The following is a 144,179-nucleotide window of genomic DNA, read 5'->3' on the forward strand; positions in this document are numbered from 1 at the left end:
CAGGCCAAATGTCCTTTCAATACAGTTCCTTGTCCGGATGTGCGCAACATTGTAGCGGCGTTGCTGAGGTGTGGCAGGGTTGAGGTAAGGGGTCAGGAGGTATTCCCGTAGGGCGTAGCCACTGTCACCTGAATGAGAGGATGCAGATGTTGATTGCCTGTGCAGCGCAGTTACTTCATAGCAATGTGACATTGTCGACAAAGTGTACTTACCAAGTAGGTGTCCTTCCCCAAACTCTCCCCTGATCAGTCGTGTGTGGAGTCCGCTGTGCCTGAAGATAAAGGAGTCATGGGTACTCCCTGGGTACTGGGCCACAATGTCAGTGATGATGGTCTTGGCATTGCAGACCATCTGTATGTTGAGGGAGTGGTACGACTTCCTGTTGCGGTACATATACTCCGTGGCAGCTGGTGGGCAGATGGCGACGTGGGTACAGTCTATGCAGCCAAGGACATGGGGAAAATGGGCAACATTATAAAATTGAAGTTTTGTGAGGTCCAAATCCTGTTGGCTCGTGGGAAATGTGATGTGCCGGTGGAGCTGGGTGAGCATGGCGTCAACAAAAGTGTGGAGGCAGCGTGACATGGTGGGCTGGGAAATCCCCCCAGCAGCGGCTACTATGCCCTGGAAACTGCCGGATGCCAGGAGGTGCAGGCTGCACAATACCTGCACATGTGTGGGCACAGAATTGTTTCGCCTTGTTGGGTGCTGCATGATGGGGTCGAGTTCTTGTATCAGCCAGGTGATCATTTCCCCATTCAGCCTGTATTTAGCATAAATCTGTTCTCTGGTTTGCCCCAGCAAGGTGACCCGCTGCCGGTAAATCCGTGCCTGCCTCATGCGTCTCCTCCGTGCTGCTCGCTGTAGCCTTCGCCGCCTCACCACCATGTACATCCCAGGCATTGTGGAACGCCTATTGCTGCTGCTGAATGTCCTTATGTGTGATTGGTCAGGCCTGGACCTGTTGGTGATTGGCTAACAGTTTTTCAAAATTTGGTTAATCATGGCTTTTATGGTTACCACCTGCTTTGAGTTGTCCTTAAATTGCGCCGCGCTAATGTGCGATTTAGCGATTTTTCGCTAATGTATTTCTTTCATGAATGCCGATTGAGACAATATTGCGTTTCGCTATCCAATTCGCAGATTCCGTGGTTGGTCGCTATTTCATTTTCGCTAATGCTCGACTTCCCGGAGTCTGCGACTTTTACAGCGTAATCGCTATTCCGCTCGCTATTATTTTTTAGCGATTTCGCTATTTCGTACTTGAATGCCGATTCCGTGTTTTGCACCCGCAATTGCGTTTTCGCAGCCATTGCGGGCGCTATTTCGCTTCATGAATCAGGCTGTTAATGCGTATGCATTTATTCTCTCATCAGAACTCTTTATTGGATTTCTGAACTGAAACCTTATTCTAGTCCATTTTACTTTAATTTAGATTAGGAAAATTCCTTTTTGGAACACGCCTTATGTCTTATTTCCATTTTAACTGTCATATTCACCAATATTGTATTTTTCTTTACACAGAAATATCGGCTAATATATTATATTAATTTATAAAGATGATGATTAAAAACGAATGCTTAGTGAATAAAAAATTCAACTAAAGAGTTAATTAATAAAACCCTTTAACTCACCAAATTTAATTTTACTTACTGAACTAAAGTCTTAAATAATGTTATCATTTATATGGGTTTGATGTAGATGATTTCTCCTTTGAACTTTTCCTTGTCAACGAACAACAATTTATACAACCAATATTGGGGCCTTTTAATGATTACATTACAGAAGATTAAGATATAGAAAACTCTGCTCCCTCACCAGACTGGAAGCTGCTACACTAGGCTTGAGTTCACTGGGCTGGACTGTGAATCAATGGGCAGAACTTGGGTTACCTGCTGTAAATCATTTGAGCATCTCTAGGCTGGGCTAGAAAGTGTTATTTACAACAAGGGGTAGAAAGTGAGCGATATCCGTTGACTACATTGAAGTTACTGACCTAAGAAAGGAGGTTCTGAGTCAAAGAAAAGGGTGGTCATTGGGTCAAAGTGACAATCACTGGGCCAGTCTGTGGAGTCAAATCACTTGCCTGGTAATCACTAGGTCAGAATGGATTTTATTTACACGGTCTGAAGTTCACTGGTCTGGACTGGCAGTATTTGGGCTGAACTGGTTGGGTCAACAAGGTAGTTTTTGGCCACTGAGTATTTCTGTTTTTCCTAGGAGTCATTAGGATTGACTCCAGATGCACCAGTCTTCTTTGGACCACAACATTTTACACAGAGGAGATCCAGGACAGGAGAACATCTGCACAATAACAGATATGCAGCTTAGAAAATGGTTCCAGAGCAGCTGTTGCTTCTTCCAGTCCTGCATCATTCTCAGTTCGGGTTAGCTGACAGCTACCCTGGCACATTGCTTGCAAGGGCAAAACAGGCATTCACACCATTAGACACCTATCCACACAAACACACCATCAAACATTCACATACACCAATAGACACACATGGATCCAATCAGACAACTAAACTAAAGTTGAAGGGAGTTTATGGTTGACAAAAGTAGTAATGGATTTAGCACAAAACCTAAAAGGACCATACAATCTAATGTAAAGGTACTATTACATTCACCTAACATTTCAACTCTAGCCTATTAACTCAACTTTAACTCCGACTTCTACCACACATCCTTATCAATATCATACACATTTATACACATGAAGACACACAGAACAGAATGTACAATCAACCATGTATAATAATTACACATGGATGGAATCCAAATTCTGAATGACAACATAAATGCTACAATACAATACCCCAAGATTTATAGCACAAAGGCATCTAGCGTGAATCAGATAATGTAAATAAAGTCTGATATCTCCTACTACCACCATACTTTCTTGAGTATACATCAAATTACTTTATCACTCACAAAATCCCACACTGCAAAATCTAAGATCTCCTGATTTTCATCTATTCAAACTATTTATGAATAGAAACAAGTTTTCAACTAAAAAAGTCTACAACACCAACATACTGTTCTCCAAGTGCTACCATATACATGTGTATAACTATGTTGTAGCAGATTATAATACTTCATGCCCATAACATAACCGATAATATTGACAATGTTAAATGCATTCAATAAATACCTATATATCACCACTAAAAAAGCGAATCTGCAATTAATAAATCCATTTAATGTCACTTCAGCTACTTAGCCACACAATCACACAAACCTTGAACACTCTAAATCAGGCTCTCATTCACATATTGTTTCTACCATGCACCAGTATGGCGAGCTTGGAGATTATGGTTAAGTTAGTATGCCTCTATGGGAAATTAGTTGAAAGTAATATGTTAACTCCCTGTATGAGCCACAGTTTCCAACTGACACTCTGTTATTCTCTCCTTACTTAAAAGTGTTTTTAAACCAATGTTTTCCTTGCTATTTCCGCATTGAATGCTCTGTACGTGCCCTGTATTATTGGATTGTTCTGGAGCATTTCATATATTGTTTTCGCAAGTAATTATACATCAAACTAGTTTTGTTTTGAAACAATTCCTACCTGACTGTGCTGCTCGCACACACTTGTTGTGCATGGGAGACATCGCGCTCACGGCATTCTCTTCATTCTGTTGCTTATCACTGCCGACGCGATGCTGGAACGCGAGACTGGAACTTTGTATTCCCACGCATGCTCAGTCTGAGTATTTCCTCTTGCCAACCGCATGGTTGGCAGCCTGTTGTTGCGTGTTATCACGTGATTTTCACTTAATCTCGCTCATGCGCAGAGGCATTTTCAATTGTTGCCAACCACTGGAATCCCATTTTTTTTTGCCAACCATGACTTCACAGTGATTCAATTGGAACTCTGCTTCGATTTCATAAAGGAGTAAAAGAAGCATTCTAAGGAGAACTCCCAGGCGGATTTGGATTGTTCTATTTCAAGAGACATAATTCCTTTGAGAATATGTTTGTCAATCCTTTGTCACAATGGATTACTTTTTATATCTTTCAAGCTTTTAAGGAACATTTACCAACAAAGGAACTCATGAACGTTCTTTTGAATTGCAAAGGATTTGGTCTTTTTGTTCAAGCATTTAAAAATATTAATGGCAAGTCACTGGTTCAATACTGTAGTGCTTCTGTGATTCGCACACTGTTCAAGTATTCAAGTGTTTTTTTTTGTTTTTGGGTGAATCATATATTCTTTACTACAGTGGTTCAAACACCTCAGTGATTCGCACACTGGTTTTCTGCAAACAAGTTTTTTTTAATAATTTTGCATCTTTATTATTGTTGTTAACTCTCATATCAATTTGCTTTGTGTGTTTTTTTTTTTACCATAATTTTAAACAATGTCCTCCATGCAATCTATCAATGCTCCCCCTTCGTTCCTCGAAACTCCTGGCGAACCGACAGTGAAGTGGGACATCTGGTTTGATGCCTTTGAAACGTATTTAGGTGCCATTGGTGCATCCCGGTTTCGACCGGAAAGGAAGAAGTGCCTATTATTACATTCACTGGGATTTGAAGGTAGATCGATTTATAAGCATTTAACAGATCTATCTAACGGGGACGAAATATTAGATGAATATCTATGCACTGTAGCTAAACTTAAGGCACGTTTTGATAAGCAACCAAATGTGATTGTATTAAGGCATAAGTTCTTTGAAAAAAAACAATCCGATAGTGAGGATATAGATGATTACATCTCTGTTCTCAGGAAACTAGCGTTTGTATGTTTGTTTGAGAATTTCACAGAACAGTTAATTCATGATCAGTTTGTTGGGAACTGTAAAGATAAACATATCAGACAAAAGTTACTTTCTATGGACAATCCCCCTCTTGATGAAACAATTAAAATAGCCAAAAGCCCTATACCCTCAAATGTTTGTTTGCGTTGTGGGAGTCCCCCTCATACTAAGGGTACCAAATGTCCTGCTTTCAATGTCTCATGCAATTACTGCAGAAAGATAGGCCATTTTGCTGCTGTTTGTCTTAAAAAAAATTTGAAAAGAAATCAGTGGCTTGTGTCTTGGAGTCTGATGATGGTGTATCGGATGATGAGATTGTCTCTGTTGTCCGTGACCACGGTCAGTCTGATGAGTCGCTCATCCCACTCACAGGGGATCCCTCTACATGTGTTGACCCTGTTGTCGAAATCGGGGTTGGTGACAAAGTAATCAATGTATTAGTCGACTCTGGAGCCAGGATCACTATGATTACCCAAAAATTGTTCCACAAGACATGGGGAAAAAGAGAACTGTTTTCTCCTGATCGATCACCTGTATCCCATGAAGGACGAAAGATCGATCTACTGGGTTTCACCGAAGATTTTTTAGTTTTCAAAAACAGGAAGATCAGGGGAAAGATCTATGTTGCTGCTAAAGGCCTTAATATCCTTGGGTGGTTCCATCAGGGGCTATTTGGAATGCAATTAAGGCCAGGGACAAAAGAACAGGTTATGCTCATCACGTGTGAAGAAGCTAACACTAGATGGATCAATGAGTTCCCCACTATTTTCAGTAATGAAGTGGGGAAGATCTCTAGTTTCAAGCACAAAATTATTGTAAAAAAAAGGCGCCACTCCAATCAAACACAAGCTCAGGAGTGTTCCGTTTAGTGTTAGGGAGGATCTTGACAAAGAACTTACTTCATTATGTGAGAAAGGAGTAATTGAACCCATAGACTCGTCACTCTGGTTATCTCCTTTAGTAGTTGCCTGCAAACGGGATGGGAAATTGAGAGTATGTGTTGATCTCAGATCCCTCAACAAGGAGATCTGGGTTGACTCACACCCATTACCCAAAATTACTGATTTGTTCTTGTGTATCAAAGGTGTCAACGTTTTTTCTAAACTTGACTTGGCTTGCGCCTATCATCAAATAAAACTGCATCCTGAATCGTGCTCATTGACTGCTTTCGTTTCCCCTCTTGGTACTTTTGTTATAAAAGAATGCCTTTCGGACTAGCCTCCACGGCATCAGATTTTCAGAGGGTGATGCAGAATATGTTAAGGGGTGTCAAAGGAGTGCTTGTGTTTCAGGATGACGTTCTTATTTATGCCAAGAATAATGAGATTCACGATGACATTATCAGAAGAGTACTTGAAATTTAAAAAAAAGGGGTAGTGTTAAAGAATGAGAAATGTAAGTTTGCATGCGATGAAATTGAGTATCTAGGTCATCTTTTATCTAAGGATGGCATTGAGCCCAGGGAAGGCCTCATTGATGCCATAATGAATGCTCCTGTGCCCAGTGACAAAACAGGAGTTAAGTCTCTATTGGGGTTGTTGGAATATTATTCAAGATTTGTGTGCAATTATGCGTCCATTGTTAGACCCATCAGCAATCTCCTTAAAAGCTCCTCAAGGTTTATTTGGTCTTCTAATTGTGATTGTGCTTTCAAGGAGATTAAAAAAGCTGTTAAGGAGAGTAATGCACTAACACTGTTTGACCCAGTACTACCTTGTTTTATTACGGTGGATGCGTGCAAAAATGGTTTGGGTGCCATCCTTACGTAAAGGTCTTTTGATCAAGAATGTACAGTTGCATTTGCGTCCAGAGTTTTGAGAGGCGCGGAAGAACATTATTCCGTAATTGAAAAGGAATTATTAGCTTGCCTGTGGGCTATTGACAAATTTCGACCATATGTTTGGGGAAGACATTTCAATTAGGTTACGGATCACAAACCTCTTGTGTCAATATTAACATCTGGTCCTAGCAAATGTTGTACCCCAAGAATTATTAGAATGGTTAGCAAATTACTACAGTATCAGTTTGATATTTCACACATTGCTGGGGGTAAAAATATCAGATCTGACTATTTGTCATGTTTTCCCCAATCTTCTGATCTAGGTGAAGGCACGAGATTTCAAGATTTGTGTGATGAGGATGAAGAAGATTGTTTTGTTGCCACTGTTGATATTCCTATTTTGGCTGTGGGGTCTGAATGTGATTGGAGATTGGCTTTTTCAGAGGACAAGGTTCTTCAAGATGTGTGTAAGTTTGTGATGGATGGTTGGCCGAATGAAAAAGCTCTCTCTTCTGAGCTCCAGCCGTATTGGAAGGTTGAGTCTGAAATTTCTTTAGAGGATGGGTTACTAATGAGGTGTGACAAGTTGATTCCTCCACATTCACTTAGGTCAGTTATTGTCAGGGAAGCTCATGATGGACATCTGGGTATTTCTCTTACTGTACGGTGTGTGCGAGAACATTTTTGGTGGCCAAGCATGGACAATAAAATCAAGACTACTGTCGAAAATTGTCTTTTATGTTGCTGCTCTGAAAAGACGTTTAGGGTCAATACTCCTCCTTTATCTCCTGTTGAGTGTCCGACCGAACCATGGATCAAAGTAGGTGTAAATAGAATGGGTCCTGTTGGAACCTGGGATGTCAGGTCACCTAGGGTAGCCTGGCCTAGGGTAAGACATGCAATTCTAGAGGCACAAGTGTGAAGGTTGCAAACCACCCAGCAGCAAATCCACGCAATAACACATAAAAAGGACGCTACACCAATGTTGGAAAAATATGTGCTGGTTTATAAAATAATATCTCTGCTCTTTTGTTTCAAAATTTTACAACTTAGGTCATTTCAGTTTGTCTTGGAAATAATAACTAAACTTTTAAGCTGCTAAGGCATATTATCCAGCATTAACAGTACATTGCATTTAGTCAGGCATTTTAACCATATCTGGCAGGTAACACTTATACTCTAACAGCTCAGATGAATATACACTGTACTCTGTCTTACTCCTCCCTGAACTTTAGGAGTACTCAGCTATCCACCACTTCCCCCTCAACACCTCTATTTACTCGCAAGGTACACATTCAATGAGAGATTTCAGTTGTCCTGGACTCTTACATGAGCGCCAGCAGCTTCTATGAAGAACTCTTCCCCTCCCACTTGATCACAGTGAAGGGCGACACGAACAGTGAACTAGGGCACTTTTCATGTGCACTAGAACTAGTTTTCCTCAGAGGGGAAAGACCTTTTCCTGAATCCCACTCTTCTAACCCTTAAGGTGATTGAACTCTGGGAGTGCTCAGTCTTCCCCTTCACCCACTCACTCCTCACTGTCTGGTGGGCTGCACTGCCAAAGTCTTCCAGGATCGGGGCTGACAGGGGACTCCTTCGATGACCCAGTCAGTAGCTGACGAGTCCGCTACCTTTCCCCAGCCGGCTGCTCCACTCGGTGCTGGCGCGGGGAAAAACAACACCAACTACCCAGGCACTCGTGACAGGCTTCCGCCCCTCCCCTCTGCTCACCGCCGCTCCTCCGTGTTGGAGCTCACGCCGGGAAAGGGGATGTAGGCACGGTGAAGCGCCGGTACTTGCTCCCTCGACGTTCTCCCTCCAGCCGGTCCGGGACGTCTCTCATGCAGCGGTGCAACCGCGCATGTGCAGGAGACTAGTGGCACAAGGCGGGAGGCGGTTCCGATCTCCTGACACTGAGCAGCGTCTCTTTCGTGGGCCTGCTCACTTCCTTGCCCCTCCTTCCGGGGATAGCTGCATCAACTCGGTATCTCGCCCTCGCCTTCTCCTCATAACAGGGGCGCTGCACCGCAACGCGACTGGAGCGCGGTAGGCGCCCCCGGGGTCCCGCTCCCGGAGGTGACCTCACAAGGTTTCTCAGGCTCAATGGATCCTGTCTCCACACTCCACCACCTCATCAGTCGTGAGGTTGACGGCCCACTATAAGTCCAGACACCGGTAAGGGAAGTCCAGCGCTACCCAGGCCAGGAGCTTACTTCTTGGCCTCAAAAGGGAGGGGGGTCCATAGGGGCTCTTTCACTATAAAGCCACCGAGCACTATTCTAGTACTAGACCACCAGCCCTCCTTTCTGAACAGACATAGGGGCACAGGGGACCACTTAATTCAGTTCCCAGTGCAGGGTCTTTCTCAGCTCCACAGGCTACGGGAGTTAACCCCTATAACCTAACTGTCCAGGGTCAGCAGGATGAACTAACTTGGCTAGGACAACAGGTATGGGGGGTGGAAAAACCTAGACAGAGGGCTACCCTTGTAGAGCAATCCACCCTTCAGGATCCTACCCCTACCAGACCTCAGCCTTCACTCTAGCTGCTCCTCACTGACAGACAAAATGGCTGTCCAGCATTCCGCCTTTTATAGGCTGACCCTCAGGAGTCCAGAAGGGACCAGAAGGTTCTAGAATGCCCTATTCTACTCTATGGGACAGGTTCTGGGTTTGGCAGTTAGGGCAGTTGGTAGCCACCATTTTGTGGTTCCAACTATTCCTGTCAGAACAGGCCTCTAGGCCTGAGGTGAAAAACTAGGAGGGGGGGGAAAGAACATCTATCCCCTTGACCAATACCTAGAAAAAGTTAGTGGACAAAAATTTATTAAAGGTATGAGGGGCAAAAAGGGGACAAAATAAATAATAATTTGGAGGGACTACGCAAAAGGCCAGACAAGTCTAACAGGTCCATATGAGGTTTTGCCCAAAAACATGAGGTTTGTTATCGTTATGATAGACTATGCTTCCAAGTGGCCTGAGGTCAAGGTTGTTAGAGAAGCTGGTGCCACTTGTGTTATTAAGTTTCTGAAGGAGGTGTTTTTGAGGGAAGGTTTTCCACAATTTCTTGTTTCAGACAATGGTAGTCAGTTTGTGTGTAATGAATTCCAGATTTTTCTCAAATCTTGTGGTATTAAACACCTCAGGAGTTCTCTGTACTATCCACAGGGAAACAGCCTTGTGGAGAGGATGAACAGAGTTGTGGGAGAATGCATCAAGTGGGCTGTCAATGGAGGGCATGATGTGTTGTCTTCGTTAGAAAGTATGTTGTGGTTTTATAGAACCACTCCTCATTCTACCACTAAGTTCTATCCTTTTGAGGTGTTAAGAGGGAGGAAAGCCAATACCAATTTCTGTCCTGGGTGGATGAACAAATGGTTTGATTCCTTGGTTGATGTTGAGGTTATGATGGATAGTGTCAAATCTAATGTGCGTTTCATGCAAGGAAAGGAAAAGGAGTGGTTTGATAAGAAAAAGAATGTCAAAGTTGTACCGTTGAGTGTTGGTGATTTTGTAAGGATCAAAAAACCTGTGCATAGCAAGAAAGGTAGGGCTAGGTTTAGTGATCCTGTTAAAGTGATCAAGATTGGTAATAATTCTATCCAAGTAGTAGGGGGAAATTGGTAGAATGTGTCTAAGGTTGTTAAAACTAAATCTAGTTCTTGGAGTTGTTCCAAAAGAAATTATCCTGAAGGTGATGATGGGAGTGTTTCTGTTCAACCTACCTCTCTTTTACAGAATAGGAGAAGCTCAAGAGTCAAGGTTGTTCCACGACGATTTTGTGATTAATATTTTATTGTTTCATATCCTATTTCGGGTTTTTTCTGCCTTTTGTTTTTAAAATTTTTTTATTCTTTGTTTAATGGTTTAAGAAAAGGAGGTATGTTATATTCTAGTTATATTGCGCTAGCCATGTTAAACGCTCTTTGTATGTTAGGCTATACTACTGGGGATTTCATGCTGAGCTGAGTTTAATGGGTTTGTGATGTCACTGCATCTGGAATGTTATTATTTCAATGCTGGGTGGTGAACTGGGACAGAAGAAAACTGATGGCAGATGATTAGCTGTGTAGTTCAACTACTCTTCAATAAACTCAACTGAAGCTCCTTTTGTATCCAGTATTTATTGAGCTTACAACACATTTTTTGATTACCTAATTACTTTGAAACTGCTTATTGAATCTGAACAACATTGTGTAGTCAAGATTTAATGATTCCTTCCAGATAACAAAAAGTTAGTTTCGTTGTACTAAAAGTAGCATTTTCCATTTTAATACCTGTACGAATTTTTGCTTTCTGCTACCGAAAAACTACTAAACAAATTACAACAAATTTGTCATGACGACAGATACTCGGGACAGAATATTTTTGTGGTTTGATCTAAAACTGTTCCATAGTTTTTTAAATATCTTTATTACAAAAAGTGTCAGTCGGAGATAGAAGAGTGAATATTTTGTATACATTTCCACGGCTTTTGAGAACTGTTAAAGAAACATTGGGTTTGATAATTAATTTAGAACTAAAAAAATGATTGGCTGTTGTGTTTCTTGAACTTTTTTAACATGGTGCAAGCAATATTATAAAAATGTTTTTTCAGAATTGAACGCTTTATTCCTAGCACATTTCCTCATATGAGCTATTTGAAAATTATTCTTAAACCCCCATCTTGGAACAGTGGACTCTGAGGCTTGGGGACTGAATGCACTGTGTGACTACAGCCTGTAATCAAAGCCTGCTGCTAATGGATGACCCCTATGTACATTGAGATCAATGGTCAAAAGGGCCTGGTGAAGGGAATAGCTGAAGCCACACCCTGTTCCATGAGCCGTCTGTGTATGGCAAAAGGTTGAATGTAGCAATTTCTGTGTACATGGTGGCTGTGTGTAGAGAGGTCATGTGGAGCATGTTTTCCCATTGGGTAAAAGAATGTTTATTATAGGTTTGGTTCAGTTAACATAACCAGGCCAACACTAAGCGACATTTCTGAAAGTGCGTGTTTAATGTTTGTGCTCAAGTATTTAATTTATTTTTCATAAAATCATGGAAATTCGCTTTATGGTGTCTCTGTATGTGCAAATGTATCATTTGTAGCTTCCTTAGCCGAGGAGACATACTTGAAACAGTTTGATGGATAAAGTGCTAAACCTCCATTGCTATGTTCGTTGTTATGAATATACAGACCAGTACATTGTGTTACGTTGCATTTCTCCTACTTGTGTCCAATTAAAATTATTTACAAGTAGGTGGTTTAGTAATTAACATTTTGATTGGTCTGCTGTACAAGTAACAGTTCAGTAGCACCTCTTTATGTAATAACATACCCTAAAACTGTGAGTTGTCCTTGTCTACCACATTGTAAAGGATCTGTAAACATTATGTCATGTTGATATTTGATTTTTGGTTCAGGCATTTCGACATTTTGCCTTAGACATTCAGACATTTTAGACTTTAGATATTTTTACATTTTGCATTGTGGCATTACACATTTAAGAAGTGCTCATTTTAATTTTAGAGAACCACTGCACATATAATTCTAATCTTCTAGCTTTGTTCAGAAAAGAGAGAACTGCTGTTTTTTGTGTAGAGGAGGTTAGTTACACATGGGGCTTTGAAATTTAGGATTAATTATTATGATTTAATTAGTGCTAATTCCATGAGTTTCATAAACCTTTTCTTTCAGTAATGATAACCTTGATATTTGAATAAATCTGCAAAATTGAAAACTTGATAAACCTAGTTGTTTACATTTTCTTTAATACTCTTGGCTGAGTATTTGAGCACTGGATTCTTCCTGGGAATTGACCCTCCTTAATTATAATTGAGTCAGAGCGTCAACAGTCACAGGACACACCTCACACCCAAAACTGGCTCTTCTGTCCTAAGGCCATATGCAACAGGTTTTGGGGCCAAAGTACTAGGCATATTGCTTCATATGAAGAGACATTATGGAGACAATCTAAAAAATAAAATCTACTGACATTTGCCATTTATGACTATGCCTTAATGACTCATGCCCGAATGCACTGCTTGTGACCTAATACCTGATGCCACAGATGAGACCCCAAATCACTTCATTGATGACATCATCAACCAAATTATCATTTACATGATCAACGTGATCATGGTTCACATAAGCACTATCATCAGTGATATCACTAAAGCTGCTTTGCACCAATGTGTCATGGCAACAACTGACTTTGCTGTGGCTAGAAAAGTTAGTCTCCAAGGCAGATCTTCAAGAAAAAACTGCATTCGGCATCAAATTCCTGAGCACCTGCTTCATGACCAGCAGGCTTTGCCTAGGCCCGGGCTTATAGCTAGGTGCTGTGTCGCTGCCCCAAAGTTTGATAGGGATGGACTGTAGACTTTCCCACCAGGGCCTGCACAATACCTAGCCTTCAGTCAATGTCGGTTCTTAGTAACCCATCTCAAAAGGCAACAGGGCGCTTAGTAAACCATTCCAAAAGATAACTGGGCACAGACTTTAAAAACATCAAGTGTGCTCTGGACCCAGGGCTTGGCCTTTGGTCTAACCATTCACCTAATGCCCCATCCACTGGTGATCACTAGACGACAGACTCAGGCCCTGCATTCAGCATCCAAATATAGGAGGCTGTCACTTGGCCTTTGGCAGTCCCAAGCATGTGCATACAGGGTTTTCCCTCATCCAGGCCCGGCACACTTCATTCCTCCCCCAGAGACTGCGGAGCATGATTGTTCACTGTGTCAAGCAGACTCTAGGCAGAGCGCTTTGCTGATGGATACAGCTGCACTGGAACTAGGGGGGCAGCAGATTCTGCAGCACTCTCAGATTTTAAGGCCAGAAACATGAAGGAAAACAACAAGGCTATTACTCAGTTTTCATTCATGCAGCCCTAGCTTTTAGCTCAAATGCGGTAAAAGTTCAATGGTAATTAAGGAGAGCACAGACAACTTTCACCAAACCACTACACATTTGTTTGTTGTTTGTATTTAAGTTTACGTTATGTGGTTTTAAAGAGTTGCCACATAATACACTTTTACACTCTTGTAAAGGGTCCCTATAGAAAATGCATAAGTGAGGCACGTGGAAGGCGCCAATGTGAAAAATAGCTTCTTTTTCAAGTTCACAATAGTGAAAGGGGGGCTGATTTTCATTTCAGCTTTTAACCGTAGAATATAGTGGCAGGCTGGTTTTGCAGGACGATGCGAAAACAAACCAATGCACATTTATTTTACGCTTGTGTGAATGCATGGCTAAAATCACTGTATAATTTAATAATGATCTCTTTTAAAAGTCTTTTTTCTTCTCGAATTTGAGACATCTGACATAATGTATTCATATACTTAAGAATAATGCATCATAATCTACAATTAAAACACATTTTCCCCAAAAAATGTCTAGGGCAACCGTCTCATCCTTCCCTTCAACAAACATACCCTCCCCACTTAAGTTTTTTGTTCGTTTGATGCATGCGCTCCTTCAGTAATGCCAGGACCTTTTTAGAACCCGTATAGTTTCAGTTCGAGGATGCCCCTATCCAGAACTCCAAGTTAAAAAATTGTTCCTGTACCAATGTACGGATAGCAGTAACAGAGAGCATTGACGCCCCCCATATTCTACTGCACATATCCATTAGTATTAGCTTTTCAGTACTGACGGTCAACAACTGCGTAACAAAGAAATTATTTGGCACTTCAGTGATGTCATCAATGGAGTTGATTGTGAGGCGTTTTTTGATGTCACAAGTGATGCCAATGCTGTCATTGTGATCAGATGTATTCCATGGCATTATGTGTGACGTCATGTATGTGGTTAAAAGAGCTGCACCAAGTGGGGTTTTGTGGATGTTCAGCAACCTTTTACTGAGACATTTCAGTGCTTTTTATGTTTTGGAGAGTATCCCTAATATTCCTTCATGTACCTAAGAATAGTACATCTTAATGCACCATTAAAACACATTTTCTCAAAAAATGTCTAGGACTACCTTCTCATCCTTCCCTTAACAAACAAACGCTCCATATTAAAGTTTGTTGTTCATTTACTACACGTGTTCCTTCAGTAATGCCAGGATCTTGTCTATAATTTTAGTTAGCTGATGCTCCTGGACACAACACCCCCAGTTAAAAAATGTGTTCCAGCACCACTGGACGGAGAGAGCACCGATGCCCCCATATTCTACTGCTCTAATTCATTAGTATTATCTTTTCAGTACAGTCAACTGCCTAACAAAGAAATTATTTTCCACTTCAGTGATGCCATCAATGGATTTCATTGTACTGTGTTCTTTGATGCCACAAGTGATATCATTGTGATGTATTCTATGGCATCATGTATGACGTCATGCATATTTAAATTAAATTGCACTTATTATAGTGCTCACTACCCCTGAGGAGGCATTATCAGCGCTGTATCAAGGTGGGTTTGTGGATGTTCAGCTACCTATCACTGAGATTTGCCAGTGTTTTTTAGGTTTTTGAGAGGATTCCAAACATGCCTTCACTTGATTAACTGTGTGGGATTTTTTTCTATTTTATAACTCATTATTTTGCCAATGAGTAATCTTCCATAACTTACTTTTACCAGTGCTTTTCAGCTAATGTCTTTGTTTTTTTATGACATTCTTCGACCCCATCACCAAAATATGGACTTTGCAGGACATGTGGTTGTTTCCATTAGCCACTGGGTACGAGGTGACTTAACCACACTCTGTGCCCAGCCATGACTTTGGCCATCTCATTGTCCGTCCCACTGGTGTAGACTTTGGCCATACACAGCATCCAGCCCTATGGAAAACAGGCTCTGGTTGGAGAACGTTTTGCCTTGACAACCCACCCAAACCCAGACTCCCAAAGCCCACTAATCATAGCCATTGACAGTCGGCCCTCAGCAGAGGACATGAACTTTGGTCATTCCTAGTCCTCAAACCTCTCTCCCTGGAGACCACTTCTCGCTGTCTTGAGCCAGGGCATGGTATTCAGCCACGACCTATGACCAGGGCCAGTCTAGTCGTAGTGGGCACCGGGTATTTCCCTCATGGGCTGCCAGGGTGGGGGCCGGTTTTGGACCCCTGGGGGCCGGTTTTGTTATTTGGAGCTGGTTTGGCAGCATAGCTGCAATATTGGCCCTCTATAACAAAAGCAGCTGCAGTGTTTTCCACACCACCCCTACCTGCGCACGGTCCAACCCAGTTGCCAGGGCCGGTTTGCATTCCCATTCTGTCCCTGCCTTGATCAACCATAATGAATTCAGGGCCCATTTAGGTACTGATTTTTTTTTCCAATCTGTTCACAAACAAGAAGCGATCAGGGCCCGAAAAACCATTTTGTGTGGGAAGCATGGGTGATGGTCCAGCCTAGAATCATTATTTTACACTAGTAATTGACTAGTTACAGTAATTAATCACTATGTGTTTCTTTTGCGGCCTGCTAATAAACTATAATCATTATTTTTATGAATTGCTCATTAATGGAATCAAGGTTTTCATACTGGTTTTTGAGCACCTACTAAAAACAATTATTATTTTGTCAATCTTGATGAATCACAACCATTTTGAAGTGGGTTAAATCTTGTTTTAAGGTGTGTAATCTGTGCTCACATTTCTTTTTCTATTTTGAAATGGATACAATCATATTTTAGAAATATGGCCCGAAGTAATTCAAACCATATGATATCATGAATAAATATTGGGACATTGTTAAAAAGGACCCGTGCATCGGTTGAAGTCTAAGTGACAAGGTGGATATCTAATTTCGAAAAGCCCTATCTCTAAAAGAACAAATAATCAGAAGTCACTTTATGAGATCAAAGAGTGAAACCTGGAAAAACTAAATAGGATTCACAAAATGCGAAAAATATAAGGCGTGCAAAATTGGAAAAAATACTTAACATCTGACAGATTTCAAAGGAAAACAAATCACAATCATTCATAAAATCACGTGTGAGGCCAGTTATGTGGTATATATGATTACATGTGACTGTGACCTGCAATACATAGGCAGCACTATTTACCCACTTAAAAAAAGAATATTATAACACGTCAGGGCAGTAGAAAATAATGATGCGAACAATGCCATGGCAAAGCATCTAGCCACACATGAGGACCACACCTGGCAAAACATGAAATACTGCAGCATTGCCCACGTTCCAAAACACGAAAGAGGGGGTGACAGAACATTGAAATTGAGACACCTTGAGTAACAAATGATCATTCGGTTTAGGACTAAACAGCCACAAGGCCTTAATGCAGACGAAGAACTGTATGTGCATCTATAATCTACGTGGTGTTAGATCAGCTCTAAATATTTACATTATAATTCTCCTTGTAATGGTGTTTTAACAGTGGACAATAAAACAGCAACTAATGCATATTTATTTTTACAGGGTACAACTTCATACATATTTTGAGGAAAAATCACTAGTATTTTTAACTTAAAGACATGGCCACTTAGGCATTACTCGTTTCTATCATTTGTGATCATACCAAGTCAAGGTACATATATATCACCATTATAATTAAGCAAATGTCACTACTCAAATTTAGTCCAGTAGGTTTTGGGTCATTAGGTATAATTAAGGCTCCCTGTTTTCCATTTTTACGTATTTTTACAGATAAATACAGACAGAAAACATTTGTTTTCTGTCTGCACTTATTTTTAAAAGTGGATAAATACAGAAAATGGTGCTGCTTTTAAGTGACTCTATGTGAGCAGATGTAAAGCTCGGGAAATAAAAAAACAGGATGACATTTCTTTAAATAATGGCATGTGTCAATATACATTTGTGGTATAATGCTAGTATGTACCAGTGGATGTATTGTTATGTAATATTTGGCAGCTTAAATAGCTAAAACACGAAAAACATCAAAGTATGAGGGCGCGTCTATCAGTTAAATAAATATAGAAATATACAGTTTTATACCCTAATGTATATGCAAAACACAAAATAAATATGGATAAAGAAAGATAAAATGGCCCAAAAATAAATATGGATAAATACAGACGGAAATGTTAAAAAAATAAATACCATAAAACCCTAAGCCCTAGGTATAATTATGAAGTGTACAAATACAAATGTTTGTATTAACAAGACATTGATGATGAAGTACCAATTTGACAATTATGGCATGTTGTATCCCTATGACATTATATCTTTAAATTTTAACTTATACATACCCTGGCAAATATGAAACAATTCAAAATCATCTGTTGTTATTCAGTGCACCCATTAATGGAGGTAAGAAACTCTGATCTTATGGAACTATTAACCTCTTCGATGCTGACGATGGAACCGCTCCGTCATCAGCCGCGGTGGCGCTGTGCTGATGACGGAGCGGTTCCGTCATGGCCCGCCCGACGTGCCTGCGCGGCGCTGATTTTGCGACTGCACGGTGCGTTCTATTGAGCGGGCGGGCCATGACGGAACCGCTCCGTCATCAGCACAGCTCACCCGAGGCTGGTGACGGAGCGGTCCCGTCACCAGCGTGTGAGCGCCGCGCGGCCCGCCCCCTTAGCGCTGCGGCGGAATAGCCGCCGCAGCGAAGGTTTTAAGATGTAAATTTTGTATATATATTGTGTGTGACACTACAAATCCCAGAATGCCTCATAATGGGCTGATTGGGATATCAGTATATAATGGCAATAGGGATAGGACTTACCCAAGTGTGATCAAGACCTTTGTGTCGAAACCCGTTGGTGTTACGGGTGTGAATAAAATCTTTGTAATACGAATCTCTGTAGTGCGGCATCACTTTTTTGATTATTGAATTACTTCACCGAATGGATTCGGTGATGAGCGCGCTGTAAGCTGGAATAGCTTTGGTGGACATAAAAAAAATATTATTTTTTTTCTGACGCATGTGAATTCTTACAAAATTTGCACATTTCTCATTAAGTGAAGTTTGCAAAATTTCAAGAGATTTGCAGGTGCAGAATTTCATGTGATTTTCACTTGGTACTGGTTCAGAGAGAAAATGCATTTTGGAAACAATAAAAACGCAGCTAAAAAACCTTTTCTACTGTCACAATCTCACGTGACTTTTGAACGTAAAACGCGACCTCGCTTTCATTTTTGATGCGTTATGCAAGCAAATAGATTTTGTGAAATTTTATATAATTTAGGATACTTTTCATCAAACTTCACCCATGGTTTTACCTGTAACCAGTCATCTACGCCAGCAGTTCTTAACCTTTTGACGTCTGTGGGCCCCCAGTGAATCATTACTGGAACCCAGGGACCACCACTGAGTTATTATTAGAAGCCGGGGACCCCTGTTCCAATTTCTATGACTTGAACCTCAAATAATATACAAAAAGACAAAAACAAGTATACACCAAACATATGCTAAAATATTGAAATATTTTGCTTAATTCATAACCAAATATAGAAAAGCTTTCACATTTATCGCCCAATCCAAGAGTGGCTCAAGAATCTGGTTGCCCTAAACTGCCCCCTTACCCTATCCGACTCAGTTAAGTCTCTAGGCATCACCCTTGACAAGAACTTATCAATGGAGGCCCACATCAAAAACTCTGCTAAAAGTGCTCTTTTCTCTCTAAAACACCTCAAGAAACTGAAACCTTATCCACCCCATGATGACCTCAAGACAGTAGTCCAATCCCTAGTTCTCTCCAAAATCGACTACGGTAACGCCATCCTTACAGGGACTCTGAAAGCTCACCTAGCCCCTCTAAGAGCAGTGCTGAACATGTCCGCTCGACTCGTATCTGCAGGTAAAAGATTTGAACACATCACTCCAGCTCTCAACTGCCTCAATTGGCTTCCCATGGAAGGGAGGTGTAGCTATAAGCTGGCCTGCATCACACACAACACTCTTCACTCTCCTGCCCTCAATTACATCAACAAACTGATTAGAGCAGGTCAATCCAGATCACTAAGAAGCTCCAACTCACTCCTTCTTATTCCTCCAAAAGTGAAAAAGAAAACAACCCCATACTGATCGTTCTCTGGCAACGCCCCCAGGATATAGAACGCTCTCCCTGAAGTCCTCAGATGCAACCCCTCCTTCTCCTGTTTCAAGAGGGACCTGAAACTCCATCTCCTAAACAAATACTTTCATGACCATTCTCAACTAACCTAGTCTTCTTTATCCAAGTTGTCTCCCCTCTCCCTGGGCTTTCAAGGATAGTGGGTAACCGGACTATGTCTTGCTCGCGCTTTCTTTTTGTTCTCTCCCCCTCCGCTGCACTGCAGATTTATTCCCATGGTGTATTTTTGTCTGTGGTTTGCTTCCTTACTGCCGTCCTACTATGTAATGTAATGTCCTTCTGCTGTTTACTGTGTGTATGTAAAGCGCTCTGATACTTACGGGTCGAGCTAGCGCTATATAAAACTTTTAAAATAAAAATGTTCATTGTTGCTTCTCTGTTTGTATATATTATAATGTATTCATTTTAATGTTATTGAATTTTGCAAAACATTTGCAGACTCCTTGAGTAGGGTACGCATATCCCCAGGGGGTACTCGGACCATAGGTTACTACTGATCTACACGACCATACTACTTAACCACTCTGTCGCCTGTGCAACACAACATCATAGAAGTTGTGTTAGAAATGCTTAATAAACAAATGCTAAATAATACAAGTGAAAAGTACATGTGGAAACAAATTTCAAGTGTTGACTGCCAAAATATATTCCATCCAACTCGCTAGATTATTCGGAAAAAAATAAATGTGAGATTTATTTTCTGCTCCTTTACAACTATGTGCGCCACCTACTGTTCGGCCAGATGCTAGTGCAACTGACCGGGAACATGCTAGGAACATTATGCTTGGATTGTGTTTATCGGGACCCCCTTGGACATAATCATTTCCTTATACTGTGTTTTGAATCGACATGCTACAGGACTTTATAACAGTGGACAGTTGTTTCACTTTAAGGCACTTGCTGATTAAATTTAACAGGTCCCAGAGACATTGGAACTCTTGAATCAAATGCGGATGTTTAAACTTTTTAAACAATGACCGATAAATTAGACCTGTTCTTGTAGACAACGGCTCCGGTGACCTTTCTAGCATATCTTGATGCATTCGGTCAGTGCACAATCCAGGGGGGACACAATTTCTCCTTTTTTTTTGCAATTTAACTTAAGACACCTCTTTCTTGCCGGATTCTGTAGTGTCCCGCCTGCCGGTTAAGCCGTCAAAGCACACCTTTGTTTCATTCGGCGTGCCTCGTTGACCTCTGACCCCAGAAGCTAGTTTTAGCTTTCCTGATTTTTGTATTGCCTGCTAATAGACTGCTGGCACTTTTTTTCAGCAATAACAGAAATAGAGAGGGGGGCCTTACAAATGAAAGGGCTCACACAGCTCTGGTATGAAAGGCAATTTTAGTCTGGAAGTAAAGGTTTGGGGAGGAATGGAATGCAATCATAAGTTCGAGGAGCTTTTTGATAGTCTGAATAGGCCTCGATGGGGTAGCCTTCAGTGATTCAATTATGCGGCTAAAGCACAATGGCATAGCGCCCTGAATGGTGTTAAATGATTGATAAGGCGATTCATCTTCCACGCACAGCTATCTGCACCTTTTGGTTCTGACACCGGGCTGATAGATCTGGTGATAATGTGATGCAGAAGCTGGGTTCAGCTTTTGTGGGAGGCACGCATGGTCTTTTCACATTTTTCGGCTGTGTGCGGTTTGGTTCTGCTTGAGAGTTTTCCCCATGGCGAGTGCCTCATAAAGCGACATATTTTCATAATAACAGATGCAAAAATATGATGAGTAGAACCTTCTGTTGAGACAAAGAGAATGGTACTCTGAGTTTTCTCCTTGAAATGAGGAATAACTGTACTGACCCGGAAGCATTGGGTCCTTTAATGTGCATTTATTTCTCACTGTGGGAATGAAAATAATGACATTTTCTACATGCTCTGAGTATGCAGTGTGTGTCATTTGGAGAGCCCGGGGAGGGGGGGGAGAGGAAAGGGGGGGGGGGGGGGGCGGCCCTGTAGAAGATCAGGGGTTCAGGGCAGTCTTCTGTCAACCCTTGGGGGGCAATGTCTGCTCCCCCTTCACTGCTGTTGGGGTATGAGGAGGGCAGGGCGCCTGCAGCCTCTGCAGCAGAAGTGAGTGACGTCTGCTGTGTCTGGATCCAAATCTTTCAGGCACAGACTTTTCAGATAAGAACATTTCTGGTCCAGACACACTAGTAATTCCACCCAGATTTATTTCTCTAGGTGTCATTACACCATTATTTATAAGGGCCAAAGGGCTTAATAACGAGCAACTGCAATATGTGTACTGAAACAGTTTCGTTATATTATTAGGAAATATCTAATAATTAACATAGTAACTGTGTAGTAAGTAAGCACTGGAAAAGTTAGAAATCAATTAACGCATATCAAGTTTCTAACAATTTTCACGAGGTCAGTATCTTTTTTGATTTGTTGCACTTGGCATCCCATTATTTCCAAATTAACTGATCATAAAAACCTGCTTTCTGTAATGAATACTTCTGCACGTGTTCTACGATGATTAATGTACCATTAGTGCACTACATTTCAAGTGTTACTATCCAAAAAAGACTACCACATTATTAGGTAGGTAAAAAAAAACTTTCTGTGTGAATAAAATCAAGAGATTCGACACCGGGGGCTGGTTTGAACACATTACACATAAAGGCACACTACTGTGCAAAAGTAAATTACTTATTTTTCTTATCGGTTTAACTTTGATATTGGAAATGCCATCCTGCAGAAATAAGATTTCGCATTTCTTTATGCATAACAGTCTGCATTTGATGTGGAAAATATAAAATATAGAGCACATTTAGACAGGATCATCACATTTTGGCAAGTATCCCAACTCTTTTGTCTAATAGGCAAGATTTTCTTGCCTGTTGCAGACAAAGGTTGATTATCTCAAATCAATTGTGTTGCCTAAAAACAACATGGCCGAACAATCAGCTTTTGACAGCTGCCTCTCCTGTTATTTACATTAGCCATCAGGGCCATAACTCACCTTTTCTATATTAATAAGGCATTGAAATTTATTATGATGGTATTGAAAAGATATTAAGTACTGCATCCCCTGTGACAAAGTGCCACCGCATTGTCACCCCTCCAGAAGCAGCCGCCCATCCATCACGTGCTTTTCCAGATGGCGCTGCATCTTTATCGCTCCCAGGTTGGTGACATCACCTGTTCACCCACTCAAAATTGATGATGAAAGCAAACATATCTATCTTACTTGCATTTACCAAATCAATTTAATTTTACAGGCCAGGGCTTCGTGGCATATTGACTGTTTTGCTTAATGGCATCCACTGTACTTAATGCGAGGATGTCATCTTTGAAACCTGCATAATGTGTCATGATATAACAAATGCTTTATAACATATTTACTTAGAGAGAAGAGTTACGATTACTTGTCAGTTCTTTTATTAAATAGAAAGATAACGTCAAATGTAGTAGGGAATACTGTTTACTAAGATTAAAACCATTGTTATCACTTGTGCCTTTTTACCCTGCATGGGATACTGGCAGAATGTGCTAGACTCTGTTAAATGCACGCTGCAGCTGCCACAGACCATAAAAGTTCTGAAGATGACATCTCCATTTTGGAAACAGTTCTTAGCTGTTAGCTGTAAATACTGATGAGATCTAATTTGCTGAATCATCTGAATGGCACAGGGCGATGAGCCCTTGTAAAACATTTGAAGCGGGTGGGATTATTTGATAGCCACATAGGTCAAACAGTGGCCAAACATGCATTCTCTTTACACAACTTTCAAGTCCCAATACAACCTACACATACTGTAATCCCATTACCACCTCATCTGTCTTCTTCTTCGCATTCTTTACTTATATGTGGCAGACATGGCTTACATAAACAGAGACAAACATTTCCAGATGGAAAGTACTTTTCTGGAAACCCCTGTGGGTCTATCCATAGTGCCTATTCTCTTTCTGCTTATACCTGTTCTCAGACTCTTTAGCTATAATTCTGCATCACAATGACCCTGCCTGTGTTTTGTTGTCATCTATGGACGTCATTCCAAGTTATCGCATCGCCAACTTGTTAATGTTGCCTTTACTCTCCGATATAACCGTTGTAAATTTTGCTGACCACCATGCTCTTGCTGGTAATAGTCGTGCGTGGATCATGTTAATTTTTCTTTTTTATTTCTTTATTGGCATTTTTGTGATTATGCTTACATACGAAGGTGTGTGGATCACGTCCATGCTGAGCTCTGCTCTGATTCCACAGCTACTGCAAGATGGGCTCCAAGTGAGGGGCTGACATCCTGTGAAGAACCTGGATGAGCAGCTGTCAAGTCTATTTCCCAGGGGTGCTGCATGAAAGCTGAGGAAGGTAACTGCTCTCATGTAATTGCCTGTCCTTCAGATGGAGATGTCTTGTGGGAGAGATCCGGCCCGTGCTATTCTAGCCAATGCTCAAATAGAAGAAGTTCTGCTCCAACAAATCTTCCTGGTTGGTGTGTATCTTGGGGAAATGACCCGAGAAATATTGATGTGTAGAAATGGAGGAGAACAGACGGCATCTCTGCTCTTTCTCTAAAAACGACTTTGAGTGCAAGATTGTAGATGCTGTTATCGAGGATCATAATCGGGACCCTTTGAACAAGAGTCAATATGGGCAGGTGCAGGTATGGTAGAGGTTTTGGGCCACATTTATGACATGTTAGTTTGGCAGGAACAAAGCCACCAAAAGTTAGACATTTATTGTCAGTATGAAGCAATCCAGCTTAATTCCCTCCTCTTCTTTGGGAACATTCTACATAAAGGCTGGAAGTATAGGGACGAGAATTAGAATTTCTGGGAGTTTTGCCCCATAATTTGAGCTGGAGGGGTTTGAGAAGGAGATTCTCCAAAGCCCAATGGTAAATTGCCCAGCATGTATTCTTCTGCCTAAAGATTATTGCAGGAAGTGTTACTTCTAGATCCTGTTGAGAAGAAGGTTGAAGTGGGCCTTGAAGTACACCTGTCGGGATGCGAACATTACAATTTGGTACTGCATATGCTTTGCTTAACTACTTTGGTCATGTTCAACACTCTACAAAGAGGAGAAGATGTGCCTAAGTACCTAGGAGCAATAGAAAAGTGGCTTGCTTCCTCTTGGACACAACATTTGATATTCTATGGTCATAGATCTTGTCCTCTGGGAGTCCTGGGTGGTCCGAACCAAATGTGGCTCAAGACATCTAGGGCCTCATTTATGAGATGTGTTGCATCGCTGTGACAAAGCAGCAATGCAACACTTCTCAGTGCGCCCTCCTTGCGACACCAAAGATGAGCTGTATTCACAGTACGGTGCATCATGTCACAAGGAGTAACAGATACGTGAGTATTACTGACATATTTGTATGCGCAAAAGTGGTACATTGCTGGGGTGTGTCAGAAAACAGATGCAACTCCAGCAATTTGTCCTTTCACATGGGACAAGCTCCATGTGAAAGGGCCTGCATAACGCTTACTCCTGCCTCATGGTAGGCATAAGGTTTTGATGCAATGGCATCCTAGAAGTGGCGCACTGAAATCTTATAGATTTCAATGCACCACTTCTACGAGGCTTTGATGCGGGGGAAGGCCACCCTGAATACATTATACCTGACGCAGGTATAATGTAGCGCAGGGGTTTATGAAGTGATGCAGCTGCCTGGATTTGTCACATAGTAAATATGGCGCAACGTGGCACATTATTTACGCTGCTACAGCATCACAAAAATGACACAATGGCAGTGTAGGAAAGTAAGATCTACTTCTATGGTTACCCCCGCTTTTTGCCTGGTGCGAATCTGTATTATGACTAGTCTGACTGGGATCCTGCTAATCAGGACCCCAGTCTATCTGCTTTCTCCCTAAATTGTTGTGTTGAGTACTTAGTACACTCCAGATTGGATACTGCAGTACTCTTATCACTCCCGAGTATATGGCATCAAGGTACCCAGGTTATAGGTATCCCAGAGGTCTCCCATGGGCTGAAGCATGCATTGTGCCACCCATAGGAGACCATGCAAAATGGAACTGCATGCCTGCCATTGCAGACGTGTACTGAAGATATAGGTTTGCTATATCTGAGGGTCACTGCACTTCAAACCTATAAGTCACCCCTATAGCAGGCCTTTGCAATCCTGAAGGGATGGTGCTTGGTTTTAAGTGAGAGGGCGCCCCTGTATGAGCAGGACACCCCTGCAGCCTATGGAGGCCGTTCTCATGGGTTGTCAGTGAAGCAGCCATGTACTATATAGAGGGGACCCGCGTAATTACGCGATGACCATCTCAGAAACGGCTGCAACGAATCCTATCATATTTGGTATCAAGCATGTTGGAATCATATCCCCACACTGTAAACGGTGTGGGAGGTATGATTCCAAGCACTGGAAGAGTCCTCCGGTGGCTCTCAGTGGTCCCAGTACCAGTCTTCCAGACCCGGGCAGCACAAAATTACCACTTCCCAGAAAGAATTTAGTGTATTGGGACCGGGTGGGTGCACTTTCCAGCACCAGAAAGTCTGCATGAGGGGCACACTTGGTGTCCCAATGCATAGTTCAGTTCTAACCAGTTGTGGGAGCCTTTGGCTCCCACTCTGGTGCAAAACTGGACAAAGGACATGGGAGTAACCTTCCCCTGTCCAGACCCTCGCCTGGGAGGGTCCCCTGAATCTTCTCAACCCTATCTCTAGGGTACTTAAGGGTTTTTCTGGGTGTAGGTCCCTAGATTCGTCGTGGGACAAGATTCGGATCAGGTACCACTGCACTTCTAATGTCTGGGCACTTTGGACTTCGCTGGATTTTGTTTGATATTTGATATTTATTGTCATTTGTAAAGCGCTGACTTTCGCTCCGGAGGGAGCATCTTGGCGCTGAGCACACAGAAAGTCGTCTATGGGGAGCATGGATCAAATGGCTGCGAGAACTGAAGAGTCGGGCTGAGTATAAATCCAAGTTTTCAAGGATTTCCTAAATAGGCTTTCGGAGGGGGCGTGCCTAAGGCTGGGGGGAAGGCGGTTCCATGCCTTGGCCGCCAGAAAAGAAAAGGTCTTTCCACCCTTGGATTTTAATTTTATACGGGGTTCAGAGATGAAGTTGGCGCCCGAGGACCTCAAACAGCGAGTTGGATTGTAGCGCTGGAAGCGCTTAATCAGGTAGGATGGACCCAAGCACCTGTTAGCTTTAAATACAGTGACTAAGAGCTTGAAAAGGATTCTCTTGTGGAGGGGCAGCCAGTGGAGGGCGTTGAGGGCTGCAGAGGCTGAGGACCTGCGGGGGAGTTTCAGAACAAGCCTGGCTGCTGCATGTTGGACAGTTTGTAGCTTTTTCAGAGAGGACTTCTTGATACCTGCCAGGAGGCCGTTACAATAATCCAGCCGGGAGAGGATAAGCGCCACCGCGACTGATTTCCTGGCACTGATAGGCAGAAAATTAAAAAATTTCTTTAATTGCCTGATCAGACTGAAACAGCGCCCTGCGGTAATGCGCACATGTTCATCGAAGCTGAGGGAAGCATCAAATTGAACACCCAAGTTGCGTGCTGAGGCTACCGCGCTCGGTGGTGCTTCGGATTTATGAGGCCACCAGTCTTTGGGGGAAAAGAATGTGCCTTTACCGAGGGGAATTATTTCTGTTTTGGCGCTGTTGCATTTTAAATGGTGCAGGTTGAGCCAAGAAAAGACTTCTGACAGACAGTTTTGGAATTTGATGGCAGCATCCGGGAGTCTTTTATCAATAGTGACGACAAGCTGGGTGTCATCAGCGTAGGATGTCACGAGAATCCCATGTGATTCAATCAACGCAAGAAGGGGGGCCATATACACGTTAAAAAAGAGGGGGCTCAGGATGGATCCCTGTGGTACCCCTGAGGTGATGGATCGTTCACTGGAAACAAAGGGGCCTAAGGAGATCGATTGAGAGCGATTGGATAGAAATGATGTAATCCAAGCAAGTGCGGAGCCCGAGACACCGATCTCACGCATCCTATTAATTAGAATAGTGTGTGAGATGGTGTCGAAGGCCGCGGTTAAGTCGAGCAGGATGAGGACGGCCTGCCTGCCCTCATCCTGCAAGAACTTGATGGTGTCAGACAACTCAATCAAAGCGGTCTCTGTGGAGTGGCCGGAACGAAAACCGGATTGCTGCGGGTGTAAGATGCATTGATTTTCCACAAAATTCTTTAATTCCTCGTGGACTAGTTGCTCGGTAATTTTGCCTAGTGCAGGGAGGAGTGAGATTGGGCGCATATTGGACAAATCAGTAGGGGATTTATTTTGCTTTTTCATGAGGGGCTTGACTGTGGCCTTCTTCCACTCAATAGGAACAATACCGGAGTCAAGGGATTCGTTCACAATCGCATTGATTAGAGGGTTGACAGACTCAATGAGGTGGTGCAAGATGACGGGGGGGCAGGAGTCTGTGGGTGCACCTGATTTACAGGCTAGTATGGCTTTGTGCGTTTGCAATAGGGAGACTGCTGTAAATTGGTTTAGTGAGGGAGTAGATGTGTCAGACGCTTGGATTAGGATGGGAGCCGGGGGGAAGTCCTTATGGATATTATTGATTTTCTCCTCAAAGAAATCAGCGATTTGATCACAGAGGGCTTGTGAGGGGGGAATTTCAAGTGCCAGTGCTTTGGGATGAGTGAAAGATTTTACGATATTGAAAATCGTATGTTGTTTCTGTTTTGCTGCATCTATTGCTAAAGTGAAGAATGCCTTTTTTGCTTTTTTTTATTTCGGAGAGATATAGCTTTCTCTGGAGAGTGTAAGTGGATCTGGACGTTGAGTTGTAGGTTTTTCTCCATTCTCTCTCCAAGAGCCTACACTTGAGGTGGCAGACAGCGAGGGCCGGAGTATACCAGGGGGCATTGGGTTTCTTTTTTCCTCGGACGGTTTTTTGGCTGACGGATTTTGCATTTACAGAGATTACTCTCTCAATCCACAGGTGGAAGTTTGTGGAATCTAATGAGGCGTCGCCCGTGATGGTAGGGGGGGGTACTGCCGGTTGTGGATTGAGTTTGATGTATTCAGCTACCTTTTTCCAATTAACAGGGAAAGGGGTGTGAGGGAGTTTAATGGGGGGAGGGGGCAAGGTTTTGTTATTAATGGAGAAGGGAATGAGACAGTGATCTGTCCATATTTGTGGTACGGGGGTAGCGGCATCTAAGGAGAACAGATTGGTACAAATGCCGTCCAAGGTGTGCCCAGCACCATGGGTAGGAAGGGAGACTAATTGGGAGAGACCGAAAATCTCCAGTGAGTGGCGGAAATTGAGAGTGTGGGGGTCAGTGTCAGATTCCAGATGAAGATTGAAGTCTCCAAAAAGAGTGAAGGTGGGGTAATGGATAAGAAAAGCTGCCAGAGTTTCATCAAGGGAGGCCAAGAATGTAGTGGCATTTCCGGGGGGGCGATAGACAAGTGCGCCTGAAAAGGCAGAGGAGGAGCTAGTGTGGATAACAAATCCCAGGGATTCGCAGTCCCTGAGCCTGACTTTGTCTCCCTTCCAGTCTGCTGCATTGTCTGTGCCTGTACATCATACAGGAACCTTCCAAGGCCTGTGAAGCATCAAATACACCTTCAGTAATCTCCCTTGGAGTGAAGGAGTCACTCCCCTGCATTTACAGGCACTGCAACTAAGTCGACTGGTCTGAAGATCCTGAGCTCCTCTGGACTCCATGGGCTCTGCAACGGAGGTGGTGGTTTTCCACAGCTCCTGAGGCCTGCTCTAACCTCTCACCAAGTTTGAGGCCAGTATCCCTCATGGGGGTTGCAATAACCGAACCTCTGTGCATTGTGTCTAACTTGCAGTTGCAAAGGATTGTTTGATTTTTTTCCAAGAAGATCTTTGGGCTCCAAGTAGCCCCAACCTTTAGCATTTCGTTTGGTCAGAATCTTCAGCTGCACTGCACCGTGTGCATCGTGGCCTGCAGCTTCTGGTGAGCTGCTTGAGGTCCTCTCGCGACTCCAGTGCCTCTGGCCTGTTGGTCCACTTGAGGGTCACACTTGTTAATTTTGGGCTCCCCTGATTGCTCAGGATCTACCCTGACTTTCCTACCTTTGGTAAGTCCCCTGGACCTTGCTGGTCCCAACGTTGCTGCTTCTTTGATTACTGCATGGCTTGCCTTTGCCAAGGCTTGTTGGTGCTCCCTCTGGACACCGACCCTTCAGCACTCGACAACCTTCGTGAGACAGCTTGTGCACAGCTCCTGATCCTCCTCAGCATCGCCTGGTCCTCACAGCTGCAGAGTCAAGGTCCTCCTCATTCATTCTGCAATACCCAACATCAGGGGGCATTTGTCTTCCAAGTCTCCTGGTCACCCCTGAGTGACATAGACTCTGTACCCTCGGCCTGCAGGTACCTCTCATCAAGAATCTGTCCTTGGGTTCCACCAGACACTTTCTCCTTCTTCGGCAGCAGCACTTTCCTGAAGTCCTTTATTGGGTTCGACAGCAGTTTCCGACACCCCTTCACACATATGTATTCGGCTTCCCTGGTGTAGGTAACGTGGGTACTAGGGTATCCATGGATGGGGTGGCACTCCAACCTTCTGTCTTCCACAGGGTTTCTTCAGGGTCCACTGGGAAGGGTCCTTAATCTTTAAAAACCCAACTGCAACTTGCACATAGGCTTGTACTGAGTATGCAGTCGTGTTCCCACACTGCAGATGCTCTCCGTGGGGCCCCTATCTACTTACCTTGAGTGGTTCTGTGGGTCCCCAGCAATTCTTCAGTATTAGGGGTGTCTTTCATAGATTCACATGCTTGAATATTCCCCGTTGTCGAAGTGGGAGTCCCACAGTACATAAAATAGTAGTAAAATATATATATATATATATATATACATATAGAAAATACCATAACTATACATATACATATAAAATGTAATACATATAAACTACAGCAATAAAGTTAAAAGTACCATAGAACTAAAAAGGCCCATAGAAGCCTTAAAGGGAGAATTCACTTTAGTAACATATCAGAGTCATTATAATAGTCCACATTCCAGCCAATCAGGCGGCAGCACCCTCTAGAACCTTCTCCTCAGAAGCTCAAGCCCTCAGATTTTCTACCGCACGTCTTGTGAAGGGAGTTTCCCTGAGCTCTGCTCAGTTTTTCTTCAACTTTTGTGCGTATTTCAACTAGAAGATGTCTACAACTAAAACATCTTTATTTAGGCCTTGTTCCTCCTGTGGGAAGCTTCGCCTCTTTCATGAAGATCCTCACAGTAAGTGTATTTACTGTCTTTATCCGGAACATGAAGTTAAGAACTGCAAGTTCTGTAGGACCTTCTCCTCAAAGACACTGAAGGATAGAGTGGCCCGTCTCCTTCTGTGGCTACAGAAGTTGAAGACTTCCGAAGGTGCAGTTTCTGATGTGGAAAGCGTGTCTTCTTTCCACTTCAAAGCCTCTCTCAAGCGTGGGTCAGAGACTGAGATGCCATCTCCTTTTCTGAAGAAAAAGAAGCTCGTCGACGCTTCTCGATCTGTCTCCCCACGGGATTTGCAAGCTTCCACGCCTATGGGACCTGGTTCTCTGGCGTCCCAATCCCAAGCTGTGCCCTCGTCCTCTAAAACGGGCGCCAGCTCGTCGACGGGATCGTCGACGCGTTCGTCGACGACTACGAAATCCGTCGACGCTGTGCCTACGTTGACGACGACATGTTCAATGTCTATGAAGACTATGACGACGACGTCCACCTCGTCGTCGACGCTTCCAGAGGTGAGACCTATTTTCTATATTCTTAAGATATCGTCGATGGCCAGTAAACCAGCCTCGTCGACGCTTGTGGTGACGAAGCATTCATCGTCGAGAACTCCGTTGACGCGTCCTTCGTCGACGGCCTCTTCGTTGACGACACCATCTTCGTAGACGACCAAGACCTCGTCGACGACCAAGACCTCGTCGATGATCAAGACCTCGTCGACGGTTAAGACTACGTCGACGGCTAAGACTTCGTCGACGGCCAAGACATCGTCGACGGCCAAGACAACGTCGACGGCCAAGACATCGTCGATGGGTCCATTGACGGCAAAATCCTCATTGACGGTGCCACCTACACCAACGATTCCTCCAGCGTCGACGGGTGCCTCTTCGTCGACGACTCCGTAGATGACACGCAAAACTTCGTCAACGACGACTAAGGAGACAGTATTATCTCCGTCGACAGCTCCATTGCCATCTCCATTGGTTTCCACTGCCACCGCGTCGACGGGACCGTCGACGACTCAACATTCACTCGGTACAGCAACTACTTTCACGGTAGTTACAGCTTCGCTGGTTAAACGTCCAGTTCCTCTGAGTCCTATGACTGAAACTCTGCCAACGAAATTGTTTGAGTCTGCTGAGGACGAATCTGATGATGGCTCCTATGTGAATGACGTTTTTTGTCCTGCATCCAGTCCATCCGAACTCAATATCAAATGCCAAGAGGATGATGAGGAGTATGAGGAGGAGGGATGTGCCCTTTTTTCTGTCCAAGATGCTTGCTTTGAGACACCACATCAAGAACGGATGACTCAAATACCGTCTTCTTTGGTGACCAACCTGCAGAATATGTTAGACGATTATAATCGCAGGTTTCCTCCATCTACGCCTACTTCACCAACTCCTCAACCAGCGGCGCCCACACCCATACATGCGGAACCGCCGCAGTCGCCGGTCCATCCGCAACAAGATACTGATGATGATGATGCGGATGTCAATCAAAACACTGATCAAGATGCAGATGTCCTTGCAGATTGCGATGATTATAGAGCCCAAACACCATCTACGCCACCGACATCGCCTTTGCCTTCCCCGCCGGTGGACATTGGAAGCTTTCACAACTTAATGGTGCGTGCTGCCAAACGCTTCCATTTGACCTTAGAGATGCAACAAACGGATTGCTTCCTCTATGACTTCAAAGATCAGCCTCTTAACCAAACCCATACCATCCCGATTATTGATTTTATTTGGCAAGAAGGCCTTAAACTTATGGCACGACCAAACTTGATCCCGGCTGTGTTGCCACATCTGGACAAAAAGTACAAGGCGCCTGCAGACTCTCCAGTATGTCTTGTTTCCCATCCTAAGGCGGACTCTGTCGTAACACAGGCTGCCCAAAAACGTTCAAGGAATCCGGCCACTCCACTTACCTCCCCTCCAGACCAAGAGGGACGCCGGTTGGACTCTATCGGTAAGAAGTTTACCACCATGGCAGACACAATGGCCAGAGCGGCGAACTCCCCGGCCATCCTTGGGAGGTATGACCGCCAAATGTAGTCAGAGATCGCAGCCCTGATTAACCAGCTCCCAGATGCCACACGAGCTGAAGCCCAGACGATAGTCCAAGAAGGAGAAAAAATCTCGGCTGAGATTATAGATTGCGCTGTTGATATCTCTTCAACAGGGTTCAGACAACTTGCTGGAGCCGCTGTTTTACGACGCCAGGGCTGGCTCAAATCTAAAGCTTTTCGGCCCGAGGTGCAGGCAAGAATTCTTGACTTGCTGTATGATGGTGATTCACTATTTGGCAAGCATGTTGACGATGCTCTTGAATCCATTAAGAAGGACACGGATACTGCTCGTTCCTTAGGAAGGCTCCAGTACAGGAAACGGCCTTTTCGAGGAGCACGTGGAAGAGGCGGCTCTTCCAATTTTCATGGCTCCTCCCAGTATCGCTCCTATAGCGACAACAAGCAGAGATACATCTATCAATCTCAAAATCGCCAGACCGATTCCAGACCTTATCGGAGGAAAAATACTTACAGAGGGGGAAACACCTCCAAAAAGCAGTGACTTCCCCAACAAGTGTTCTCCGACTCTGAAAATTGGAGGTCGAATCTCCCAAAACATCTCCAACTGGTCTCATATCACCTCGGATCGTTGGGTCCTGGATGTCATCTCGAAGGGACATGTTCTGGAGTTTACAAAATGTCCACCCAACCGTCGACCTTCAGGTCCTTCCTCACCTCATTTGAAAGATCTTTTGGCTCAAGTCAGGATCATGATACCAAAAGGGGCTGTTGAAGTGGTCCCTCGAGCTCAACAGGGCAGGGGCTTTTATTCCTGCTTCTTTTTATTAAAGAAAAAATCGGGAGAATGGCGTCCCATTCTGGACTTACGAGCCCTCAACAAATTCATCAAATCACAAACTTTCAGAATGTTGACCCTACTAGAAATTTTGCAATACCTCAATCCTGGAGAGTTCCTCTCCACTATCGACCTCCAAGATGCATATTTTCATGTGCCAATACATCACAAACACAGAAAATATCTTCGCTTCACTGTCGGATCGAAGCACTTCCAGTTCAAGGTATTGTCTTTCGGCCTTCGATCAGCGCCGAGAGTCTTCACGAAGATCATGGCTCCGGTCGCAGCTTTCCTTCGCCTGCAAGGCATTCAATTTTACCCTTATCTAGACGATTGTCTAATAAAAGCTCAGACACGTCAGACAGCAAGACAGCACACTCAAACTTGTCTGTCACTTTTTCACACCCTGGGCCTTTCTGTCAATCGGGAAAAGTCTCATCTTCTCCCCTCATAACAGAGAATCTTTCTAGGAGCCTTAATCGATTCTCGTCTGGCACAGGTGTTTGTGTCCCAAGAGCGACAATTTCGCATACTCAAGATGGTCGCTTATCTCACATCAAAAAAGTCCGTTTCTGTCCGGATCTTGAAATCGTTTCTGGGCATGGCCTCCTCTTGCATACATCTGATCCCATACTGCAGACTTCACATGAGAGTCATACAGGAGGAGGTGGACAAGCAATGGAAACAAATTTCGGGGTCGTTCAACGACAAACTCTGCCTGACACCCGGCATCCAAACAGCTTTGGAATGGTGGGCTCACTATCCGAATATCGCCGCCGGGCGGCCCTTCCAGGAACCAGCTCCTACACTCATCCTCACAACGGATGCTTCCTTGGAGGGTTGGGGGGCACACCTCAACGGAATGTCGGTCAAGGGCAAGTGGACTGCAGCTCAACGCACATGGCATATAAATCGTCTAGAACTCTTGGCCATCTTCCTTGCCTTAAAGTCTTTCCGGATTCTGATACAGGGCCACTCGCTGCTGGTGCGGACAGACAACACCACCAGCATGCACTACCTCAACAAGCAGGGAGGTACGAGGTCTCTACTGCTTTCCAAACAGGCGCAAGAAATCTGGAATTGGGCAATTCAACACCAAGTTCACCTGACGGCAGTTCATGTGCCGGGCGTCTCCAACACCCTCGCCGACTGTCTCAGCAGATCTCTGGCAGACAATCACGAATGGGAACTCCACCAACTCGTTCTGGAATATATCTTTCGCCAGTGGGGCTAACCACAGCTGGATCTGTTTGCGACTTCCACCAACCGCAAATGCCTACGCTTTGCAAGTCGGCATCCCCACAGAGAGTCGAGCGGGAATGCGTTTTCGATCAACTGGTCGAGCCAATTCGTCTACGCTTTTTCCCCGTTCCCTCTCATTCCGTGCCTGCTGCACAAGATGAAGCTTCAACCTTGCCATGTGATATTGATTGCACCCAGGTGGCCACGTCGTCCGTGGTTCACGGACCTCCTCCTGATGTCCAAGTGCGATCCGATACCTCTTCGCCCTATGCCTCACCTGCTCACTATGAACCAAGGCCGCATTTGCCATCCGGATCCAGCATATCTCCAACTGCATGCTTGGAACCTGAACACAATGAGTTTGCAGGTCTAAATATCACTCCGGAGTGCAGGAATGTGCTGGCTCATGCACGCGCGCCTTCCACCATTAAAACATATCAATTGAAATGGAAGCGGTTTTGTGTCTGGTGTCATAAGGAAAATCTTGATCCAATGTACGCCAAACCGGAGCAAATCCTGCCTTTCTTCTTATCTCTAGCAGAATCAGGACTTTCTCATTCCACTCTTAAAGTCTTTTTGGCAGCGATTTCCCGTTTCCGTCATGATGGCACCACATCCTTGTATTCCTCTCGGATCATTCGGCAGTTCTTCAAAGGCCTCTTTCAAATGTATCCGCCTATACGTCGTCCTCCGCCTTTGTGGGGTTTGAATCTGGTCTTATCTCGGCTCCTCCTTCCTCCTTTTGAGCCAATCCATTCAGCGGACCTAAAATTCATCATGTGGAAGGTGGCTCTTCTGCTCGCGCTGATATCATCAAGGCGAGTCAGTGATATCCAAGCATTCACAATCCAACCTCCATTTCTTCAATTATCCAAGGACGCTGTTACCTTGCATACCAATCCAAAATGTATCCCCAAAGTTCCTTCGGATTTCCATCTGATCGAGCCCGTCATTCTTCGGACTTTCTTCCCAAACCCTCAGTCTCCTGCTGAGCGTTCTTTGCATTCATTGGATTTAAAATGCTGCCTGAAATTCTACATCCAGCGCACCGCTCCTTTTCGTAAATCAGACCAGCTCTTTGTGGCCTATGGCCGAATACGCAAAGGACAACCAGTCACCAAACAATCCATTACTAGATGGATTTCTTCTGCCATCTCTTTCTGCCATTGCCAGGCTGGAAAGCCTCTCTCTGCTCCGGTGCGAGCACACTCGACAAGGGCTGTGGCATCATCTACCGCCCTATTTTCTGTAGTGCCTCTGCGCCAGATCTGCAGAGCTGCAACGTGGTCGAGTAGACACACGTTTACGAGGCACTATTGTCTGGAATCAGCGGACGCCACGGATGCTGCTGTGGGCCAAGCTGTGCTGCGAAATCTATTTAATTAAGGTGAGCCTCTGTTGCTTCCCGCCTCCTGTCATAAAAGGTTTTTAACATATGTCTCTATGTATGCTATGTTTTAATACTATAGTTTTACTTATCTGGTTTTACACGCCTTTTATGACTCATGTATTACTTTACTGCTTTCTACTCTTATTCAAGCATGTGAATCTATGAAAGACACCCCTAATACTGGAGAAGAACATTAGTTACTTACCTGTAAACTGTGGTCCTCCAGTATTGGTGTCTTTCATAGATTCACATGCGACCCACCCTTCCTCCCCTCAGAGGCTCTCTTCTCCTCATGCACTCTTGGTCACTTTGGTGCTACGAAAATCTGAGGGCTTGAGCTTCTGAGGAGAAGGTTCTAGAGGGTGCTGCCGCCTGATTGGCTGGAATGTGGACTATTATAATGACTCTGATATGTTACTAAAGTGAATTCTCCCTTTAAGGCTTCTATGGGCCTTTTTAGTTCTATGGTACTTTTAACTTTATTGCTGTATTTTATATGTATTACATTTTATATGTATATGTATAGTTATGGTATTTTATATATATATATATATATATATATATATATATATATATATATATATATATAGTCCCTCAAATTGCTTTCAGAAAGGCAAAACGCATGAAAGAGGAGATTTTTGTAAATACTCCATCCTTGAAGAAGAAAAAACCACCATGGCTAAAAAGTAGCAATGTTTTTTTTAAGTGCATAAAGTGCAAAGTGTGCCAATATGGCCTCAACATGACCAAATTAGATGTGCCTCACAGGAAACAGCCACTGGAAATTCTTGAGAATTACTCATGTAAGACGGACTATGCAGTCTACGTCTTGCAATGTAGCTGTAAAAAACAATACGTGGGCAGTACCATCCACCCTGCCCATGTGCGGGTGCTACAACATCTTAGAGCACTTAGTAACGATGACCCCACGTATCCGGTGGCTAGACACATAAATAAAGTCCATGGAGGTGATGCCGACAATATAAGATACTTTGTCGTGGATCATGTGAAGAGGAGCATAAGAGGGGGGAATAGATTACTTGCCCTACGGAGACTGGAATCCCGCTACATCATCCTCTTAAACACAAAGGCCCCCATGGCCTTAAAGCGGATGAAGCACTTAGTGTACATTTATACGGAAAAAAAATATCATTGTCAGTTAGTTGCCCATACGGACCCGAGCCCACATCCTTCGAAACAGTTGGATACATTAGCCTAAACACTGAGTTGCAAACATAGGCTTTTAAATCATTTTACACACATAATACACACAATGAGCAATTAGGTGGTCGTCGCACTTTAAATTTAGTTTATGAAGTATTTATGGTGGACTCTGTTATCTATGTTAATAGCAATGATGTATGACAACAATCGGATACTTACGCAGTGATGTTGTGTCACAAATTAACCTTATCACATAATGTTGTTTTCGGTTCCCCAATTGCCCACTTGGGCTGTATTTCTTTTGAACTGATATAAGTAAGGCATTATGCCAGCATGCAATTGTTCGATGTGACATTCAACATCTACAGATTTATAAAATCATACATGTGTCATAGTATTAACTTAATATGTAATCTTGCATGAAATGTACAGGAGCCACCAGGTATATGCATGAGCCCCAATAACCAGGAGGAAACGGGAATTGTGAAAATAGCAATGGGAATTAATTGTTATCCATGCCATGCATTAGAAAGAATTTACTTATTTATTTAGTTATTTACACATTGGTGAAACACAAATAACGATGTGCAGAAACGTTATAACATCTTGTTGGCCATGAATGTAATGGTTACCATGGTCCGCCCTGACCAATCAGCAACATGTTTGTACGAAAGGTCTTACCTTACCAGCATTCACTGTTGTGAGCAAGGCGGTATAGCCGTCGAAACGCGTCATATCTTTTCTTTTGTAAAATAAACTTTTTCCTGAAATAGATGCCACGGAGTCAGCCCCTGCTTTGTACCGCCAAAACGTCAGGTTTGGATTTCATATATATATATATATATATGAAGCACCTAATAAACTGTTGTACGAACACTGACTCTACTCAAGTGAATCATACGCATGCCGCTTCAAGGACCACAGTTACCATCATGCCCCAGGGCATCATCTGTGAGCCACGCCCACTGGGGGCGTTTTTTCAATAAATAAAAGTATTGCAAAAGAAACGGCAAGCATTCAGTGTGTACTTCCAGCAACCCATGATTACGGGGCGTAGTTAGCCTCGAAACGCATCGGGCATGGTGTAAATCAAGACGGAGACCTGACAGGCAAGCAGCTGCGAGGCTCGAGCACCGGATGGTGAGGTCAGCGCTGTGAGCCCTCTGTAAGATCAAGGGTATTTGATATTGAATATATATATATATATATATATATATATATATATATATATAGATATATATATATTTTACTACTATTTTATGTACCGTGGGACTCCCACTTTGACGACGGGGAATATTCAAGCATGTGAATCTATGAAAAAAAAACAATACTGGAGAACCACAGTTTACAGGTAAGTAACTAATGTTCTTCTACCTCCTCTCAACATTGTCCTGACTCGAGTCGTGGTTCTTATACCACTTTCTTAGTATATGGTTTGGTCCCCCTCTGGTGCCACTGTGTATTTTGTGCTATTTACTGTGTTTCTTTGCTAAGGTATTGTGTTCATTGTGTTTATCTCCATGTAGGAGATATTGGAATGTACTAGAGAGTATTATATCATGAATACATATTTTTAGAAATACTTGGTGTTCTTCTTTTTCACGTAATCAGTTGAACAAGCTCATCAAGAAAATGGGAGAGAAGCAGATTCTAAAGCACTACCCGGTAGGCCCTGCTCCTGCTTGTTTGCTCCTGTACATGCACACTCTGCTGAGCATATCTGGATTGGAATGTCCCTTTTTTGTGGCTGTGCAGTTGCTGAAAGGCATCATTTTCAACCTTAGCCACCTGGTCAGTGGCTTACAACACTGTAGCTGTGACTGAGGTAGGTGAGCTCTGGTGATGGGTGTGGGGATACAGTAGCTTTATATGGAATGGCCTCTCTTGTGTCAGATACTAGATTGCGGTAATAGATAGTCTATGGTGTTTGTTCTGCCACCCCCATAGCCTTATTTGCATCACATTCCATTTAAAAAAACAGGTCGGACGTTTCTGGAGAAAAGAGTTATTGTCCCCATGCCCTCACTATGGGTGTACAGGATACACACCCTACCCTCTTAACCACCCAAACCTTAAGCTTTGTGGCTGGGAGTATAATTATCCAGTATTTAGTGTTACCCTATGGATTCATGCCTGGCGCCAAATTCCATAAAGGTTTTGACATGGGTGCTGACACACTTGCAGCTGGAGAGCTGCACATTTTCTGTATCATGACAAATGCTGAAATGTACTCCTTGTCTCATGACAGACTATGACACCCAGAACGTCAGCAGTCGCAAAACCCACCTCTGCCTCATCTCCATCCGAAGCAAGTAATGGACCAACCATTCTGTGAAACATTGCTCAGTGACATGAAATGCCAGATGGACCTGTGGCTGCCGTTCTTCCACAGGGCAGAATGTACTGCTTTTCTGCACTGTCTGTCTAATCTAGCATGCCAATCTGCAAAGGTCTGAGATCTGGCAAGCATCCAGGAATTCATTTCCATTTCAAAGCCATGGTTCTTTGACATAAGTTTAGCAGCATTCTGTGGTGCTTTGTGCAGAGCCTTGGGTTCTCCAGTATTAGGGGTGTCTTTCATAGATTCACATGCTTGAATATTCCCCGTCGTCGAAGTGGGAGTCCCACGGTAAATAAAATAGCAATAATGCTAAATATATATACATATATGAAAATATAATACATAATAAAAGAAGAGGAAATACAACTGAAAACCTCTAAAACGATTCCTACATAGGAATGTCATTATGTTAGTCCAAACTACAGCCAATCAGGGGCTAGCATCCTCTAGAACCTTCTCCTCAGAAGCTCAAGCCCTCAGATTTTCTACCGCACGTCGTGTGAAGGGAGTCTCCCTGAGCTCTGCTCAGTTCTTCACTTCTAATCTTCTAGTTCCAGTTTATCTCAACATGTCAAGTAAGAAGTCTTTATTCAGACCTTGCTCTTCTTGTGGGAAGCTGCGTCTTTTTGAGAAGGACCCCCACCAGAAGTGTATCTATTGTTTATATCCTGATCATGAGGTGGGCAGCTGCAAGTTCTGTAGAACTTTCTCTACTAAGACTCTCAAAGACAGAGAAGGCCGTCTTCTCCTTTGGCTTCAACGTCTAAAGGACAAGGATTCTGCCCTGTCAGATGCTGAAAGTTTTCAATCTGGGCCTTCTTCAGCAGCCTCTAAGCGTGGTAGTGTACAGGATTTTCCATCTCCTTTCCTTAAAAGGAAGAAATTAACCCTGCCTCTGGCTTCTGTGGTGTCTCCTATCACTCCTACTACCACTACGCCCACGAGACCTGGTTCTCAGGCGTCTTCTACTGCCTCTTGGGGTGTTTCTACGCCTCTTAGAGTTCAGTCGTCGACGGGAGCGTCTACGAGCGTTCCGACGACGAAAACAGCATTGTCTGCATCTTTGACGACGACGCTGACGACAACATCAGCTTTTACTTCATCGACGACGGTCTCGTCGACAGCATACACGTCGACGAGAGTTTCTTTGCCGTCTACGCCTGTCCCGTCGACGATTCCCATCATCTCGTCGACGAAGAAGAAAGAATCCTCGTCGACGAAAGTCTCAAAGAAATCATCGTCGTCGACGACTCCGTCGAATAAGGTGTCGTCGACGAAGACTCCGTCGACCAAGGCCCCGTCGACAAGGACTCCGTCTACGGGTGCGTCGACGGCTGCTCCGTCTACGGCATCATCTATAAGGGATCGCCCGTCGACGGTGACCCTGACGACGACTCCGTCGACGGCCACACCGTCGACGACAAGTTCTTCAAAATCCTCTTCGTCGACAGTCAAATCAACACCGTCTACGATACTGTCGACGGCGCCGTCGACGGTGGCACCGGCTTCCTTTGCCTCATTGCCATTAGTGCCTTTGAAGACTTCAGGATCCTCTGCGGATTCATCCCATCGTCGCAATAAGGCTCCGTGTCAACAGATCTCTGCTCCAGAGCCGCAACCACCTTCTCCAATGTTTGCCACTACCTCTGAGCATGACACTGAATCTGAGAATGAAGGTGACACGTTTGGGGCGGCTCATAGCCCTTCTGATTTAATTATCAAATGTCAGGAGTCTGTTACTGACGAAGATGGCGGAGACCAAGAGTCTCAACCTGAGGAACAGTTGGTCCTAGTGCCTATGGCTACGATACCATTATCCTTGATCTCCAATCTCCAACATATGCTGGATAATTACAACCGTCGTTTCCCAGCAGAGCCACAAGGTGCTCCTGTACCATCTCCTGCTGCAGTTGCACTGCCTCCGCCGTCTCTACTGCTGACATTACCACCCACAACTTCGTCTCAGGTACAGACGTCTATCAGGATCCATACTACGGTTTACCCGCAGGATGCAGATGATGAGGCGGTCCCGGACCGTGAGGACGGAGAGGTCCCTGACAATTCGGACGAGGGTGCAGGCGACCAGGATATGGCGGAGTGGGACGATTACCGAACGCAGACGCCCTCTCCTCAGCCAGGAAACTCTGGTGAATCACCTCCTGTAGATATCGCCAGTTTTAATCTACTAATGGATAAAGCGGCTCAACGTTTCAAATTGCCTAGGACACAACGTGAGGAGGACTGTTTCCTTTATGATTTTAAAGATAAGCCTTATAAGCAGGTCCACACAATTCCAATCATCGATTTTGTTTGGAAGGAAGGAATTAAACTCATGCAAGCTCCAAACTCGCTACCTGCTCAACTACCGCGCCTTGAGAAAAAATACAAGGCTCCGACTGGTTCTCCGGCATGCTTGATTTCTCACCCTAAGCCGGACTCAGTAGTCACTCAAGCTGCGCAGCGTCGAGCCCGGAACCCAGCGTCTCCAATTACCGCGCCTCCAGATAGAGAGGGTCAACGCCTAGACGCTCTTGGCCGCAAGTTTTCAACCATGGCTTCCACTTCTGTACGAGCAGCCAATGCCTTGGCCATTTTGGGGCGCTATGACCAGCAGATGTGGTCGGACATATCTGCATTAATGGATCTCATACCTGAAGCTTCCAAAGCGAACGCTCAGCAAATTCTTCATGATGGGCAGAGAGCTTCGGAAGAAATGATCGACTGTGCAGTCGATATTGCTAGTACGGGTTTCCGTCTGCTTGCAAGTGCAGCTGCCCTCCGACGCCAGGGTTGGTTAAAATCCACCTCCTTCAGGCGAGAAGTCCAATCCAAGATTCTTGATATGCCTTATGATGGTGAGTCGCTCTTCGGATCTCACATCGATGATGCCCTGGAGTCCATTAAGAAGGACACTGATACGGCAAAGTCTTTGGGCACGTTGCAATTCAGGAAGCAGTCCTTTCGAGGTGCGCGTGGACGCGGCACTTCTTCCAACTTTCAAGGAGGGCAACAATACCGCTCCTACAATCAGGGCAACCAGCGTTACGCATCCACTCAGCAGACTCGTCAGCAGCCCTCCAGACCCTATAGGGGAAAATCCACTCCTAAGCGCCAATGACTTTTGTCATCCCCAAGCTGTTGGAGGTCGAATCTCTCTGTTTTATTCTCAGTGGTCCTCCATCACCTCGGACCGCTGGGTTTTGGACATTGTACGACGAGGTCATACCTTAGAATTCGTCGAGATTCCTCCTCGTACTCCTCCTTTTGGCCCGCCTCCTCCACACCTCGAGGAGCTTTACCATCAAGTCCGTCTTCTTGTTTTAAAGCGTGCAGTCGAAGTGGTCCCGAAACATCAAAGGGGAAAGGGGTTTTACTCTCGATTCTTCCTCAAACTCAAGAAGACCGGAGATTGGCAACCCATTCTGGATTTGAGGGCTCTCAACTAATTCTTAAAGTGCCAATCTTTCCGCATGCTGACATTACTGGAAATCCTGCGTCTTCTATCCAGCGAGGATTTCATGACAACCATAGAACTTCAAGAGGCGTACTTTCATGTCCCAATTATCCAACAACATTTCAAAGTGGGACACATGCACTATCAGTTCAAGGTCCTGCCCTTCGGATTGCGATCAGCTCCTCGTGTGTTCACGAAGGTGCTGGCCCCTGTGGTGGCTCACCTGCGTCTCCGAGGTGTTCAAATCTTTCCATATTTGGACGATTGCCTCCTCAAGTCTCAATCCCACCATCTGCTATGCCAGGACACTCGCCTTTGCCAGCAGGTGCTCCTGTCCCTGGGGTTGACCATCAACGTCGAGAAGTCACAGTTTGCACCCCTACAAACCAGAAACTTCTTGGGAGCTATCCTAGACACGAAACTTTCAAAAGCGTTCGTCTCGCACGAGCGGTGACGGAAGATCCTTCGTCTGGTCTCCCTCATTCGAAAAAGACAGTCCGTTTCTGTTCGGACGTTAAAGTCGTTTTTGGGGATGGCTTCATCTTGCATCGCACTGATCCCAAATTGCAGATTGCGCACCCGTCCCATTCAGGAGGAACTGGACTTACAGTGGCGCCAGGTTTCCGGGTCCTTCAGCGACCTAGTGGCGGTCACAGCCCACATGAGAAAAAGTTTACTTTGGTGGGCACAGCCAACCAATCTGGAGACGGGAACATCGTTCCTCGTTCATGCAACAGATCTCACGCTCACGACGGATGCCTCTATGGAGGGGTGGGGCGCTCATCTCCAAGCCTTATCCATCAAAGGCAAGTGGACTCCGCCCCAACGCACGTGGCATATCAACAGGCTAGAGTTGATGGTGATCTTCCTAGCGCTCAAGTCATTCCTTCCTGTAGTTCACGGGGAGTCAGTGCTTATCCAAACGGACAATACCACCAGCATGCACTACGTGAACAAACAGGGAGGAACCAAGTCTCCACATCTGTCTCGCTTGGCTCAGTCGATCTGGGATTGGGCTCTCCGTCATCAGATCACCTTGACGGCTGTCCATCTGCCGGGTGTGTCCAACATCCTGGCGGACTCTCTGAGCAGGTCCGCTTCCTCAACACATGAATGGGAACTGCACCAGTCGACTCTGGATCTTGTGTTCCACCGATGGGTTCGCCCAACTCTAGACCTCTTTGCAACACCGGAGAATCAAAAATGCCCGTCTTACGCAAGTTGGCATCCCCACCCCGGGTCGTGCGGGGATGCCCTTTTGATCGATTGGTGCAATCTATTCGCTTACACTTTTCCACAGATTCCGTTAATACCGCGAGTGTTGTGGAAGATGCAGAGGCAGCCCTGCCACATCCTATTGATCGCACCTCGTTGGCCCAGACAGGCATGGTTTTCGGAATTGCTTCTCCTGTCCCAGTGCGAGCCCATTCCTCTGCGTCCCCGTCCAGACCTTCTAACGATGGACAGGGGCCAAGTGTGCCATCCGGACCCCTCCACGCTACAATTGTGGGCATGGAACCTGAGCACCTTGAATTCGCGGATTTGAACATATCTCAGGAATGCAGGGACATCCTTGCTCATGCTCCGTCTACCATCAAAACTTACAAACTCAAGTGGTAGAGGTTCTGTCATTGGTGCGTGGCAGCAAATGTCCATCCCATCCATTCCTCTCCAGAGCAGCTTCTTCCATTCTTCCTGAGTCTCGCTCAGTCAGGGCTTTCACATGCTACCCTGAGAGTTTTCCTAGCTGCAATCTCTCGTTTTCGACACGATGGCTCTTCTTCCCTCTGTTCCTCCAGAATCATCCGTCAATTCTTCAAAGGGTTTTTCCGCAAGTTCCCACCTGTTCGGCGCCCTCCTCCAGCTTGGCACCTCAATGTTGTCCTATCTCAACTTATGAAGTCACCATTTGAGCCTATCCATAAGACAGATATCAAATTCCTCACCTGGAAAGTTGCGATGCTTTTGGCTTTGACTTCATCTCGCCGCGTGAGTGACCTTCACGCTTTTACTGTCAAACCGCCTTATCTACAGTTCAAACCTACCGTAGTGGCGCTTCGCACCAACCGCTCTTTCTTACCTAAAGTACCTACGGATTTTCATCTGAATGAGCCTGTGTTCCTACGAACTTTCTTTCCGGACCCAAAGTCTCTGGCGGAGCAGCGCTTACATTCTTTGGACATCAAACGATGCGTTAAATTTTACATTGCCAGAACTGCCTCCTTCTGCAAGTTCGATCAACTGTTCATTGCTTCTGAGGTTCCGTGAATTCTGAACCTGGATCATAAAGGTCGTGGTTCTGTTACGATTTTGGTAACAGCGAACCGTAAACAGTGAGCTCAGCAAGCATGAGTGTTTTCGTCATGTTACACCGATGGATTCACTGTGTATTTGAAGATTTCGTTCTGAACCTTTGGGTTCCATTTTGTGCATGGCAGCCATTTTGTGGTTGCCCTCACATAGGCCGATGACTTTAGATGACTTTAGCTGACTCTTAGATGACCTGAGTGAACTGACCCTGTTGCCTGAAGCTGACTTTGCCAAACCAGTTTTTGCCCTTTAGCTGATCAAGATAGAGATCAAAGAGCAGGACATTGCTGAGTTTATGGTACATGCACACACCCTTCTATCTTGCTTCTCATCTGTTTCTGTTCCTTCTCTTTATGACCTGTTTACGATATGGGTTGTGGTCTTTTATTATGGGTTTGTTCAGCTTGTGTAAGAAGGAATGTTGGATTTTTTGCATGCTTGCAAAAGCTAGGACTGCCCCTTACTTTTGTGCTGAGTCATGTAACCCTAAAACATATAAAAGGCCTCTGTCCTCTGTATTCCTCAGACTACCTCATTCAGTTGCTACGGCTTCTGTGTGACGTGGCCTCACTTATTAAATTTAATAAAGATGTCTTTTCATATTTTCAGCTTCTGTGCCAAGTTCTTTTTTATTAGTAAGTATTCCCTGAGAATGAAGATTTTAGATTCTTCACTTACGGACGGCTGCGTAAGGGGCATCCAGTTTCCAAACCAACAATTGCCCGTTGGATTTCTTCAGCCATTACCTACTGCCATCTACAAGCTGGCAAACCATTGCAGTCTTCAGTGAGGGCTCATTCTACTAGGGCGATGTCTTTATCCTCCGCCTTGTTAGCTGGTGTGCCTCTTCATCAGATTTGCCGTGCAGCGACATGGTCAAGCAGGCACACCTTCACCAAACATTACTGTTTGGATGCCATAAATGAAGCGGATACCGCAGTGGGACAGGCAGTGCTTAGTCATCTTTTCCAATAAGGTGAGCCTCTGTTCCCGCCTCCTTGGTGTCTTTGCTGTGATTGCTAATGATGTTGTGCATGACTAAAGTATTATTATTACTATCTTGGTTTTACATATGTGCATAGCAATCTCAGTTCTCGGAGGTTACTGCTTTCTATTCTATTCAAGCATGTGAATCTATGAAAGACACCCCTAATACTGGAGAAGAACAATTGTTACTTACCTGTAAACAGGTGGTTCTCCAGTATTGGTGTCTTTCATAGATCCACATGCGACCCACCCTCCTCCCCTAAGAGGCTCTCTTCTCCTCATGCACTCTTGGTCACTTTGGTACTACGAAAATCTGAGGGCTTGAGCTTCTGAGGAGAAGGTTCTAGAGGGTGCTAGCGCCTGATTGGCTGTAGTTTGGACTAACATAATAACACTAATGTGTTACAAGTAGTTTTTCTCTTTACCATGCATTCCTATGTAGGAATCGTTTTAGAGGTTTTCAGTTGTATTTCCTCTTCTTTTATTATGTATTACATTTTCATATATGTATATATATTTAGCATTATTGCTATTTTATTTTCCGTGGGACTCCCACTTCGACGACGGGGAATATTCAAGCATGTGAATCTATGAAAGACACCAATTTTGGAGAACCACCTGTTTACAGGTAAGTAACAATTGTTCTTATGAAGTCTGGGTTCTGGTGGTGAATGAGCTCATGGAGGCTGACCTGTAGGTAGAGGTACCTCAGAGAGAAAATAATCTCAACTTTATTCATTATTCAAAAGTTTCAGCATTATCTAGAACTCCTCCCCAATGAAATATAGACCTACATACCACCTACTACCCATAGAAAATCAGCAAAATCTTGATTAATTAATTGAATACATCACATCATATTCACTCTGTTAAGAAGGTGCATGACAAGGATTTGAACCTAAATAGTGGAAATTCAAAGGTCTTCCATCTTCTCTCTTCCAAAAACATTTCATTCAAAAGCTGCTGCCAAATCACCCCACACAAGTAGAGACTAAAATGATAGATCTTGAAATATTTTTTACAATCAAAATAGATTAGCAAATGTTCATTGATGTTGACTGGTCAGACCATTTTATCACTTGGGGTCTACAAAGTTAACATATTTCACCTCCAAATCATTCCTCTAAAGGTAAATCAGCCACACATCTGAAAATGTACTAGCTCATGCAACAAATGAAATCACTTCCAGGTCTCATCTAACTGATGATGTAGCTGCATCCAAAGTGAGGTTGACAAAATCTCTCCCACAAAAACGATCAAGAATTTCACCTAATATCAGTAGCTCCTGATTTTTGATGAACTGATCTGCAAAAGAGAAGGTTGTGGAAAAACTTTTGGCCTTAAGAGCTGCTCTTTAATTTTGTAGGTATGACATATTCAACATTAAAGCTTAATAGTTACAAGCAAACATCACAAACACTTTGAATATACCTTAACAAGTATTGCAAATTATGAAACTCACTTGCAAGGTACAAATGGACCCTCACCAAATATATATAACTACAAGTGTATGGATTTAGAAACCACAAAAAGCTGGAACAAAAACAACTTACATCCTTTTCCAGGTACTCACTGATATACATTCCTTGCTGTGTCAAGGAATACTTTAAAACAATCATGAAGGTTCTAAACTCTACCTTCTACTATGCTGACACCAAGCCAGCCACAATAATCAATAGGAATTTTCAGCTCCTGTTCATCTAGCCCTCGCTAACCTCCCTGGGGGTCACAAAATGCCCCACACCATGCCCTTATGTCCCCAGTAACCCCTTGGGATGCAATCCTTAGTATCCACCATAAGGAGCATAAGAGGGAGTTTGTCAATCAGGTCACCTTCTACTCAAAAAGAACAATATAATAAATAGACCTGATTGTATTGGACACACAACATCTTTTATTGGATCCTGTGGGCAGGGTATTGCTATCGCTGCCCAAACGCTGGCTTCTAACAAATGCCAATAGCGACCATCCTGAATGCCCAAAAAAAATTTGAAAAAATTTACCAGTCCGCCCCACTTGTACCCCCACTTATTAGTGTGTACAAAAAGAAGAAATGTGTGAAGGTCAGAAAGTTCCTCACATAAGCATCACCAAGGGAGCTGCTGGCAGGTACTCACCAGTTTGCTCATGTTTTTCATCATTGGTGACTTTCATAACCATAAAAAATGAATACAGTGTCAAGCTAATTTTGAGGTGAAAAACAGAATATCAGAATGATATGTAAAAAAAGTGCACAAGAAGTGCTTGTGTCGATCTATCCCAACTAAACCCTGTGGTGAAAGGAAGAATAACCTTGTTTCTCCAAATTAAAAATGAGTTATGACTCACTTGCAAATGATCCTACTTTTATTAGATGCTGTGAGCTCACTCAAGATTAAAAATGAACACCATGTTTCAAACCACTTTAGGACATGCCAACATGTTTCATTGCCAAAATACCTTGTGGCAATTTCATCAAGGCTCAGGCCAGTTTTCACCTCACTGGTATTCCAATTTAAGCCAAGGGTGACTCATGTCCAAACGCGGTTGACGAGCGGCAACTGCATGTGTCTACAGGGGATGTGTAACTTACGAATGGAGGACACTCCCTAGAAGGTGGGATGCCGGTATGAACTCTGAGGGCAACCACCTGTCACCCTTAGCTTAATTTGGAATACCAGTGAGGTGAAACGGGCCTAGTATTGTTTTTAACTAAAAAAAAACACAGAAATTCACCAGTTATAGTTAGCAGAACTAACTATAACTTGCTACCTTCCATGCACTGGTTATGACCTTGCATATAACATCACTCATGACATGTTCTACTTAGCATCTACTACGTATAATATTTGCCCTGTTGGAAACATTTTCTGCACAATCAAAAAACTTGTGTGGAACATACTGGACACAAGTCGTCAACTGTCATCTGCACACAGAGTTATTTTTCAATACAAAGATTTATAACGTGCTCAATACTGTTACACACCTATGATGCATTAACAGTACATGCGTTTTGTAAACACTTATACCCATTAGCTGGAAACAGGCATGGGAAACATTAGGTAGAAAAGAAATATGGTATTCACCTGCCAATATGTAAACTATAAAGCAAACTAACACAATCATTGGATGATGTCATCAGTGATGTTATCAATGATGTCATTTGAATTGTTACCATAAATGATGTTATAGAACATGTCATAAGTGATATGTGAGGTCATAAGCATTGCATGGTGGACGGAGCAATTTCTTATTTTTTTTTTTTCAAAATGGTAATTTTATCACTGACATATTCACCTATCTATAACATTTTTTTTCAATGAATTTCTAAGTTTTTCTAAGTTTTTTTTAAAAACAAAAACAGATATTTTTATCACAACTAACTATAACGTTACTTTAACCTTTAGTTTTTTCAGTGAATTTCTAGTTGTGTGAACTATTATTTTATTACCATATGGAAAGCCAACTTCCCGCTGCATGCGATCATTGGCCGGACCCTGTAGCAAACCCCCCACAGGCAGCCAACCGCACACTGCGCATGACCTTTGCCCAACACCTAGCTGGCTGCTAACCCCACGCTGTCCACAGCCTTTGCTGTGGGCAGCAGAGGATTGGTCTTTGGGGCCCGCTGACCCCATCTCCTTGGACCAAAACAAATATTTTAAGGGGAGGGGGCATGCAGGCCCCTCTCAGACTCTTAATTAGCCCAGGGGACCCCATCCTCCGGGGCTAGTTACAACAAAAACGGGAGGAGGCCCCCTACCCAAGCCTTAAACGGCCCCAGAGACCCCATACCCCTGCGCCAAGTACGTTTAAACACGGAGGCAATGTAGCCCCCTTCGCCAAGCCTTTATAGGCGCAAGGGACCACATCCCCAGGGCCAAATATAATAAAAAAAGGAGAGAGGAACCCCTCCCCGACCCTTATTATAAAAAGGAAGTTCCAATAAAAAGAGGAGGGGGCCGCGTTATCCCCCTCCCTAAGCCTTAAAAGACACTGGGGACCCTACTCTTCTGGGCCAAATACAATTAAACAGGGAAGGAGGTCATGCAGCCCCCATCGCTGAGCCTTAATAGGCCCAAGGGACCAAATTCCTGTTTCCAAATACAATAAACAAGCATTGGTAATGCATCTGTTTCGCCTATGTAATAAATAAAGAACTGTTTTCATCAATCAACGTCCGGGAGAAGGAAAGAGCTCCCTGACAGATAACCCAAGAGTGAAGAGGATGTGGTGCAGCGGCCAGAACTGCTGACTCCAGAGCTGGGGATCCTGGTTTGAAACTCAGCTGTGCAGCACAACATCCTGTGATTCTATACAAATCACTTAATCTCTCCAGGTGATAAATTGTTGTATAAATATGCTGCAATAGTAAAAGGCAAAACTTTACGAAAATATAATACAGTTCCACCAAAGCGGACGTTAACAGTATTTAGGCGGTGAGAAACTGAGAAGAGAAGCAGACAAGGGACAAGCATTGGTAAATGCAGGAAAATATGCTACAGCCAATAGAAATGGAGGAACGGCAAGTTGCACATACAGGAACTACTGAGAAGCCAGGAAAGAGAGGAGGTGGGATGTAAATCCCTTTTAACTTTATAATTAAAAACAATAAGTTTTTCAAGCACAGCACAAGCGGTGTGCAGGTGAAACCTAAATTGAGAGAGGGACTGCGTGCCTTCCCTCCCGAGCCTTATTAGGCCCCGGGACCCCATCCTTCAGGGCCAATTATAATAAAAAGGGGGAGTTTCAATAAAAATAGGAGGGGGCAACACGCCTCCCTCCCTAAACCTTAAAAGGCACCAGGGACCCCACTCCTCCTCGGCCAAAACAGTTGAACAGGGGAGGAGGCCATGCAGCCCCTCTAGTTGAGCCTCAATAGGCCTCAGGGACCACATGCCCTGGGGCCATATACAACATAAAACGGGAGAGGGGCTGCACAGCCCGCTCATCAAGCATTCTTAGGCACCTGGAACACATCCCCGGCGACTTTTTTTGTTTAAAAGGGGAGGAGGGTTTTGCCCCCCCCTCCCTGAGCCATCTTAGCCCTATGACCCCCATTCCCTGGGACCAAATGCAATAAAAAGTGGAGGGTTCCATACAGCACCCCTTCCCAATCCTTATCTGGTGCTGGGGACCCATCCCCTCGGGCCAAATATAATAAAAATGAGGATGGGGCTGCACTGCCCCCTTCCCTGAGCCTATTTTGTCCCTAGAGCTTCCTGTAATTATAGGTGGGGCACCCACCAACCAACACAGGGACGTGGAGGGAGTCCCAGGGCCCTTGCAGCCCCAGTCGGTTACCGCATGCTGCGGGAGACAGCTTGGCTCCCGCATGTAGAGGAGCAGATGATTATGCATGCTCCCTACAGGCAAGAGCAATATTGGTTCTGTTTCCCTGCCAGCATCATTGCGGGCAAGGAAACAAAACACAAGTCTGCTTCCAGCCAGCGGGAACATTTTAAAATCTCCTGCAGTCTGGAAGCAGACTTAGGGCCCCATTAGGATGGCGGGCGGATCGCCTCGCCGGGCCGGCGGTAGTCACCGCCTGCCCAGCGAGGGCAATCCGCCTGCCGTCCTTGCAGCAAAGACCCCCTGCCATATTACCATGGTTGGGAGGTCCGCGGCGGACGGAAAGACCGTCCGCCGCTTTTCCACCCGGTCGACAAGTTGATTGGGCGGTTAGACACCACCAGCCACATTACGATGTGGGCGGAAACATGACTTGCCGCCATGGAAAGGCATGCAGAGTTTGCTTGTGGGGGCCCGTTGCAGGCCCCCAGTGACTCTGGGGGGTGGGGGGTGCACATGGGGGGTACCTATGGTACCACCCTGCATTGCAATGTACAACATGTCAGGCACTGCGCGGTGCCTGTCACGTTGTGCATTGAAAGGCACAACCTGCCTTTGTGATGGCATTGAGATATGCCTCCTCACATCTCAATGGACTTTGAGATGTGAGGAGGCATTGGATGTTTACGATGGAACTTATCATGGCTCCACAATTATAAGTAACGAGGATTTCTGCTTACAATTCAAGTGCTTGGATATTCCTGATTACACTCTTGGTGAATTTTATATTAAGAACCACGCATGGTGTCAAGACTGTGCTTTATCTACTGGAGAGCTTTATACGTTGCGATTTAGCCTTGAGGAAGCCCGCAAAGGACGAAACGTGCGTCGGCTGTGGAGCACTGTGTTTTAAAAAGAAATAAAAACTGCATTTTCTACACAACGTGACTCTCTTGGATTGGATAAGAAGTGTTTCTACGAGCATAGAAATTGGAGAATAAGTGCTGACTGCACAAGAATAAAAGTGACTTTTTGTGATGTGCGCTGGTGTTTTACCTTTGTTGATGTGACAATCTGCAACGCTGTTGGTGGGCAGAGAGTCTTTTTCTGATGCTTGAGGTGGATAAGCATCTAACACAAAGGTTGCACTCAATATTCAAAATTATTTTCACATTCAGATGAACTCTTTCCATATTAAGGGGACATGGTGTGATGTGCAGATCTGGAATAGCAAATCCACCTTCTTGCGATTTTTGTACTAATGACCCCCTTACTGTTTACTCCCATTTGGCGGGAGATTTAAAAATAATCCCACCAGACGGAAGCAAACACATGCTTCCCTGCCCACGCTATAAGAAACTATAACTAGTGCCCTAAGGTAACTATAACTCCCGCCCTTGCCATGCACTGCTAATTATCCCGCATATTACATCACTGATGACATATTTTATTAAATAATTAATAATATCACTGCAACATTTGTAGGAAAATCATTGATGAGAAAACTGTGCATGGCGGGGCCCGAGTTATAGTTACCTTAGGGCATGAGTTATAGTTTCTTGAGATAACTCTAACTATAAGTGCTGAATGTCTGTGGTTTTTGTGTGTGGAAATTCTGAATCTAACTATAATGTCCCTGTAACATTTCTTTGGGTGATTTTCTAAGGCTTTTTAAATTCTATTTCCTAACTAAAACGTCCCAGTAAACTTTGTTTTTTTCAGTGAATATACATATAGATACACACACACTTTATATATATAAATGGGAACAATTTCACAGTTCCCTATGAAACACAGGTTTCATCATCGTAATAACAGCCCTGAAAAGACTTCTCAGAGCTTTGCGATTGTCATGGCCCCTAGGATTATGTAGCAGGGCTAAATGGATTTTGCAACAAGGTTGTCTAAATTAGAGTGCAAAAAGCAAAAATTATGCATCACATTCTCTGGTAGGATTGATTTCATCCTTTTAAGCTACCTACAACGTTTTTGTAAAATCATCAAATTATGCCACAAATTATGTGGGAAATATCAAAAACCCATTAGATAAGTGGGAAAGGCTGCAGCAACAGAGTCACATAGGATCACTGTTCCTCAATATGTTTAATTGCTTAAGCAAAATTGTATTTATGTAGGGTAGACATAAACATATTACTTTTAAAGACGGCCCATTTTGAGCTTGCCCTGGAAGAAAAAAGCTTTTTTAAGTTTATGGCCGAAAGAAAATATGTAATATAAATCGATAAATTATGGGAAACATGTATGATATGGTCTTACATTTTCATCACGAGGTTCTGGTGAGATTTTCAAGCCACCCTGCCTCAATGGCAATATTGGTCCCTATTACATGGCTACCTATTAGGTATCCTAGATATGACTCAATACGCACATACACAATTGCAGCACACAACTGCAAGCACCTCACACAAATGAGATAGATTTGCCTACTATTTAAACAAAATATTTAATACGTTGCGTCCTGTTGAGCCACTGTATAGTTCATGCCTACTGTGTTGCTACCACTTAAGGCAAATTCAAAATCCAAGTTTAATGTCTGCCTCCCAGTTCTCCAATCATTTCTATCTTGCAGTGCTTTCTGTGAAGTGGCCATGGATCAGTCTAAGCGCTATAGAAAGATGCCTAAATAAAGAAATGCATACATAAATGATGTAACGGTATTTGTGTCCATCCAGTACAAGTCACACATTTAATAAACAGGACGCTGTAAGAACATTTACCTTGTGAAACATGGAAAAAAGGCTATACAAGAGTATGTTGTTGAGTGGAGAGGTTTCACACCTGCTTTTGGTACCCCCTTCATACGAACTTTCTTTAACAATGAAAGGCAGTCAGGGCCCATTTTAGAAAGCAATCACTGATTTCTTGCAAAGGATCCTGCAGACAGTCCAGGCTGCTGGCAACCAGTAAAGCCAAGGTGACAAACGGCGACCTTTGACATTGCCCAGTGACCTCCGGTTCGATTTGTGCTCCCGTTAACCAATATCTGATTAGATAATGCTCAGCTTTAGACCTGCAAACTGAGATAACATTTAAATTTATGGCTTTTCATTTGAACAGGTCTAAAGCACTCCAATCATGAAAGGCAAGGCCTGGCAACACACATCACATTTATGTTTTTTTATCCCACAGGATCATATTATATAACTCAGGCCTATGAACTGTCACAATGAGGTCAGACTATAATTTTGCAGTCGGCTGCCTTGACAGAGATGACAGGCAACCCGGTCAGACATCCGAGAAGCTGATGTGGTAACCCTTCCACTGATTGCTCGAATTAGTGTTCATATTCCTGCTACTAGAAGAGAGTTAAACTATGGATCCCAGGGTCTTACATAACAGTAATTAGGCCATTGTGTAGCATCACAAGTTCACTCAAGAGCTGGGCAGTGGGCTATCAGGAACTACTAGTTACTTTTTGCCCGTCCAAATGAATGCATTCACGACAATTCACTTTTTGTTTTTAAAATGCCACCATCTATTTACCAGCTCCACTACCCTGTCACATTTCCCTCTTCTAGCAGGTTTATGATCTTTTAACCAGTATCTCCAGATCCAGCCTGGTTGATGACTTTGTGTTTCTTTTTTTTTTTATAAAGAAAACTGTTTGACTCAGGCCCCCCGACCCTTCAGAGGGTCCCCAAACTCTTCAGTGGGGGCATTCAGTTCAAGGCCAAGGGATATCTGTGAGATATGAGAAACTCAGGGTCCCCTCATCACATTCTGCTGGTGACCCCATTATTTTGCGCTACCTCATGGGTCTGACTACCTCTGCTTCCGGTACGTCAGTCAATTAGCGGAAGTTAAGCCTAATAATTTTGCCACAAAATGTAGCTGTAAGGTCGAGGCAGAAAAGTCACTGTCGGGAGTTGTAAGAGCTCCGTTTAGAAGTTGGGCAGTAAAATGTAGAGTAAACAGCAGTAATCATGTTGGCCAAAGTGGGAGAAAACGTGGCTGAAGAGTACAAATCATTTAAAAACTCACAAGATATATGTTTGCAGGAGAGATAGAGTACATGGAAATGTGAATTTTTCAGAAAAAAGGAAAAAGGAAAAAATAAAAATGTCTTTGTTTAAGGTGGGCAATTACAGTATTATGGATGAGCAGGGTGAGAGAAATAGCTAGAAGTCACCATTCCATGAGAATAACAGGCTTAAAATGAGGTGCCAATGAAAATATTTATGAATTGGTAAAAAGTCAAAACTTACATAAAAAGTGTAAATTGTGAATCGGATCAACAGAAGGGACTGGCAAAAGGCTGCACATTCCAGATTTTAAATTTTTGTATAAAGTTAATTCATTTGATTCCAATTTTTTATATTAATTAAAAGATACTGTATAAACTCTTCTGTAGCCAGGATCGACTGTTATGGTTCCCAAATGCAAGGCCTGCCAAAGTTCTCTTGGCTTATAATACATGCAGGGTATCCATTGGAAAACTATTTCCATCCTTAATTTATAGTCTGAAAGTTTTTTTATATCTTCTATCCACACAGCAGAAATCTCAAGTTGTTGTCTGGGGTGAGCTTCATTTAAGTCTTGACTTTTATTAGTGTTCCAGTTTTGTAGTTTACTGTTGTCCTATAAATACAGAAAGCAAAGGAAAGCTCAGTGGTGTATGATCTGGATGCTACTAACAAGGTATATGTCCCTAGTCGCCAAGTCAACAACTAGGGTTTAGGATTTGTGCCCTGTTGTAGAAATTGTGAAATGAGAATTTGTGGAAATGAGAACCAAGAATCCAAGTAAATACCTACATCTGAGGGGGACAAATAATGTGAACTGGGTGCAGGGAGTGGGTCTAGTGTGGCAGAAATATGCTCAAAAAAGCACCCGCCTTCATGCTGGTTAAATAGTAGAGTAGGTTTAGCATCCTCTGGAACTTCCTCCCCACACATGCACACATTTCTCCCACATGCGCCTGCAACACCCCAAGCCATCACAGTCAGAATGTCCCACCTATAAAAGCAATACTTCTCCCCTTTTCTTTCCAGCAGAATTACTATACCCAATACGTTGACTCTTTAACTTCCCTTTTCCCCTGTCTTACTTTCTGCCCCTTATCTAATATTAGGTAATATGACTGGTTATCCTTTGAAACATCCTAGAAAGGTGAAATGCTGATACAATGCTCCCCTCCTCCTCTTCAGTGGGATTTTAACCAAGTACTTTGGGGTTATACAAAAGGTCTATGCAGATCGCATATTGCCTTGGTTATTTTCCTAACACTGAGTTCTACTTTTCCCTGTGACAGTCCTCCTCCATGAGGGTGACCCACTCCAGGCACCTTGTAGACCTAACCATAATAAAATATTTCTTTTCGTAATGGTTATGTAAGGCGGTCTCCCAGGAGAAGTTCTGAAAGAACAAACAGAACTACAGATCAATGAAATTCCTACCAGGAAACAGGACTGTGATGAGGAAAAGAAGAAATCAGTTTAATGAAGATCATTGATAAGTAATTGGAGAATTACCGCCTCATTCCTTTTTTGTCACAGTCCTTATCTATAAGAAGTTAGTAAGCAATGAGCTGTGCATTAATCAAAACCACTTAAAAAAGTAACCCGACAGAAGTTCAGGAAACTAGACCAAGCAAAGACAGAAAATGAACCAAGCCAAACAACCACAGGGTAGGAAACCAGCAACCAGCAGAGAAATAACCTTGTCATTGCCAAGGAATGCCTACTGTAAATCTGCAAGACAGAAAGAGGTCCAAGCTACCCACAGAGAATGGACAGTAGAAAAAAATCAAATCAGCCAGGACAAACGCAAAAGGGACAACAGATGTGCTAAAGCCCCCACACCAGAACCAGGCCAACACCAATTTGACCTGCCAATACAAAGCAAGAGGATCTAACCACAACCAATTAGCAAACAAAGGTAGGAAAGAAAGGCAAAGCCAGGAGCAGCTAATCCAGTGGAGAGGACGATCAATCAAGTACATGTTATGTTATGTTATGTTATAGTTTTGTTGAAGCGCACAGCTGTCCCAGTCAAGGGGGTCCCAGCGCTAACCATTCATTGTACAGGAGACTGATAGGCGGAGCGAGGAATCTTAGTTCGAAGGGAAGAGGAAGGTCTTGATGGCTCTTCTGAATAATAATGGTTTGTCTATGCAGCGAATAGATGTAGGCAGAGAATTCCACAATTTGGCCGCTAGTAGTCGAAAGGAGCGGCCACCAACACAGCAGAGTCTGAATTTAGGTATAGTCACCAGGTGTTGACCCAAAGAACGAAGGTTGCGTTGGGGGATGTAGGGAGTTAGGAGAGGACAGAGAAGCTCAGGGCTAGTACCTTTCAGAATCTTGAATGCCACACAAAGCGCCTTGAACTGAATTCTTGATTGAATCGGTAGCCAGTGAAGGGCACTGATAGTAGCTCTGGCAGAGCATCTGCGTGGGAGTCCTACAATAGCACGCGCTGCCGCGTTCTGGACTCACTGCAGGCGTAAGATCTCAGCTTTATTAGCGCCAAGAAGTAGAACACTGGCATAGTCCAGGCGCGATAAAATAGTAGCTTGGATAATGAGCTGACGGGTAGGCGCACTAAAGAACCTCAGAATGGGACGGAGGCCCCTCAACAGGCCCACACAAGTCGCTGCCACTTTCTTCGTGTGGTACTGAAATTTGAGGTCCGCACCAGCAAAACTCCCAGGTTCTTAACCTCTGGCTTGGGTATAGGTATAGTGCCTAAAGAAGCCGGCCACCATTGTTCATTCCAGAGGGAGATGTTCTTCCCTACCAACATCACTTCTGTTTTTGTGGCGTTCAATTGTAAACAGTTGTCAGTCAGCCAACGGGCGACTGCAGTCATCCCATCTCTAAACCTCGTGGCAGCAGCGGAGGGGCCTTCGGTCAAGGTGACAACCAGCTGAGTATCGTCAGCGTACGATACCAGTGTTAGGCCCCACTTTCTTGCTACAGCCGCGAGAGGTTGCACATAAAGGTTGAACAACGTCGGGCTCAACGCAGAGCCCTGCGGAACACCTTGACGGATGGAATGAACTTGAGATAAAATGGGTGAAATACAACCAGGGAACAAGGCAGAAAAAAGCAAAGTCACCTCCATGCATTGAACCTCCAGAGGGGTAAGAAATAGAGAAGGACAATTGACATAGGAATGCACACAATGGCAAAATCCAATTGGAAGATTCTAAGGCATCGAAGCAAGTTAGAGAACAACCGAAAGACTATGGCCAAACAAGACCATGATACATCTAAATAGATAAGGATGCATCTGTAAACACATCCAGAAGAGCTGGAGCAGAAGACCCAGTACAGGTCAGTCCACCAATAGATAGACAGGATGAAAGGGCAAGGCATGAAACAGGGGAAAACAGGGTAAATCCATGAAAGCTGTGAGCCCCAGAAGCAGAAGGGCCAGAGACAGCAGGAGGTAATTGGAACCCCTGGCACTTAGCGGATATTAAGCACCTTGGAACACACAAATAAATCATGGAAACTCCTAGGCCTAGCAAAGAACACTAGGAAAAACTGAAAGGGGCCACAGCAGAAAGGGTGAAAAAATAAATGTATCATGCCCAGAAAGGTAAGAAACAAGTAGACCATGCCAACATCTGTAGAGAAAAGCGTAAGGAAACCTAGTATCACCCACTCTTGAAAACCAAAAATCCTTAATCATCAGATTGAAAAGTCCACACAGCAACAGTAATTCTGATACTCTACTGAAAGAGGAGGGAGGGCTATAATCCACAAACCAGCAAAACATGGAACAATCTCCAAAGGTTTCACAGAGAACCCATGCTTTAACCATAGAAGTAAGGGAGTTATTATGTTTTCCTTTAACCAATATAGCAATACAGACAAAGAAGTCTAGAAGCCACAAACAGAACCAGGGCCAAAAGAAACACCCCAAGTGTCAGACAGCACAGAAGAGTTCCCCATTAGATCCCTATGCAAGACCAATACCCCAAAAGGAAACAGTGCTGGGAGAGAATTGAAACACCTCACAAAAGGAAGAGGTGGAAGACCTTTGGGGAGAAGCATACAATGGGAAACAGGTGAGGTTGTAGGCCTTATCACACAGCTTCAACCACAGGCTCCATGACAAGTGGGTGGAAATAGAACTATAAAATAGGAAACAAGACCACATTGAAGACAAGACATAGCAAGAAAGTGAAAGCACCCACCAATGGTAAGCAAGACCTCAGTGAGGACTTCTGCCATGTGAATCCAAGTAGTAAGTTGACTGAAGAAATGAGAGCAACTTAACAACCACCAACTAACATTTGAGGCACCTCAACCAATCTCTGCCTCGCATTCGCACAGCAACATTGTACATTCTAAATTCCAACCTCATATTATTCCATTCCATAAAGTAACCATGAAGTTCACATACTACACCTCTTTACCATCTTTTTTTACATAAATCTCGAAGAAAGAAACACAATTACAAAACTATTCACAATTAACGTTGTCTCCTAATCTCACAGGACCCACTTGTTTTGATTTTGCTTGTAAAATGGTTGAAAAAATTATAACCAAAAATTAACATAACCTCAAAATACGGACATATACACATAAAAACAACACAGACACAAGATGAAGTATGTTACAGATAAAAAAAAAATCAACAAATGAAACCCCGATAGGATAGGAACCCAAAATAACATAAATAAGATAATCAGATAGCAGCAATAAAGTTAATCAAGCCTGGTGTACGTCAGGCTCATGGCAGCTCTTAAAAAACAAGAGACTTTAAAAATGATATGTTCATTACATAGAAGATAGATGAACATAAGAGCAGGGTGAACTTGCTTAAAATTCTGTGATTTCAATAAAGGCATAATAAACATTCCCTTGGATGACCTAAAACATCAACAAATTTAATATACCCTGCAGACACGTCTCAGCAGCAAGGACCCAGTGAACAGGATGGACTCCAACCACTAGGGGAATCCAATTTTCACTGCTAAAACTACCCACACCAAGGCTACCACCATCATTCCAGAGGTTCCAAAAACCCTCTTAGCACCATCTTTTACTAGCTTTACTCCACTAACCGAAGACCAGATATTAAACATCGTCTCGACAGTTAAATCTGGATCCATGCTGGATCCTTGTCCACTGTCGGCTCTTTTACCAGTGATGGATTCGATTATACCAGTTCTGTCGCAAGTATGCAATGCCATCCTGCTCTCAGGGACATATCCCTATAATCTAAAAACTATACTGCTTAAACCACTGCTAAAGAAACCTGGCGCCGATAAGTCCGAGTTAAAAAACTACCGACCAAATGCCAGTCTACCGTTCATGGCCAAAGTGGTGGAAAAGGCCATGAACATACAACTATCCGAGTATATAGAGACGCACAAATTGCTAGATGACACTCAGTACGGTTTTCGGAAATATCACGGGACCAAAACCGCCCTCATCAAAGCATCAGACGATGTCAGATTAATAAGAGATCAGGGCGGGACAGCAGTCTTGGTATTGCTGGACCTCTCGGCGGCCTTCGACACGGTCGACCATAGTGTCCTGGTCGACCGTGTCGGGAAGATGGGCATCTCCTCTACGGCAAGAGATCTCCTCGCATCCTTTCTTACTGAGAGAACGCAGGACATCACTCTTGGCCCCTACCAATCTGCCAAGTTGACACAGCCGTGTGGGGTACCTCAAGGCTCATCCCTGAGTCCGACACTGTTCAATATCTATGTGTCGAACCTGGCCAATGTCATCAAGGCACATGGGATGAACCTAACCTCCTACGCGGATGATACACAACTGGTCATGGCCATAAGGGGTGACGGAGGTGAGGTCGCCCAACGTTTCCAAAAAGGACTGATAGAGATAGGTGAGTGGATGGCCGTAAATTGCCTAAAACTCAACTCAGAAAAAACTGAGGCTATGATTTTTGGACAACTTTCACCGGATTGGCCCTCCAGTTGGTGGCCCCAAACGTTCGGTGCCCCCCCTAAACCGGTGACTAAGGTAAGAAACCTGGGAGTTGTTTTCGACGACCGTCTAAATTTCATGGATCATGCCAAGAAAGTTGCTTCTACAGCCCATTACAAACTGCGCATGATTCGGAAAATAAGCCCTTACCTCCCAACAACTGCTATTAAAACATTGGTGAGTTCTCTGGTCCTGACATCACTGGACTATTGTAATGGGCTCTTCCTTAACTCCCAAGTTAGAGTCATAAAAAAATTGCAGACGATACAAAACGCGGCAGCCCGCCTGCTCCTTGGAATTCCAAAGTTTGCACCTCTATCAGACGCAATAACAAAACTACACTGGCTGACGATTCAGAACAGAGCCAGATTCAAATCACAGTACATAGTCTATAAGGCACTAAATAGACAGGGTCCGCAATTCTTAATAGACCATCTATGCCCTTACCAACCAACACGTCATCTTCGATCCTCCAATAGCAACCAACTAACAGTGCCTCGCACTAGGACAGTCGCCTGGGGAGATCGGCGTTTTGTGGTAGCAGCTTCCAAACTCTGGAACACCCTGCCTCAGGACATAAGATCATGTCCCACATTGCTCCAATTTCGCAAAAAACTGAAAACATGGCTGTTCAATAAATAAGTTTCATGGTATGGAGCACGGGGTTAGAGCATATAAGCTTAGTACCACCTGCAGCTTGCAAATTAATTAGCGCCAAGACACCTTCGGGTATATGCTGCGCTTTACAAATATCAATAAATAAATAAATAAATAAATGAGATGATGCAGCATATTAAGTTTAAATGTGGTCAATAAAAATCTATCTCTATCACTGTTTACAATAAATAAGTAGGGTTCCATGGTCTGAACTGTTTTGAGCAGCATATGCCCCTGTACCATGTATTTCATCAGTTCTGACTGCTCTCTAACGATATGCGTTCCAGGAAATGGTCCCTCACCCAATTCAGTTACAGGAACTGGGGTGTCGTAAATTGACAGCAATGGGTTAGCATTTAGCTGAAGCCATCTTGTATTTAGAAGTTATCTTATCCACTTTGTGAAAGCCATTTTGTATTTCTGGCAGCCATTTTGTTTGCCATGTGCTCTGTCCTCCCTCAGTGTTAACTGCTCTTGAAATCTGCCTAGAGACAAACTATATTCAGCATCTTCCACTTCGCACATGCCCAGAAGGGCCTAGCTAGTAGAATGCATCTGCTTCTCTAGTATAACTGTCAGGCTATTTTTGCTGCTGTATGGAGAAGTAACTCTCCTCCCACTTTGTTGAGCAAGTAGATCTTGTATGACCAACTTAGTCATTTTGCATGCTTACATGAGCCAGGACTGCCCCTTGCATTTATGCTTACCATGTAACTCCCCTTTTGTACCGCTTTGTTCGCCATAAGTTGGCAGGGTATGCTCAGACGTGAGTCCCTTGCTCACTTTGCCACTGGATTCAAGCAAGCCTGGCTGAAGACGGCTGTAATGCCAGAAACCGGTCCTAGGAAGCTTGAGTCCGGTCCAGGGAAGGCATGGCTTGGCAGTTCGGGCTGGACTGTTCCCATGAGGCACAGGGTCAGACTGATTTGTATATGGCCATGTCTGAACTGGGGTGGCGGAGTGGGCTAAAGAACGGTGATGGATTAAACCCAGATCTGTTGACTGGGTGTGAGTGTTTGATTGGTTCAGATGCTTGAGGTTCTAAAAATCTGGATTCGTGTAATTATTCTGGACTCGAGAATTAAAACTTCGTCGAAACATGACGAATTTGGTATCAAAAGACCGAGAATGACGAGTACATCATGTATATGTATTTTCAGCCTATTCGAGTGACGATTTCACCTCGAAATCGTCACTTACATTCTGAACCCTTGGCTTCCATTTATGTGTTGCCCTTTACATAGGCCTTAATCCAGCTGAATTCGATTCCACAAGGACACATACTCCTTAATCGACTTTTCCATGACCTGTACAAGTTGGAACCATTGCCCCAGGCCGAACTCGTTAAGCCAGTTCCCCTCCCAGTGGCCGAGCAAGATAGCATCTAGGCTCAACAAACCATAAAACCATTTCAGCGCGCACACCTGCCATATCTCGCTCACATCTATCTCCACTCTTTTGCTTCACTTACTTTATGGTGGGGAGGTGCCCGTTTTTATTAGGGGTCCAGTGATATCTGATGAAATGTGGGGCCTTGCCAAATGATTTGTTGTAGGCAGCACGAAGTGAAATATGGACATGTCATCATGACTCTGCTTTCTCTTTGTACTAGAAATATGTTAACGATTTACTTTACAACTAAGAATGTTTTGCCTGAAGCCTAAAATTGTGTATAAGAAGAGAAGCCTGACTTTGTAAAGGCGAGCAGTCTCCTGAGAATATACTTCCCCGTGTGTTGTATTCTAGGACACTTGTTACCTTGGTTGCAGCCAATAAACTAATCTTTGACTTCACCTAGAAGACTCTGAGTTTCTGTGGTCTGGATCAGGAAAAACCCGAGGTCTCTGGGTGTGTATTCCCTGGCACCGCTGGGTTACCGGTGTCTGTGCCGGTTCTTAAAAACCCAGTACCTCAGCTGGCGCCCAACGTTTGGGGCGATTCCAGTGGTACCAGTCAGCCTGAAGATCGTGGGGAGCTTCGTGTGAAAATTCCGGAGGACGGCCAACCACCTCATCGACCCCTGCATGTCGACGTGGTCCGAAGGTCTTTGCTGCGAGGTTCCCCGCTTCCCGACGGCTACAAGGACTGCTGCCCTGGCTATCGCCCTGATTTGGACCCTTGAAGTTTGGTTGAGCGAAACACTAAGACGAGTCTTCTGGTGACGTCATCGATATTTCAGTTAAGTATAAGTGGAGCGTCTCCCAGTCCTTAGTTGGCTTTAGTTTTGGTATCTTTGGGATACAGAGTTTTGTGTTGGTACTTGCAAGCACCAAAACCGAAGGACTCGTGTATTCACGAGAAATATCGTAATCGATAATCCTTTGAAGTTTGGAACTAGACTAGAGAGCGAAGATGCCTAGTCTTAGACTTGGGAATTTGTTTTGTCTTGGTGGTAATAATAGGGACTCCCGATTGGAGGACTCATGTCCGGTTCCTCCAGTTGGAACTCCGACTTACGAACTATATGTGAAACATGGGGTAGGCCCCATCACCTACAACGAAGTATGGATTAAATACACCAGAAAAGATGGTGTTTTAAAATGGCCCCAATATGGTAGCTTTGATTCTGAAATCTTAGACAACCTTGAAGTAAAACTCTTTAAAAAGAAAGCCCGGCCGGCGATGTTTGACTCTTTCCGCTTATGGCGTAAAGAAGCCAAACAAAAAGAAATTAAATTAGCTAAGAAAAATAAGAGAGAAGGGGGACTTTCAGTACTGCAAGCTGCTGTGCAGTTTAAAGATAATGAAGAAGAGCAGATGAATGAGCAGTTGCACAGGCAACGTAACATGGCAATAGATAAGTGTTATCCAGTTTTGCCGTCTCGTCAGCAAGAGGCAGCAAAAGAGCATGAAAAGACCCATTAATGTCGCATTTACTAAATTCACCACCCCCCTATGCGCAGAATGCCACAGCACCCCCGCAACCTTTAGTTGCGCAAACTACGCCTCCTGCTCCTCCACAGCACCCACCAGCTGTTCTTCAGCTGGCTCCTACTTCTTCGGTGCAGCCTCCTTCAGGCCCACCGACCACCTCTGTTTCACCTGTGTTTTCTACGATTTTGCCTACTGTATTTTTCACGTCGCCTAATGCTCCCTCTACGATTTTGCCTAGTGCCCCCTCTGTTTCCCCTGATACCTCTTCTGCTATCTCTGCCCCTGCCTTATCTCACCCCGCTTTTCCATCCGTTCTTCCTTCAGTTTCACCTTCCATTCGGCAGAAAATGGCCAGCACTGTTACTAACCTTCTTTTACCTCTTTTCGGGTCGCCTACCACGACCCCTAACATGGGAAGAAGACAGTTGCGAAGTCAACTACCTGATTATCAAGAGAGAGATTCACTGAATAGTTTAGCACGGAAATGGGTCATGGACACTGTAAAATATGATGTACAGTCTGTCATGGAAGTCTTCCATCAATGGGAAGCAGCGACACAGAGATATGTTTTCGAACAGATGTGTGTTTTCCTTTGCGAGGATTTAGAAGACAATGATCAGGAATGCATCCCACGAGAGATGTGTCGTATACGGTTTAAGTTCGGAGAGGGTATGATTGTAGGTCCAGATGTGGAGAAAGCAGTTGAAATGTTATTATCATGTCGGAGTAAGGGGAGCAGTTCTGAGTCACAATCTGAGCATAATACATCCAGTAGGAAAAAGGCGCAACAATACCCTATGAGAGAAGTTCCCCCACAACGGAGAGAGGGTGACACGACTGCTGTCCCACCTATTCTGCCACACTTTCAGCGTGTATGGGTACATGTCCCATGGAAGCGAGCTGAAGTTTTAGCACTCAAACAAACATTACCAGATCCGCGTAAAAATCCTGCAGGGTACTATAAAGAGTTGTCGCAAACTGCTGGGTCATGTATAATGAATTTAGCAGATATCGATATGTTATTTGGAAATGTTGTTCCACAGCCTTTATGGGGTAAAATTCGTCATATAGAGCATGACCAGGAATTAGGTGACACATGGGCTAATATTACTGCTGCAGATGCCTGACAAGTTGGTGGTGCCAAGCCTGAGCCTTTGATAGCAGAACTCCCTGGTAAAATAGTAGATTACATGAAAACGATAATGCCTGCAATACGCGTAAATTGGGATAAGTTGTCTGCATGCAAGCAGAAGAAAGAAGAAACAGTCTCAGACTTCTTCACCAGATTTGAAGAAACATTCGTTGACCACAGCGGTCAAGATATGACCACAGAAGGTGGTCAGAGATTATTTGTCGATAAATTCGTGCACAATCTGCTTCCAGAATTGTGTAAAAAATTAAAAGATTCAGAAAGTTCTTGGGCAGTCTCATCTTCAGCCCAGATATTGGCTACTGCACAATATTACGAAAATAGAGACAAGGACGAGAAAGATAGAGCAGAAAAGAAAACTAAGGAACTGAAAACGAAGGTTTTGCTACAGCAAGCCTATCCGCCACGTGGTGGTGGTAATCAAAATAATAATGATCAGAATCACTACCAAAATACTTTTCAGCAGCCTCAACAGTATCAGAGGAACTCGCAAAGATTCGAGTATACTCAACCCCGTGTACCTGTAGGCCCCAACCAGTGTTTATATTGCAAACAAGAGGGTCATTTCAAGTATAATTGTCCTATTCTATTACAACGTGCAAATGGAGTTTCTGGTGTTAGAGGTCGTGGCAGTCAGCAAGCACCTAGAGGTAGAGGGCGTGGAAACGCCCCTCAGAACGCACGTCCCCTTCCACCACAAAACTCTATGAACAGGTTTGATCAGCAAAATAACGCATCTGATAGGACAGCTCAATACTACGTTGATTATTACACAGAAGATGAGCAGTGGGAAGATAATGATTGCTAGGACAGCCATAGACAAAGAGAGGGAGTTGTTTCAGTTCCAGTAGATCAGAGTGGACCTTACGTTGAGGTGATTACATCAGGTGTGTCAGAGCCTTTTCTGTTGGATACTGGTGCTACAAAGAGTTCTATTATGCACTCCAAACTCCCTGGCGCACCTTTGTCTGGCGAAATGAACGTTTCTGTAGGTTTTTCTGGCGCCCCAGTTAGAAATCCGATTTCTGACCCTTTATCTCTTTCTGTTGGTCCTTGTGAATTCGAAGCACCCCTTATTCTGACAACAGGTTGTGGTGAAAATTTGCTAGGATTGGATTTGTTAAAAAGATTGTATGCGACTTTGTACTGTTCTCCTTCAGGAGTACAACTTACTTTAGGTAAGAAAGTAGTTTCTCCCATGTATGTGTCGAGAGATGCACTTCCAGCAGAATTGTCACTTCTCCCAGATATTCTTTGGGCCACTGGTCCTAATGATGTAGGTCTTTTAGAAATTCCACCATATGTTGTAACATTGAAGTCCAATGTCAAAATGCCACGAATTCCCCAATACAAAATATCTAATGAGGGTGAAAAAGCTTTGCTAGCGATTGTTTACGAATTGATTGAAAAGGATGTGATTGAAGAAACACGAGGCAACGTTTGCAATAGTCCTGTTCTGCCTGTTTTAAAACGAACTGACCCTTCTCAGCCACCTGTGTACAGATTCGTGATTGATCTTCGAGAAGTGAATAAGATAGTTGTGCCACAATTCCCAGTTGTCCCCGACATTACCACATTATTGACTATGATTCCAGCTTCTGCTTCATGGTTTTCGTTGATTGACCTAAAGAATGCTTTCTTCAGCATCCCAATTGCTGAGGAGAGCAGGGATATTTTTTCCTTCAGTTTAGGAGGTCGAAGCTTCCGCTTTAAACGCGCTCCTCAAGGCTACTGTGAAAGCCCATCAATATACAGTCAAGCTCTGAAAACACAGCTTGACACGATTGTTTTACCTAAAGGTGCTACTCTTGTACAGTATGTGGATGATTTGCTCATTGCTGCAGATACTAAGAAAATTTGTAAAAAGGCCACGTTGACATTATTGCGTCATCTGTGTGATCTGCATCACAAGGTGTCACTTTCCAAGCTTCAATATTGCCGACAAGAAGTGACCTACTTAGGTCACCTCTTATCGAAGGAGGGAAGGAAACTGACCCCAGAAAGAATTCAGGCAATAGCGAAATTGAGTGTGCCAAGAACACAGAGAGAAGTGCGTGCTTTCTTGGGCAATACATCGTACTGTAGACAGTGGATTCCAAATTTTTCGTTATTGGCCAAACCCTTAGTGGCATTAACGTGTAAAAATACACCCAATCCCATTCCTTGGTCTGAAGAGTGTCAGAAAAGTTTTCTCGAATTACGCACAGCATTATGTTCGGCTCCTGTGTTAGGTACCCCCAACTACAGTAAGCCTTTCACATTGTATGTCCACGAGAAGGAGGGCTGTGCATTGTCTGTGTTGACTCAGTTGTTTGGAGGTAGACAGCGCCCATGTGCCTATTTTTCGTCAACTTTGGATCTAGTAGCACAAGCATTGCCAAGTTGTTTAAGGGCCACAGCAGCAGCAGCTGTTTCTATTCGACAGTCTGCTGGTCTAGTAATGAATAATACACTAATCGTGATGGTCCCGCATGCAGTAGACACATTGTTAAATAGGACCAAGACACAGCAATTAACTAGTGCTCGACTGTCCAGTTACGAATTGACGCTGCTAGCGAGCCATGTGCACATAAAAAGGTGCAGTACCTTGAATCTAGTCACGTTGTTACCAATTGCAGAGGAATCAGATGCTTTAGAACAACACGATTGTTTCCTCACAACAGAGGAAGAGACAAAAGGGAGAGTGGATTTATTTGACACTCCTCTTGCTGAATGTGATGGTACATTATGGGTGGATGGTTCATGCTTTAAGCTCCCAAATGGGAACGTGACTGCAGCATATGCTGTCACGACTTTGCACAAAGTTGTTGAAACTGCACGAATACCACATGGTTCAGCTCAAGCCGCAGAATTAGTTGCACTAACGAGAGCATGTGTATTGTCTAAAGGAATAAGAGTGACTGTCTACACGGATAGTCAGTATGCTTTTGGCGTGGCTCACAGTTTTGGACGATTGTGGAGAGAACGTGGGTTCCTGACTTCGCATGGAGCTAAGATTCAGCATGGTCAGTTGGTGAATGAGCTTCTTGAATCACTGACCTTACCTCTGCAAATGGCGATTGTGAAATGTAGTGCTCACAAGAAGGTGACTGATGATGTTGGTCATGGAAACGCATTTGCTGATGAGATCGCTAAAGAAACGGCAAAGAATGTGATGAGCCGAATGTATGTTGCAGGCCCTGAAAGATGGAATGGTGATGTTGGAATATGTGAGGACACGATAGAGAGTGTGAAATCCATCCAAGCTGAGGCCACAGAGGAAACGTTGAGCACGTGGAGAGAGAGTACAGGTAGAATGGATGCAAATGGTTGTTGGATTGAATTGACAGAGCATCAGAGATGGTTGTTACCCGATGCATATGTGCTTGCAGTGGTTACAATGGCTCATGGAATGGCTCATATCAGCGTGAAAGGGATTTGCGAGTTGTTGGCCCCAGTATGGAAGAATTCAGGGATTCCCAAGTGTGCAGAGAATGTTGTCAAGAATTGCATGGTATGTCTGAAGCACAATCCTGGTAGGGGAACCCCAACTCCAGCTGGTCATTTTGCACCTCCTACGTATCCGTTCGAGGTTTTGCAGCTAGATTTCATACACATGGAGAGGTGCAACAACTTAAAATACGTGCTCGTTGTTGTTTGTGCTTTCTCAAGATGGGTAGAAGCCTATCCCCTAAAAGACAATACTGCCTTGTCCACAGCAAAAGCCCTTGTGAAAGAGTACTTCCCCAGGTTTGGAATGCCTAGAATGGTCTGGTCTGACAACGGAAGTGAATTTGTGGGTCGTGTGATGAAAAGAGTGTGTGAAGGGCTAGGCATTAGGCAGAAGTTCCACGCTGCAAATCACCCCCAATCAGCTGGATTAGTAGAATGTTACAATGGCACTTTAAAACTTAAATTGGCCAAAATCCAAGCGAGCACAGGTCTTAAATGGCCTGACGCTCTACCCTTAGCACTCCTATCCACCAGAATGACTGTGCATTCGCGAGTGAAACTCAGCCCTTATGAAATTGTCTTTGGCCGGCCAGCCAACATATGGGGAGTGCCTAGACCCACGAAGTTCAGCGAGCTAGAACACCCTATTTTGCTTGATTACTTGTATGGATTGACGGCTAAATTGCGTGTTTTGCATCAACAGGTCCACAACACCCTGCCTCCGGTCTCTGAGACTCCAGGTCACTCCATTGTCCCTGGTTCTTGGATCCTCGTAAAAAACTTCCAGAGAACAAAGAACGACCAGCCCAGGTGGACCGGGCCACACCTCGTCCTTCTTTCCACGAGGTCAGCCGTTCGAGTGGAGGGAAAGCCAACTGGATCCACGGGGTCCACTGCAAGAGAATCCCTTCACCTCCGCCACATGACCAGTGGGTCCAGAAGGGTGTCACTGACTCAGAGCTTACAACTGTGCCACGTGTCATACCTGTCAGCGATGACCGTGTAAAAGAAACTAACCCTGAATGTGAAAGCGAGAACATTTTTCAAGAGACTGTGCCACCATCAGAACAATTGAACTTTTTGGAGCCTGAACTCCTGTTTCAGGACCAGACAGTACCAGGAAAAAGACGCTACAATTTGCGACCGTGAAAAACTAACTAACAATAGTGATTCCTTTTTATGATTTGAGACCAAGACCTATGGACAAATAAATATATCTTTTTCCTCCCAAATACTCTTTTTGAAAGTGCAGCTCTCCCATTTAGGAAACGTGCTTATTTTTGTTTTTCGAACCGCCATCCGGGTTCCGCTGCTAGGGCCGCGGTTGATTAAAGTCTTTTGGGTGCAGCTGACGACGTTAGGTCGGTAGTTCTGGTTGGTCCAAGGGAGTTGCCCTAGACTGACGGAAGCATCCTTTAGCAGAGGCAACCTCCCACCGTGGGCAGCACCTTAGAGAGGATGGAGTTTCCTGATGTGGAGAGACCTGCCAAACAAATGAACTTTAAGCAGAGACTGTGTAACACGATGACAAAGAAAAGTTTTATAATATTGTGTATTTTTATGCTATCCAGCGTAATGATCTTTTTGATAAGTTATATTTTATTCTCTTTCCATGTAACATTTGCGCCCACTGCATCACCCATACCTCCTCCTACTGTTTCCTCTCATTCTTTCCACCCTCTGCCTGACCACGAATCAAATAGGAGATTAGAGTTCGTTAATAACTCCTTTGTTCAGTTATTACACCAACACCAACTTGTAATGAACACAACTAACTGTTGGGTGTGCGGTCTCATGCCTCACATAACGGATAAAGGTATCCCCTATTTGGTCCTGCTATTTAGTCACAATGGTTCAGTATGGGCATATAGGACAATGTTCATATATGCACGAGAAGTCCAACCCCTACGTTCTGTAAAAGACAACCTCAAGACTAGCGCCCTAGTCAAAGGTATAGTTGACATGATCAAGGAAGTAACTTCTTATGAAGATACTCCGGATGATGAGATACTTGCATATGTAGGTTGGAACGTGACCGGATATGGCACTACTTTAAGTGAGAAACAGCAAGCCAGAAGATCCTCCCCTATCTGGATCGTACCCCATCAGGGTCACCTGTGTCTGCAAGGTATTGGCAAGAATCCCAGAGCTCAGCTAGGGAAGAGTATCTGTACAGAAACGTATGTTTTTGGATCTCAGACTTCCCCTGCGTTTTTAGCCGCTAAGGGTACTTATTTCATCTGCCATGATAGAACCTACACATGGTTGCCCCCTGACTTCTCGGGCTCATGTTTTGTTTAATTCCTGTTGCCTCCCACCTACACAGCAGCGGCGGATTACCACCGGACAAGGGTAGTTAGAGGTGTTTTGGGTAAAGAAGACACTGCAGGTCAAGAATTTGGGGACTTTGCAAAGGGTTTTCTGCCGTTCTGGGAATCCATGGCCAACAGCAGAAGCATAAGGCAATTAACAAGGGTAGTTGAATCCACCGTGACTGAAACTGCTGGTGCCCTTAGTAACTTGACTGCTGAGCTCCAGTCGGATCGACTTATGACCCTTCAGAACCGCGTCGCTTTGGATGTTATACTTGCAGACCGAGGTGGAGTATGCAAATTGATCCAGTCTAGTTGTTGCATTTTCATCCCAGATAATGCTCCAACAGTGTACAGGGCCATCTCCAAACTGCATAAGATTTCCAAATCTATTCATGTGGATAAAGGAGATTGGTCATTAATGGGATGGTTCTGGGAACTGATATCTGCCTGGGGATGGAAAATTCTAATGGTCATTGGGATGGTCTTAGCCATTCTTTTCATGTTCTGTCTGTGCATACAGTGTGCTCCTGCAATATGTGGCCTCTGTGTTACATCATGTGTAAGGAAGCCTGTGTCAAAAGATGAACTAAGTACTAGAATGATGTTACAGCAACATCTCAATGACTTTAGGAATATAGACCTGGACTCAGACTAACATGAGGATAGATTAATTGCCTATGTAAGGGCAAAAGGAGGGATTGAGGTTCTAAAAATCTGGATTCGTGTAATTATTCTGGACTCGAGAATTAAAACTTCGTCGAAACATGACGAATTTGGTATCAAAAGACCGAGAATGACGAGTACATCATGTACATGTATTTTCAGCCTATTCGAGTGACGATTTCACCTCGAAATCGTCACTTACATTCTGAACCCTTGGCTTCCATTTATGTGTTGCCCTTTACATAGGCCTTAATCCAGCTGAATTCGATTCCACAAGGACACATACTCCTTAATCGACTTTTCCATGACCTGTACAAGTTGGAACCATTGCCCCAGGCCGAACTCGTTAAGCCAGTTCTCCTCCCAGTGGCCGAGCAAGATAGCATCTAGGCTCAACAAACCATAAAACCATTTCAGCGTGCACACCTGCCATATCTCGCTCACATCTATCTCCACTCTTTTGCTTCAGTTACTTTATGGTGGGGAGGTGCCCGTTTTTATTAGGGGTCCAGTGATATCTGATGAAATGTGGGGCCTTGCCAAATGATTTGCTGTAGGCAGCACGAAGTGAAATATGGACATGTCATCATGACTCTGCTTTCTCTTTGTACTAGAAATATGTTAACGATTCACTTTACAACCAAGAATGTTTTGCCTGAAGCCTAAAATTGTGTATAAGAAGAGAAGCCTGACTTTGTAAAGGCGAGCAGTCTCCTGAGAATATACTTCCCCGTGTGTTGTATTCTAGGAAACTTGTTACCTTGGTTGCAGCTAATAAACTAATCTTTGACTTCACCTAGAAGACTCTGAGTTTCTGTGGTCTGGATCAGGAAGAACCCGAGGTCTCTGGGTGTGTATTCCCTGGCACCGCTGGGTTACCGGTGTCTGTGCCGGTTCTTAAAAACCCAGTACCTCATGCTCCGTCCACCACCACCCCCCTTTTGTACCTACCATGTAACTCTAAGCATATATATATAAAGCCCCACTTTTCTGTACTCCTTAGACTGCCTCATTCACTTGCTAAGGCTTCTGTGTGACGTAGTCTCACTCATTTGAGTTTAATAAAAATGATCTTTTATATTTCTGCTTCTGTGCCAATTTCTTCTTTGTTGGTTTAAAAGGACCAAGTATCAGTGAGACCCCAGGAAGGATTATTGATTTCTTCAGTTGGCGCTCCAACGTGGACCTCATCAGAAGTGGCTATCTGAGGGAGTGATCTTGTCAGGAGACAGAAATCTACTGAGGAGGACAGGACAGGATTCTACTAAGGAGGTACTCTGTGCACGGAGATTCTGGGGATTCTCTGTCTCTGCAGCCCAGTATATTTCTGATCTTCCTGATTTTGATCCTCCACATAATGTCACCCCTGACTGAGAACCTTTTTGGCGTGAGTATTTTAAAAAAGACCGTTAGGTCATTTAGAACTTGGCAGTTGGGAATTTGGACAACCATTTGTTTGGTAAGAGACGTTTTACGGCACTTGTTGTAAGTTTGAAGCCTTTGATTGGTAAGGTAGTTTTAGAAACACTTACTGTGGCATCCTTCAAAATCTCCTCACTCAGTGGAAACGGAGAGTAAAGGACTTGCTTTTGGAGAAAAATCATATAAAAAAGACGACTTCTGAGCCGTCATAATCACCTCCTCTGATCATGGGACCCTTCAGAAAGGGCGTATTCTATACCTCCTGAGGTAAAGACTAAGAAGCCAACATCGTCACCAGGATCGTCGACGGAAAAAACCATCATCATTGCCTATTACAGCCTCTTCGTCTATGATGGCCTCGTCTACGATGGCCTCATCTACGATGGCTCATCTACGATGGCTCGTCTACGACGACGTTTGTCGACGACGGCCTTATCGATGGCTACTCGTCTACGACGGCCTGTCTACGGCGTCGACGATGGCCTCATCTACGATGGCCTCGTCTACGATGGCCTCATCTACGACGGCTCGTCGACGACGAGAGCGGCAACGACGACGAGAGCGTCGACGACGACGAGTGCGTCGACGACGACGTGAGCGTCGACGACGACGAGAGCGTCGACGAAAGGAGCATTGACGACGGCCTCGTCTATGTCTGCTCGTCTATGACTGCTCGTCTATGACTGCTCATCTACGACGGCCTGTCTACGGCATCGACGAGGGCCTCGTCTACGATGGCCTCATCTACGAAGGCTCATCTTCGATAGCTCGTCTACGACGGCATAGTCATGGACGGCCTTGTCTATGACTGCTCGTCTATGATGGCCTGTCTACAGCGTCGGCAAGGGCCTAGTATAGAATGGCCTCGTCTACGATGGCCTCGTATACGATGGCCTCGTCTTTGATGGCCTCGTCTATGATGGCCTCGTCTACGACGGCCTCATCTACGACGGCCTCCTCTACAAAGGCTAGTCTGCGACGGATCGTCTATGGCGTCGTTTATGACGGCCTCATCTATGACTGCTTGTCTACGATGGCATAGTCTATGACGGCGATCTACGAGGGAAAATCCGCCAATTCTGGAATTTCTTATAATGTGGTAGAGAGGGCTGCTCAACGTTTTAAGATCTCAATGACCTCTCAAGAACAGGCCTGCTTCTTGTATGACTTCAAAGAACCTCTCAAGAAGGCAGTAAGGTCAATACCGATTATCAATTACCTATAGTCAGAAGGGGTAAGGGTCATGCAGAACCCCTCCTCTGTATCACCAGTGATCCCTCAGTTGGATAAGAAGTATAGGGTGCCAGATACAGCACCAGCGTGTTTAACAGGACATCCTAAGCCGGACTCCGTAGTGACACAGGCGGCCCAGAAGAACTCCAGGAATCCTTCGGCCCCTTTGTCGCTTCCTCCTGATGATAAGGAAAAAGAGTGGACAACATTGGGAACAGGTTTTCCTCAATGTCGGCAATGACGGTAAAGGCCGTGAACGCTCTAGCGCTCTTGGGACGCTATCATGGACAATTGTGGGCACACATAGCCCCATACCTGTCGGAATTGCCAAATTCATCCAAAGAGGAAGTAAAAAGGATTCTGCTAGATGGTGAAGCATCGGCGTCAGAAACTATAGACTGCGCGATGGATATCGCTATGACAGGGTTCCGCCAGTTGGCTGGAGCAGCAGTCTTGCAGCTCCAAGGATGGCTAAAGGCAACCTCTTTCAGTCCTGAGGTGCAAACAAAGATTTTGAACATGCCATATGATAGTCAGTTACTATTTGGCACAAAATATTGACGAAGCAGACACTGCGAGAGCTTTGGGCACTCTTCAGTATAAGAACCAGTCCTTTAGTAGAAATAGAGGAAGAGGACAGTCTTCCTACAGAGGAAATTATCAATACAAGTCTTTCTGCTCTTCAGGCCAGAGTAGACCGCAATACCAACAGCGCCAACAACAAACAGCAAAACAAGCAATCCTCTTTTGGGAGGTCGTCCTTTCAAGGTAAAGGACAGCGGAAATGACAAAAATCTACGGCTGCTTCTATGACAGATCTCGATTATGCTGCAGATAGGAGCAATAGGGAGAGTACCTCCATCTCGGAAGGGGAAAGAGTTTTATTCCTGCTTCTTTTGATCCAGAAAAAAGACAAGAAGTGGAGACCAATCTTGGACCTCAGGGCCCTCAGCAAATTCCTAAGAAGCAGTCGTTTCGCATGGTAACGATCCAGGAGATCTTGCGACTACTGTAAGAGCAGGATTTTAGGGCGTCCGTAGACATACAGGACGCTTACTTCCATATCCCAATTCACAGGATTCACAAAAAGGTACTTGAGGTTTGGAGTAGCGGGCAGACACTTGCAGTTTTGCGTTTGCCCTTCGGGCTCAAGTCTGCACTGCGCATATTCACGAAATGTCGTACCACGGTGGCGGCATATCTCAGACAGTGCCATCACCAAGTCTTTCCGTATCTAAATGACTGGCTGGTCAAGGCTTCATCCTTAAAAGACGCGTCCAGGTCTTCCAACGCCTGTTTAAAGCTTTTTGATTGCTTGGGTCTCACCCTCAATCAGGAAAAATCGGTCCTACAACCTTCTCAGTGCATCAGTTTGCTAGGTGCAACCCTGGACACACGGTCGGCAAAAGCTTTCCCATCCAGAGAGAGGATGAACAAGCCCCTTGCACTAGCTGCTATAGTAGCCTCGAAGAAAGTCTTGACAGTCCGCCTCTTCAAATCCCTCCTGGGGATGATGTCAGCGTGTATCCTCCTGATTCCTCACTGTCGACTACGAATGAGGAATCTACAGGAGGCGCTCTCAAAGCAGTGGGTCCAATGCACAGGGTCATTCGAAGGCCACATAAAAGTGAATCCTCAGATGGTCGGAGCCCTTCAATGGTGGATGTCATCTCAAAACCTGTCTCAAGGCTTGTCATTCCTGCTTCCGGCTACTCTTCATATTGCCACAACAGGCGCCTCCTTGGAAGGCTGGGGAGCTTTTCTGCAAGAGCTAAAGATAAGCGGGTAGTGGTCTCCTATGGAGAAGAAACTACATATCAATCTGCTCGAATTGCGGGCGGTCTTCCTGGCCCTTCATGTTTTCCTGCCAAGAATCAAATATTCCCTGGTGCTCGTCCGGACAGACAACACCACGACTATGCACTACCTCAACGAACAGGGAGGGACACGCTCGCTAACACTCTCTCGCGAGTCGCAAAAAATAAATAAATTTGGAATTGGCTCATACTCCACAATGTAACCCTAAGGGCGGAATATGTCCCAGGCTCGGACAATGTGCTCGCTGACGTTTTGAGCATGCAGAAAACATCGTCACACAAGTGGGAGCTAGATCAACAAATTATCGACCAGATCTTCTCCAGATGGGACACGCCGCAAATCGATCTATTTGCGATGAGAATGAACGCCAAATGGCCACACTTCGCAGGTTGGCATCCCCAGTCAGGGTCTGTAGGGAATGCATTTTCCATCGCATGGCGCAAGCATCTTTGCGTACGCCTTTCCGCCATTCCCGAGGCTTCCTAGAGTCCTCAGGAAAATTTTGGTGGAGCCTTGTACTCTACTTTTAATAGCCCCAGCTTGGCCGAGGCAACATTAGTTCAGAGCTCCACCGTCTATCCCTGGAGCCGCCGATCCAGCTGCGGTAGTATCCATCTCTGCTCATAATGAACAACATCCGGATCTGAAGTCTCTCAGGTTAGCTACCGGGCTACTGAGTTCCGAGAGTTCCACAATCTGAATATTCCACAAGACTGTAGGGACATTCTTGCCAGAGCAAGGGCAGATAGAACGACCAAAACGTATTCCCTGAAATAGAAGCGCTTTTGTGTTTGGTGTGCAGATCAAAGCATTCCGCTTTTCTGCTCCTCACCGGAGCATATCTTACCTTTTCTATTACATCTGGCGCAGTAGGGCCTAGTCCACTTCTCCATTAAAGTATACTTAGCAGCAATATCTCGTTATAAAAGAACTTCAACGAGTCAATCTCTCTGGTCAAGTAGGTCGATTAAGCAATTTCTAAAAGGATTAAACAGATCTTTCCCGCCAGTAAGTGTGCTGCCACCTGCCTGGCATCTCAATGCGGTTCTTAACCAGCCCATGAAACATCCATTCGAACCAGTACACAGAGCTGACCTGGAGTATGTCTCGCGGAAAACAGCACTCCTGGCACTCACATCTGCAAGGAGGATCAGTGAGCTACAGGCGTTTTCAATCCAGGATCCTTTTCTACAGTTTTAAAAACGACAGAGTAATCCTGAGAACCAATCCTAGGTTTATCCCATAAGTCCCGTCGGACTTCCACCTAAATGAACCTGTGGTTCTGCGTTCCTTCTTTCCAAACCCAAGCATGGCAACTGACAGATCGCTGCATTGTAAGGATCTCAACAATGCTTGAAGTTTTACATTGGCAAAACGAAAACATTCAGGAAATCTGACCAGCTCTTCGTAGCTTACAGTAGACCTAGGAAAGGTCTACCACTTACCAAGCAGAGCATCTCCAGATGGATTTCTGCAGCCATTGCTTTCTGTCATGACCAAGCTGGACAGCCATTGCATTCCAAAGTGAGAGCGCACTCCACGAGAGCTATGTCCACTTCTATTGCCCTCTTTGCAGGAGCGCCAGTCATTGGCATTTACAGGGCGGCAACATGGAAGTCACCGCATACATTCACTAGGCACCACTGCCTGGCTATGGAGTTGAGGAAGGATGCAGTAGTGGGACAAGCAGTGTTCAGCTATATATTTCAGTAAGGTGAGCCTTCCTCCGTCCCTCCATCCTACTCTGGTATGCACATTTCTTTACTAATACTTATTGTGGATGTCTAATGATGGTTCATGCTCGCATGATGTGTATTATCTAAGGAATAGTATATGCTGTTCCTTCAGAAACGTGCACTCTGCATTGCTTGCTACTCTGATTCAGGCATGTGAATCTATGAAAGACACCCATAATGCTGGATAAGAAATGTGTTACTTACCTGTAACTGCAGTTATCCAGTATTGGTGTCTTTCATAGATTCACATGCAATCCCCCCGCCTCCCCTGGAAGGACTCACCTAACTCTCTCAGTGTCACGCCTACTTAGCTTAGTGCGTACGAAAATCTGAGGGACTGAGGCTCCTGCCAGGAAGGTTCTAGAGGGAGGTGATAGCTGATTGGCTCTTGTTTAGAGTTTGGTCCTTTTTACAAAAGGACATGGATATGTTACTAAGGTGAGGCCTTTAGGCCTACTATTCTCTATGGGCCCGATTCACAGAACTAACTTAAGACAAAATCCTAAACTTACTACTTTTGGTATTCACAGAAGTTAGGATTTTGTCTTACGTTTGTCTTAAGACAGACTTAAGAGAGTCTTAAGACAGACTTAAGACAAAATCCTAACTTAAGTCTGTCTTAAGTCAGTCTTAAGACAAACTTAAGACAAAATCCTAACTTCTGTGAATACCAAAAGTAGCAAGTTTAGGATTTTGTCTTAAGTTAGTTCTGTGAATCGGGCCCTATGTATGTCTATAGGACATTACTTTTCTATGTACCGGAGTCTCCCGTCTCGACGATGGGGAATGATTCAGGCATGTGAATCTATGAAAGACACCAATGCTGGATAACTGCAGTTACAGGTAAGTAACGCATTTCTTCTTGGAAATAAAACAGTCTGTTGGGCTGGTTTTGCAGTCTTTTGGAATACTACTGAGAAGTGTTTCTTGTAAATATGACTTACTACTAGTATTTACAAATGGTTTGGTTTAAGTACAGTCTGTGGGCTGTCCTTTGTTTCTGTCCTAAGTGTTGATCTGTGGGTTAAATATGTGTTTAAATGTCTATGTGGTTTGTGGTTTTCCAATTAGTGCAACTTCTGTAAGTAAATAGTGATTGCGCTATTTATGAAATAATGGTTATTAAGCGCGCTGTATTATGTGTCCTGAGTGTTTGACCCCTTCTGAATATTAAATAAAAATTAAATAAACATCCAGAAATGAACCATATGATATGCTAAAATAGCTATATGTTGCTATTTAATTTATAGAGTAAGCAATTAAGCACATGTACAAACTGTTAAATGCTTAAAAGATAAAATTCGAAATCACATTCAATAGGTATAAAAAGGCCTCAAAAACGAAATTGTGTGTTTTGTAATAAATAAACAATTATAAAGCATTTTCCTTAGATACATTGTATTAGATATTAACAGGCAAACACACCATCTGAATAAATTGGATTTTGCTGTACTGCACACACATTTTAAAACTAGAAATGTCTCAGTTTTAAATAGACTGCCACCGTGCTCACGTTTCAACACTGAGAAAAAGTGTTTACTGCCTCTAAGCAAGCAGCTGTCGTTTTTGTAGGCCACAAATAGACAGGAATGTTCACTCTGCCAGGACTTCATCAGTTAAACACGGGGCAATATTTTGCATTTCAGACTGCTGTTTTAAAAAAGTTACAAAAATTAGGTTCATTATTTTAGCTACCAGGAAAATATTTTCAATTGAGGATTTCCTTTTCTTAAAGCTTTTTATAAGCACATTCTTGGTTCTGATGTTAAATAATTGTCCTTTAAAAAAAAAAAAGTGGCGCAAAAGTGTTTCATGTTTCAAGTTAGGCTTCTGTGCTTAGGCTTATGAATGAATATATCTAAATTTGATAGGCAAGGGAAGCAGCTTGCTTTTATATGTGGAATTATCAAAAATGATTGGTTTTATTAAAAGAAAAAATTATTAATTATAAAATAAAATAATTAAAAAAATAAGTGCTTTTAAATTAGCTTTTTAATATTTATAAAGCTTACTACTCATACTATGACCTCCTAGCATTACAATTTAATTTAAGTTGTGTTGTACCGCATAATGAGGACATTTGCATATGGAATTTCACTTGGCGCAGGCGTAAAAAACTCATTTCTCTACGGATTTAAATGAGATATGTCTAATGTCCAATCTCTGCAATTTGTAGAGAACATTCTGAGGATGATTAATATGTTAAAAAAATTATAGGATATTCATTTTTAAGTGTCCCAAATATCAAAGTCGAAATTGGGTAAATATTTAAACAGCATTCTTGCCATTTACAGTAGCTTTAAAGTGCCTTAGGCTTCAGTAAATGCATTCATTTAGGTATAATACAAATAGCTGACTTCTGGATTGTTAGACAATATATTGCACACTGCTTCTGCTCTTGAAAAATAATGTCCACGTAGTTGCTTTCATTTAACAGAAAATAAAATTTTGCATTAGTTTTAGACAGAAAATAACATGAAGCTCTTTCTTAGAATTTTGTGGGCTACATGCCTAGGTAGTAGTAGTAGTAGAAAGCTTTATTCGATTTTAGAGCAAACATAAAATCATAAAAGCAACAATCATAATAAGCAATTTCATACAGTGTCATAAACATGCCTAGGTAAAAACGATTAGCAAATTCAGATTTATTTTTCACAGGGAAAATTGTGGCGCAAGGGACACACAGAGTGTCTGTGAAACAGTTTTACTTTTGGACAGTCAAAATTAAGGTGGCTTAACATGCTTACATGTTTTAGTCATTGCAAAGTTGACAAGATGGTTACAGTTGATATTTTGTGTGTTATGTGAAGTGTCTCTCTTTTGTGTTGTGTATTTTTTGCTTCTGCCCACAGATCATTCATGGATTGTTCTGGGTGGTTTTAAGGCTGACAAGATACGTGAGTTGGTTTGACGCAATCGTCATAGTTGTGAGAGGAAAAAAGGTAAAATATGCGCCCTGAATGACTATAGGTAGGAAATTAGGGTAAGAGAAGATTAGAACGGACCGAGAATGCTACAGTAGGTGTAGGGAAGTAGTGGAAAAGCAGAGATCAATAGCAAACACATCAGTGATGGTTCATTCCACGAGGTGGTGGAACGAGTGTTCCATATGTACCTGTGGGACCTAATCAACGTGCAAATTGCAAAAAGAAGGGTGCTGTCAGCAGTATGTTGAAACAAGATGTGTTTTTTGTATAACTCCTTTGAAAAGAAATGTTTGTGTGTTTTTCATGTTTGTGCATTTTGTCCTTTTATTAATTGTTCCTGCTGGTCCTGTGTGTCAGAAGCGACACAGCAAGTTGTATTTGACAGCCAATCACCACTAAGGTGACCTGTTGTCAAAGGGGGGTGTGGAAAGTAAGGAAATTGAATATTAATTTTAAGCCTGACAAATTAAGCAGGCCAGAATATTGGGTTTTGGGCTGCAGGTTCACAGTGCATAGAGTGCATGACATGGTGTTGTGCGTCACCGCTCATTTACATATGCTATTGTAATTTGTCTATGCTTTCTGTGCTTGGTATACAGCAAGTATACCTGATGGCTTGGCATGTGTGTTTTCCTGTTATGCATGTTTTTATTTCTATGCTTTTGTTGTTTAATACTATTACAAGCTCCTCTGTGTTGTAAGGTGATGGTCATGACGATGCCCATCGCTACGCAACAGTTGGTTGGACTTGTTCTGGTTCCTAAATTTCACAGATATGATACTTCATGCTGTGAACATGACAGACAACACTTCTTCTGTGTATGTATATTTGGCTATAATGGCATTGAAGAAAAGAAAAAGAGATATATAGGATTAAAAGTGTGTCACCTGCAGTTAGCCATGTTACTGCCCCTTCCCTTAAGGGACGGGCAGCCCTTGATTAAATGTTCCCTGATTGGACCCTAAGGAGGAACTATAAATCTGCGGGTCTTGCTAAAGGTGACCTAAACTTTTCTCATGATTTTGCACTAGTTAATCCTGTTCTGCTTCCTAGGTAGTGTATGGCTTTGTTACTTAAAGGAAACCAAGTTTCATTTTCCACGGGGAAGGAACTGGAACAGTAGCCGAGATTACAGTATATGGTGTAGCGGCCGGAGGTAGAGTTAAAACTTGTGTACTACTTTGGTCTTTTGTGTATCACCCGTACTCTTGGTGTTGTGTCACATGCCTGACTATCACCCAAGTAGTTTCTTGTTCTTCCTATAGATTATTCTTTTGCCGCTTCTCCCCTGATCGATGTTGCATTGTGCCTAGTTATTGGGGATTTTAGCTGTGTCCTAGTCCCATATCCCTTTTCCGTATTCGTTTCACCGGTCAGCCCTTTTATTATTGTTGGTGTATTGTTCAAGTTCACACTTCTAGACTGCAGTGATGTACCAGGGACCCCCATATTATGTATAATTCCCTTTTGTATGACCAGACTAATTTTCAAGAATTTTCTTTAGGCCCACTTCGATGATTTCCAGTCTGACTGTCAGGGTAGTGATGGACTGGCTAACTGACTCAATACTATAGTAAGACAAGTTTTCCACCTCAATAGGAGATACCTTACGTTTATTTTTTTAACATGACAAATTTCCAATGCCTATTTTAATTTGTTTTTTTACCCTTTTGTTCCTTCTGCTTTAATTTTTGGTGGGATCAGATGTGTTCTAATCATGGAAATACCAGGACTCTCTAGTTCTTGTCTTTTGTTTCCACATTTTGATCATTAGCCTGTGTATTGCATAGTGCACCTGATGCACAATTATTAAAGGGAGGTATCTACATGTCCCTGATCATCTGTATCATGTGATTTCCTTTTTGAGGTGTTCTAGATAAGGAATTTAGGAACACCTAGACGTAATCATTAAAAAGAAAATGTTTACCCCATTAGACAATGCCACTATGTGTGAGGACACACATTTAGATAAAATTCCCATGTAGCTACCTACCCTTAGATGGTAGAGGATATGCTCTCACATTGAAGTTAGTGAGGATAATGAAGGGTACCCAATTGAAGAGACTAGAAGTACTGCCTTTGCCTTTGAGAGTGACAGTGCATTCTAGACCAGAGTTGTCCCATGGCTTATGGCCACTCCTTTGAAGATTGCAGGCCATCTGCCCGCAGTCCCATTGTTAAATACAATGAACTGTTTTCGCGCTAATTTGAAGGAAAATAACAACTGTCACATTTCCTATGTCACTAGGTTCTGCGGGATCTTCCAGAGTAAAAGGTAGAGTCATAATAACCTGCAGAACAATGATTTAAGCTGAGTCCTAAATCCCATCAGTGACAGCTACAGATGAAGGGCAGACGTCTTGGACCTAGAGTCCCAGCACCCAGAAAGTAGCAAGGCTGGACAGCGATCGCCAGCGCTTCATCAATGGCATCTCCAAAGCATCGTGCTTGCTCCATCAGACGGCGTTGGACATCAGACAAGAAGGAGGAGCTGGTTCCCTGTTTGCCATAGAACCAGAGTTTCAGTGCAAAAGAGTGAAAGAGAAGGATCCCTGTTGTTGATGGCAGGGCTGGTTTGAGGCTTTAGTTTTCTACCTGTCATGTGCTGGTAACCTCTGACAGCGCGCGGTCCCTTGAACCCCTTGGCCTGAGTTTTGGCCACCCCCCCTTTTCTTTGCTCCAACGGAAGGGCAGTGCACCGGAGAATCCAAGTTTGGCAAAAGGCACTCCATTGTGGTACCCATGTTGAAAGGAAAAATAAAATGAAAGAGCAGCCCGAGCGTCCTCTGACACTGAGCAATGAGTCGTGGAGCCTGAGAATGTAGCTGAAGATGAAATTTTATTGCTTTTTCTGTTTAAGTAGTACCTGGGTCTGCACAAGATGATCTGTGCCCACAACCAACAAAGAGCACAATATCTGTAGTGCCTGCCACAGAGGAGAGACACTGGTGCACTGCATTGAGACATTGAGACTTTCAAGTGAGCGCTGAGTGTTTGCCAGAAGGGCACTCCAACAGATACTGAGAAGCATTATTTTCATGGGAGGCCTGAATTAAGAGGCCCAACGTGGAAGAAGACAGCGGAAGCAGATTTGATGGACGATAGAAGCCTACCAAAGAGGCTTAGAACGGACTTTGGCATAGTTTCACAAGTGTTTCCAGTGCCACCGTATAAAGTGGGTGTTGGATATGTTCCCGTTTGACTGAATTGCCATGGAAGAGGAATAGCCTCTAGTGGCTCCGCCCCTAGCATCCAAAATGGTCCACCAGAAGTGAATTTGTGTGACTGTTCTTACTGTTCTGCTGGCATCGTTTTAAAGTAGTGTTCTGTCTCTACTCTGATAAAGGGTATTCCCATTTCACCTGAGAGCATTGATAAGGATCGCCACTGTCTCACCTGAGTATATAATAGTCACTGAAATGCATAGGAGCCCTGAAGGTGTTTACTAGATGATTTTAGGATTTGCTTTTGCTTAGGACTAGAAAAATGATAATTCTATTTGTATTAGTGGTCATTACTTTCTACTGCTATCTGAATGTTAATGATGACTAAATGCTCTGTTCCCCTTGTATTCCTGCTCATGCCAGCTTAATGAAATGTTTAGAATGGAAAATGCCCACCTAGCAATGAATTAGGAAATTGATAAATTTATGAAAAACTAATGTACAAATATGTTCTATGTTCCAACTGGATCATAGGAATGTCGTCAGCTAATGCTAAAACGGTTGTCTGTCGTAAATTGACAGCAATGGGTTAGCATTTACCTGAAGCCATCTTGTATTTAGAAGTTATCTTATCCGCTTTGTGAAAGCCATTTTGTATTTCTGGCAGCCATTTTGTTTGCCATGTGCTCTGTCCTCCCTCAGTGTTAACTGCTCTTGAAATCTGCCTAGAGACAAATTATATTCAGCATCTTCCACTTCGCACATGCCCAGAAGGGCCTAGCTAGTAGAATGCACCTGCTTCTCTAGTATAACAGTCGGGCTATTTTTGCTGCTGTATGGAGAAGTAACTCTCCTCCCACTTTGTTGAGCAAGTAGATCTTGTATGCCCACCTTAGTCATTTTGCATGCTTACATGAGCCAGGACTGCCCCTTGCATTTATGCTTACCATGTAACTCTAAGCATATATATAAAGCCCCAGTTTTCTGTACTCCTTAGATTGCCTCATTCAGTTGCTAAGGCTTCTGTGTGATGTAGTCTCACTCATTTGAGTTTATTAAAAATGATCTTTTATATTTCAGCTTCTGTGCCAATTTCTTCTTTGTTGGTTTAAAAGGACCAAGTATCAGTGAGACCCCAGGAAGGATTATTGATTTCTTCAGGGGGCTATGGAATAATTTCTCTCTGCCCAGACTCTTACAGATATCCTTAACATATGCAATCCACAGGATATTACCAACATAGTTGAGAGATAAACAGTCCTTAAGGAGCTGCCTATTCAATTGCAATTCTTCCCTTGTCCAAACCTTTATCCGACATAACAGTGGCTTAAGAGCAATCATGTCTCCTATGTACTTTTCTCCGAGCTCGTTATGCACACGGAATGTCGATGTGCTTTGGGGAACCCGGAGCACATGCCCTAGAAACATATTTTCAACACCCTAGAGGTCATGTGGACCTCATTGTTAAAGTACAGTAGTACTGGGAGTGGTCTCGCCCCCACCCTTGGACAGTCAGCCTCCACAGAAAAAATGGTTGCTCCAAACTTAAACATAAAGAGTAGACAGGAAGGGGGCCAGAATGCACCTCTGGTGAACCCCCTACTGATGCTGAAAAGTAGAATGCAAGCCAAAGCTTGAAAATACTGCATATATGCTGAAGTGTGGCCATGTAGATCTCTTAAATGAAGCACAATATCAGAATTCAACTCCATTTTGAGAACAATACGCCACAGCTTCTCACAATTTAAATGCAATCCTCCCTGAGCACTATACAGTAAGTATCAATATTGATGAAGGTAAGTTTCAAGCAATCAAATACTTCAAAATAGATACAGCTATTGTTATAGTCCCAAATAAAAAACAATTCTTCCTCTTTGAGAAAAGAAGCAGCCAACACGTGTTTCGTCATGCACTATTCTGTGCCAAATGACTTCGTCAGGGCTGCACCCAAAACAACAATAATATACACATCAATAAAGTACATTGTGAGGCTAATATTAACATAGTAATATGAGCAATGTGCCATATTAAATTAAATCCAAATTATGCCTTAATCTAGTAGAACAAAAGGATGGAAGAATAGTTACAGAGCATCACCGGAAAACGTATCCAGATATTAACGTCTGAAAGATACAGCAAGTCACCGAGTCACAAAAGTCACCATAGTGCACAGCTCCACCAAGAAAAGGAAAATTATTAAATGAACACAGCCCTGACGAAGTCATATGGCACAGAACAGAACAATTGACTTGAAATAAACACAGTTGAAGACTTCTGAGTTGGATCATTGTTACAAGAACAAATTGGATGGACTATGCTTTGGATCACATTTAGAATTGACTGTTGAAATACAATATATATATTTTTGTGATAGACAGGTGTTGTTCTTGGCTGTATCTATTTTGAAGTATTTGATTGCTTGAAACTTACCTTCATCAATATTGATACTTACTGTATAGTGCTCAGGGAGGATTGCATTTATATTGTTTTGGTACTCACTTTGTGGGTATCTGTGGGGTTGTCTGGGGGCTGACCTCTTTCCAACCCTTTGATGCACTCAATACACTCTAATACATTGTTACTTCACCCATACTTTCAGTAGAGCGCCCAGTCTAAACCTGGTTACCAGAAGTATTTAGCTTCTCACGATTGACCCTATCATAGACTTGGAATCCCTACCATCATGCAGAAAACAATAGATGAGCCGAGTTGCCCTACATCCCAAGCCAGACCAGTCAGGACCCAAACCTGAGACCTGCATTTCTCAGCATTGGAAATGTAGATCAGATGACAGGATGGTAAAACTGGATTAAAAACAACACCAATAGCCAACAGTGGGAGAGAGGAGCATATGGGAGGGAGGAGCGTAGTTGACAGGGGAAACCAAAGGACAAAAAGGCTGCATCCGTGTAGTGAATGACTGAAGTCAAACACCAAAGCACAGTGATCGAATTCAATTAAGGGAATTCGATAGCAGTATTTCAATGCCCACTGAGGGCTACCAGAAATAGACCCTTCCCAGCAGGGTCCCTTAAGAAAAGGAGCAGAAAGGAAAAAATCATTACTGCATTGTTTACCCTAGAAGAAGAGGCACAGAAGGAGGCAGGGGCTTCCACACAAGAGTCCTGCCTCAACCCCTGTGATGGGAGGAGAAAGTCAATGTCTTTGTTTCAGGAATGAGTGCTTATATTTGACCTGCTGTGGGGATGAGAGAGGGGATAACAAAATTGTGCTATTTTTCACATCTATCTAGCGTTGCATCAGTGACTGCCAAGTTCTTTCATAGATTAGAGCAGATGCGGCAGATACAAATAAAAAGTAGTGTGGAGCGGGTGCGGGGGGAGCTCAGAAGGAGCACAGGAGGAAGCGTGGGGGTTAAAAAGAAATAAATAAAAGGCTTACCTGATGCTGCTAGCCACCTCGCTCCTCTGTGCTCCACTGCTCTCCCTCTCCCAGCAGTCCCTGAGATACATCACAGACTTCCCCATCCAAACCAGATGCTGCTTTCATGCTATACATTGCATGAGAGCAGCGTGGAGAGTGGTCTGAGCAGGCTGGTTTGAAGCTCGCTCAGGCACAAGGAGTCTGTGCTGTTCCTAAGTGCGCATGTCTGTTTGGCCAGCTTAAAATGGCCGGCCAAACAGACATGCACATTTGTAGCAGTGCATACCACTCCTCTTCCTAGCATCCCAGTGTTAATCAGGATGGCCCAGCCTGCCCTTTCATGGGCATGCCGGGCATAGCAAGGAAAAAACAAATGATATTAAAATGTTTTATTATTATTTTATTTTTACTTTATTCGCTACTCAGAAAGCAATGGAGTGATGCTCCGCCCCCTTAACGGAGGAGCCGCTGCTGGGGCTGTATTGTTGGGGAAGTACTAATACCTGGATAAACCAATTGTATCACTGCTAGCGGGCTCTCCCTTTAGCATCTACACACAGAGAAACAGTTTAACTTTAACTAATGACCTACTGAATGCTGTTGTATCTATTTCCTGCCCACTTCCTGCCTTCTCTACACCCAACCAATAACGCGTCCATAAAACAACTTTGATTGCTACAGCAAAAATGTGATTTCATGTTTCAGCAAAAAATCCGTTCTCCTGGGACTCGTTTTAGACGAGCAGAAGTTATGAGTTCTTTGACAAACAAGGACAAAAAATGGAACATTTTAAATCATGCAGATCAAGTAAGGAAGAAAAATATCTGTTACAACATGAAAAAGTCAATATTGCAATAAAAACACAACCCTTTAAATCTTGGGGCCCCATACTGTACCCGACCCTTGAACAACCTTTGCATACATTTCTTACTGCATTTTTTCAAACATTATTAAGATACAAACAATTGTTTTTTTTTCTAACGTTCTCATGCATATTATGTGTAGCATCTCACATAAAAGGAGTAAGTCAATACATTAGGATCCGCATGTTACACCAGCCCCCATTTTCTATTTTGACTTCTTCCCACAATCACCTCATCATCCCACACACGCTTGAAATAATTTTTTAGTGTTTCACACAGGTATTGGTAATGGGAGATGCAGAGCATGCATTTTACACCAGTGGTGTCATTTCTGACCTGCTGTTGCAATTACAGCCACCCCTCATTCTTATTACCCGGCTCCATCTTCTGGCCCTGGAGCGCCAATTGTAACCCGAAGACCCTAGGAGCTCTCCCACTTTCAGTGGCAATGTGATGGTTCTATACTTCGCTTTTCAAATCACTTTATCCTTTTTTGTACAATAAAACCTATATCAATCTATGCTGGAGCACCTAATACTTGTAAAGCATGGTCCACGGCTCTGAGGCCATTGTCTCCTAATTTCTTTGCCTGTCAGACACGTGGATTACACGTCACAACACTCATACACTTGCAATGCTTATAATGAACAAGTAATCGCTTTTTCACACTCTGAGGTCTCATATTGCTTGGTATCCTATCGCATCTGCAGTGGCTGAGTAAGTTACTTTTTCTCTTCTGCATCAGCTTTTCATTACCACTTTCTTCATTTGCAAAACCTAGCTTTTACTACGGGGGTTTGCTGGAGAATTTGATTCATACTATCGTCTATTTATATACCTACAACCTCCATGGTTGCTATTGGCGAATTTAATATCCAATTACATATCCAAGATGCCTTTTCGCACATTTTAATGCCTCATATAATTAAAACATATACTTTCACATCAATCGCAGATCATATCTTGCTTTAACTTTATTCCTCTTAAATCATTTTCAAACGTGTTCATTCTCCTGGCAAAACATTGTATGGTGCACTCCCCATTCTTGTTACATTCCCCTAATTATTTTAGTTATTATCTTCTATACTATCCCCTTCTCAGTATGATGTTTGCCAGGCATGATCTGCCGCAGTTGGTTAAATGATCTCTAATTCTCTTCACTTCATTTCTCATTTTAGGTCTACTCTAATTTACAGACCGCTTTAGCTCTGTGTTGATAAAGAGGCCTAGTTAATGCTCTTCAGTTGCTTATGATTCAAATGGTTTTCTTGTCTATCTCAATTCCCTGCTCCTGATTGGACGGCTTTCCTTCCAGTTCTTCTGTTTGTCCCACCCAAGTGCATTGTGGTGTCACCGTGTTTTCATTGAATGCATCCCTCCACTGCTGATGTCACTAACTTTCATTGAAGGGCATGTGGGTGACCCTCTTTTGGTGGCAATTGGAGCTATTGTTACTTGGAAGAGTCACGTTGACTGTTTAGAAATTTAGCACTTCACTGGGCTAGGAGGAGCACACACATATGTGTTTGTACCAAACACAGAACAGCAGTTTGATCATGCATCCATTCTAACTTTGCGTCTATGTATTTCCATCATGTGGAGAAGTGTGGCTCAATGGTCAGAGCGGCAGACCCTGATGCAAAGGTCTATCCCTGGGACCAGGGTTCAATTCCCCGCCTCGGCGAGTCTTGCGCTCAAAAATTCCACGGACCTGATAATTCTTGCCTCTGTGCCTATTCCAATCATGGAGTCCCACTCTGCAACTCTGGGAAATAGCTTGCTTAATCTCCACAACGCTAGGGACGCCTGGCCTCCACCTTGAGGGTGCCCAGGAGTGGACACCTCACAGGGAAAGCCAGGATGGGTTCCACAGCGGTATTCAAACAAGCGCCTTGAGACCCTTGCGGGTGAGTAGTGCGCTATACAAGTATCAATTTACATTTACATCATTTGTTGGAGTTTGGTAAATTAATGTTCACAAGGCATGAAACATTGACATTGGAAAATATGTTACCACATACTGTTCATTTAAGGCAGTGATTGTATATTTTCCATCTATTGTACTAAAAATCATTGTGAAATATGACCTAGATTCATTGAGCCTTTGCGCCGCCCTTGCGTTGCACATAGCAATAGAGGGAAAAGCAGAGGCTTATTTGTAATTTACTAAGCCACACAAGGCCTGATTTGCGTGACCTTCTATGGCTTTGTAATTAAATGTAATGCAGCGCAGCTGCTTGCGCTGTGTTACGTTACATCTCAACTTGGGAGATCTTCCATGGGTGGTGCATGAACGTTCCCTTGCATCCACCCATGGATCTTGGTACATTCCTAGATTTACTAAAGCTCGCAAACCTGGGAATGCGTCAAAGTGCTACGGCTCCCAAGGGAGGTGGAATGAGGAGAAATATCCTCTCCCTCTTTCCACGTGTACTTCATTCGGCAGCACACATAGAAAAAGGAAAATGCCCCTGGATACTGTTATTGTGCAGAAAGTTGATTTTTGCTGCACAAAAAAACAATCCTGCCTGTAACGCAGGAAGAGACGTTTTAAGGCATGGGCAAAGTGGGCTCTGGCCCAGGGCCCCAGCTTTTCAAGGGGCCCCCTGATAGGCGCAGCTCCTTTATGCAGAGATTCTTGCCATGATGACTTTGAATAATTCGTAAACAGATTGTTTTAAATACCATTTTCCTTTCATTTATTCATAATGTGGGTGATGATTGATTGTCTTTAGAGAGACATTTTGCAGAAAAACGTTGCATTTATTTTTCATGCAACATCCATAAAAAAGGTTTCTTATAGCTCACAATAGGTTCACACAAATGAGAAATGAGGGTGTCACAGACTTTAGGTACAGTAATATTAGTTAACTGCAATTGTGTTACAATATTGAAAACACGTCATATCCCTGAATATAAGATGTAAACACATTTAGAATTTGGATGATTGCACCTGTGCCCTGTTGGTGGTGAACAAGGGCCCCCAAATAGGTTTGAGCCATGACCCCCAAAATCTTAAAATGACCCTGAATGCAGGCACACTTGCACTATGGTGTATGAATGCCTGTGTGGGTGCTAGACAGCACAAAGTGTACCAGTGAAAGGACAGAGCAGAAATGCTGGATATTTTTGTAAATATGGAGCATTTCTGCTCTCTACCTTACACACAACACAGCGCAAAAACATTGATTAGCAGTCCTGCAGTGCATGAAATATTTGTAAATATGCCCATATTTGAGTGTGGGCTTACATGTATGTATTATAGTTACATGTGAATGGTAGACATGTCCACAAAGTGATCCCTTTGATCAGAGTGCTCTTACAGCGGGTGCTCAGCGTGGAGGCCGGATCCTGGCCTCAAATTCAATTTTACACACAAAGAAGCGGGGCACTCCGGAGTGAAGGTTATTCAACTTAGTTTAATTCACAGATCCCAACCAACGCGTTATAGCCCTCTCACGGCTATGCTCATGGTTAGTGAGTCTTCTTTTTTACACTAGTGAAACCCAGGTGGCCTCAATGTGGCATTCTGGGATTTGTAGTGCTTTATATTTAACATTATTGTATTTCCAAAAAGAGATAAAATATAGTATCTGGCATTGTCCTTTTCTTGGAGGGTACAATTTTCTTTGGGGTGTATAATGTCTCGTGACACAGTATTTAGACATATTTGGACATTTTTAGCGCAAGACAACTTGGTCAAAAAAAGAAGCGCTTTTCATATCATATAAATTATTTAGAGTATTGTACTCAACATTATCTTTTTCGCTTCTTTTCAGTTTTCACTCAGTTTTCATTAACAGGATATAGTATCCTTAGTCTTTATATCGAGCATTCTTGTCTTAATGTTTTAATTTGCATGTTCAGTTATTGATGTGAATAGTAGACATCTATGAATCTTTCTATATTCCCTCCCATTTGCCCTCCTTCATGCGTGACTATCTGTCTTTCTGTTTGCCTGCCTATCTGTCATCTATCTATTTGTGTTTGTCTGCCTGCCACAGTGCCTGCGCCAGATTTGTTAACATTTTTTTCTAAAAAGGTTAGTCACATTAGCAAGGTGTATCAAACAGCAACACTAAATTAATAATATTAAATTAACTTTGATTCCCCATGGACCTCCTGGAATACTCACAGCACCTCCCACAGTCCCCGCTCCAATGGAGTATTGTGCCAGGTTACATGCAGTGCTGTCAGATGTGCTCCCAGTCCTGCCCTCCCTTCAGGTCCATCAATGTCTTTTTCCTTATTTTTTTATGGATCCAGAAACCACAATGTGTGACAAAGATTTTTGAGTAAAAGTTCAGCTTAAGACAGACTTTATGAATAATAACATATATATGGAAATAAGGTGTATTCCAGTGTTAGATTTCCACTGGAGACAATCTCCTTTTACCCACTACAGAAGCAGTGTACAAGGTCTTGATTGGGCATTGCAACACATTCACACCTATCGAAAGCATACAACATGACACATTAAGTTTGAAAAGATCAGTTCTTAGCAAACTGAGGTGACTTGAGAAATTTGAGGGTCCACAGTTGCAGGCAGGTTACTCCATCACTAACATGACCCATATCCTGTCCACCTTATTACAAGTCCATTATATACTGATGAAGCGGAAATCTCATTTGAATTGCACGGGTGCATCATAATCACGCGTAGAACGCATCCACACATACTCTTGCCATTAGTGTTAAAAGATTTATTGACTAATTTATTGTTTCCAGAATGACTTTCCTCCCCTTTACACTTTCATGATGCTAAAAGGAGCCACCAGAGTTTGATTCTAGAAAGACCTAGTACTTATTGGCCCGGCCCTTTCAATACTATGGCACGGGAAACATAATTTAGCATGCAGTCTGAACCACACAGTGCCTTTACAATGCAATCCAAACAACAACTGTGTCTTTACCACGTGTTTATTTAGCATGCAAGTCATTACACTGACTTGCTTTAGGGAATGCAGTGTTGGTCTGGTGTTGTATTTTAAGGCCGAAACCTTCCCTACTGAAATATTGGAGTTGGAATAGTAAATTACACCATTCTAAAGTCCAGCGCTTCCCTAAGGCAAGTTGTTGTAATGACTTATGTGCTAAAGAAACTTGTGGTAACACTCAGTAGTTGTGTAAACTGCGTTGTTAAGTCATGCGTGGTTTAGGCATGCGTGGCTCTGTAATACAACCCTATGGCACGCGGATGGAATATCTGTCATGTTTGTGATGAAGTAACCACTCTACCAAAGTCTAAATTAGAACCAAAGTAAACAAGTGTACTATGGTACCTGTTGATGCACCTATGCCATCTACTGCAGAAAGATTACTGTCGACATTACTGAACTCACTAGTAGACATTTTGCGGAGGCACACCCCAAAGTAAAATTAATGTGGGTTATAGGAATGTTAAGGAACATTTTCAGGAAAAGAAGTAAGCCAAGCTGTTACTACACATGAAGTACAACCTCCACCCAATGACAACATTATTCATATAAATAAAATAACCTATGTTATAGCAATTTTATAAACATTCAATAAGAACATGTCACAAATATTAGTCAATCAAAAAACTGTATCAGGAAAAACATGATACACAAAGAGTTAATATATGTATAGGAAAATGAGCAAGACTGCCAACAAAATTAAACCATATGTGAAAAGTTCTACAGGTGAATGTACTTTGAACAAAATGTGAGAAAATAATAAGCTAAGCACACTATAAATTCATCAAATGTACTTTACCAGAAGCAGCTTTAAAATTGTAGTAATATTGATGAATAACCGTATTTTGGAATGACACAGTTATGACCAATAACATAGTGAGTGATATTTGGTAAGTGTGAACAGTCAAAACATGATTACCAATGGTTTTTACCACACATAAGTACATGTTAAGTATGGAATACTCTGGAAGAACTAATAACCAATGCACATTTTACATAGTTCTGATTGACAAAGGCAGAAATATCTGGGTTATGCAGACAAAAGTGTCATTTGTGTGTTCTGGTCTCATGCGAAGTCTTCATGCATTCTGACTTTGCAATTTCCGAAATAGACATAATTAGGTGGTGGAGGCAGTGGGGTAGAAGTGTGATCAAGGAAATGTAATGCAAATGAGGACATTAATGTAAGTTAATTATATAGCACTAAAGATTTAACAATTTGGAGACTGTTTTACGGATGCTGAAATTAGACTTAAGGCTTTATTGCGAGTACAATAGCCCTCAGGGTCGCCATATCCGTGGTGGCTGCCCGACCACCACCACCACTGTGGGTCTGTCCGCAGTATTCTGAGTGTGGTGGTCGGACCGCCACAAAAACGCTGACTCCACCGGGATCAAGGATCCAGCCTCACCAGCAGTCTGCAACCGGCCTCAATATGCTGGCAATGCTGATGCCGGCACCGCCGAGCATATGTTATGTTATGTTATAACTACTTATATAGCGCTCAGCTGCCCCAGCAACCTACACATCTACCACCATTTTCATGGCGGTGAGCCCGCCATAAAAAGGGTGGCAGCAAAGCAGGAAAGTGAGTCCTAACAGGGCCCTCTGCTAGAACTGGGCCTGTGGGTGCTTGTGGGGGGGACATGTTGTGCCGCCTGGAATTGCACCCTCACTCCTACCATGCGGGAACTTGCTGCAGATGCTGTCATAGTGACAATCTGCTATTAAGGCTCTCCTATGAGTCTTACACAGCCGCCACTGTGAGACCGTCGCAGCACCACCAACCCACCTTGGATTACACCCATAATTCAGAGGCTTGGTGCACTACAGGCTTGGCTGTCCTCCTTTCGGCGCAGTGGCGGCGGGCCAACATGAGGGCTGTCAATCTCGTAATAAGGCCCTAACTGTCAACTCTAAATGAATAGCTGCTTGGATCATGACCTTATAAGTTGACGTTTTCTCTTTTGATACCTTTATATAACTTTCATTTTGGCCCATTACTCCTAAGAGAGCTTCCAGATTTTAGATCATCTGTTGCAGCGGCAAACCCATAGAGAGGGCATTCTTATTAGCATATTACCCTCTCATTCTGTGCCCAATGTTGTCCTTACTTTCATATCCATGATTGAAGGCCCCTCTTCTGATAGCCATTTAATATATTACCCGATGTTTTGTAGTATAAGTCTGTTCTCATTCATACATACTAATTTAGCTATTTATTCATGTCTACTGTTTTATGTATTTTAGCTATCCAGTGGCCTTCTTTTCTGATTTGTGTGGAGCATTATCCATTTTTATTTTTTATGTCTGTTATTATTTACATTTTTAACTTCACCCATTTCAGTTAAACGGAATCGGTTCTTATATAGGAAGATTTGTCTTTTCGCATTTACATTAACTATTGGGCATGTTTCAGTTTTTTCATCAAAACAAAATACTACTGCTTAGCAGATCTTCGACAAGGTGTAATTTAATCATCAAAAGAAAAACAGATTTTGAGCTGTATTTATGGGCGTTCATATTCGAGTATATTCAATTATTTGAGCATCATTTATAATTGCCCTTTGCCCTTCTTCATAGACATTTCCGCATTTATTACATGTTGTAGAACTCATTTTATTTTTTGATTACTGATAAGTCTATTTTAAAAAGTCCATATTAGTTCAAGCAAAGAAAACCAAAGTTCTAAAAATGATTTAGGATGTTTTCAAAACCATTAATGGCTAATTAGATAGTCATAACATTTTTGGGAGGATTTTCCCAATCCTAGACTTTCCAACATAAATCAAAGATTACGAAGCTAGAATGTTTAGAAAATTCACACTTTTTGAAAAGAAAAGTTTTTTCCAGAAAATGTCTGTTTTATCCTGATTTGTATATTAGATGTAATTCACCATGTTAATTGTTATGTGGGAAATTGTGGTCACTCAGAACCATTTAGATTGTAATGGCTTTAATCAATCATGTGAAATAAATTCAATCTATGTGAGTTAATCTGTGTTAAACAATTTACGTATTACCATTTAACAAAAGGTACATCATAATTTACTTCATTTAAACACCTATCTCTTTCATATATATACTGCGAACAGTTTTAATGTAAAAGCATGTCATGGTTAATATTCAACAGCGGTAAAATATCAGTATAAAGTTCAAAGGGGCATATTACCAAGCAATAGCGATAATTATCGCTATTGCTTAGTTAGCGTGAAAAATTTATCGCCGAGCTGCGACGATTTTTATCGCAGATAAACCGCTGTAAAGTCAGAGATATTCATGCATTACCGAGCGAATGCTCTTAGCCATGTTATCCACCTCCCATTGGATAACATGGCTAAATACTGCTCAGGGCAGGTGTTAGCTTTTGGAGATATTCGCGATCCAAAAGTTGGTAATAGGAGATAGCGATGTTAGCAACTGTTTCTAGTCGCTAACATCTTGGCACGCCCACTTTGCATGTCATTAGTGATAAATTTCTCTGACATGCAAAGCGGGGCCAAAGATGGTCACTATCTCCAACTAGCTGTCGCTAGCTGGTGTTAGCGACAGCTAGGTAATAGGGAGATAATGTTATCTCCGCTTTCTTGGCTTTTAAAGCCAAAAAAGCGGAGATAAATCCCTTGATAATATGCCCCAAAGTCCACAATAAAATCATAAAAAGGTCTGGTGAATCATAGAAAACCCAGAAAATGGTTTCAGCCAGAAAGTTATCAAAGTTACTGCCCTGAAGTGGTGATATAAATGCCATAGTGGATGATCAGCTCACCACAAAGACATAATTTGCATATAAAAATGGGGAAATGAAGAAACAAGAGTATAGAGATGTTCGTCAAGAAATTCTGACTCATGCAATAGCCTTTCTATAACATATTTCATAAGATATTACCTAGACCAGGTGAAAGATACATGTTTTCACAATGAGCAAATAGGGCATACGAGTAGATCCCTGTTGTCAAAAGAATGCATTACTGTGATTCACTGTTTGTGTTAATTTCACAAAATATTTTTTTTATCCTCATTTACCATCAGTCTTGCAGCCTAATTAGATATGTTATCTAACTGGATATGCCCCACCAGACAGATATGTGTGTTGCTGACCAGATGTTGCCATCCTGATTACTACATTGCTGTAATCATTGGATTGTGACCAGATTTCAAGTCAAGACGTTTGCCCAAATAGTTTTTGCTTTTCTCTGATTGGCCTCTGCATCCATCTCAAAGACCTATTTTACTGCTTGAATCTGGAGGAACCCAGACAGCACATCTACAGATGTCATTTTTTTTAAAACAAATGTCCCTACCTGCCAACAATGCCAAATAGAAGAGCAACTGATCATCTGTTTTTTTTTTACTTTCCAGCTGAGCATAGGATTAGTACCAAATAATATTAAGGTATCAATTAGGCTTACATCCGGTAAGAAAACCTCAGAGAGGAAGTTACTCACATACTGCCAAAAGAAAGAAAGCTCTGGACATGTACAAAAAAGATGTTTATCATCTGCCCAGAGAAGCCAGGCTTCAAACAGTCGTTCCTGCTTCGAAATTGTAGGCAGTTTTTTGGGTGTCCAATATAATCTATATGGTGTGTAAAAAAGATTACTCTTTAGAGGGGCAGGCTTATTGTATCAAGTGCTAGTTTAAAGGATTTTTTCCAAAGGGCTTCAAGTAGATAAGGTGGCACCGTGTCTAACCATATTTGATAGAGCAGTCTGCCTTTGGCTTTTTTAGCTTCAATTATTTCCCAGTACTAAAGTGCAACTTCTTTCCTATGTATGGGGTTAGATAGCATCTTTTCCTCAATGTCCCCTTTCTTCTGGTCTCCCCGTGATTGCGCTGTTCACCAGGATGCTATTTGTTAGTATTTAAACCTGGAGAGTGTACCCTTTGTTATATCTAGAGCCTCCTGCAATTCTATTAATTAAGGTCCTGTTCTTAGACCTCCACAGGTTTGAAAGTGAGTCTTTTTAAGAGGATGGTAAGATGATCCTTCATACTCTCAGAAGTTCTGGGGGAGTCCCAGATTAGTGAAATATTTGAATATCAAACTATTCCAAAGCTTTTCTTCAAAGCACACCATAAGCGGAGGGCGGCTTTCAGTATCTTTAATTTAACTTCCCAATTCCCAAACGTCTGAAAAAACTCATCATGTTCATGGTCTTCTAACATTGCTGAAGGGAGCTACCCTATGGTAGATTGCTTAGGGGCTGAGCCAAACTACGCACATTGTTAAACTGGAAAGCATATGCATATGTTTGGAAATTCTGCAGTGCTAAAACACCATCCTTGAGCTTATTCCTAAACTTTTTCCATGAAAGGCTAGGAGTTTTATACCCCCAAATAAAATAACTTACTTTCCCTTGTACTTTCTTAATATCTTCCTTAGAGAAAGTTAATGGAATGCAGTTAAAAAAAGTTCAGTTTTGGAAGAATAATCATTTGATCAAGTTTGTTCTGCCATATATGTCCTCCACTTACAAAGCAGTAGGTTGACTTCTTTAACTACTCTGGATGTATTGGATGTGACTAAGTCTTCCAGCTTCCTAGTTATTGTGACACTTAAATATCTGATTTGGTGCTTCACGTTGTGTATATGACAGTCTTTAGACCATGACTTGTTCTCCCATCCTCTTCCTGAGCTCCAGTTGTTGCTTGGCTGTAGCCCACCCAACATCAGACATAATCTGATAAGAGAAGGAATCGTGTTGGATATCCTTCTTTTTTAAGTCTCCACAGATTATTCTTACCTTTAAAGTGTATGTATGCAGGTTAACTAGTATCTTCTGAGGGGCAGTATGGGTGGCACTTACTCTCAAAGGGTCCCTGTGTATCCTTTGGACATCAACATCCAATTTAAGATCCCTTATCTCCTCTCTGAAGTCTTCCTTTAGAATGTTTACGATTAACCTATTTAGGTCTGTACCTTCCAGGTCTTCTGAGACATTCAACAGTTTGAGATTGCTTATTTCTGCGTGAATCTCTCACCTCTCCAAGTCTTTCTGGAGTTGACAGTTCACTTCCTTTAATGAGTTAATATCCTGAGCCTTCTTTTTGAGCACAGTGTGTGCAGCAGCGGTTTCTCCCTCCAACATCCTAATGCGCACCGCCAGAACATCGAGTTTAAATTTGCGGGTCTCACAAGATTGCTGAACCTCCTTCTGATTATGATCCGAGGTGCTACATTTCTCCATTATCTGGGACGTCAGTTGGAAGAAGATATCCTAGATGAGAGGTCATCTGTAACCTTCTCCGAGGGAAAAGGAACCACTAGATCTGGGAGGGTATATGATACAAAGTAAGAATCTTCATGAAGTCAGGTAGTTGATTCCAAGTAGTAACTTTATTTGTAGGTAAGTTACAGGAAGAAAAAGGTAAGCCAAGATGGTAATTAAGCTATGAAGTATGCCCCACCTGGAGCAGTATATCCTTACTGTTCAGCCTGCTGACACCAACTGCCTAAACCCCTGCACCCAACATTCTATGCAGTCATCAAATTCTATAGACAACTAGGCTGAACAGGAGGAAAGAGCAAAGGAAGAAGAAGAGTGTGAAATAACCTCACAACAGTATAGTTATCTGCTACCTCGAATCTACCCACCTCCTGGTCCCCAAACGATTAAAAAAACCAATAGCAGCCATTAACAGTCACTTAATGTACAGTAACACGCCCTCACTGTCACTCAAAAACACGTTAATAAAACTACAGTTTGTATAATGTAGGACTGAAGTGAGCCCAACATATTGACATCATGAACTGTATGTTTGGAGTCTGGGGTTGGCAAATTGAATATTATATAAAGAACAAAATTTCCAAAGCAAAGACAGCTAGGCAGGGGGTTGAATGTTTGTCTCTTGCATAAAAACATTTAACGGTACAATTGTTTATTCTTGTTTTTCTTTGTTGGAGAGTGTTCAAATATTTAAAAAATGACTGCCACTTATAGGATGTGAATGAAATAACAGGTAAATATCGAATCTGCAGAAGGAAGGTTGGGTTGGAAAGAAATCTATTAAAATCCGGTAAACTACTAGATTTTTCTAAGAAATGCAAAAGCAGATGATAAAAGTGGATGGCCAACAAATGAAAACAGTGGAAAGTTTGACAAAGGTATTTTATGCATTAAATGCAAAAGACACTTTGGAATGCGTACTTGTGATAGAAATCTATATAAACTCCTTGTGATATGTGCTGGGAAACAAAAAAATGAAAAAAATTAATCTTTCTACTTTAGGAAAATGTCTTTAGCATAATAAAGCATACCACAAGTACAGAGTTAAGGTTTTAGAATACAGTAAAAACTAGAAATACAATTCCAACTGCAGTAGATGAGAAAAGGAGAAAGTGGCACTTGTAACACAGAAAAAGCCCTAGATACAGCAAAATGTTAATTTCCTCATATAAACGTAATAAATCTATTTTGCCCAAATAATCCAAAACATTAATAAAATGACATCACTTTCAATTACATAGGACAAATAATTTCATACGGACTATAAAACTTGAAAATATTTCCAACTTCTATTTCAATAAATCCTGCGTGACTCATTGCTCACTGTGCTCCCCACAACTTTATACTAAATTCCAGTATACTTTTAAATTTATTGACAAAAGTATGTAAATTACTTGTAAAGTTCAAAACTTTTAGCACTAACCACACGCTTTTATTTATGCGTCTTACCTTCCACCCACAACTGGGGTCTCTCATGTGTAACTGATTTTCTCTGCGGTATGGTCCAAACTTTGTGCCAAATTCAATCTTGCTTTTGGTCCATACACCTAATCCTGCCCCAGGAATGTTTGACTCTCGGAGTTCAAACTCAGATGGAATAGGGATATCCTCAGGAATGTATATGGAAGCAGTGATGGGAGATTCTCCATTTGGGATTATGTCGCTTCTTGTTATTGGAGATAATGGATCCTCAACATTACAGAAATGTGTCACTTCATTTGCTCCTCCTAGTGACAGTTCAGGAAAACTGGCATACACACAGTCATTGCCTACAATGGAAAAGCAAACATAACATGTCAAATGGGTTGGTATTTCAAAGGCATTTTTTTTAGATAGAAAATAAATCTGAAAGTTTAATCTTATCATACAAACGGCTTTGTTGACAGGATTCTGTGATGATGAGAGAAAAAATAAATTGACCTACTGAACAGGACAATTAAGGCATTTTATAGCACTTTTGAACAGTTATGTATTTAATGATTAATTGAATGTCCAAAAACAGAGAACGCCATAACTAGAGATGGAAAATGTCAAAACATGTCACATTTATTCTGTACATGTATAACAGATATAAACAAATACAATAAAATTCCATGTAGCTCTATTTCACATCTTCTAAAACCCTGGGCCTCATGTTCATTCAAAAATTGCTCCTCGGATAGGTGACCAGGTAAATCAGAATCTGATTCACAAAAGGTAGTGAGAAATTAACTCCTGAAGGCTTCTACCTACATTTGTGAGTACATTTCAGATTAGTATAGAATTTAGACATAATTCCGCAGTTTGTTCTAGGAATCTGTGACAGTTCCATCGTCACAGAAGCAGTTCTGGAATTTTCTTCTGAATACCATGTTACTAAAATGTGTTAACATTTTTGCTTGTGAAAATGTACACGATATACATTTACACCTACAGAGGTGTAACATTACAGTACATTTATATTTTCCAACCTATTTATTATGCCATTCTCCATGTTAACAATATATTTCCTAAAGGAACCCCATACCCTCCGCTCCCACCAATAGCGTAGGTGTTCTCTCCACTAGCCTCAACTACATATGTACCCTTGCCCATGTGAGGAATACATTTTGGAGATATTTGGAGAATAATCCTGCCTGGAAAAATGTAGTAATAGCAAAGGGTTAGTTTCTGAGTGTTAACTTACTTTTGCAGGTGGTATCATCCGGATACATCCTCTTTGGTCTGGTGAGAAGATTAAGCGCTATGTAAAATTGTAATTGCATTTATATAGTGCTGACTACAAGGCGTCAAATCGCTTTTTCGGCAAGGAGCACACCACTCCAGAACCCATAAAGGATTAATGTTGAATTAGTATTGTGAAATATGAAAGTAATTTGAGTGGTGGATATTAGTCAGTTATTTGGATTGAGAAAGATAGCGAAGAGATAAAAGAGGGGAAAAGGTTTGCGTTGATTAGGCACTTGTTACCCCTGATGGGGTGTTGAAGCGCTTTTTGGCAAGTAGCATTCTACTCCGGAACCCATAAAGGATTAGTGTTGAATTAGTATAGTGAAATATGAAATTAATTTGAGTGGTGGCTATGTTATTCAGTTATTTGAAAAGAGAAGGGTAGCAGATGGATAGAAGAGGGAAAAAGGTTTGCATTTATATAGTGCTTGCTACCCCCGATGAGGTGTTGAAGCACTTTTTCGGCGAGTAGCACACTACTCTGGAACCCGTAAATAATTAGTGGTGAATTAGTAAAGTGAAATATGAAATTTGAGAAGTGGACATGTTAGTCTGTTATTTTGATTGAAAAGGATAGTGGAGGGTTAGAAGAGTGAAGGATGTTGACTTTTTTTGTTGTTTTTTCGTTTGTTTCATTTTACAGGTGAGTAAAATGCATTGTGAATGTAAATTAATTATTTTGTGAACAGAAAATATACCTATTTGCACAACTAAGTCCGAGCTAGGCTCAAAAAGGCCTTGTGAATCAAGGCCTCAGTGTTACCTCTAAACTACAAAATATATGAGTAACAAGTATGAAACTGTTGTCCCATGCCACAGTAATAATTGATATACTATTGATATAATGTCTCACCGGCCCACTGGAGAAACAAATAAGCCCAAGAGACCTATTTTAAAATGTACTCAGAAATATTTACGGACGGCGACCTGAAGTTTATGGAGACCCACACAAATGTGTGTATCAATATTTAGGCCCAATATTTAGAATTCCACCCCAAGATTCTGTAATTTCTACATTTCTATTGATAACGTGCTTGCAGAAAAGACATGCTACTACAGGGATGAAAACAGACTCTCCTACTACACCTTCACAGAATACACTCTCTGATGACCTACACTGTCCCTTGACAGCAGCCCTACCCAGAATCTAACCAGCTCATCAAACGTATTGATACTCTATGAGATGCTAGTCCCACTATTATGTTTGAGTGTTTTGATGCTGTAGTATTTCCATTTTGTCTAAAGTGTTACTGTGAGAAGAAGAATGAAATTCTGTATTACAAGAAATAGTCCTTCTGTCATTTCTGTAGGGCTTTAGACAACAAAGGGCTATCTCTAGAAATGCAGAAGGTAGACTTTGTATTATGTTTCTTGAGGTAGCATAATGTGGGCAGTTGACCCATGCTTCAGTTATATATTTCCCGCTATATTTTCCGCTCTCCTAGAATCAGAGATTTATGAAGGATGGAGGAACAAGTAGTCTAATGTTCCCTCATCAGGTAGAAAATTCTCTTGCAGCAGACATGGAGACGTCTTTAGGTTTTCCTATGGATCAAAGGGTCAGTAGGTTAAGGGAAATTTTAAAATGGAAACCAGCATACTCTTTATGGATAGTTTCAAATACAAATGTTTTACATTAAATTGGAAGCTATTTAGATACAACAGATTTATTTGTAATTTCAAACAGGCCAATGTGCTCAAGGATAAATAGCAAAACTAATCACTAATTCTATTGTCACTAAGTAACTGGTCTATATATGAGGTGGATAGTTTATTCAGTGGACATATGTCAATATAAAAGTCACCAGGCATATATATTAAGTAGAGTAAGCAAATAGTAAACTAGGGTATATGATTTTTAATAATAAAGATCAAAGTTGTGTTCAGTAAATTTCAAAACGTGTTTATATTTTAGAAAGCTGTACTGCATTTTCACAAAAATAATTTTCTCATTCACTTTTTGGAACATTTCAGTTAGAAACATAATACTGAATAAAAAGCAGAAATATCAATAACATTTAGGGCCATACCCCACATTTGCACGTGAGCACATCTACACAGGGTCCACACAGTGAAGAGTTGGATCGCGCATCCAATTAAACAAAAATGAAATGCCATAGTGCATGTTTTAGTTCAAAACGTTAGTACATCATCACTTGATAGCCCAGCCCAGAAACATAGAGAGGCACTTCTTTAGCCATATTCTGTCTGTGTAGGCTCAGCCACATACTGCACACACCATCATGACCCTGATTAGGACCCAACTGCAGATGTCCATGCACTGCCAGTGCCTGGGCAGGAGATCCAACATCATTCTTTTGGAAATGTGTCGGGGGCCCCAATCCCTCTCAGAAAGAAATAAAGCCCTCTAATGGAAGGAAAGCAGTGTGATGACCTGCCGGAGGAGTGTTCTCCCAGGATGGCCTTATCGCGGATGGTTTCAGTTTCACTTCTGTCACCAGGTGATAGATTCCATCAGCAGTGGCAGCAGGGGTGGATTCTGTTGCATGAGGTAGGACATCAGGTCAGTGGCGGCTCCTCCGCAATGGCAGAGGAGCGTTGCCCCCAGTCTGGTGCAGAGCCAGCAAAGGAAAAATAAAACAATGCTCTAGCATCATTTTATTTTTCGTCTGCCAGCTTGTGCATGGAGGGGCCGGCTATGGAAGGGGGACTGCTTGTGCACTTCCTAGTCACTAAGTGTTCATGTGTGTTTGGTTGGCCGTCACAGGCTGATCAAAACACACATGCACACTTAGTTTTCTCCATCCTTGCTGCATTCAGCAGCTGGGCTGGAGAAACCCCCACAGACTCCCTGGTCTGAGCAGGGCATATTTTCCACCCCTTGAGAGCAATCCCCGCGCTGCTCTGCAGCACAGGGATTGGCTGGGAGTCTATCCCATGGGCTGCTGGAACCAAGGAAACGACCAGCAAGAGCAACGCAACGCGGGAGGAGGCCGGCAGAGTCCGGTATGTTTTAAAATGACTTTTAATCACCCCTTCCCCTTGCGCTCGCTCCCCCCCATGCTTGCTCTCCCCCTAGTGCTCCCCTCACCCACCCTTACACCCCTTTATTACTGGCGGCCACCACTGCATCAGGTTACTGAAATCTGCCACCGGAGAAGAGACAATGGCAGTGTGTCCTGAGGGCCTCAAACCACATCTGATGGGGCACACATTGGGGCCAAAAGTATTTATGACTTGGAGGTAGTACTCTTGTATACTCTTTTGTGTACTCTTATATGCCTTTGTGAGTTGACTCTGAAAATGTAAACTCACCATTAGTTATAGTTCAAAGAGAGCACATTCCTTTCTATCTGTACTAAATATGTATGAATTTTTACTCAATATTTCAGTTACACATGTTTGGGGGACAATTCACGAAGGAGTATATGTAAAACAGAACCACAGGAGTGCTGCTTTATAACTCCAAAATGCCTTTGTGAATAGACCCCACTGTCTCTCCACATGCCTTCCTAAAACTTTGCAGCATCATCCTTCTGTTGCTGTTGAATATGTAGTACCAACCATTCGGTCATAGAGGTATTCATTATTATCAAGCACAGTTGAATGCAATATTCCTAAATAAAAAAGAATAGTCAGCATGTCAACTGTAGCAAAAGTATCACTGAAAACCACATTCATCAACCACCAGCACATACTGTGAGTTAGGGTGGTTATTTCACTCTTCCTACTAATTATGATGAATTCTATGAATTAACGTACATAAAATATGCTATAAAACCTTAGAGCAATTGTACTGCAATTTATCACCATTTTGCGTATCTTAGCACTTGTTACTATAAAAGGAAGTTCTGAAAAGGTCCTTTGCATTAAAAGAACACAAATCATTTCATAAATCATCCCTCGCAGTCAGTTGCTGCCAGCATATAAACGCGGACGCCCTTATGCATTGGTTTGCAATTATTATTCCTGCAGCTGTAAATTGGCCTCGGAGAAGTTTACAGGCTCTAGCGGTAAGTACTTTATGAGTGCATACATTTATTTAGCGCTATATTCATCCTTATTTCGAAAAACGTGTGTTATGAATTGCTTGCCAGTGGTAAGGTTTTCAGGGAGCAGGGGGATAGGCAAAGCCAATCAAATCTGCATAATAATCTTATTTGCATACAACATTGAGGTGATGCATTTTACAAGAGCTGTTATTAATCATGGGATTATGCATTCAAATGCAGTGATGCATAATTATTGACAAATATAGAAATGCTTTGTAATGAGGTTATGGCAATGCTAAGCAAATTTCCTATTTTGCTTCAATGGAAGTGAAATGGCAGTTTATCAATGCAACAGAAATGAAGGGATTTCAGTGGCAAGTGCCATGTCATACATTGGTTCCCACTCGGTTGTTTATATAGCACAGCAGATGTGTAAAATTGCACAACTTCATGCCTATGAGTACTGTAAGCATATTTAAAAACTTTGCAAATTTAGTAACTGTAGAATTTGCAAATTAAATCAAAAGCATCCAAAATTATTCTAAAATGAATTTTACAGGAGAAAAAAAATGCCTTTCGGAAATGTACTTTTAGCAGTGAAATTTCTCTTTCAAAAAGCTATTTTTGCAGCAAATATTGCCACAAATGTAGTTGTACTCATTTCAGAAACTTTAAAATTTCACAAAATGCTAAATAAACCAATTACAACGGCAACATTTTAATTCCACTCATCCTCGTTTATGCAAGTTCATGATTTATATGTTTACACTGTACTGTAAACTATACAATGTGTGCACTAGCTTCTTGATATCTAAGGCACAAATTACTTTCTAAAATTATTTTTTTAGTACTGGGGTTTGTTCCAGGACTTTCGTGTTTATAATTAAAAAGCCTCAAACTGGATAAGAATGTAACATTTGTGTTTAATTATTAAAATTAATTTTTTGAATAATATACAGATTTTTTGTAATGATTCTGGTCTGTCTAAATTGGAAGGGATGGCGTTCGGACAAAACACTATTCATCTCAGTGCTTGTGACGGAGAACCAATGACGAAGAGAGCTGAAGCAGACGTGTGGTTCAGTAATCAGGAAGCTAGTCCTTAGTGTAGAAGACAAATTAATAGATGCGGAAATGTCAACTTCTTACTTTCAGTCTTGCAGTTCGGGGCAACTAAAACATGTGTCTGCCTTCTGAGTGTTGCTATCGGTAACTTGTGTCACACACAGCCTTAAAAAAGTAGTTTGAACTTTTGGCATGTTTTTGAAAGGTCCATATAAAGGGCTTTAAAGAAATGACAATGGTGGCCATTGTGCTGGTGGTGATGCAGGTTTGCATCAGAAAGGCTGGCTGAGGTGGAAACACTGTAAGTCAAAGTCTATATTTTAAATAAAAACCCCGGTCTGGCTTTAAATTCTATGTTCTAGGTCTTGGTAACAATCTCCGTCTTCATTCTTGACACCTGCACCTACCTCTGAAGTTTGAGAGAAACATTATTATTGGTTAGACAAAGATATTTGTGTTTTATTCTGGAGAGGCCCGTGCACGTGAGGGCCGCGGAGTGGTGGGGCGAGGTTGGGAGGCATTCAACTGAAGATGAAGAGGGAAAATGAAATTTTACAAACAAAATCACTCACTTTGCGCTTCCTGCATCACCGATGCAGCAAGAGCAAGGTAAGTTGTTTTCTTTTTTCTAAATTTAATTTCCTCAAGTCCCTCCCCACCCACCCCACTGCTCTTACCGGCACAGGCTGCTGCTGGTTTTATTTCGTTAATATACTGGGTACTGCTCACAAGTAGTACTTTAACATGGCTCCTATTCAGAGTGAACCACTTGGCATTACTTGAGGGTTTAATGTTATTGAAATACAATGCAGTAGTGTGGTACTATCTGCTGGGTCACCTGAGCCTCATAAGTGATTGTGAATTGTTGGCTTTGTTGTGAAAACATACACTTTGTGTAATCAGAGTATTTTGTCGGGAGTGCAAACCATGCCTAACCAGAATATTATTATGTGGTTAATTCACACCATTCACAATCATTGTATCGTGCAGTAGTAAGAGCATACCACGCATAATTATCATATTGTTCAGTGGTGAGTGATTACCACATGTAATCAACGTATTGTGTTATTGACGATCGAGTGTTTAAAGATTCATGTGCATCAAATCCCTCATCATGTCTTAGGCGTTCAATCACATTTACCTGGCGAAATGTGGATAGAGCTATTACAACAATAAAGGGAAGGTATAAAAGGACCACAAGACCCATTTTTTAAGCCCATTTCTCTATCTCTTGTAGCAAGGCCATCCTACACAACCTCTGGTTTTACCTTCTACCTTTTATTGTCCTTAGTACCTAAATACGTTTTGAAACATTATTACTTTTATTTCACCACAAAAGCTTAGAATCAGGTCCTTGAGTGTAGTGAGATTTTATGAAAACATGGATTTAACCCCTTGCGCTCGGGCTCTGCTTTCTAGACTGGAAAACAATCCAGTGCATAGCAAAGAGTTATTTAACATCTCTACATTTTCACCCTAAATTACTTGTGTTGTAAAAGATAAGAGTAGTCAGTGTGTCAGAAGCTGTTGTGAGTTCCAGTGGCAAAAAACAACAAGTGATGGACTGAATGTGGATCAATGTCACACACTCCCCCAGTCAAAAGATCTGGGCCCAAATCCATCGTTTTTTTGCACTCCACACCACCCTGGGTCAGATAATGGCTTTATGCAAATCAGCTCTGACCCTGTTGCCCCATGGGAACAGTCCAGTCCGAACTACAACAGCCATATCTTTCCCAGACTGGAATCAAGCATCCGAGGACCGGACCGGTTTCGAGGTAACACCTCTCTTCAGCCCGGCTAGCTTGACTCCAAGTGGTGTGGAGTGCCTGGGACCCACGTCTGGGCATCCCCAGCGCACTTAGGGCGGCAATTGCAAAAAACAACAAGTGATGGACTGAATGTGGATCAATGTCACACACTCCCCCAGTCAAAAGATCTGGGCCCAAATCCATCGTTTTTTTGCACTCCACACCACCCTGGGTCAGATAATGGCTTTATGCAAATCAGCTCTGACCCTGTTGCCCCATGGGAACAGTCCAGTCCGAACTACAACAGCCATATCTTTCCCAGACTGGAATCAAGCATCCGAGGACCGGACCGGTTTCGAGGTAACACCTCTCTTCAGCCCGGCTAGCTTGACTCCAAGTGGTGTGGAGTGCCTGGGACCCACGTCTGGGCATCCCCAGCGCACTTAGGGCGGCAATTGCAAAAAACAACAAGTGATGGACTGAATGTGGATCAATGTCACACACTCCCCCAGTCAAAAGATCTGGGCCCAAATCCATCGTTTTTTTGCACTCCACATCACCCTGGGTCAGATAATGGCTTTATGCAAATCAGCTCTGACCCTGTTGCCACATGGGAACAGTCCAGTCCGAACTACAACAGCCATATCTTTCCCAGACTGGAATCAAGCATCCGAGGACCGGACCGGTTTCGAGGTAACACCTCTCTTCAGCCCGGCTAGCTTGACTCCTGTTGGTGTGGAGTGCCTGGGACCCACGTCTGGGCATCCCCAGCGCACTTAGGGCGGCAATTGCAAAAAACAACAAGTGATGGACTGAATGTGGATCAATGTCACACACTCCCCCAGTCAAAAGATCTGGGCCCAAATCCATCGTTTTTTTGCACTCCACACCACCCTGGGTCAGATAATGGCTTTATGCAAATCAGCTCTGACCCTGTTGCCCCATGGGAACAGTCCAGTCCGAACTACAACAGCCATATCTTTCCCAGACTGGAATCAAGCATCCGAGGACCGGACCGGTTTCGAGGTAACACCTCTCTTCAGCCCGGCTAGCTTGACTCCAAGTGGTGTGGAGTGCCTGGGACCCACGTCTGGGCATCCCCAGCGCACTTAGGGCGGCAATTGCAAAAAACAACAAGTGATGGACTGAATGTGGATCAATGTCACACACTCCCCCAGTCAAAAGATCTGGGCCCAAATCCATCGTTTTTTTGCACTCCACACCACCCTGGGTCAGATAATGGCTTTATGCAAATCAGCTCTGACCCTGTTGCCCCATGGGAACAGTCCAGTCCGAACTACAACAGCCATATCTTTCCCAGACTGGAATCAAGCATCCGAGGACCGGACCGGTTTCGAGGTAACACCTCTCTTCAGCCCGGCTAGCTTGACTCCAAGTGGTGTGGAGTGCCTGGGACCCACGTCTGGGCATCCCCAGCGCACTTAGGGCGGCAATTGCAAAAAACAACAAGTGATGGACTGAATGTGGATCAATGTCACACACTCCCCCAGTCAAAAGATCTGGGCCCAAATCCATCGTTTTTTTGCACTCCACATCACCCTGGGTCAGATAATGGCTTTATGCAAATCAGCTCTGACCCTGTTGCCACATGGGAACAGTCCAGTCCGAACTACAACAGCCATATCTTTCCCAGACTGGAATCAAGCATCCGAGGACCGGACCGGTTTCGAGGTAACACCTCTCTTCAGCCCGGCTAGCTTGACTCCTGTTGGTGTGGAGTGCCTGGGACCCACGTCTGGGCATCCCCAGCGCACTTAGGGCGGCAATTGCAAAAAACAACAAGTGATGGACTGAATGTGGATCAATGTCACACACTCCCCCAGTCAAAAGATCTGGGCCCAAATCCATCGTTTTTTTGCACTCCACACCACCCTGGGTCAGATAATGGCTTTATGCAAATCAGCTCTGACCCTGTTGCCCCATGGGAACAGTCCAGTCCGAACTACAACAGCCATATCTTTCCCAGACTGGAATCAAGCATCCGAGGACTGGACCGGTTTCGAGGTAACACCTCTCTTCAGCCCGGCTAGCTTGACTCCAAGTGGTGTGGAGTGCCTGGGACCCACGTCTGGGCATCCCCAGCGCACTAAGGGCGGCAATTGCAAAAAACAACAAGTGATGGACTGAATGTGGATCAATGTCACACACTCCCCCAGTCAAAAGATCTGGGCCCAAATCCATCGTTTTTTTGCACTCCACACCACCCTGGGTCAGATAATGGCTTTATGCAAATCAGCTCTGACCCTGTTGCCCCATGGGAACAGTCCAGTCCGAACTACAACAGCCATATCTTTCCCAGACTAGAATCAAGCATCCGAGGACCGGACCGGTTTCGAGGTAACACCTCTCTTCAGCCCGGCTAGCTTGAATCTGACCCAGGGTGGTGTGGAGTGCAAAAAAACGATGGATTTGGGCCCAGATCTTTTGACTGGGGGAGTGTGTGACATTGATCCACATTCAGTCCATCACTTGTTGTTTTTTGTTTTTTGTGAGTTCCAGTGGGACAATTTCCCCCATTGATGCTTGAACAGATTTATTTCATTATATCTATGAAATAAAAAAAATCTGTCACTTTCCCAGTAAAGAAACAGTTCTGCCACATTTCTTAATCATCTATTTGATGTATTTTCTATAGAGCTCTAAATGTGCTGCAGATATGTTAAATATGGTGTCTTAGTTTGAAGAAATATTCAAGCTTATAAGATCTTATGCAAAGTAGCAAGCACATACAATACTATCAATAGGATGTTAGCAGGAGTGATGGTTTGATGATGTAGTTCAGTTGCAGAGAAAATACATACATAAGCAATGGAGAGCACTCACTGAGCCTCAGTTCCTGATTCAAAATGATTTATTTGGAATAATAAAGTTGCTGCCACTCCAAGAACCTGTGAACTTCAGTCCGTGTTGCAAGCACTTGTCTGGCTCATGTAACACAAGTTATAATGTAAATCCTAAAAATCTCATGAAGTATAAAAGAAAAAGCCTCATAAATATCATAAACATTCTGGAAGAATTTTAGAACTATTTAACATTTTTTGCAAAGAACACCAGCTTAGCATTGTTTCAACCGTGCATCCAAGAAACTAGTATTAACTGTGAGCAATTGGTTAATCAAACTGCACACTGCTGAAGACATGTTTTCAATTATCAATAACAGTAAAGGATCCCTGGCAAAGGTTTATATAGTTTGACTCCAAACATTTTAGAAACAAACCTAGTTTAGGGAGAAATTATACTTTACCTCTTTTTTCTCATTTTACATTTTGTGAAGTTACTAGCTGCCTAAAGAGATGATGGCTACTGAAGGGAGCCTTATTATTCCAGCTGATTTTCAAACCCAGGTACTGTTTTGTCCTCCTGTTAAGATTGTTTCCAATTATCGTTTGAGGGAACTGCATAAGTGGCTGGAGCTTTAAATGTCCATATATTCTATGAAATTGGGGTTTCATAAGGCAATGTCAATGGTATATAGTGTGGTGATGCTTTATCGTCTTCCGTGTAAATCCCTGTGCAGAGATTCTGTCCCACTTCAGGACATTCATGGACTTCTCAAAGACCCTCAACATCTTTGTTTGTTTTTATTGTGGAGTAAGATGTTAACATGAGATTGTCCTGTTTGTCTTGAGTCCTTTCTACGAAAACTCCATATGGACAATTGTGCTATGATGTTGAGGGCCACCGGAAAATCCCCAACCATGTCCAAAGAGCAGATGAGTTCAGGGACTGTGCTGAACTCAATGTTTCTCAATGGAATGTCTGACTTAAGTATGGCCTATATTTCTACTCTACCATGATTTTGTGGTAAGTTGTGTATCAAGACTAGCAGTGGACCAAAATCACTCAAATATACATTTTGAATGATTTTGGCCCACTGCAAGACTTGGTGCTTAAAGTCCCACAAAAAACATAGTACAGTGGAAGTATAGGCTCCACTTTAAGCGGACAGTAGTCATTTTATATTGGAGTTCACTTGAACTCTAGCTGGCACGCAGTGCCCTTGGAAAATATGGATTTGCTAACAATTAAAAATCAATTTAGAAAAAGATCAAATTATGTTAAATGGTGAGGAAAAAAAATTGGGGACATGGCAAACTGAGGTCTTTGTATTTACTATGATATAAATATAAATACCTCTGCATCCAATTTGACCCATGGTTGACATGAAAGCAGAGAATGAAAGCCAACGGTAAATCTTTTCAGCTATATGCCCTGTTCAAATTTGTGGCCTATCCTTTTTTCATAGGTGAAGGAGTATGAGACAAAAAAGTCTTATTTTAATTAAGGGTCTACGATAGGGCTCCCAAGACTCCCTTAGCTTCTGGAGAAACTGGAATCTAGGGTTTTGTACTATTTACTCTTCATAAGGCCAAACAACCAGAATGAATTACTGTTATTAAAGCTTGTCATAGACTCGGCATGAAATCCGGGTCGGTTACTCATTTAATCACCTTGCTATGTTGGGTAGTTAAGTTGAAAATAGCATCATCGAACAGCTACTTTTTTTGATCTGGTCCAAACAGAAAGTGACCATAGCAGACACATATGGAACCTATGCAACTTACTGTGTAGAGCAGCTAGCACACTTTGATTTAGTATCTAATTGTTAAGACAGTAATTTTTCTCTTCTACATTTCCAAACCAGACATAAGTGGACAGCATACATGATGTCAAGAGGGCAGACCATGTAAAAATCACAAACAGCAAGTTGTTCAGTACCTATGATCACCACTAAAGGGCTAACCCAACTTCATCCTCAAGGAAGCTACCCTTTAATTATTGAAGGCCTGATTTCGAGTTGGGCAGACAGGGTACTCCATTACAAATGTGATATAGTGTACCCTGTATGCCAAACTCTTAGTCCTCCCATCTCATTTAAAGATCGGTAGATTATACGTACTCAGTCAACAGAATTCTTCCTCGGATGGCTCAATGGAGTAGAGGCAGTCAGAGGATGGGCATTATACCTTATCCCTATTTAGGGTAGACAGTTTAATGCTTTTTTTTCCCTGTACGTCCCCAAAAGGAAAAACCTAGAGGTGAGGGACAGGAAAAAAAATCGAAATGACCCTCACATCCTGGGAGAAAACTCCGAGAGGGTGGGAGCCATTAGTGTTTTTATTTGTCAAAAACAAATTCCCACTTTCTTTTTGAAAAACCAAAAACCTTTTATAAATTTTGACGCTGGACATCATGGCTGATTGTACTGCCTGTCAAACTTTTCCTACATTGACAGCAACTGAAATGACGGTGGTGCTTGTCAATGTAAGGAGATGTCTGCAGGCCCACCTGGATTGTGGAGGTAATGTAAACTCTATCCGTCAAACTCTATATTGGCCCTTAAGTCATTTTTACAATTAAGACTCTGGAAACTGCTGCTGTATCATGACAGAGGGGCCTAGGTAGACCTACCTGTAGAAAGACACTTTTCATGGTCGTACATGACATTGTTTGAACATATTTTATTAAAATAGCATGTTTTAGTTGATGAGGCGAAATGTCATCTTATGCTAACATTTTTAGTGTTGCTAATTGTTCGATTAAAGTTATGACTATTCAATACTATTATTTCGTTTTTTGTCAATTGCATATTTTCATACGTTTTTATTTTTATGTAACCAACTAAGAGTAAACATTAATTCAATGAAGTAAAAAAATTAAACTAATATGAGTTTTGAGGTGCTTGTGGGCCATGCTTGAATCAAGAATGACCTGTTGTGCTGTCTTGGACTTTGTGTAGACCACTGTCTTTTCTTATTTTCCTTGGCCTTGGGCTGTTTTTATTTTTTTAGGAACACCAGTTTTATTTTAAATTTGCTACACATATGTCCATACATAGGAGGTGTTGGGCATGGTCCTCTCTGCAGGGTCACCCCTAAACTTTATTCCTTCACCCCTCCTGTTTGCTGAGCCCTTTTTTGTTGCCTTTTAGGACACTGTGTACTTAACCACTGCTAACCGGTGTCAAAGTGTTGGTGCTCTCTCCTTTAAACATGGTGAAATTGGCATACACCCAATTGGTACATTTAATTGACTTTTTAAGTCCCTAGTAAAGTGGTACTACAGTTACCCAGGGCGTGTAAATTAAATGTTACTAGTGGGCATGCAGCGCTGATTGTGCCACCCACTTTAGTAGCCTTTTTAAAGATGTCTCAGGCCTGCCGTTTTAAAATGCCATTTCAACTTGTCAAAATAAAACGTTTGCCTGGCCTAAACCTTCCTTTTTTACACATATAAGTACCCCCTATGGTAGTCCCAAAACAGCCCATATGGCAGGGTGCATTGTTTTTAAATAGTTGGATGTATACTTTGAGACTTAAATGTCCTGTCCTGGTAGTGAAAAAAAGAAAATTCGTTTTTCACCACTGAAGGCCTACCTCTCCCATAGGACAACATTGGGTTACCTTATTACTTTAATAAGTAATAACTTGTGGTTGGGAGCACCTGCATACCCTCTTGTGTGATTAGCCATGCTCTATAAATCAGAGTTGATTGATTAATTGAATGCACGTTAGTGAATACTTATAAACAAATAATTTAGTGAGCGCTCACCACAATTGAATTATTCACTAACCTTACACTCCAATTGGAAAACTCCTTCCCCATCCTTGGTCATCTTTACAAATTCAGATAAATCTATATATATAAAGCACCTTTTCTAGAGGTTGTGTGATTCAGGAACTGAGACTTTCCGGCACAAAAACACTTATGTGCACATGTTTTGTTGTGTTTTTTAAACTGGGGCAACAGTAAGGAAATCAGCAGTCCTGAAGGTATGCTTCTCCCCCGCCATTACCTTTGTTGATAGAAAGTATAACACAAGGCCCCTTAACTTTAACTAATGGGGAGTTTAAATGAGGCATTCTATATACAATGAAAATGCACAATTGTTGCTTTATCCACTTCAATCACAGCAACATAGGTAGGGCAAGATTTACTCCACCCTTTTGCTGTCAGCCAGGCATATCAAAATGTTTACTCTACTTCCAAAGATTTCTAAAGAGATAAATAATTTCAAGCCTCTTTAAAGCTAAACTATAACCTTACAGACATTATATAAGGCAGATTATTCTTTGCTGTTAACGACCATCCCTAACTTCCTGACCTTGGCGAAACCATCAGCCTTTAACACTGCATAAACAAGTGCATTTAAAAGTTTCAGTGGTAGCAACTATCTAGTTTCCACCATTTAGCTGACAGTGGCTGCTGGGCCCCAACTCTAGTGGGAGAGGTCATTTGCCACTGGTGGCTTGAAGTTCATCCTATTATGGCCCTGCAAAGGGGCCAAATACACCATTACTCCTTTGACGCTAAGGGCCTGATTTCAAGATTGGCGGTCCGACCGCCAGAGAACCGCCACTGTCCACTCCATGCTACCACTGCACAGATGTATGACCGCCCACCGTATTACAAGTTGGGCAGTGTGAAACACACACCACCAGCATGGAGGTCCATGGAATGGCAAACTTGTAATCAGTCCCTCAATGTATAGAGGGTAGTCAGTCCAAGGATTCCTAGGAGATTGTGTAGGGATCAAGAGCTCAGGACACAACAGTCAAGCAAACAGACACAATAGTGCATTTTTCAGCTCAGTAATTATTTTAGTAAAAAGAAAGTACTTTAATAATACAGCAAATGTAATGCTACGCATTTCAACGCACTCAGGTACGGAGTTGTGAATACAAATATAATTCCTGGATAAGCATTTTGCAACCTCTATGTTGCATTCTCCTGTTTCTAGGAGCTTCTCTAATTTCTATGGGACTTCTACCCAGGTTTAGGCATACGCATAGATTAAGCAATTCACTAGATCTCTCCTGCTGCAGAGTATCTTGTAACTCAGTTCAACAGTTCATACCCAAAATGGGATTGCTTATATGAATTGTAAATGTACTCTCCTAGAACCCAATCAGTGACCATTAGTAGGATCTATGATCCTTTCTAAGCTAGACTATTATAATTGTTCACAATTGGAACTTGCTAAATCGATGCCATACCTTTCTTTATTGCTTACAGTACAAAGCAGCTGGAATGATCACAAATGTTAGTGGCATTACCGCATGTGACCAGAGCTCACACAACTCCACTGCTTACCAGTGAAATGGCACATTAGATTTAGACACTTTGGATAGTTCAGAGGTAAAGTCAAAACTTAGGGCAAATTATTTTGACCTGCAGAACAACATTACTGTTCTGTGATGAAGGTTTACTTCATCAGACTAAAATCATTCTTCAGAGTCATTCTTTCCACAAAGGATGGATGAGTGGTAAGACTTTCGAAGTTCTATCAGTTACATTCCGGAATTCCTGTCCTCCTTCTGCCTGCAAGTAGACCTCCTACTTTATAGATCAATTTCAAAACCTTCATGTTCTCGGCCTATGAGGGCCTCGTTCTTCAGTTTGTTGGTGCAACAGTGAGGAGCGGCATATACGTTTTTTCTCTCACTACTATGAAGCCTTACGCTAAACAATCACTTTAGAAATAAATAGATCAAATAATTAAAATATGTACTGCACACTTTTAAGACTGCTTAAGTTGTCGAGTCATCATGTAATTCTAGTTTTTCTTGCAACGAGTTCCCGAGTTTATCTAGGAATATTTTCATGGGGTTATTAATTTTATCTGTCTGCTTAACTATCAATGATCCCTCTTAAGCATGCTTTGCAACAAAATACCATACTATTGTGCCAAATTCAAACCAAGCTCTCATTGACCAAAAGAGAGGTGTGTTGAAGTTTTAATTTCAGCATTTTCTTTTCAAAATAGCACTTTATAATATACTTATTCATTGTCCAAATCATCTAATTGGGGCATCTATATTAACATTGGAGATGCCTTGGCAATAGAAACTATTATCAAAGGAATCAAAATTGGCATTGAACTTAATTCAACTGTATGCCAATGGGGACAGGCACTCTCCCCTCTCAGTTGTAGAATGGATCGCAATTTAAATTCACATCATTTGCAACCCCCAAGTAGGTGTTTAACTTCACCATCTCTTACCTATGGTTGGGTATGGACAACTAAAAGTAAAACATTGATTTTTTGCATTGATTATGAGTGAGATATTTGCAGCAGTGCCTCTCACGGGCATAGGTGAATATTCAGTGCTATATTAGATAGACTCCAATACTTCAGTGGGGATACACAGTCCCTCATAGCTCTATTCGATTTCTAAATCACTCAATGATGAAACAAGAGGTACTTTGGGGGCATGCTTCGCTTACAGTGCCCTCCAATGAATAACCCACAGCTCTTTTAAGTTTCACCTAGTTTAGTCACCTGCTCATTCTTCAGCCACTCTTTTTCTTTCTATAGGTGCCTCCAGACGGCAACACTATTTCTGACTTGAGAAATTGATGCTTAATTTCACATCATTCTCCATGAAAAAGCTTTGTTTTGCTTTAGTTTAATTCTTAAACACTTGGTGAAATGTCCTAATTTGTAGTTTGTGGGATAGGTCTGTGTGTATATAGTCAACAGACTGTATGGGTTTCCATTCCTCTAGCCTAATAAAAGCATCTATGTGTTATAGTAGTTTAATCTCTTTAGCATGGAAGAATACACTGGTACAAACTTGGGTTATGGTTTACTGGCTCCGTCTTTAATAAAAAAAGTTGCAACTTTTGTCTCACATTATCCTTCCAATATTGTCTGTCATCCCTGATTCCTTAGTTTCCATCTTTCCTAGTTCCTCTTATACCCTCACTCCCTTCTTCAGGATCCTGTTCTTCCATTTTATTGTCCGTCACTTCCCCCAGCTGCTCCTGCATAAGTACTTTTAAGCCGTCTTGGAGCAGGATCAGCACTATACAAGCAACTACTGTTTTATTTCATTGTGTGGTCCTTTTGACTCTCCCTTCTTCACTTCAGCCCACAATTTGGTCCATCTATCTGTTTCATTTCCTCCAACCTTCCTCTTATATTCCGCTTTATGCTTTGAAGCTTTATAAAGAATAGATATACTTAATACAAGGAACCTGTAGGACATGTGTAAGAACGAGAACTCAATCATTTTCAAGTCATGCATTTTACCTACTTTTGACAAAGTTATGGTTTTATGTGTGTCTTTGTAATAAATGTACAAATTATATTTCCACAGGAGTGTATGGACACCTTTTTAGTCTTTTATTTTTAATAAGTGTTGTATTGCTTGTAGTTGTTCAAAATAGTGTCTGCTCGGTTGTTACATTTTCTGGTTATTGTATTTTACCAAGATGGCAGTAAAACTGTTTACCAAACCCCCCCCCCCAAAATAAAAATAAATAATTGCATTTTGACAAATTGTACTTGGAGACACATGGGTGAGAGCTTGAGGCAGATAAGCAACTTTGGATTTTTTTTTAACAAACTTTTATTGTCAGTAAAATACATCAGGACTTATTTGTGACCAACCATACATATAATCGACATCAGAGGGTGAGCCATTAAAATCGAAAGGCTTAGTTATGGCATACCATGATAGAGAACATATTAAACAAAATAATAATGGGTCCAAAAGCGCTTCATCCCCCCTTTCCCCGCCCTTATGGAGATTCCCCCCTCCCCCCACCAGAGTGAGCCAGTGGAATGAGATATGGCTGTGGCAATACTCTCTGCCTAACCTGTGCTAGTTATTTCCCCCACATAGCTTAGCATAAGCAGGGAAATCAGCAAGGGTGAAAGTCAGGGTCCATGCCTTGCCATCTTGAAACCCCAGCCCTGAAGAGATGCCCAAGAGTGGACCCCTAGGTAGTGATGTCTTCACCCCCCTCGGTCTCGCCCCCCCTGCCGATCAGCCAATATTGTGTCCCACCCACGTGCAAACTCCATGGGTCTCCTGCCCTAGCGCCCCCCCCCCCCCCCAGGGCAATGCAGTTCCCTCCCACATAGCCCAGCATAGTAAATCTGTTTTCCATCCTGTAACCCGGAGTCCCTCAGTATGTTTCCAGTGCATCGTGATTCTGCACTTGGCAAGTGCCCGGGCCAGGTCAATGAACCAAGTGGTGACTTTGTGCTTAGCAGGTAGAGGATAGAGGGCCTCTAGGCAGAACTGGAGGCATGGGGGCCAATGATCAATCTGTTATCTCTCCCAAGAGAAGCACTACCTCAGACCAATAACAGGCTATACGTGTAGGGCTCCAAAGCATGTGGAGGATAACTCCTCTAGCATCATGGCAGTGTGGACAATTCGGCAGGGTTAGCGGCAAATAGATGTTGAATTTTAGGGGCATGAGATATGCCTGATGTAATATAAAAAAATGAACGAGCCTGAAATGGGCGTAAGGAGAAATTTCGGGAGCATGAACATCTTTGTATGTAAAAGCCCTTACTACCTCTCCTCAAACATGCCTCTGACATCAAAATAAAAAATAATAAAGAGTAGAAGCTACTGAAGAAATGTGTGTTGTTCTAATGCAGCATTGATATGGCCATGACCTATTAGGCAATTCCAGTCTGTGTTTGTTAAATATAGACTGAGCCTTGTGTCACTGTGGCCCCATATCACTAGAAAAATGTGTCCATTTTTGAACTTCCCTTTACTAAACGATGGTCAATTGCTTCTTTTGTCAAAAAGCATCAGTTGTTGCGAACCAGGGCAAATAAAATCCCAGAATGCTGTAAATTATTGAATCAAAGACTTATAATAAATGTATCCTTGGGGAGACATATGGCAACCCTTTATTTGAAAGGGAAGGGAGGATTCAAAACAGAAAGGCCATTTATATTTGATGCACTTACATTCTTTGGGCAAATATCAGTGTTTAACATTGGGCTGTTGGTGTTTATGCAATACAACAGGTGGGAGAGATGGGATCACACCCTTCGGGGTTGCTCCAATGCAGTAAAGTATGCATAACATATATGGAGTGTGTGCCTAAGTGCTCATTGCTAACACTTGGATGGTTAAATTGCGTGCAGGGATAATCTCAGGTTCATCGTCACATTTTACGGATGATGATGAATTTTTTAAAGCGCAACAAATACCCTAGGGTGTCTAGGCACTGCTCTAGCACATACAGATCTGGCTAGAGTACGTTTCAGAGTTATGCCTTGAATAGCCAAGTTTTTAAGCCCTTTCTAAATTTTAACAGGTTAGTCTATTTTTTTTAGCGAGGTTGGCAGAGAGTTCCACAGTTTAGCTGTTGTGGTAGGGAACCTCCTGCCACCCCACCTAGCCCTACTTACTTTAGGAACAGCAGGATTTCCAAGCTCAGCTGAGCTAAGGGACCTTGCTGGAATATATGGCTTAAGATTGTTTGCCAGCTGCATTGGCCCTAAATTGTTAGCGATTTAAAGGCAATGCAAAGTGATTGAAACTGGATCCGTTTAGTTACCTGCAGCCAGTGCAGGTGAAATACAGCTGTGAAAGCAGAGTTTGATTTGGAGATTCCTAGGAGTACTCTTGCTGCTGTGTTTTAAGCAGTCTGCAGCTTTTGAATTCTGTGTTTGGAGACACTGGTGAAAAGAGCATTGCAATAATCCAATCTAAAAGATATCATAACAGATACGGAGGCAGCATCATCTTGTGTATCCAGTGATTTCAAGTTTCCCAAGTCCATGCATAAGTAGGTCCTCCAGTCCAGGTTTCCCTTTTCCTATTGGTCCCCTTAGTACAGCATTTGTAATGACAATAAGGAACATGACAAGTACCAGAATGCAAAAGAAACCTAGATTGGACGATGCACTAATGAAAGGATATATGGGAGCTACAAATTATCAGTGCAAGCAGTGTCAAAGTCAATAAGCCTTGGCAGTGAAATCTATTGGCTTTGCCAATCAATCAGTCAATACATCTTTATTTCAGCCAAGAGCATAGACCATAAAAGCAGATACAGACAATACGCAAACTACAATAAATACAGGGTTAAAATCCACATGTTAAATAAAACATAATTCATAGCAGCTTTGCCAATCATTTTTGTAAAAGATAGCTGTCGTGGATGTGCCTGCATCTGGAATGATCACCCATAAATGGGTTTGCTAAATCATTGCAAATGCATTAAAAATGGTCACACTGGATGCAAGAACATCCGTGGCTCATCTTTGAATGCATTTGTGATATTTTGGCAAACCAATTCAAAGATGGCCCTGGTAGATGCGGTGGCCAACTTTGAATGGGTATGTTCAAATGATACAAATCCATTTCCTGGTCCACTCTCTTGAGCAGCCGGTAGTGAAATGGGTAGAAACCCATTTTAAGATAGATGCATACCAATAGCGCAGCAGGTGTGCAAATGTTGTTCAAAAGAAAAAGAAAGCGGAGTGGCAGAGTAATGGAAGAGACGAGGATAAATAAAAAAGGCAATCAGGAGGGGCAGGGTAAATAATGGAGAGGCTTGGAGGTGGTAGGAGAGGAAAGCAACTTGGAGAGCAGGGGGGGGGGGCAGAGGACATTTGATGGCACATAAAGAATACACATGCATTCTTCCCATAGTGTGCTTAAAGGAAAAGAAAAAAGCAGTGCCTGAATGGATGCAAAGTCTGTATAACAAGTATACAATTCAACAAGGCAGAAGGCCAAGAGAGCGAAACGTTACTGGGCGTGACAAAGACAAGAACAGAGAGGAAAGCCATTGATTTTATAGCCAACACCTGAGATAGACTACAAAGCCATCCTATCATGAGCAAGGGACTGACCCAAAGCCCACTCTATGTATCCTTAAAACAATAGGCCTGGCCTACAAACCTAAAAACTGCTTAGCAAGTAGTATAATGTAGTGCGGTTAGAATTGGTTACTTCTTAGCAAAAAAAGACTACCATTCTATCGATCTGTTTCATTAGTCGGAGTGACTGGGGTGATAGGCAGTTCAAGTGAGGAAGTACTCCTTGGTCCCTTGTCACCAATATTATCTAAAAAATGTGCCCTCTGCAAGATGTTTAGAGATTATCCATAGGCCAGGTCGGACTGCACTGCAGGGCAATCAGGCAGTGCCCGAGAGACTGGGACGTTTTTAGGTCGAGCATGGGCAGCACATGCACTGCTCTGCGAGGCATGCTGTATTCAGGTATGGACTTGCAGCTCCGCCCACATTTTTCATTGGTTGGTGTCATTGTCCTTTGTAAACTGTGGCTTTTCATTGGTCAATAGGCGTTATAGTCCCTCCTTAGTACCGCCTTGTCTCATCTTGTAACCTCCCATAAATACTGGCCCTCTTACATGTGTTACTCTTTATTTTTTTATTTACAAGCACCCCATGCTGCGTTTTCACGTTAATTGAGGCTGTGCTCTTTTCGTGAGAGGAGCCACATCTAAGGTCCATGGCCACTATTAAAGTGAAACTGTGGTATGGGGCACTTTTACAACACAATGCATATGTTTGTCAAATTGACAAACAAATGCTTTTTTTTGTAAAAGCGCCCCATACCGGCTTCCACTTTAATGGCAGCTGCACCCCCTCTTTAGAAGCGGCTCGTCGAAAGAAAGGGGCGTGGCCTGCATTAACGTGAAAGCACGGCGTCGGGCGCTTTAAAAATAAGTATTTGCAATGCAATAGGTTGCGCATTTGTGAGGGTTGAACCTATTGGAAGTTACAATGTCAATAGCTCAAACTCTCGTAAATTCGAGACCTATTGCATTGCAAATGCTTGTTTTAGCAGTTTTTGGGACAGCTGTATGGCCTGGTGGGCTTTTTTTTTTTTTTTTTACAGTTCATTTACCCTCATATTACCCCTTTTTTAAACAATATACTTCGCTAATGTGGGGCAGTTTTACCATTGGGCAATAGATTGTGCACGTTGTTAACTGGCACGGTGATCTATGCGGCATTTTTCCGATTTGTTTTTGTTTCTTTCCCTCCGACTGAACGGATTCTTTTATATGGTGTTTCACATTTTCTCATTGTTTTGTTTTCAGCCCTGCACTATGGGACTCCTCCGTGTCCATCATTAGCTATTGTTGTTCTGGTAACGGACGCTTTATCTATGGACGAACGTCCGACTGTATGGGCTGAGCAGTGTGTCAGAATATTGCAAGGCCATGGCAATATGTTTTCTCTTGAAAATTCAATAAAAACGGTTAAAAACAAAAGTGTCCTCTGTATCAACTAAATATGCCTGTGAGCTGAACTGCCTCCAGGTGCACTGAACGTGAAAAACACTTCTCTCTGAGAAGCCCAAATTAACAATAGCCCAAAGTAGCCTGCTGGACAAAGGGATGGCTGGAAAACAGATTAGGAGGCTGTTTAAAAAAAAAACATTTTCTTCCATGACATCGTGTGCGATGATGAGTAATGCAAACATGAGTGTAATGATGACGCTACACTCCGTAATGTATAGATTTAAAGTATTTATTTCGGGAGCGCCGGGGCTGCGTGACTCCTATTACGGTCGGCGCCAGCAAACAACATGGCCGCCTTCCGCTTCCTGCCTAGCTGCTTCCTGTTCCGTCTCCGGAACAACTAGACCGCTACCACATATCTCCCCCCTTTTAATCACACAACAATAAACAATGTATTACTTCTAGTCCATTACGAAATCTCTGAATCTCTCCGGTACCTTGGTTCTTCTTCCTGCACGAGTCTCCATTCTCTCTTCCTTCCTCTCACCTTCCATCATACCATTGTCTCTTAGTTCTCTATTGCTCTCCTCTTCTCTATCTCTCTCTCTCTTCTCACCACTTCCTTCTCTTCTGTTTCCTTCTCTTGTAGGCTTCCCCCTTTCTCTTCCTTCACCTGCAGATCTCCCAACAGCCGCATCGACGTTCTCTCCTTGTCTCTCACCACTTCCTCCGACATTCTCCTCCTGTCTCACATTCACTTCACCTTCTCCTTCTTCAATGACCTGTTCCGTTCCTTCTTCTGTCTCCTCCTCCCATTTCATTATCTTGCTGCACCTGGCCATTCTGTCCATAGACCATACCTTTCCGTCGCTCAGCAGTGCAGATCGGGAGTATGGTTCCACTACTTTGAGGGGTGGAGAAAACTTACTTTCCCCTTTCTTCTTCTTGATGGCGAGTTTAACCCTCACCCACTCTCCTTTGTCCAATTCCGTACTGCGCGTGTTCCTCCTTTTGTTGTAATGCACAGTGTATATGTCCTGTGCTCTCTCCAAGTTCTTTCTTACCACCGCTGGTGACCACTTGCTCTGCACCACCAATTTCTTCCAGGCCGCATTGTCTTTGGTGAATGCTTCCCTGCCTCTTAAGATCTTGAAGGGGCTATAACCCGTACTTCCAGGTGTAATGCGATATGCCCAAATCATTTTTTCCAACTCTCTTTCCCAATCTAGGCCATCATCAATAGCTGCTTGTATGGTACCCATTATCACCCGGTTGAAGCGCTCCACCTGTCCATTTCCCGCGGGGTGGTAGATCGGTGAGTGTTTCACTTCAATGCCATTCCTGCTGGTAAAGGCGATCCACTTCTCAGACGTGAACTGGGGACCATTGTCGCAGGTGATGATCCTTGGGATGCCCTCACTGACGAACGTGGTGCGCAAGAAGCGTATCACCGCCTCAGTGTCCACCTGTTCCAATACTTGCAGCTCCGGCCACTTGGAATACTTATCAATTGCCACTAGTACATACTTCGGAGTACCATCTTTGTCCAGGACTGGCCCCATTATGTCCACCGATAACATTTCCCATGGACCTTCCGGAATAGGAAATCTTCCCAATGGCGGCCTGAGCATGCTTTGAGATTTGTCAGCCCTGGCACAGGACTCACAGTTACGCACGTGCCGTTCAACTTGTGCATCAATGGCAGGCCACCAGTATGCCTGTCTGGCCAACGCTTTAGTCTTCGTGATCCCTTGGTGCCCTTCATGGAGTAAGGTCATCAGCCGTTCCAATATGCTCTGGGGTGGTACCACCTTGTCACCACGAAGTAGGAACACAGGGTTGTCCGCTATAGACAGCTCCTCCCGAACTTCCCAGTACTTTTTCAACTCCTCCTTCAAATGTCTCTTCTCGGGCCAACCATGTATCACGTAGCCTTTCACTGCTTCCAGATCTGTGTCTTCTTTGTAGGCCCTTTCCCAGTCTTGGGCACTTATTACTTCCTCAGTGTCCTGAATGGTCGCTACCATATATCCTTCCCATTCATTCTTTTCCTCATCCTGTGCCTTGTCCATGGCCGCCGCCCTGCTCAGAAAGTCAGCCACTTTGTTCTGTGGACCCGGTATGTGTTCAACATCATAGACAAAGTCCAATAATCGGAGGGTCATCTTGGCGATTCTGGGTGTGGCATGATCATGTCCGCTCGACGTCAGTACGCGAACTAATGGCTTGTGGTCCGTTTTGACAAGGAACTTGGCCCCCCATAGATACTGCCTGAATTTCTCTACTGCCCAGACTACAGCCAGCATTTCCTTCTCCACCACGCTGAACTTCTCCTCACTAGGCGTCAACGAACGGGAGGCAAAGCTGACCGTGGACATCACACCTGAATCCTCCCTCTGCATCAGGACTGCCCCTAGGCCCCGTTCACTTGCGTCCGTGGTGAGAACGGATTCAGCTCTGGGATCGAAGCCCTTGAGGGGAATTGCAGTGCTCATTTCTCGTTTGAGTGCATCGAACTCTGCTTGCTCTTCCATACACCACTGGAACCTGTTTCTGTCCTTAAGCAGTTGTCTCATACAGTGTGTTTTGGTTGCGAACTGTGGGATGAACTTGCTGTAATACTCAGCCATCCCTAAGAATGACCGAACATCCTCTTTCTTTTCTGGAGTTGGTGCCTCTTCGATGGCTCTGATGTTTGCCTTCTTGGGTGTTATTCCCTGTCCACTAATCTCATGACCGAGATACGTGACAGACTGAACTCCCAAACTGCACTTGGACCACTCAGCCGTCAACCCATTATCCTGCAGCCTCTGTAGCACCTTGTGAAGCTTTGCGTTGTGATCATGCATTGATTTCCCCATCACCAAAATGTCATCTTGGAAGAAAAGGACATCCTTCAGGTCTTTCAACAGTTTGTGCATTATTTTCTGGAATACGGCCGCTGCCGAGGCAAGGCCGAACGGCATCCTCACAAACTCATAACACCCGAATGGCGTGATAAATGAGGTGAGGTGTGTGCACGATGGGTGAAGCTTCACTTGATGGTAGGCGGATGATAGGTCCACCGTGGAAAACCATGTGACATCCTTAGTTTTTGCCAACATCTCATTGATGCGCGGAAGGGGGAATTTATCCACGACAATGTTCTTATTTAATTCCCTCAGATCTACACATAGACGTACCTTGCCGTTGGGCTTCTGGGCAACGACCAGGGGAGACAGCCATTCCGCACTTTCAATCGCTCTGATGACGCCTTCCCTCTCAAGCCTTTCCAGTTCCATTTGTACCGCCTCTCTGCTGCGGAACGGGATGTTCCTCACTTTGTGCACTACAGGCACCGCTCCTTCCTTGAGTTTGATGAGGTGCGTGTATTTGCTCAGCTCACCAATCTGCCCGTTGAAGACTTTCGGATACGTTGCCCGCCACAACTGCACATTCTCCTTGACTTCCATGTCCATCAGTAGGATTTTCTCAATGCCACCCGGGTTGAGTTGAATTCCCAATGCCCCCTGGTCTTTCCAACTTAGTACAGATGGGCCTTTCTCAGCAACATACAGTTTACATTGCGCCTGCCGGCCCCTAAATTCGAACATGAGTGGACAGTAGCCCAGCATGGGAATCTTTTGTCCGGTGTACGTCACCGGTCTCACATCCATGGGTAACAAAGTGTCTTTGAGAATGGGTGCGAAATCGTTCTCCCACACACGTCTCTGGATTATAGATATAGGTGCTCCACTGTCCGCAATCATCTCCAGGGGTACTCCCCCGATGTGCATGTCTAGCCTGGGCCTATCCGTGTTGGAGCCATCCATTTCCAAAATCTGTACGTCGATGTAGAGGAATTCCTCCTCTTCCACTGCACTTTCCTGGTCGCTGGGATCTCCTCCTTGCTCGTGGTCTACCAGCCGCACCACTGCGTTTTTGGGCTTCCTGCGACACACCTTCTCATAGTGTCCGAATATGTTGCAGTAGGAGCATTTGGCCCTGAAGGCGGGGCATGCCTTGTCGTTGCCCAAGTGAGAGCTGCTACCGCACCGGTAACACTGTGTTTTACCCGCTTTGTGAGTCCTGCCGTCCGACTGCGGTCTTGCATGGAACTCTGCCCTGCTACCTCCTTGGTTCCTCCTCGCATCACTCTGTTTCCATCGGTCATTTCTGTTGGGCGTCATCACTCTGCACACCGTTTGAGATTCCTGGGCTTCTCTCTTCGCCGCCTGAGCGCACCTCTTCGACAACTCGGCCTTCTTTACCATCGCCCAGATCTCCTTGAGGGGAGCGTCGCCGTTGACCCACAGCTTCTCCTGAATGTGAGAGCTGGTGGTATGCATTATTATTTGGTCCCTGACGAGTTCATCATGTAGGGCTCCAAACTTGCAGGTGATGGCCAACTTCTTCAGTGCAACCACGTATTCGTCCACTGATTCTCCATTTCTCTGCTTTCTCTGAAAGAAATTGAACCTGTCAATTGCGACACACACCACTGGTCTGTAATGTGCGTCTAGATCCTCAATGGCGTGATCAAACACTTCCGCGTCCCCCGCCGTCCTCTCACCTTTCACAATGGTGTCGTAGATCCTTAGCCCTTCTGGGCCTAAATTGTGGAGCAAAATTTTCTTTTTTCTTTTGCTTGAGAATGGGGTGTCGCCTTCCTCTTCTAATGCCTCCAGGTAATTTAGGAAGTACCTCTTCCAGTCCTCCCATTTTCTCTCAGGTTCACCGCTCTTCGTGAGAAATGGCACCAGCTGCGTGAGGGAATTGCTCGGGTTCGCCATGGTTGGTGCGTTCCTCCTTCCAGTGGAAGCGGCGTTTGCCTGCCTGGTCGGACTGCCTGGAGCGTCCTGCTCCACTCCTTCGTCTCCCCCTGTCTCCTCTTCACTCTCCTCCACTAGCGTGCCCCTAGTGGTGTCGGATGTCGCCTGCCTTGCCCCTACCGCCCCTGGACGTGACGGGCCCGCTTTTTGCGCCAGCGTGTGTCACCCTGCCCGGGTACCTGGTCACCAGGTGATGTTCCTCCGCCGTGCAGCACACAGCCGTGCCCTCCTGGTTGTCAGCAGTGGTCCCTCACTGTCCTTTGGTGCCCTCTGCTGTCTGGGCGTTTTTCTGGGCGTTTTCCCAGCTTGGTAGGGTGGTGCACTGTGCTTGGCTGGCTGGCTGTTAGTTGCTTGGCATGGGGACGTGGTGGTGTACCTTCGCGCCAAAATCTCCCTGGTCCCAGCTCCTCTGCCGCGCTCCGGAAACTAATTCTGTGCCTCACGCACAATGCGGGTGTAATCGCCGAGGTAGCGTGTGCTTGCGCGGGTCTTTAGAGATCCCGACTCGTCGCCATTGTAATGATGACGCTACACTCCGTAATGTATAGATTTAAAGTATTTATTTCGGGAGCGCCGGGGCTGCGTGACTCCTATTACGGTCGGCGCCAGCAAACAACATGGCCGCCTTCCGCTTCCTGCCTAGCTGCTTCCTGTTCCGTCTCCGGAACAACTAGACCGCTACCACAATGAGTAGCCTTCAAAGGAAACCCTGCAATAAAGGTTAATTGCCACTATCAGAGAGGGATGACACCCTTATGTGCGCATTCACATCAACTTTGACTCAGACAGGAAAAGTTCCACGTGGCTGCGCAGAGGTGTGATCTTGGTGAAATGTGCCAAAACTAACAGAACTTTGACTTTTCAGAGCGTGCCAATTGGAAGCTTTCACGCACAGCCTCCTGGCGTGTCAAAACTAACTTTCCAGCAAATCCTCGGAGACTCACAAAGGAAGCATCCCTCTCGTGATTAAGGAAGGGATGCAAGCAAGAATGCAGAAGTGAGCACTCCCTACTTGGCAGTTAGATCTGTGCCCCTTCTGAAGAAACTGCGCTTGGATTCTGCCTTTTGTTAGATAAAGAGCGTTACAGCACAGTGCATGGGTGGACAATGTGCGCCCAGGACTGCCTGATGCTGCTATGTCAATTATTTAGATTTGATTAATTGTCTGTAAAGAAATTTAATCTGTTTTTCATGACAATTGGCATGGATCCAGACCATCTGGACCTATACTGGACACCCCTAATATAGTTCAAATCTGGTACGATAAAAAATGCACTGACCAGCTGGTGTAAAAACTTAGGGGCCTATTTACAAGCTCCTTGCACCTCCGGTGCGTCACAAAAAGTGACGCACCGGTGGCGCAATATGGTGCTCCATATTTACAAGGACACGTAAAGCCATCCTGCGTGGCTTTTGGTGTCCTTGTAAATATGGCCCCTTTTCACGCACACTTAATCTCCCCGTGCCTAAAATGAATGTGTGTCCTCATGTAATGTAACTGGTGCTATGTAAAGCGCTCTGATACCTGATTCGGTTCGGGTCTAATTCGCGCTATATAAAACTCTGCAAAAAAAAAAAAAAAACTTTGCGTGAAAGGGGCATTTCATGGGTGTTGCTATGGGGGTTCCCACGACAAACCCATGGATTCTGCTGCATTCCCAGATTTACAACGTTTTCTAAACCTGGGAATGCATCAGAATCCTATGCCCCCCCAGAGAAAGCGTTAGGAGGCACGACAAAGAGAAATACTTTTATTTTTCCTTTTTTTTCCTCCTTGTATGAGTGCTGCATTTTGCAGCACACATAGAAAGAGGAAAACAACTCTTGTGATTGTTTTTGTGCACAAAAACAATCCTCCCTGCAACGCAGTCACCCTTGCACCATGGTACAAGGGTACCAGGGTTGGCGCTTGGCAGGCAATTGCGCGCCAGCACAAGGGAGAACTCAGGTATACGTCATATTGTTGTAAATATGATGCATCCCTTTGCTTCGGAAGTGACGCAGCACGGCATACCCAAATGACTTGCAGCCCCGCGCTGCATTACTTCATTGTAAATATGGTAAAAAAAACCTAGATAAAAAAGGACATTTGCTCGAAATGGCCTTCGAAAAATGATACCCACACCGGCCACTGCAAATAAGTACCCATTTCAACAGGTCAGGCCCTGTACCCAACCCACTGCTATAAATGGTCAATAACTGCTCTGCACTGCTGAGGTCCATGGGCAGCAGGGGTTGGAAATTAAGTGCATCTTAAAATAGCTTCTGAAATGCACCGAAAAAACAGAGTAAGCAACTGTTAGAAACTATGGATATACAAACGGATGCCTTTTTTCTGCAAATCTAACTGAATTACACTCACTGGTGCTACCTAAGCATGGGCGTAAAATCCGCTCCGCTCGCGGATTTTTCGGATTTTCGGCAAATTCGCAATCCGCGAACTCTCGCGAATTTGTCGAAAATCCGTGAATCCGCTCGCGGCGGATTTTTTGCTTGGTTGCGGCGCGCGGCGTGGTGCACGGCGTTCACTTTCCGTCATTTTAGCGTTTGCCGAGTTGTTTTTCTTTGCGAGTGACGCGCCATTTTAGATCTTGCTGCGTGTTCCCGCGGGAGTTTGTCGCCCGCGAATACGTACTCGCGGCTTGCCACCTTGCACAGCACACCTCGCGAGAGTTCGCAATTGCGAACACGTAGTTGCGGCGGAAAGGAACAATCTCGCACTTGCGAAATAGAGATTTTGCAATTTCGCACAAGAAAATCACCAGCAAACAGGATAAACCTTCAGAAAATTATGATTTTTATCAGAATCACTCCTCAGGTTGACATTTGCATGGCCTTTTTTTTTTGCAAGGAGTCCATTTTGGGGGGGGGGGGGAGGAAGGAAGTGCCCCACAGTCTCCAACTTCCTGTTCCTGTCCAGCAGGCTCCTCCCAGTGCTTTGTCCATCTCCTGGTCACTTTCATTTGGATCTGGAGCTGGAAGGATTACTTTTTGTGGGTGCTGCTGGATATTTGGATTTGAGGCCTTTTTGACTGTCTTTGGATCACTTTTGGATTAGAAATCAACTTTCACAAGTAAGTTTGTTTGGGGCATTACAGTTGCTGCAAGTACAATTTTGGAACTTTTTCAGAAAATTAAATAAATTATATTGTGGGTAGCCACAGTATCCAGTAGGACCAGGGTTGGTTATGGGTGCATGATACAACTGTTTTGTTGAATTTAAACACCATTGAGGCCATGGATGGGCTGGGATTGTGCAGATTTTATTGTTTTTTGTCGTTTGTTTGGGCCTGCTGGTGTGGCCCTTTGCCCAGGGGTGGTGAGTGAGTGTTGCATGGGCCTAGTCTTTCTGTGGGGTGTCTTCTTGAATTTAAACATAATTGAGGCCATGGATGGGCTGGGATTGTGCTTATTTTATTGTTTTTTGTCGTTTTTGGGGGGCTGCTGGTGTGGCCTTTTGCTTGCCCAGGGGTGGTGGTGGTGCATGGACTGAGTGTGCCTGTGGTGTGGTCTCACTCTCTTTGATGTAAACATCATGGATGGCATTGGATTGTGGTGATTTCTGGCTGTTTTTCTGTTTTTTGGGGGTGTACTGTTGATGTGGACTGGCCATGTGGGTGGTGGTGGTGGCCATCTTGAGTGCTGGCTGGTACAGGCAACATGTGCTTGGGGTGTAAGGGGGCCATTTTGAGGAGAGGCAGTGTCTGAGGCCTGCACTTATTTTGCCTACTTTTCATCCCTTATGCCCAGGGGTAGTGAGTGTTGCATGGGCCTAGTGTTTCTGAGGGGTGTCTTCTTGAATTTAAACACCATTGAGGCCATGGATGGGCTGGGATTGTGCAGATTTTATTGTTTTTTGTCGTTTTTTTGGGCCTGCTGGTGTGGCCCTTTGCCCAGGGGTGGTGAGTGTTGCATGGGCCTAGTCTTTCTGTGGGGTGTCTTCTTGAATTTAAACACCATTGAGGCCATGGATGGGCTGGGATTGTGCAGATTTTATTGTTTTTTGTCGTTTTTTTGGGCCTGCTGGTGTGGCCCTTTGCCCAGGGGTGGTGAGTGTTGCATGGGCCTAGTCTTTCTGTGGGGTGTCTTCTTGAATTTAAACATAATTGAGGCCATGGATGGGCTGGGATTGTGCTTATTTTATTGTTTTTTGTCGTTTTTGGTGGGCTGCTGGTGTGGCCTTTTGCTTGCCCAGGGGTGGTGGTGGTGCATGGACTGAGTGTGCCTGTGGTGTGGTCTCACTCTCTTTGATGTAAACATCATGGATGGCATTGGATTGTGGTGATTTCTGGCTGTTTTTCTGTTTTTTGGGGGTGTACTGTTGATGTGGACTGGCCATGTGGGTGGTGGTGGTGGCCATCTTGAGTGCTGGCTGGTACAGGCAACATGTGCTTGGGGTGTAAGGGGGCCATTTTGAGGAGAGGCAGTGTCTGAGGCCTGCACTTATTTTGCCTACTTTTCATCCCTTATGCCCAGGGGTAGTGAGTGTTGCATGGGCCTAGTGTTTCTGAGGGGTGTCTTCTTGAATTTAAACACCATTGAGGCCATGGATGGGCTGGGATTGTGCAGATTTTATTGTTTTTTGTCGTTTTTTTGGGCCTGCTGGTGTGGCCCTTTGCCCAGGGGTGGTGAGTGTTGCATGGGCCTAGTCTTTCTGTGGGGTGTCTTCTTGAATTTAAACATAATTGAGGCCATGGATGGGTTGGGATTGTGCTTATTTTATTGTTTTTTGTCGTTTTTGGGGGGCTGCTGGTGTGGCCTTTTGCTTGCCCAGGGGTGGTGGTGGTGCATGGACTGAGTGTGCCTGTGGTGTGGTCTCACTCTCTTTGATGTAAACATCATGGATGGCATTGGATTGTGGTGATTTCTGGCTGTTTTTCTGTTTTTTGGGGGTGTACTGTTGATGTGGACTGGCCATGTGGGGGGTGGTGGTGGTGGCCATCTTGAGTGCTGGCTGGTACAGGCAACATGTGCTTGGGGTGTAAGGGGGCCATTTTGAGGAGAGGCAGTGTCTGAGGCCTGCACTTATTTTGCCTACTTTTCATCCCTTATGCCCAGGGGTAGTGAGTGTTGCATGGGCCTAGTGTTTCTGAGGGGTGTCTTCTTGAATTTAAACACCATTGAGGCCATGGATGGGCTGGGATTGTGCAGATTTTATTGTTTTTTGTCGTTTTTTTGGGCCTGCTGGTGTGGCCCTTTGCCCAGGGGTGGTGAGTGTTGCATGGGCCTAGTCTTTCTGTGGGGTGTCTTCTTGAATTTAAACACCATTGAGGCCATGGATGGGCTGGGATTGTGCAGATTTTATTGTTTTTTGTCGTTTTTTTGGGCCTGCTGGTGTGGCCCTTTGCCCAGGGGTGGTGAGTGAGTGTTGCATGGGCCTAGTCTTTCTGTGGGGTGTCTTCTTGAATTTAAACATAATTGAGGCCATGGATGGGCTGGGATTGTGCTTATTTTATTGTTTTTTGTCGTTTTTGGGGGGCTGCTGGTGTGGCCTTTTGCTTGCCCAGGGGTGGTGGTGGTGCATGGACTGAGTGTGCCTGTGGTGTGGTCTCACTCTCTTTGATGTAAACATCATGGATGGCATTGGATTGTGGTGATTTCTGGCTGTTTTTCTGTTTTTTGGGGGTGTACTGTTGATGTGGACTGGCCATGTGGGTGGTGGTGGTGGCCATCTTGAGTGCTGGCTGGTACAGGCAACATGTGCTTGGGGTGTAAGGGGGCCATTTTGAGGAGAGGCAGTGTCTGAGGCCTGCACTTATTTTGCCTACTTTTCATCCCTTATGCCCAGGGGTAGTGAGTGTTGCATGGGCCTAGTGTTTCTGAGGGGTGTCTTCTTGAATTTAAACACCATTGAGGCCATGGATGGGCTGGGATTGTGCAGATTTTATTGTTTTTTGTCGTTTTTTTGGGCCTGCTGGTGTGGCCCTTTGCCCAGGGGTGGTGAGTGTTGCATGGGCCTAGTCTTTCTGTGGGGTGTCTTCTTGAATTTAAACACCATTGAGGCCATGGATGGGCTGGGATTGTGCAGATTTTATTGTTTTTTGTCGTTTTTTTGGGCCTGCTGGTGTGGCCCTTTGCCCAGGGGTGGTGAGTGTTGCATGGGCCTAGTCTTTCTGTGGGGTGTCTTCTTGAATTTAAACATAATTGAGGCCATGGATGGGCTGGGATTGTGCTTATTTTATTGTTTTTTGTCGTTTTTGGGGGGCTGCTGGTGTGGCCTTTTGCTTGCCCAGGGGTGGTGGTGGTGCATGGACTGAGTGTGCCTGTGGTGTGGTCTCACTCTCTTTGATGTAAACATCATGGATGGCATTGGATTGTGGTGATTTCTGGCTGTTTTTCTGTTTTTTGGGGGTGTACTGTTGATGTGGACTGGCCATGTGGGTGGTGGTGGTGGCCATCTTGAGTGCTGGCTGGTACAGGCAACATGTGCTTGGGGTGTAAGGGGGCCATTTTGAGGAGAGGCAGTGTCTGAGGCCTGCACTTATTTTGCCTACTTTTCATCCCTTATGCCCAGGGGTAGTGAGTGTTGCATGGGCCTAGTGTTTCTGAGGGGTGTCTTCTTGAATTTAAACACCATTGAGGCCATGGATGGGCTGGGATTGTGCAGATTTTATTGTTTTTTGTCGTTTTTTTGGGCCTGCTGGTGTGGCCCTTTGCCCAGGGGTGGTGAGTGTTGCATGGGCCTAGTCTTTCTGTGGGGTGTCTTCTTGAATTTAAACATAATTGAGGCCATGGATGGGTTGGGATTGTGCTTATTTTATTGTTTTTTGTCGTTTTTGGGGGGCTGCTGGTGTGGCCTTTTGCTTGCCCAGGGGTGGTGGTGGTGCATGGACTGAGTGTGCCTGTGGTGTGGTCTCACTCTCTTTGATGTAAACATCATGGATGGCATTGGATTGTGGTGATTTCTGGCTGTTTTTCTGTTTTTTGGGGGTGTACTGTTGATGTGGACTGGCCATGTGGGGGGTGGTGGTGGTGGCCATCTTGAGTGCTGGCTGGTACAGGCAACATGTGCTTGGGGTGTAAGGGGGCCATTTTGAGGAGAGGCAGTGTCTGAGGCCTGCACTCATTTTGCCTACTTTTCATCCCTTATGCCCAGGGGTAGTGAGTGTTGCATGGGCCTAGTGTTTCTGAGGGGTGTCTTCTTGAATTTAAACACCATTGAGGCCATGGATGGGCTGGGATTGTGCAGATTTTATTGTTTTTTGTCGTTTTTTTGGGCCTGCTGGTGTGGCCCTTTGCCCAGGGGTGGTGAGTGTTGCATGGGCCTAGTCTTTCTGTGGGGTGTCTTCTTGAATTTAAACACCATTGAGGCCATGGATGGGCTGGGATTGTGCAGATTTTATTGTTTTTTGTCGTTTTTTTGGGCCTGCTGGTGTGGCCCTTTGCCCAGGGGTGGTGAGTGTTGCATGGGCCTAGTCTTTCTGTGGGGTGTCTTCTTGAATTTAAACATAATTGAGGCCATGGATGGGCTGGGAGTGTGCTTATTTTATTGTTTTTTGTCGTTTTTGGGGGGCTGCTGGTGTGGCCTTTTGCTTGCCCAGCGGTGGTGGTGGTGCATGGACTGAGTGTGCCTGTGGTGTGGTCTCACTCTCTTTGATGTAAACATCATGGATGGCATTGGATTGTGGTGATTTCTGGCTGTTTTTCTGTTTTTTGGGGGTGTACTGTTGATGTGGACTGGCCATGTGGGTGGTGGTGGTGGCCATCTTGAGTGCTGGCTGGTACAGGCAACATGTGCTTGGGGTGTAAGGGGGCCATTTTGAGGAGAGGCAGTGTCTGAGGCCTGCACTTATTTTGCCTACTTTTCATCCCTTATGCCCAGGGGTAGTGAGTGTTGCATACTTGCATGTCCCTAGTCTTTCTGTGGGGTGTCTTCAATGTAAACATCATGGATGGCATGGGATTGTGCTCATTTTTCTGTGTTTTGTCGATTTTTTGGGGTGTATAACTGAACTGATGTTCCTCTGTCTTCCATTGCTTTTAGGTGCACAAGAAGACTCAATAGAACCACCAGTGCCAGGAAGAAGTCCTGCAGCGGTGTGTGCAGCATAACGTCACGCGACGTCACGTCTGGACACAGAACCCTCTGCAACTCGTGCAACTGCTGCCTGCTGACCTGCTCTGAAGAAGATGGCCCCAAAAAAAGTAACCCGTAGCTCCTCTAGCAAGAAAGGTGCCAGTAAGGAGCAGAAGAAGCAAGTTACCAAGGACACTGGTGTGCCGCCCGCCCCTTTTTTTGGGAGTAAAAAAAAAAGTATGCCTGCAGCAGCTGCAGCGGGATCTGCTGGGGACCAAGCTGGCAGCAGCACCCCCGCTCCATTGGGCTCAGTGCCACCACCACCACCACGCCAACTTAAGTCCAAGCCCTTGAGTGCTGCAGAGGCAGCCAGTATACTTCTTCAATCACCATCGACCAGTGATGTTGGCTCATCGCAAGAAAGCAGCAGCAATGTCCCTCAATCAACACAGGTTGTTGTAGCTCATCTGACGAGTGTTGAACAACCACAGCCGCAACAACAATCACATGTGCAAGTACAAGCCCAAGTACATGTGGAAGGAGAGGCAGCGCAAGGAGATGCGCAAGCAGAGGTGCATGGAGGGTCACAACAAGTGCCCACAATAGTTGTTCCTTCCGAAGTAGGGGCACATCAGGAAATCGACAATCAAGGCGAGGTATCATTTGAGGAAGCCACTCCTCCTGATGATCCTTCATTGTCTTCCACACCCCTAGCAAGGAAGAGATCAAGGGTGGTGTCTACATCCTCTTCAAGCACACCTCCTTCTGATGATACGGATCAAACTTGGGAACAAACAAAGGTAGTTAAGCGTAAAAGGAAGCTCGTCCAAAGTCTCAGAGTTATGGAGTGTGATGAGTCTCAACAAGAAGTGGCGGATACTGCTGCTGATGAAGACTCTGCCAACGACGACCCAGCCATCATAAAGGTCACTGCAGCCCCAGCGGGCATGCAGCAAACAGACATTTTGACCCTAGCCCGAAGAGCTGCTGAGCGTGATGATGATGTTGTCGATGAGGAGTTTATTAATATATGGGTTGACCCAGTTAAAGTTACGGGGACCTGGGTAGGTTACGTTAGTGAAAAGAGAGGGGTCCCAGTAGCAATGGAACATATAATCACATAAATGAAAAATAATCAAAGAAACATGACTTAAGTCCACACTGTTTACTTCACAATGGGAATGCGTATTGAATATGCGGTATCAATATACACAATAGTCAATCAATAATTTACATGGTGCCCCAATTACAGTAACAGGGAGGGGGGGGTTTGGTGTTGTGGTGGTTGTGGGGAATTCGTGAGGGAAAAAGTGAGAATTCCTTAAGTGACAGTGAAATCAACAATTGTCAATCATTAAACAAGGTTACAAACTATGTACAGTGAAATGAGACATAAATGTTCATAGAATTATTCAAAGAATGTCATACTCCAAATAGTTCAATTAATGAGGATAGTGGGGAATGGAGTTGACGATGGAAAATAGACGTATGTCGACGTTTCGACCCTTTGAGGTGCAGATATACTGTTCAGTTTCATCTTTGTCTGTCTTAGGAATGAGCAACTCCTCACGTGGGTAGAACCAGGCTCTCTTTCTTGCTCGCTTGACCAGTTGTTTGGGGTAGCCTCTACTTAGAAGTCTCTGTTGGAGTTCTTCGGACTCAGTGAAATAGTGATCTTTCATGGAACAATTACGGCGTAGGCGTAGAAATTGCCCGAAGGGCAAGTTGTCCCGTAGTGCTCGAGGGTGATGACTGTCATAGAGCAGCAAGGAATTTCTTTCAGCTGGTTTTCTGTATAGTTTGGTCAACAGGTGGCCTGCGTTTTCATAGATGGTAAGATCCAGGAAGTTGATTTGATGGTTGTCAGATTGGATTGTGAATTTTAGAAACTGGGATTGGAGGTTCAACCAGTCAAAGACCAGGGACACGTTGTATATACCAGTCTTGGTCCTGTCTCTACCACCTCTGTGGTAAGTTATAGAATGACTTTGATATTGTGTGATAAATGTAGGCCCTATTTAATCCTTAGCCGTAATGGTGCCTGGGCCCACGTCAATACTTAGCAGTCACCGTTTCCTGTTACCACCCACCTGGGTTGTTGTGGCTTATCTCCATGCGCGAATGATTAGTCTACCTCCAACATAACTGACACCAATCTATGTTATTGCATCCTTAATGATGTCATTGTCCCAATAATCTGTATGGGATTGTAACTAGTGCCTTGAATTCTACCCCTCATGGGGTGATGTGCTTCGCTGTCTATTCCCAATTATTTACAGGGACATGTTTCCCGTACTTACGAAATATTTTTATATATCCAATAGGGTGTGTGCCCCACCAGTCCTGATGAAGACCCTACGGCAAGATAACCACTAATATCTGCACCTCAAAGGGTCGAAACGTCGACATACGTCTATTTTCCATCGTCAACTCCATTCCCCACTATCCTCATTAATTGAACTATTTGGAGTATGACATTCTTTGAATAATTCTATGAACATTTATGTCTCATTTCACTGTACATAGTTTGTAACCTTGTTTAATGATTGACAATTGTTGATTTCACTGTCACTTAAGGAATTCTCACTTTTTCCCTCACGAATTCCCCACAACCACCACAACACCAAACCCCCCCCCTCCCCGTTACTGTAATTGGGGCACCATGTAAATTATTGATTGACTATTGTGTATATTGATACCGCATATTCAATACGCATTCCCATTGTGAAGTAAACAGTGTGGACTTAAGTCATGTTTCTTTGATTATTTTTCATTTATGTGATTATATGTTCCATTGCTACTGGGACCCCTCTCTTTTCACTAACGTTGTCGATGAGGAGGCAGTGGAAACACCACAATCATTGGAGTTAAGTAGTACACCAACTCGTCCCGCTTCCATATTTCTTTCTGGCAAGAAGAGACCTCCGTCAACCTCGACCTTAATTAGTGGCGGTGAAAGTGCAAAACGTACAAAAGTTGGGCAATCCACATCCTCCACTTCATCTGGCATTAGCTTCATGACCACCACCACCAGTATCGCCGCCTCCTCCATGTCCCACAGACACTTCAAGTCCCCAGTTTGGGACTTCTTTACTGTTTGTCCAAAAAATCCAAAGTTTGCCATTTGTACCATTTGTAAGCAAGCAGTTAGTCGTGGTAAGCCAGGTACCAACTATGGTACCGGAGGCCAGAGAGGTCATCTTAGGAGACAGCACACTGTCAAATGGTTTGCGCACCTAGATGCGATCAAGAAAGGCCAAATTCAAGGAAACGTTGATGTTTCATCTGATGATGACGAGCAGGAAGAAGACGTGTCAAACACTTCCCTTACACCCAGTACCCCTGTCAGCAGCACACCCAATGTGAGGCACACTAAGAGTGTTGGAGCGAGTGAGACACCAACGCACAAAAGTTCACCAGCGAGCAAAATTGGGTCAACGAAGTCATTATCAGCCCGTAAATGCTTGGTCCAGGGCAACATTAGAACAATGCTTACTTCAGACGTGCCATATGAACGCAACCACCCACTGACTCGTCTGTATAACACTAAGCTGGCTAAAATGCTAGCTGTGGACCTTCTACCTTTTTCTTTTGTAGAAGCGGTAGGTTTTCTTGAATTAGTGGCAACGCTCTGCCCTAAATGGAAGGTTCCGAGCCGGTTCTATTTTGCCAGAGTTGCGGTTCCAGCACTACATGAAGATGTGCTGCAGGCGATTGGGGCAGCTTTGCAGAAGAGTGCTGTTCACACAATACATCTGACAACAGACATGTGGACCAGTGGCGCAGGCGCTGATTACATGTGCATCACTGGACACTGGGTCTCTTTTTCAGTTGTTTTAGCAAAGCTAAACGCAGGTGTTGACCCGGACAAAGTTTTCAAAGCTGCTCGGAAGCATGCAACACTAGCCATGTTTGGCTTGGAGAAAAGTCACACAGCAGAAAACCTTTTGGAAGAGTTTAACAAAAAGGTCTTGAAAATGCTATCCCCCCTAAAACTCAAGATTGGTTATGTTTCCACGGATAATGGCGCCAATGTAGTTAAGGCCATGCAGAAGGGTGACCATGTTAGAGTGCCGTGTTTGGCGCACTGTATCAACCTGGTAGTTCAAAAATTCTTGAGTGATAAAGACAGTACAGCGTTCGAGGTAATGGCCACCTGCCGCAAAATGTGCAACCATTTCAGCCATTCTTTTAAGGCCCAGAAGCATCTGCGGAGACTGCTATTTATACGTGGAATGCCAGTGAAAGCACTCATCCAGGAGGTGGCAACACGTTGGAACTCAACCTTCTACATGCTTGAGCGTCTGTATGAGCAGTATACGGTACTCGATCACTATTTCTTCACAGAGGGTACATCTCAGAAGGAGGACCTGCGGATGAGTGCGGCGCAATGGGACATAGTTAAAAGCCTGACAGACATGCTTCGTCCTTTTGAGTTCTTCATGCGTGCAGTCAGCCAGGAGGACTGTAATTTGGGAAAAGCTATCCCATTGTTGTGCATGCTGGAGCACCAACTGATGGCGGTGTCTTCTGAGTTTGAAAAAGATGAAAAAAAAAAAGACCATTTCATTTTGTCTGAGAAATTATTAGAGCGCCTACGTGGTGATGAACGTCTTCAAAAGATCAAGTCAGATCAGCATTACATTTGTGCTACTATTCTGGATCCACGCTACAAAAAGGCGCTGGCAGGCGAAGCATTCTTTCCTTTTGCTGATGCAGATGTTCAAAAGTACAAACATTGGTTAGCCTGGTCAGCCAAGAGGTTTGAAAAAGAACGGCAGGTTATTGAAGGAGAAGCCAGTACATCAGCATCAGCATCAGCAGGCCATCCCCAGTCACAAGAATCCACTTCTGCACCTGTGGCTGGGGCACAAGTGACCTCTCAGCCGTTAAAGACACCGGCAACTGGATCATCTGCACCACACACAACAAAAACAGTGGCTGTTGTAGAGGATTGGCTAAGTTTGCTTGGGTATGGTTCTCGAAAAAATGTCACAGCCACAGCAAAAAGTAAGCAAAGTGGAGGAACCGTTGCTGACCTTGAGTCGATGGTGCAGGACTATCTGAATGACTCAACAGTGGTCTTTCTTAATGATGAGCCATTGCAGTATTGGCATGGCAAAAAACAATTGTGGCCACAGCTCTTCAACCTGGCTATAAACTATTTGTCTTGCCCACTCACAAGTGTGTCTTCTGAACGTGTTTTCAGTGCTGCTGGTGGCATTGTAACTCCCAAACGGAGCCGCCTCTCGCCCAAAAATGTGGAGCGGCTGACAATGATCAAGATGAATCAGCACCTCATACCACCAGATTACAAAGTACGAGAAAGCACGCCGCATGAAGACGAGGAGGACGGCAACGTAGATGAGGGGATTTGTTCTCTGTTCGGTGTCACTGACCTCATCCAGCCTGAATTCGCAGAGTATGATGACGAAATCTTGTTCTTATTCCCTGACACCGAGCCCTGAAAATGAGACAATCAATCAAGAACTTTCTTTTTCGTCCTTATTCACTTTTATTCCTGTGTGCTTTGTGTCTCTCTTTCTTTGTTTTGCACAGTTAATTTAATTCAAACTTTAATCACCTAATCCCAAAAACAAGACCATCATCAGAACTGTCTTCACTTGTTTGCTTATTGATTTGAAGGTGCCGCAGTCTACATTCCTCAGGTTCACAAGTTCTGAAGAACATGCTCCTCTATCCTCCTCCTCCAGACTGCGATTTCCCTCCAAGCAGAGTGCTGGATTACGCCCAATGAAGAAAGACTCAGCACTTGTGGGGGTGTTGTACTTCTTTGCGGGTGAGTTGACGGATTTGGGCCCATTGCTGTGAAGCTCTAATAATGGACAAAAGTGTTTTGGACCAAATATGAGGTGGAAATTTCTTGCCGTTTTTGCTGACTTGCTTGCCTTTGAGGTGCTCTTTGGCGGGGTTCCGGGTGTTTGTGGGTAATTTTTGGTGTCTGTCGAAGCACTGATGCGACATTCTAATCTTGATTGCATTTGCTTTTCAGGAAATCCGTGGTGGAAAACAGGAGTTATGATGATTGATGATGATGACCTAGCTGAACAGCGCCGCATTTGGACCGAAGGCCGAGAGATATTGTAAGTATGAGATTTTGCTTTTTCGCTGTTTGGGGGTGTTGTCGGGTGCTTTTTTGCGGGTGGGTTGGCGGGTCTTGCCTGGGGCATTCCTGGGAAGATCTAATACCGGATAGAAGTGTTTTGGACAAAATCCATAAGGAACAGCCTTTTTTTTGCTATTTCTTCTGACATCTTGCTCAATGTAGCGTTTTGGGGGGCTTCCTGCTGTTCGTGGGTGGGTTGCAGCCGGGGTCTCTGTCTTGTCGAAGCACTGCTGCGACAGTCTAATCTTGATTGCATTTGCTTTTCAGGAAATCCGTGGT

Source organism: Lissotriton helveticus, chromosome 11, assembly GCF_964261635.1.
Source record: "Lissotriton helveticus chromosome 11, aLisHel1.1, whole genome shotgun sequence".
NCBI classification, from domain to species: Eukaryota; Metazoa; Chordata; class Amphibia; order Caudata; family Salamandridae; genus Lissotriton; species Lissotriton helveticus.